Source organism: Neovison vison, chromosome 4, assembly GCF_020171115.1.
Source record: "Neovison vison isolate M4711 chromosome 4, ASM_NN_V1, whole genome shotgun sequence".
Classification (NCBI taxonomy): Eukaryota; Metazoa; Chordata; class Mammalia; order Carnivora; family Mustelidae; genus Neogale; species Neogale vison.
Window position 1 is genome coordinate 185,296,414 of NC_058094.1, and position 115,248 is coordinate 185,411,661.

General features: G+C 38.4%; 1 protein-coding gene across 1 annotated transcript; it reads left to right on the forward strand.

The window, feature by feature from the left end:
* The first annotated feature begins 4,809 nt into the window (after positions 1 to 4,809).
* On the forward strand, positions 4,810 to 103,350 carry ZNRF2 (zinc and ring finger 2). Its single transcript, XM_044246310.1, has 5 exons — positions 4,810 to 5,375; positions 60,865 to 60,960; positions 90,019 to 90,124; positions 98,799 to 98,878; positions 102,076 to 103,350. The coding sequence occupies exons 1-4, from the start codon at positions 4,898 to 4,900 to the stop codon at positions 98,854 to 98,856; spliced, it is 738 nt and encodes a 245-aa protein (XP_044102245.1). The 5' UTR covers positions 4,810 to 4,897; the 3' UTR covers positions 98,857 to 98,878; positions 102,076 to 103,350.
* The last annotated feature ends 11,898 nt before the right edge of the window (positions 103,351 to 115,248 follow it).

Genomic DNA, 115,248 nt, shown 5'->3' on the forward strand with positions numbered 1-115,248 from the left:
GAAGCGTCAAAGCACTGATTCAGACCATCGTTAGTCAAACTGCAGATTACAACCCATTAGTGGGTTGTAAAATCAATTCAGTAGGCAGTGACCAGCATTTCACAAAAGTGAAATGGAATACAAGGGGAAGTGGAGTACATCCCATGTTGCATGGGTTATGAGCTCATAAAACTTGTTTCAGTTCTAGATTTGGATGTACACCCATGTGTACTTATTTAAATGAAACAGCACTTTGAATTTTTGAAGAACTGGTAGGGTATAAGAAGAAGAGACAAATTTTATGTGAAGCCAGATCTGTTTGGTTGATGATAAAACACATTGACAGGTTAATGTGGATTCCTGTTTGGAGAGAGAGTGAGGAGGGAAGGAAGAGGGCCAAGGAAAGAACATTACAAGCCAAGGTTTTCTAACTCCAGAGTCCTCATGGGGAAAGAATCAAAAAGGCCTACCCAGAGAGAAAAGGGGGAGAGGGCATATGCCACATAGGAGATGTCAAGGAGGATAAGTATAAGGTCATGTGTGACCTTCAAGAAACAATCATGTAGGAATATTCATTCATTCATTCATTCATTCACAGATCATTTCTTGTCCATCAGAGGTGTCAGGCACTGTGTTAGGTGCCGGGGTATAGGATGGATGTGAAGCCTCTCTTGGACCGCACTGTTTAGTGACAAACAAGCAAGATCAACAGGATGATCAATGCTGAGAAGGAAGCATTAATATAACACTTAGTGGGAATGCTGAAGTTAGTCTGTGGTGGTGTGATCGGAGTGGGGTCACAGGGGACATCCATATGGAGAGGGCATTTAATCAAAAATGATGATCACATCTTAATATGGTATTCTTTTTTTAAACTAACCAGTGATTATCTAAATCAGTGTTTTTCAAACATTAGTGGGCATCAGAACCCTGTAGAGGGCTTATTCAAGCACTTTTTGATTCAGTAGGTCTGGGGTGGGGGTCTGATAATCTTTCTTTCCTTTTTTTTTTTAAAAGATTTTATTTGACAGAGACAGGGATCACAAGTAGGCAGAGAGGCAGGCAGAGAGAGAGGGGGAAGCAGGCTCCCCGCTGAGCAGAGAGCGCAATGTGGGGCTCCATCCCAAGACCCTGAGATCAGGACCCGAGCTAAAGGCAGAGGCTTAACCTACTGGGCCACCCAGGCGCCCCATAATCTGTCTTTCTGACAAGATCCCAGGCAATGCAGATACTGTTAATCTGGAGCCTGTTCTTTGAGGATCGCTGATCTACATGGCTAAATTAAGAGTTCTGTTAGGTGGTATTTCTAGAAACACAATTTAAAGTAGATAGAATTTAGCTGATCTGCATGCACACAAAAAATTTGTTTTTCTTTCCCACATTTTGATGGCATAATAATAGTAACTGTCACTAGAAATTTTTTTCATCTAACTTAACTTTTATTGTATAGTGTTTCATTAAGATTTAATATCTAGCTTAGATATCTGACAGGCAACTGTTCTTGTGTGTGGCAAAGATATGCTTGCTATGTGCTTGACAAAATATTTCCTTTTTTCCCCCTGGGTACACACATAAGACCACATTTCCTGAACCCTTTCCAGTTGAGTTAGAACATGTGACCGATGTCTGCCAGCATGGATACTGGGGAGAAGGGATGCAAACCTTTCCACATTTGGCTGAAACTTCTCTCAATGTCTGCCCTTTTGGTGGCCAGCCAGGTACACTGGATTTAGAGAAGGGCTCTGTGAGCAATCTGGGAGCCTGCTTAGCCACTGCATAAGAGCCTGGGTCCCTGAGCCACCACTTGAAGAGAAACCCAAGATTGCCACCCAGATGGGGAACCGTATGAAGGGAGATGAGAGAGCAGACCAGGTGAACTCACAAAGGGGTTTCCCAGCATCATGGCCCTCAAGTTTAGCAGTTGGATTCCACTGTGTAGCTTAGCTTGTCTTGACTAATGCTTCGCCTGGCACCAACTAACACAAAACACATATTTTATGAGCTTCATAATCAGCTTCAATTTCTATTCTCCTATGTCCAACAATCAGCCTATAAATGACTTTCTGGCCACTCATTTATTCAACAAATACTTACCTAGAGGCTACTGTGTGCCAAGCACTGCCAATGGTAAGCAAAAAACAAAAACTAAAACTAAAACTAAAACAAGACATACGCCTTCCATGCTCTCAGGGAATTTAGTCTGGTGAGGAAGGGCCATAAATCAAACAATTGTTCAGACGTAAGTAAAATTCCAGCTGTTGTCGATGATGTGAATGTTAGAAGCCTGGTGCTATCAGGGGATTTCTTTTTCCTAGTTAGGAATAAATGTTGAGTGCTTTAGGGTGTAATTACCATCCGAGTAAAAATGATTTAAAAATAAAACTAAGTTTGGATGTGATGAAGCAAAATATAATTAAATCTGAAGATGACTAAGAGCCATACAGTTTTTATCATTAATCTTTTCATTTAATAGCTTTAACTACTGAAAGGCATTTGCTCCATATTATAGTAACCTAAACTTTTAAAATTCATATCTAATAAGAAAAAAAAATTCGTATCTAATGAGGACTGTGAAATCCTTTAACTTACCAATTGTTAGCTCCTCAGAGACTTGCAAAAGTCCTTTATTCCTTTTTTAAAAATAATAGTGTGTTACTTTTCTATATTCCTGCTGAACCAGAGTTTTACACCGAAGGCCTCATTCAATAAAAGTTAAATCAGATCAAATCACTAAATACCTTCTTGAATGAGAACTTGTCATTCTGGTTACCACTTTAACCTTTCAAAATTTTCTCTGCTTACTAAGTGACCAATGGTTTCAGTAAGCCCATAAACAGGATGAAAGAATTTTTAGATTCGCATTGAGTAGATTTGTTTTTCCATTTATATATATATATATATATATATATGCACACACTAATCCACTGATAAACATATGCATACATATACATTCTGAGATGTTTTATATATACCCACAATACATCTATATCTATACATATATTCTTTACTTTTTTTAATTCTCATACTTGAATGATGAAAATCATTACATAAATGACATTACAAACGTGGAAAAAAGATGGTATTTATTTTTGGAGTTCGTACAAAAATACCAGCTGCTATTATTTTCACATAGTGGACACTTCAGGAACTTTCACAATGTATATCCAGACCATGCTCTGATACCGAGATACTCTATCACACTTAGAAACGAACCGAGAAGAATTTTGCTACCTTCCATTTTAGAGAAATTACAGGATTTTATTATTATTTTTATTATTTATTTAAGTAATCTCTACACCCAAAGTGGGGCTTGAACTCACCAACCCAGAGATTGAGTCTCAGGCTCAACTGAATGAGCCAGCCAGGTGCCCCTAGAGAAATTACAGGATTTGAAAGCTGTCGGTGCCCTAGGTCAGGAAACTAAAGTCCAGAAAGGTAAAGTTTGCTCATTGCACCGTAATTTAGTTCTGATCCATCCCAGACCGAGACCCCAGATCTCCTAAATCAGGTGCAGATTTCTCTGCCCCCACGCTTTTTGCCTTACAACTGAAGGTCAGTTTGCATTATCTTTAGTTCTTCCAACTGCGCTTCCTCCACCGTCAGTTTTATGGGTAAGTCTAATGAAGATCGAGTTGACTTCTGCCTTCTTTGTTACTTATGTTTCCGCCTTTCTTAAGTCTTTTACCATCAACATTGCTGAGCTTCTGATTTATTTAAAAAACACACTCCGAGTAACACCAACCAGCAGGTTAACAACCACCCAAATTGGAGCGTCAGAACCCAGGACACAGCCATTCTCGGCCCCAGCTGGGAAAACGAGAAGTTGCGAGACGCGGTCTAATCCAGGGTCCCGAGGCCACGTGCGAGAGGAGGGGCCGCCTTTTGGTTGGCGCCCCGAGGGGCTCCGTCCCTCCAATCGGCTTAGGCCCCGCCGTGGAGGAGGGGGCGCGCCCTGGAGGAGGGGGCGGGGCAGAGGACCTGTCCATCATCGGGTCCACGGGTGGCGGCACCTACCACACCGCTGTACCTTGGCGAGGCGGGGCCGGGGCGGGAAGGCCACGGCCGGGAGAGGCGGGGCCCAGCCGGCGGAAGCCAATCCGCGGGGCGGTGCGAGGGGGCGGGGGTGGGGCCACCGCCCGCGACCCAAACACCCAAGTCCGGGTGCACTTTGGAGTCGCGCTGCTCCTCGGCCTTCCGGTGCGAGGGCTGGGGAACCTCCTCCCCCACTGGGCACCCCACCTTTGTGGCCCAGAACCTCCCCCCTTCCGCCCCTCCTTCGCAGGGGGGAGTGCGGCGACGGTTGCCGGGAAGCGCGCGCCGCCCCTCCCTCTCCTCTTCCATCCTCCCCTCACGCGCCACCCGTTTTTCCTCTTTCTCCGTTAATAACAGCTGGGTGGCTGGGGGAGGAGGGTAGGTGGCCCCGGCGGAGTCTGGGCGGGCGCCTCCCACTCACCCGCGAGCTGCCGTGTGAGCCGGAGGATGGCGGCGGTAGCTGCGGCAGCCCGGGAGGAGGCGGTACCGAGGCCCGGGGCGCAGAGAGCGGCGACGGCAGCAGAGAGCGGCAGCGACCCGTCGCGGCGCACCAGAACCGAAACCAGCGGCAGCCGCACAGCCACCTGAGCCGCCCCTCGTGCCGGAGCTAGCGAGCTGCGTCCGCCGCAGCCCGACCTCCTTCCTCTCCGCCTCTCCTCGTTTCCCGCGACCTCCCGCAGACCGCCGGTCTCAACCGCCGCTCCCGAACACAAGAGCGCCCCGGGCGCCGACCGCCCTTCGGGGCGCGGGGCGGCGGCACTGGACGTACGAGCTTCTCCTTGCGCCGGCCGCGGCGCCTCGGCCCTGCCGGCTCGCTCCTGCGCTCGCTCCCGCCCTCCCGGCATTCGGGGCGCCGCGCGCGGGCCCGGCCCGGGGCAGGGCGGCCATGGGCGCCAAGCAGAGCGGCCCGGCCGCTGCTAACGGCCGCACCCGCGCCTACTCGGGCTCGGATCTACCTTCCAGCAGCAGTGGAGGCACCAATGGGACCGCGGGCGGCGGCGGCGGCGGCAGCAGCGGGGCGCGGGCTGCGGCCGCCGGGAGGTTTCCGGCTCAGGTGCCCGGCGCGCACCAGCCCAGCGCTTCGGGCGGCGCCGCGGCGGCCTCAGCGGCCCCGCGCAGTCGCTCCCTCGGCGGGGCCGTGGGGAGCGTGGCGTCGGCGGCCCGCGCGGCACAGTCCTCCTTCAGCATCCCCAACAGCAGCAGCGGCCCGTACGGCTCGCAGGACTCGGTACACAGCAGCCCCGAGGACGGCGGCGGCGGCGGCGGCGGCGGAGGCAGAGACCGGCCGGCGGGCGGGGGCCCCGGCGGGCCGCGTCTGGTGATCGGCTCCTTACCAGCTCATCTCTCGCCGCACATGTTTGGAGGTACGGCTCCCTCCCCTCCCCGGCTCCCGGGTTCCCTGCCTCTCGCGGGCGGCACGTGGGCCGCGGCCTGGCGGGGGTTTACCCTTCTCCTTTTCTCCTTCAGCCTGAGCGCCGCGGCTTTGCCGCGCGGTGCGTCCGGCTCACCCCTGTGGGAGGAAAATCGCCGCTTAACCCCGGCGGAGCCGCTCCCGCTGCTCCCCGGGCTTTGCTTTCCTTAGACACCGGGTGTAACCCCCCGCCCCGCCTTCCCCCGCCTCCCCGTGGCTGCCCAGTGGAAGAAGCCCTTGCTTTTCTCCTTGGGGTGGACGGAGCAAAGATTGTTTTTGAAACAAACCGATGCAACAGCCCTCGTGGTGGTAGCTTTCAGTATCAGGAAGTCAGGAGGAGACTGGTTGCCAAACGTAGTTCTAACTGCGGACCCAAGCGGGGAGCGTTTTTTAAAGGCCAGGAGGTCAGAGGGTCTCAAAGAACATACGAGTTACTTGAAAAAGGAGGGAGTTACCTCGTTTGGACTGTTAGAGTAAAGCTGTAATCCTTAAGTCTGTGTAAATAGCCCCACCTACTGCATAGCGTTTAATTGGTTGAATGTGTGATGGAAAATGTATTTTTGACCCCAGTGAACTGCTACTTTAGATAAGGGTTAATATGAGCCCCGCTTAATTTGGACAGGGCATTTTAAAAGTGTTTTAAAGAGACGCTAATTAGGGAAACTGCCAAAAGCATAGGTGCTTTTGGAAAAGCAGTGTTGACTACGAGTTCAGGAAAAGTCACTTGCGGTAAATGGAAATTTTTAATAGCAAAATGATGTGCTTTGATGTAGAAACAGGAAGGGTGCACTTGATCTGAGGAAACCGAATTTGGCCTCTTCAGTTATGTCCAGGACTGATTTACTTTACCTCAAACGGTTAATACCTTAAACGAATCAAGACACTCCTCCCTTCCCAGTTCAGGAGAAGAAATTGTGGAAGTTTTATCTGGTTAGATAGGCTGTCTATAGAAGAAAAACATCTCCGTATCATTGCTTTATTGTACTACATAAATTCACAAGTGAGCACAGCTGGAACAGTGAGGAAATGGTTCCCTCCATTTTTGTGGCCCTTTTTTTCATATGTTTATATATGTGAGAAATTGAGTTGGTGAATGGAACGTTCAGTAATGTTAAATATCTGTTCTGATGTTCTCTGTAGTATCAGTATTTATGTTAGCATATTGAAGATGGGAATGTCATTTTTTTTCATGTTTTTAATATTGCTTTGCACATTCAGTATAGAACAACTATAAACTACTTTATTCCGATTGTTATAATTTTGCTGTGTAAAGAAAAATACTGATATTTTTTGAAGTTGGGCCATTAAAAAAAAACTTCTATTTTTGAGAAAAAGAACTAGTGCTGTCCTTACTGTGATTTAATCATAATTAACATAGTTGAAGATTATTTTGATCTTAATTAACACAGCCGTAGTCACTAAACTGAGGAATAACAAAAGACAGTTTCTTGAGAATGGGAGCTTAGTGCATTTATAAAGGATAAGCTGGTTTTTAAAAATATCTTTTTAAAGTGAAAATTTGCAGTTAGCGGTTATGATCAAAAGATGTTTTATAAACGCTTGCTAAAAGAATGAGAAAAAGTTTGTCAAATTAGTATCTTACTACAATATACTGCTTGCTTAAAGGGCTGATAATTTCCTTTAACAGAGTTAGTTTATCTGTACGGGTTTATTTTCTGAAAATAAATACCTTCCATTCAGAGCAGGGGGCAAATATTTGACACTTAGGATTTTAATTCATAGTAAATTAGCAAATGACAAAGACCTGGTTTGTAAAAGTATTCTGTAAAGCAAATTTATCTTTTTCCTTATTTAAGTTCCTAGTTTTGAGTGCTTAGTTCTTTTTGTACTTTCCAGGGTTAGGATGATTGGGGCCTAATAGCACAGTGATACTGTGGAACTTGTGGCAGCTTTTCTTATTAACCAGGTCTCTGCAGAGAATAGAGCCCTAATGTCCTAAGTCATCTCTTGTATGGCAGCTAATTAGCTTTTTTCTCCCGTGCTCTTAGAATGATTCTAGTTTTGTATCATCTTTCTGAAATACGAGAAAATAGTCAAATCTGTGTTTGGTATTTCAGCTGAGGAACTCCAGTTGCGAGAGTGTGGAAGGGGATCAGAGAAATTACTTGTTCCCATTACATGATAGGAACTCAAATCAATACGTCAGTTCCTTAAGTCCTAGTTGATACAGGGATATGGAATACGCTATGTAAGAACATCTTTCTATTGGCATTTGCTTTACTTCTATTTTTTTACTTCTATTTCAATGGGTAGGTTTATCAGGGAAACTTAAAAGAAGCATATTTTTCCTCATCCTGAGATTTAGGAAGCCAGATGATAGTCTTATTTTATATTTATTTTCAGATAATGAATCATACTGTAAAAAATTACACTTGATTATACTTCACATTGACTTAATTTTAGTATGTCTTACTGTATTAATGTGTTTATTCAGTTACAAATTGTATAAATGTTTGGGCATATGTAAAGTAATTCCCTCTGAAAATTGAGAAAAATTGATTTCCAAATTAGTGGGAAGTTTTGCTGTAATTTCGTAAAACTTAATTGGTATTTGTGTTATTTTGTAATAAGAAAATATGGTACTAATAAGATGCAAAATTGTTTTTCTCTTTTGGGCTGTCATGTAACTTATAGAAAACCTAAACAGTATACTACTCTCTTTCTTTTTTAAAACAGTATTGAATTGTTAGTAGTTTCATCATAATGAATTACCAAATTGAGTGAGATTTTCTGTGTCGGTTTTATGATTTGAGTATGTATTTTAGCTGCATACAATCTTAGTTCTCTCTGATATTTTAGTTACAGAAATTTTAGTGTACAGAAATTCAGTGTACAGAAATTTCCTAGCATTTCCTAGAACTGAACAGTTTTTCTTATTTTGCTATTTCTTTCGGACTGCTAAGTCTAGAAATTCTAAAGTGGACAAAAGCCTTCTCTTGTCTATCACCTTTGTTTTAAAACAGGCCTTTAGTGACATATAGGCTAATATTTAAAAGCCTTGGTGGTATTTTAGGATTTTTTTGGCTTTATTTTAGGTCTGCATTTTTTCCACTCTCAAGTTGTTAATGTTCATAAAATCAGTTGTTATGGGTGGTAGGATAGTCTTTAATGATCCAGCAAGGGTAGGGAAGGTAAATTGGACTATAAAAACATTCAAGTGAATGGAGATTATTTCTAGAGGTAGTACCTGGGCTTCATAACCATACATGAGTCTAGAAGTGAAAGTGTAAAATGAATTAATCTAGACTGTTAACTGGTGGCACTCAGTTGTTTCTGCCTTCTCCTAATCGGCTTGAGTCTGTTAGGGTCTGTTGTCACCTTGAATGTTTCAGTAGTCTGACTCTAATTCATGTGCCTTCAGTTACTTAGGAAACATCTTATGTTGAAGGAGTGTGGGTTATCTCATAAAACGGCATATGTTCAATGAAATCTGTATTTCTAGACAGATTTCTCTTAATCTTCCAGAAAGATGCAGGTTTTTAAGGTAGTGAATTATCTCCATTAATTGTTAATGAATCATTCTCCATCATTCACTTCTTACCAGTATCTGATGCCAAAATATTTGAATCTGGGATACTGTGATTAATCTACTTCCTATTTCTGAATTTTCTTTTATTCATTTGAAAACCTTTATGTAGTGTGGCAGAAGAGAAATACCTCCTTCTTCCTAAGAAAAATTACACTTCTAATTACCAACCTGGTCACTGCCCAAAAGAACAACTCGGGTGGTTCATGTTTCTCAATTGTAATCCCACATATCTTTAAACACTGTAGGAGATACCTGGTGTTGTATGCTTTGTTATGCTGAAGTGTGGGCTCTGTCCTGGAAGTTTGCTTTGGGACTATTTCGAAAATTCTCTTTTTTTCTGCTTTTTCACCTCCAGCTTTCTTTTATTTTTTTCTCCTGAAAGTTCTCTGGTCTGCAGGGTAGAAGGTGGGCTGGAGGGAGGAGTGGTTTGTGTTGCACTGGGCATCATCTGATAAGAAAGGTGCCTGACCTGAGTACTTTCGATGCTGTGCTAGTTGCAAAGCCAGTCCTTGTACTACTAAGGATAGTGCCTCCAGCCTGTCCCCAGCCCCCTCCAGTTTGATTGCTTTGCCTGGTAACCAGTAACCACTTACTGGTTACTTACTGGTTCGTTCTTTTTTTTTGGTTACCAATAAAGTTAATTGGGTACAAGCTTTTAAAATACTGATTATTCTGTGTTTATAGGGAGAATTGCCTTAATGTTATACTTAACTACATATACCAGATATGTGCATGATTGAGTATGCTAGCAAATGGGTTTTAAAAAAGTATAGGGACAGTTTTATATAGCAAAGTACCTAAAAAATATTTTTTAAGATTTTATTTATTTATTTGACACAGAGAGAGAGCACAAGCAGGGGGAATGGGAGAGGGAGAAGCAGGCTTCCCACTGAGCAGGGAGCCCAGGGAGGGGCTCGATCCCGGGAGATCTTGACCTGAGCCGAAGCAGATGCTTAACAACTGAGCCACCCACGTGCCCCAGATGTCTTAATTGTGCATTTACTTGACTGGTATTAACTAATGAATTAGGTTTGTTCTACTCTTGTTTAAGTGTTTAGAAATTGGGGAAAACATGTCTTTTGTATAAACAGCGAAGGGTTCAGAAAACCTTACCTTAAGTTTTGATTATAAGTTTTCTATTCTCCTTATTAACAAATTCCTATACATTTTACTGTCCAAAACAACACATACCTATTATCTCAGTTTCTATAAGTGAGACTGGGTTCCGTCTAGCGTGGATCTGCAAGTCTGCAATAAAGGTATGCCAGTACTGGGTTGTTCCTTAGAGAGTCAGCTGGGGAAGGGTCTATTTTCAAGCTGCCTCAAGTTGGCAGAATTCATTTCCTCGTATTTGCTAAGCCCATGACATCTTGCCGCTTCAAAGGCAGCGAAGGAGACAACCCAGCGAGGTAAGCTGGTGCTACATTCACTCTTACATAGATATGGACATGTGATCACATAAAGACCACTGCTTTGCTGCTTTCCCTGGTTGGAAGCAACTCACAGGTCCTGCTAGACTCAAGGGGAGGGAATGACATGTAAATGTCAGAAGGTGGGGATCATGTGTGGCCATCTGAATGTCCATCCACTGTGTTGATTATAGACTTTCGTTGATGAGTCAAACATAACAACTGTTCTAATTATTTTTAAATTCATTTTTTATTTACTTCAGAAAAGTTGTAATAATGTATGGTAAATGTTGCTTCAGTGAACATGAATTTATTTTTTTAAGGGGCCGGCATTGTAGTTTTCAGGAGTATAAACAAGGTTTCTCCTGTACTTGCTCAGATCTCAGTTGAATTTGAGATTATTATACATTGTAACAAGTGCTGTAATAGGACTGTTGTTACAAAATGCTTTGTAAGGTATCCTTTTCTTAGGTAAGGAATACTTCACAGAGGCAGGTAACATTTGAAGTGTAAGCATTTAGCAGTCTTGTGTGTGTTTGCGGTGGGGGGCAGCGAACATTGCAGATGAAGGAAGAAGCCATAGAAGCCTTGGCTTTTGATAGGGCATATTGAAAAGTTAAGGGTTACGGATTATAGGGTGTAAGGAGTATGATGAGAACATGAAACTAGAAAAGTCTGTTTGGACCATTTGTTGAAAGATTTTATAGTGCTGTACCTTTGTTTTACTTAACCAGGTTTTAAAGTAGGCACCACTGTGGTCATAGTTGATATGGATGGCAACCTTCCTGAGCAGTGAGTGCATTGCTTGGCCTGGACACTGTTAGTGTACTGCTACTCATGATTAAACTGCTTCTTAGGGGGCGCCTGGGTGGCTCAGTGGGTTAAAGCCTCTGCCTTCGGCTCGGGTCATGATCCCAGGGTCCTGGGGTTGAGCCCCGCATCAGGATCTCTGCTCAGTGGAGATCCTGCTTCCTCCTCTGTCTCTGCCTGCCTCTCTGCCTACTTGTGATCTCTGTCTGTCAAATAAGTAAAATCTTAACAAACAAACAAACAATCCTGCTTCTTAGGAGGGGAGAGAGAGCAGGAAGATAAGAACTCTCTTAGACTATAATTAGTGGAAGAGGCCTAAATTGAAATTAAAGCTTTGGTGGAGGAGAGGAAAAGTTAGATTTCAGTGAGATTTCTTAGGTAAAACTGATGGGATTGAGAACCTGGGTGCATAGTGATGTCATTAACCAGTCTAAAAAATAAAAGAAAGAAAAAAATTTTAGGAAATGAGTTTTTGCAGGCCTCTTAAATTTTGAGTGACTTCAGGGTTTCCATGTAGAAGCATCCTTCAAGCAGTTGGAAATCTACATCAGTAATTTAGGGCATTACAAAACTTGAGAAATAGTTAGCAAATTCTAAGTGAAGACAAAAAATGGATAAGATTACTAAGGGATGAATATAAATTGAACTGGGGAACAAGCATGGAATCTGGGAAGCAAGAATTTTAAGAGACAGGCAGAGTAGGAGACAGCGATTAGAATCAAACCCAAGGAAAAGAAGTGATGGAAGTATTTTTTAATTATAAAAATAATACATGTTCATGAGAGAAAATTAAAATGCAGAAAATACTGAAAAACACAAGAAATTGCAAATGACTTGCACTTAACTGCCAGAAATAACCAGAATCAAATGTTGATGTTTACTTTTCATATATATGTCTTAGATACAAAATTTGGAACACTTATCCTATATATCTTCTTTTCATTTTAAACTTCTGTGATTGATGTTCTTATGTAAAATTTTAAAGCTAGAGATTTCCCTTTGAGAATTGCTTTAGCTGAATCCCACAAATTATGAAGTGATTTTGTTAACATGCAGTTAAAAATATTGTCTAAATTCTCTTGAGTTCTTCTTTGATCATGGGTTAGATTTTTTTTAAAGATTTTTATTTATTTATTTGTCAGAGTGCGCACAGGCAGACAGAGTGGTAGGCAGAGGGAGACGGAGAAGCAGGCTCCCGCTGAGCAAGGAGCCGATGTGGGACTCGATCCCAGGACGATGGGATCATGACCTGAGCCGGAGGCAGCGGCTTAACCAACTGAGCCACCCAGGCGTCCCCAAGGGTTAGATATTTTTTGATGACTTGCTCTTTTCACTTCGTTAGTTTCTTCTGTGACATTGAATTTTTTTATAACATTTTTGATGGCTGCTCAGTGTTCCGAAATTCACTCAATAAATATTTTTTATTTTTATTTATTTTTTTATTTTTATTTTTTTAAAGATTTTATTTATTTATTTGAGAGAGAGAGACAGTGAGAGAGAGCATGAGCGAGGAGAAGGTCAGAGAGCGAAGCAGACTCCCCGTGGAGCTGGGAGCCTGATGTGGGACTCGATCCCGGGACTCCAGGATCACGCCCTGAGCCGAAGGCAGTCGTCCAACCAACTGCGCCACCCAGGCGTCCCCACTCAATAAATATTTAATGAGGACCCACTTTGCCGTGCACCGTCCTAAGGATATAGAAATGAAGAAGTAAAACACCTATCCTTGCTTTCATGGACCTTCTGTTCTACTTGAGGGAGACAGTAAACGAGTAAAACCAGTGTGTCAAAGGGTGTTGAATGTGATGGGAAAAATGGAGTGGAAAGGTGGGTAGACATCGTGGGTGGAGACTTGTCCCTATGTTAGTTTTTCAGAGATAACCTCATTGACAAGGTTGACATTCAAGCAGAGGGAAGCGAACAAGACGTGAGGGATCTCTAAAGGAAAAGCATACCCAGGCAGAAGGAACAGTAACTAGAAAGACCCAGAGGAATGAATGCACCTGCCACATTGGGGAGCGAAGTTGTGAAACCCGACCAGTTGTGAAACCAGCGTTGTTAGAGTGCAGAGGGTGGTAGATGAGAGCAGAGAAGAGTGGGATGGGGCAGAATCAGAAAACTCATTGTAACCACGGACTTTTTTTTTTTTTTTTTTTAAAGATTTTATTTATTTATTTGACAGAGATCACAAGTAGGCGGAGAGGCAGGCAGAGAGAGGGGAAGGGAAGCAGGCTCCCTGCTGAGCAGTGAGCCTGATGCGGGGCTCGATCCCAGGACCCTGGAATCATGACTTGAGCCGAAGGCAGAGGCTTTAACCCACTGAACCACCCAGGCGCCCCTGGTTCTGACTTTTGTTTTAGAGAGAGATGGAGAGGTATTTGAGAGTGTTTGTTTGTTTTTTCCTTAAGATTTTATTTCTTTGGTGTGCCTGGATGGCTCAGTGGGTTAAAGCCTTTACCTTCAGCTCAGGTCATGATCCCGGGATCCTAGGATTGAGCCCCATATCGGGCTCTCTGCTCAGCAAGAAGCCTGTTTCCTCTCTCTGCCTGCCTCTCTGCCTACTTGTGATCTCTGTCTGTCAAATAAATAAATAAAAATATTAAAAAAACAAAAAACATTTTATTTCTTTCTCAGAGTGTGAGTGAGAGCACAAGCGGGAGGAGCCTCAGGCAGAGGCAGAAACAGGCTGCCCGCTGAGCAAGGAGCTAGTGTGGCCCTGGATCCCAGGACACTGGGATCAAGACCTGAGCCGAAGGCAGAGGCTTTACAGACTGAGCCAGCTAGGCATCCCAGCGCTTGAGAGCTTTTGAGCAGAAGATGATCATAACTGCACTGGGCTTTTAAAGGATACTCTGGCCACAGTTCAAGAGTGGGCACTAGAGGTCAAGAGCCAAGAAAGGAGTTAAAAATAAGGGCAAAAGGTAACAGTGACTTACCAGGGTGGTGGTACTGGAGGTGGTGAGGAGTGGCCAGACTCTGGATGTCCTGTTCTTAGAAGATGGAGCCAGCTGGATGAGCTGTTGGAGTGAGTGAGAGTGAACGGAGAGGCGGAGTTTATACGGCTTATTTGCAGTTGGGTGCTGTTACATACTAAATGCCGTCAAAATCCTGGCATGCATGTGTTTATGTTTCTCCTGTTCTTAAAAATTTATCAGAGGTGTGGGATTGTTAGAACCAAGAGCTGTGTTTGTTCAAGGCTTTGGATCTCTATTGCTGAATTGCCCTTTGGAAAGGGCAACTTCTAGCAGAGTATAATTTCAGAAGTATCTCATTTTTTTTCTCCTTGTGAAAACTCCAGTGAGGTTTTTAATACTTAAAGGGGCAGGTTGGTAGATTAATTTTGCGTTATACCCATCAGTCATTATTCTCTTCAGTGCTCTCTCTCTCTCTTTTTTTTTTTTTTTTTACCGTAAATTTAATGTATCAAAAAAATAAGTGTATTCCATCATTTGAATTTAATAAATTCTGGCCATCTCTATGCCTAATTTTTGTTGAAATTGTGATTAGTCTGTGATAATTTATAAATTTCTACTATTTGTATACATATGATCTGAGAAAAATAGAACAAAGAAATCATATAATATACATGGTGAGTTATTACATGTAATTCAGAGAGCCAGCTTTTGGTTTGAATGATAAATTTTACCACTTGTATTATGGATTTTTTTTATTAGTACTGCCCTTACCTCTTTTTTCTTTCTCATTTTGTGAAGTTAATTGTGCCCTTCTAGTTTTCTTAAGTAAGCACTACACCTAATGCGGGCCTTGAACTCACGGCCTTGAAGTCGAGTTGCATGCTGTATTGACTGAGCCAGCAAGAGGGGCCTGTCTCTTAGCTTCTTAGTTAATTTTATTTTTCATTTGTTCTTTTTTAATGATAAATGCATTAAGGCGATGATTATTCCTTGGTACATGTAGTCATTTCCCATAGCTTTTGATACTTAGTGTTTTCATTACTATTAAGTAAGTGAACTCTGTTGAGGAGTGTTTTTGTTAGCTACATTTAGATTTTTTTTTCTTCTGTAACCTAGGAGTTACACGAAAGTGGCTTTAACATCTTTGGTAAATTTATTGTTTGCTGTTCTTGCTACCCTCTTGTTATTTATTTATTTTTTTAAAAGATTTTATTCACTTATTTGGCAGACAGAGATCACAAGTTAGGCAGAGAAGCAGGCAGAGAGAGAGGAGGAAGCAGGCTCCCCGCTGAGCAGAGAGCCCGATGCGGGCCTCCATCCTAGGACCCGGGGATCATGACTGAGCTGAAGGCAGAGGCTTTAACCCACTGAGCCACCCAGGCGCCCCCCCCCTCTTGTTATTTTTACTGTAACCTAGAGGTATTGCATTGTCAAAGAGTCTTAAGATTTTCTTTTCAGTTGCAAATGATAGAAATACAATGCAGATGGTATTAAGTGGAAGAACAATATTATAGATCTTGGGATGGGTCTGTGTTCATCCACTCTGCACTGCATATTTGATAGGCCCTTTCTGCTAACTCTTAACCTATCATTTTGGATAGGTTTTTTTTTTTTTTTTTAATTATTTCTGTGATTATTTCTTCTACTTTTTTCTTTTCTCTTTATTTCAGTGTTGGCTGCTTAGAGTGATCCTTTGCTTTATCTTTTTTTTTCTTTTTTATAATCTTTGTTTCTTGTTCCTTTTATGGGGGGTTCCCCCCAACTTTTACCTTCTAACTCTTTACTTTTGTTTATTTCTGTAATCTTTTTAGTTTCTGAGAGCTTCTTTGTCTGATTTTTTTTCATTCGTTTTGTTCTATATTGAGGGTATAGTATCTTTTTCTAAGAATATTAGTGATAACCTGTTGTGTATGCATATGCTTCATTCTTCCTTCTAGTTACTCACTCCGTTCCCTCCCAGTTGCTTTTTCTCTTTGTTTGGCTTCAGTCTTTCCTTAGGTTCTCTCTTCAAATGTTGGTGATTGTTGGCTGATCACCCAACTTATTTTCATTGGAAGCTGTCTGTGTACGCAGAGTTATCTGTCTGGGCCCCTTTTCTTAGGAATTAAGAAATTCCTAGGAATTAAATTATTGTCTTTTTCTTTGGAATGGTCATATTTACTAGGGTGGCTTCTCTCTCTCTCTCTCTCTTTTTTTGGCCTGGAGGATGTAATTTTTTTTTTTTTTTAAGACTATTTATTTCTTTGACAGAGAAATCACAGGTAGGCAGAAGTAGGCAGAGAGACAGGCAGAGAGTGAGGGAGAAGCAGGCTCCCTGCTGAGCAGAGAACCTAATGTGGGGATCATGACCTGAGCCGAAGGTAGAGGCTTAACCCACTGAGCCACCCAGGCGCCCTGAGGATGTACTATTTTATAACTTAGTTGTAGGAGCAGAGTGAGAAGAAAGTCAGGAATGGTAACATTCAGTGCTGTACTTTAATTTCCATATACATTATCAGTAGGTACCTCTGTCTTTATTCCTGTTATCCCCAAGTCCAGACATTTTCTTTCTCCAAATAACAAACCTCCAGTGTAATTCCTTCCTGGGAGAGGAACAGCTGCCTAGTTGCTGGAAATCAGGGATGATAACTGGAAAGAGACTTGCAGTAAATCTTTCTCTTTTTACTCTCCTCGTGCCTGCCACTTCTTTTGTCTGTGAAATGAGCTTGCTTTTCTGCTTTCCTGATTCTGCAGTGAAAGTTCCCACTCATTTTCTTTCCATATTCTAACGATATCCCTTTTCCCCCCTCTGTCCTTTTAAAGGCTGAATTCCTTTTAAATAAACACATTTTTGACGATTTTAGTAAGATGTTTGAACTGAGGGGAGACTGATAAATGTAGTCAGGCAGTTGTCTTCAGCTGGAAGTCCTCTTGTTTTTCCTAATTGCCTAAGAAATACGAATCCATTTCTGTGAAATTTAAAATGAAAGTCACTTTCACTCCTTCTCTGGTGATCCCATTCACTCCCAGATGTCACTGTTACCATTTTTTTGGTATGTGTACTTCGTAACTTTTTGATAAATTGATTTACATACTTACAGAGAAAAACAGTTTCATTTGTATGAGATTTTGTGATAGAGACCTATTGTTGACAAGAACATGGTCCTACTATATTTTTCTAAAACCTGCTTTTTTTCTTGTTAATGGGTGTAGGAGTTTTTTTTAATGTGGGAGGACATGGATAAGTTTAAATCTTCAACTGCTGCATACTTACTATTCCATAATATGCATGTGCTGTAATATATTTAACCATTCTTTTTTTTTTTTTTTAAAGATTTTTATTTATTTATTTGATAGAAGAGAGAGATCACAAGTAGGCAGAGAGGCAGGCAGAGAGAGAGGGGGAAGCACTCTCCCCGCCGAGCAGAGAGCCCAATGCGGGGCTCGATCCCAGGACCCTGAGACCATGACCTGAGCCGAAGGCAGAGGCTTAAACCACTGAGCCACCCAGGCGCCCCTATATTTAACCATTCTTATGTTGGTAAGCACTTGGGATGTTTACACTTCTTCAGTATTGTAAAAAACAACTTTATCAATATGTGCATATGTACAGATTGTTCTCAGGGAGGTACTATTATGACACCAAACATCTGGAATTAGTGTCAGACTCCACAAGTTTAATGGCAGTGTCCTGAGAAGACTGCCCTCATTTCAGCTTCAGCTACATTTTGGGGTTCCCAGGCCTCTTGTACTCATCAAAGGACTACAAATTTGGAGGAATGGGGGTGGGAGGGGAGGTCCCATGACTTCTCAGGTTTGATAATTCACTAGAATAACTCATAGGACTCAAGATAATGGTATACTTGGGATTATAGTTTTATAATAAAGGATATAAATTAGACCAGTCAAATGAAGAGACATAGTGTGCAATCTGAGAGGATCCTGAACACCGTGCTTTCCTGCCTTCTCCTTATGGAATCAGGCTGTGTCACCCTCCTGATGCAACAGTGTGTTAACGAATTAGAAAGATTCCCAAAGCCTAGCTGTCCAGACTTTTTATTTGGGTTTTATTATGTCGATATGGTTGGTTAAAAACTGGCTATATGGTTGGACTCAGTCACTCACTCCCTCTACTCCCTAGAGGTTGTTGGCCTGGCTCATCACCCTTCAAGCCTTTACTCTGAGGATTGGTCTTTCTGGTGACTAGCCTCTATTCTGAATTGTCTTAGCAGCATAAAGTCACATGGGATCCCAGGGGCTCATGAATAGTGAAGACATTCTTATCACTCAGGAAATTCCAAGGGTTTTAGAAGCTCTGTGCCAGGAACCCAGGAACAAAGACCAGACAGATTCTTTATTATACAACAGATACCTAGAAGTAGAATTTTCTAGTTGAATGAATGGTATACACACTTTAATTTTTAATGGAAATTGAATAGATTACTGATTTTAATAGATATCCCCCCTCAGAGGCACTACTAATTATTTTGCACCATTATATGACAGTACTAAATTTTCCATAACTTAGCTGCTATTAGGTGTTACCTTTTCCTACATTTCACTTGTTGAAAAATTTTGATTTGCAGGGTGTCTGGGTGGCTCAGTTGGTTAAGCAGCTTCCTTCAGCTCAGGTCATGATTGTGGAGTCCTGGGATCAAGCCCTGCATTGGGCTCCCTGCTTTTGGTGGGGAGCCTGCTTCTCCCTCCCTCTCTGCCTGCTGTTCTGCTTGCTTGTGCTTGCTCTATTTCTATCTCTCTGTCAAATAAATAAAATCTTAAAAAAAAAGTTTTTTTTATATGCATTTCCTGATTGCTGGTGAAAATAAGCATCTTTTCAGGTGTTTATTATTAGCTGTGTGTATTTCTTTTTTGAATCGCCTACTCCTTGACTTTGTCCATTTTTTTTTGTTATGTTACCTATTTTATATTGATTTGTAGTTCATTATATATTCTGCAGATTAGTCTTTGGTTTATAGGTTTTAAATATTTTCCCCCAGGTTATTGACTTAAAAGATTAAATTTTTATGAATTAGATTTATTGTGTCAGTTCCAATGGTATAGAGTTATGAAGTTAAATTATTAAAATGCTATGTAAAAGTATTTTGTTTCCTATAAATGAAGAAGAAAGGGCCTTTGGGGCACCTGGGTAGCTCAGTCAAGTGTCTGCCTATGGCTCACATGATCCCAGGGTTATGGGATCGAGCCCCACATCTGGCTCTCCCTGCTTAGAGGGGAGCCTGCTTCTCCCTCTTCCTCTGCCTGCCACTGCCCTTGCTTGTAGTCTCTCTCTGTTTCAAATGAATAAGTAAAATCTTTAAAAAAAAAAAAAAAGGCCTTTATTAATGGCAAGATTTTTTTTTTTTAATTTTATTTATTTATTTGTCAGAGAGAGAGAGAGAGAGAGCACAGGCGGACAGAATGGCAGGCAGAGGCAGAGGGAGAAGCAGGCTCCCTGCCGAGCAAGGAGCCCGATGTGGGACTCCATCCCAGGATGCTGGGATCATGACCTGAGCCGAAGGCAGCTGCTTAACCAACTGAGCCACCCAGGCGTCCCTTAATGGCAAGATTTTTTAAGGTGATTTTTAGCTGTTTCAGATATATTGGATCTAGTTTCAGAGGGATTTAAATTATGTAAGCCCCCATTTGTGTCTGTCCCATTTTGGGGGGAACATTTGAACTCTTTCAGAATAATGAAGAATGGGGAAAAGAAGAGAGTATTTGTTGTGGAAGTATGGTGTGAGAAGTCCAAAGGTAATAACTAAAAAAAATTCTGTGAATGGTATTTATCCAGATCATTTTTCTTCTGTTTTATTAAAGATGATTTAAAATTGACCATAACTCCCAAGTGACATAATTTTATAAATATTAAATTCTCTGTTATAATGACTTATTATATGTTTAGTATCTTTATAAATTGCTATATGATGTGTTTTTGTTTTATTTTTTAAAGATTTTGTTTTTTTTTGACAGATTGCAAGTAGACAGGCAGGCAGAGAGAGAGAGAGAGGAGGAAGCAGGCTCCCTGCGTAGCAGAGAGCCAGATGCGGGATTTGATCCCAGGACCCTGAGATCATGACCTGAGCTGAAGGCAGCGGCTTAACCCACTGAGCCACCCAGGCGCCCCTATATGATGTGTTCTTCATGGAATATAGAAGTATGTAATAGAAGATTTAATCCTTTTTTTTTTTTTTTAAGATTTTATTTATTTATTTGACAGAGACAGATCACAAGTAGGCAGAGAGGCAGGCAGAGAGAGAGAGGAGGAAGCAGGCTCCCTGCTGAGCAGAGAGCCCGATGCGGGACTCGATCCCAGGACCCCGAGATCATGATCTGAGCCGAAGGCAGCGGCTTAACCCACTGAGCCACCCAGGCGCCCGAAGATTTAATTCTTATATTAAAAATTTACCATTGAAGGGCCTCCTGGATGGCTCAGTATGTAGAGTGTGACTCTTTTTTTTTTTTTTTAAAGATTTTTTTTTTTTTTAAATTTGACAGAGTGTGTGAGTGGGTGGGGGAGCAGAGGGATAAGCAGACTCCCCGCGGAGCAGGGAGACTGATGTGGGGCTCTATCCCCATGACCTGGGCCGAAAGCAGACGAATAACCGATTGAGCCACCCAGGCGCCCTAGAGTGTGACTCTTGATCTTAGGGTTGTGAGTTCAGACCCCACGTTGGGCATAGGGCTTATTTAAAATTTTTTATTCTTACAGAGCTTATTTAAAATTTAAATAGAGATTATTTAAAATCATTGAAGTGATTTCTTAAAAACTTAAATATTAATTTTTTTGGCCTAAAACTCTCAGAAATACATAGTTTCAATAAAGATCAATGAAGCCTTGTTTATAGAACTCTTAGTTATATACGTATATTTATTAATTCTATCTTAATATCCCAGCATGAATGTTAACTTGTGTGATAATATTACTAGTTCACATCTGTAGATATTTTATAGTTTATAAAAGCATAGTTAGATACTCTGTATTATCAGGTAACACTTTGCAATACACAGAGAACCTAATCTTCATTTTATAAATGAGAAAACTAAGCCTCTGAGATGTTAAAGAATTTGGCTTTTAGCTATATAAATCATTATGAATCTGAATCACATCAGTGTCCCCCCCCTCCCCCCCAATTTCACCGTGTGTTTTAGTCCTGTGGATGTTGTAACAGAGTGCAGGGCAAATGTAGTGTAGTTAGGAGGTCAGAGGTACAAAGATGGGTCTCAAGGGGCTGATACCAAGGTGTTTATAGGTGGCTTCTGGAGGTTCTGAGGGAATACCCGTTTCCTTGTCTATTTCTAGCATCCAGAGATCAACCGTACCCCTTCCTCTGTGTTCACAGGGAGGGGCAACATTGGCCCAAGTTTTCTCACTCTGACCTCTCTTTGGTTTTAACTCTTCTGCCTCACTTCCACATTTTAAGGACCGTTATGATTGAGTTGGGCCTACTCAGGTAATCTAGGATAATCTCTCTATTTTAAGATCAGTGACTAGCAACCTTAATTCGACTTTGCCATGTAACCTAACGTGCTTCTAGGGGATAGGCTGTAGACATGTTGAGGGCCATTCATTATTCTGCCCACCATACCATGAAAACTTCAGTATCCTCATTGTTTAAGGAAAATGAAATATTTTTGCTTTCATAATGAGTTAATCATTATGAGAGGAAAAAAATGATACGAAACTGGAAAAAAATAGAGGAAATGTTCTGTATTGGCTGTTGTAGCTGAAAGAAAGTTAGGAATTCTTTTTCTGGGGTCTCTGGCTGGCTCAGTCTGTATAGCATGGGACTCTTGATATCAGAGCCATGAGTTCAAGCCCCACATGGGGGGGTAGAGTTATTTAAAAAAAATTCTTTTTCTAAAATACAGTTAAATGAATGCTTCACAAATCTATGAAACAATATAAATGAATGAACTGGTAGAATTGGAAAAATAAAAGGAAAAAAATGCATCACACAGTCTCTTAAATTTAATTCAAAGCAGAGTTGTCATTTTTATTCATATTAAATACTAAAGTCTAGTTATGGAAGGATGTTCTTTACTTACAGTCTTAGTCATTGAATTCATAGGATAAACTTCAGGTAGTCTATAAAGCTTTTGAAATGATATACAAAATTTTGTGGTTAATGTAAAATGTTTTGGAGGAATAATTCATGGTTTTTATCAGATTCTCAAGAATTAAGTTAACAACCATTAGTCTACAAATTTTTTTTCATGTCTAGTTAAATTTTTTTTTTTTTTTTTTTGCTAAAGTTCTTTGATATTTTTGTGTAGTTCTTGTATTTGAGATTTAACTTGTAAAACAAAGTATTAAACTTCTGCCACATGTTAGGTGCTATTCAGTAGTGAATGTAACAGACACGGATCCTGTTTTCATCAAGCAGGGTAACCATCACATTCTTTTCTAATTTTTTTAATTTTAATTTTTTTTCCTGAGCCTTCTCTGATTTTTCTTATCATCGAGAACTGGCCGCTTTGTGGAAAGGAAGTAACTACTTTATTCCCTTTTAAAAAGTTTAGGATTAATTTGCATACTTTGGAATGCACAGATCCTAAGTGTACAGTTTAAGGACTTTTGACAATTACATTTGACAATACACTGTGTAATATAACTATCAAAATAGAGAACATTTTCTTCACCCCAGATGTTCTCTTATGCTCCTTTACAATCATTCCCACCCTACTTCCAAAAGGCTGTTTAGTATTACCTGTTTATATTATCATTAGTTTTGCCCTTTCTTGAACTTCATATAAATGGAGTCCTACAACATGTACCCTTTGGTGTTTGGGGTAATTGTAAAGTAAGTTAGAAATGAGAGACACCGGAAGGATTAATGAATTTTTTTCTTGCTGCTCCCATTTCTCTGCTCTGTCCCTCCATGCCACTCTGTCTGGGATTACTGTACAACACTATAATATGCACACTGAAATGAAGAATATACAGTGTTAATGATAGATACATGGTAGAAGGTGTGATTGTGTGAATATCTTAGATACAAGATAAACTTTTTAATTGAAAAGCTAATGCTAAATAAAAGTTATTCCTACTTTGTCTATTCTTTAATTTTAAATTACCTAGGAAAGTTTTTAGATGATACTTAATGTTTTAGGTAGTATTCATTATAGCAAAGTGGGATATAGTGGTTGATTTATTTGCAAATTGCCAATTAATCAGGAGAAGGACAAAATTCAAAGAACTTTATTTTTAGGATCAATATTTCCAAGTATGAGGGAAATTTTACATGTCCATGGAATAGATAGATAAGTGGTTCAACAAAAACTCAAGAGTTGGTACTTTATTATGTTTTTGTTGAGTCTAAATCTTTTTAAAAATTAAGTAGGCAAATGGCCAGTCATAACTTTCTTTTTGCCTGTAACATGTTTTTGTTTTCATGAAAGTCTAAGAAGTAAATGAGTCAGGGATCATACTAAGTTCTGTGTACAATTTACCTGTACTCCACAATAACAGCTGGGCCTGAAAGAAGTTCTAGCCTTTATGCAAGAGGAATTAGAAAAGGGAGATATGGCTCTTATGACAGTGAGACAGTGAGAGATAGTCTTATACCAGGTTTCTGAAACCAAGATTAACCAAAGCTGAGACAGGTGAGGAGAAGGGTCTGTTTCCTCTGTTCTAGCCCTTTGTATTGAGCTGCATGGATTGAGAAAGGTGACAAGAATGGCAAAACCTCAGCTGGGAGTTCTTTAGTAATTATAAGGAGTATATATATATATATATTTTTTTAAAATATAACATTGTGTAAATTTGATGTGTACAGTGTGATAATTTGATACACATGTATTACAAATTATCAAAATAAAGTTGACATTTTCATCACACAGACCTTTTTTTTTTTTTTTTGTGGAGAGAACTTTTTTCCTCCACTAAGATTTTGTTTGTTTATTTGACAGAGATTACAAGTAGGCAGAGAGGCAGACAGAGAAAGGAGGGGGAAGCAAGACTCCCTGCTGAGCAGGCAGCCTGATGTGGGGCTCAATCCCAAGACCCTGAGATCATGACCTGAGCCGAAGGCAGAGGCTTTAACCCACTGAGCCACACAGGCACCCTGAGAACTTTTTTTAAAAAGATTTTATTTGTCTCAGAGAGAGAGAGAGAGGGAGAGTGAGCACAAGCAGGGGGAGTGACAGGCAGAGGGAGCCCAGTGTGGGACTAGATCCCAGAACCCTGGTATCATGATCTGAGCTGAAGGCAGACATTTAACCTCCTGAGCCACCCAGATGTTTCAAGAGAACATTTTGGCTGTACTGTCTTCACAAATTTCAAGTCTGTGATACAGGACTATTAACAGTGGCCACCAAGCTGTACATTAAATTCCCTAAAACATACCTTGACTAGCATCTCATTCCTTTACCACAAAGTCCTGGGAGTCCTTTCTGTTTCTATGAGTTTGGCTCATTTATTTAAGTATAATTAACATCCGGTGTTGTATTAGTTTCAGGTGTATCCCATAATGATTCAACAATTCTGGACATTATTCAGTGCTGACCATGATGAATATAGTCACCATCTGTTACTCTACAACACCATTACAGTATTGTTGACTATATACCTTGTGTTGTACTTTTCATCCCCATGACTTTTTTATTTTAAAGTAAATTCTGCCCCCTTTGTGGGACTCAAATTCATGACCCTGACATCACCAGTCACACGTTCTACAGACAGAGCCAGCCAGGCGCCTCACCACGACTTTATAACTGGAAGTTGGTACCTTTTAATCCCCTTATCTATTTCACCCATCCCCCTATCCACCTTCCCTTTGGCAGCCACCAACTCTCTGCATTTGAAAGTCTGGTTCATTTGTGTTTTAGATTCCACATATAAAAGAAACCATATGGTGTTTGCCTTTTCCACCTGACTTAGCATTATACCCAAGTCTATCCATGTTGCAAACGGCAAACTCTCCTTTTATATGGCTGAGTAATAGTCCGTGTGTGTGTGTGTGTGTGTGTGTGTACACATATACGTATGTATGTGTATGTACCATCTTGAGGAAGAGTGGTTTTAAAAAGCTAGTAAAAATTGCTAAAAGCAGTCTGGGACACAGCTGCATTTGCTTTTGATATATTAAATATTTTGGAAGACTCATGGGTAGTAGAACAAATTCTACTTAGACGTCAATAAAAGTAGCTTTATGTTTCATGGACTTCAGTTTCCAAGATAAACTATAGAATAATAAGGATTTTAAATTTAAAAAACATGTCCATGTTTTTGATTTGAATATACTAGGACAGGCAAATTCCATTATTACAGATTCCAAAAAGGTAATTAAAATGACTGTATAAGAACAAATGATTAGGTCAGCTGCCTAGAGAGAGTGTCCTTTTGTAGGATAAATCTTAAAAAAAAAAAAAAAGCCGGTGTGTAGGATAATCCACTAAAGGGAGTCATAATGGTACTTGCAGAAAGGTACCTGCTGTTGCTTGTTCAGAGAAGAAAGTCTTTCCACTTTTTTCAGAGGTGGTGGTGAACTTGAGCTCTCAGCATCATTTCCTTGGTGTTCTGAAAGCCATTTTCCTCTGAGAGTCAGGAGCTATAGAGGAATTTGGGAAATTTGACAAGCATTCTCCACAAAAAGTTGAGATCTGTTGGGTACCAAATTAACTACCATCCCATTGACGTTATTCTTGCTTTTGCTTTATATGCACATACTTAATGTCTTAAAATATTTTAAAAAGTGTTCTATATATATAGCAGGGACTAGAGAAGAATAGTTCTTATACTATATATGAAAATGTGATAGTGGACTTTATAAGCAAAGACTGCACAACAAAGCCTAGACATTCTTTTGTGTTTTAACGGACATTAAAATTGAGTGTAGTGGAAACTTGTTTTCTTATCATCATATATAGTCTGATTTATTTCTTTGTTGTTTTACTTGGTCATTAAATATTTAATGCCTGTGCAGTGGGCTAGGTAGACTTTCTGGTACTGGGAATGCAAAGTTGAAAAACAGTTTTGTCCCAAGAAGCACAGAGTCTAGTGGGAGAGATAGCTTGGAACCAAATGATTATAAAAGTGACAGGGATTTGTTTCAGTGATTTTGTTACCAAATGAGTGTATAAATGTGTAATGAAGAAAAAAGACCAGGAGGTATTCATCCATTTACTAAAAGTTGGCTATCTCTGGCAAGTAGGAATACTTCTTTCTGTTTTCTTGTGTATTGCTGTGTATGTACAGTAATAACACGTAATTTCTGTAAACAGAAAGGAACTGGTAGTGAGATCATCATCATGGCTACAATTGTAATTCCTGCGCTGCCATTACTCATAATTCCAGAGCTCAGATTCACTCTCAAGTTCGTCTGACTCTGAGTATATGCCATTAGCCCTCTGGCCCCGGGAAGCAAAACCAACTTTGGACATCATGGGCAGTTTAATCCTATTGAACACTGCTCTCCTAAGATTCTCCTGGAAGGGAGAGTTTGTAGACAGGCAAGTTTGTAACGTATTAAGGTTCTGGAGTAAAGAAAAATCTAGAGTAACTCATTTTAATTCCTCATTTCCCAAATTAATTTAATATTAACCTCTTCTTTGTTTTTTGCCCACCCCCCGTAATCCTTTTTTTTTTTTTTTTTTTTTAAGATTTTTTATTTACTTATTTGACAGATCACAAGTAGGCAGAGAGGTGTGGGAGGGTGGGGTGGGAAGCAGGCTCCCTGCAGAGCTAAAGCCTGATGCCTGGCCCAATCCCAGGACTGTGAGATCCTGACCTGAGCAGAAGGCAGAGGCTTAACCCACTGAGCCACCCAGGTGCCCCCACCAGTAATCCTTTATTGATGATCTGTGGCTCTTACAATTTAGTAGGCATGAGAATCACTCCCACCCCCAGAGTTTTTGATTCAGGTAAGTTTGGGATGAGGCATGAAAATTAGCACTTTTTTTTTTTTTTTTAAAGATTTCATTTATTTATTTGACAGACAGAGATCACAAGTAGGCAGAGAGGCAGGCAGAGAATGGAGGAAGCAGGCTCCCCACTAAGCAGAGAGCCCGATGTGGGGCTCGATCCCAGGACTCTGGGATCATGACCTGGGCCGAAGGCAGAGGCTTTAACCCACTGAGCCACCCAGGCACCCCGAAAATTGGCACTTTTTTAAACAAGTTTCCAGGTGTTGCTGACGCTCTTGGCCGAGGAACCATACCTTGTGCTCTCTTTTGTTATGGGCTTTGCGACTCCATTTTGCCTCGAGATACAAACTCAGAACTGATTATAATATTGATGTTTTTTTGCTGAAGAAGGTATCTTAAGAGCTGGAAATAATTGTGTTCAGCACAGAAAGACTCTCCAAGGGTGGGGGGGTTTCGTTAATAAAATAACCAAGGGGCATTATTTCCCTCTGTCATCAGTTCTGTGGCCCTGTGAACTTCTGCTTAGTCATCTATAGATGGAGAGGATTTTTTTTAAATAGATGAAGATGATTAAACCTGCTTCAGAAGGTTGTAATAAAGATTAAATGATACAATATTTGCAAAAGTGCCTAATACAGGGCCTAGTGCACTCCAGGTGCTTGCCATCAAAGTTCAGTTTCTGGACCGAGGTATTAAACTTCACTTAGAAGCTTCTTAGAAACGACTTCAGGCCCCACCCCAGATTTATGGAAACAGATTCTGCATTTTAAAAAGTCTGGGTGATTTGTGTGAACATTGCTATTAAGAAGCCCCAGTAGTAGCGTATACCTTGGGAAAAGCTTTCCTTGTGTAGTATGTGATTTATTCTCTACTTTGTAAACTGACCAGTCCGAACTTACTAGTCTCTAAGATGTTTGCATGTGTTTTATATACTTTTTCTGTATGTAAAATGTATTTCGTAACAAAAACAATTTTTAAGAATTAACCCTCTGATCCAGCAATCCTCACTTGGTAATTTATCCTAGCTATAATGCTATCAGTATACAAAGAATAGACAAACAAGGATTTTTACTTCCATTTGTAGTAGCAAGAACTGACCATCAATAAAAAATAGCTGAATTTGTCCAATATTCCTACCATGGCCTATCAAGCCTTTTTTTTTTTTTTTTTTAAGATTTTATTTATGTATTTGACAGACAGAGATCGCAAGTAGGCAGGGAGGCAGGCAGATAGAGAGGAGGATACAGGCAAGCCCGACGCAGGGCTTGATCCCAGGACCCTGGGATCATGACCTGAGCCGAAGGCAGAGGCTTTAACCCACTGAGCTACCTGGGCACTGGGACAATGAGTATACTCTTAATCCCTTCACCTGTTGTACTCATTCCTGCCATCCCACACCTCCCTCTGGGAACCATCAGTTTGTTGTCTACACTTAGTCTATATTTTTGCTTGTCTGTTTTTTTCCCTTGTTTGTTTGTTTTTAAGATTTAATCCTTTTGAGAGACAGCAAGCCCGCGCAGGGTGGGGTAGAAGGGAGGGAGAAAGAATCTGAAGCAGACTCTGCACTGAGCAGGAAGCCTGAGGCAGGGCTCCATCCCACGACTGCCCTGAGACCGGGACCTGAGCGAAAAACCAAGCGTTGGCTTCTTGACTGACTGAACTACCCAGCTGTCTCCCCTTTGTTTCTTAAAATTCCACATATGGGTGAAATCTTGGTATTTGCCTTTCTCTAATTGGTTTATTTCACTTAGCATGATACCCTCTAGATCCATCCATGTTGTTGCAAAGGGCAGGATCTCATCCTTTCAGATGACTAGTATTTCATTGTGTATATACATACAATGACTTCTTTATTCATTATCAGTGGATACCTGAGCTGCTTCCATAATTTGACTATTTTAAATAATGCTGCAGTAAACATAGGAGTATAAATACCTTTTCAGATTAGTGTTTTTGTATTCTTTGGGCAAATACCCAGTAGTAGAATTATTGGATCATATGGTAATGTTATTTTTAACTTTTTGAGACATCTCATACTGTTTTCCACAGTGGCCGCACCAGTTAGCTTTCTCAGCAACAGTGCACAGGGGTTCCTTTTTCTCCACATCTTTGCCTACACTTATTTGTGTGTTTGATTTTAGCCATTTTGACAGGTGTGAGGTGCTCATTGTAGGTGTTTTTTTAAGCTTTTATTTTAATTCCAGCTAGTTAACACACAGTGTTAATATAGTTTTAGGTGTACAGTATATGAAAGTGTTAAATTACTGTATTACACAACACCCTGTGCTCCTATCACAGGTGCTGTCCTTAATCCCCATCACTTAAAGTCACCCCCACCCCGTAACTACCAGCTTGTTCTTTATAGTAAAAAAACCTGTTTCTTGGTTTGCCTCTCCTGTTTTGTTTCTTAAATTCCACATGATTGAAATCTTAATGGCACTCTTGACTTTATCTAATTTTTCTTAGGATAATAACTCTCTAGCTCTATCCATGTCGTTGTAAATGGCAAAATTTCTTTTTGGTGGCTAAGTAATACTCCATTTTGAGTGTGTGTGTGTGTGTGTGTGTGTACTACACACACACGTATTACACAGGTATGCCAGACTCTTGGGCTATTCCATAGTTTGGCTGTTACAGATAATGCTGCTATAAACAGCATATATTGCTCTTCTAAATATATCCAGTAGACTATAAATATAAAATGGTGTTTTGAGATTTGCTAGTATCTTTTTTTTTTTTTTTTTCCTTTTTTAAAGAGAGAGAGAGCACGCATGCAACAGTGGGGTGAGAGGTAGAGGGGGAAGCTGAGCAGGGAGCCTGATGCAGGACTTGATCCTAGAACTCTGGGATCATGATCTGATCCAAAGGCAGACACTTAACTCACTGAGTCACCCAGGTGCCCAGATTTGCTGGTATCTTTTAAAACATCCATGAACAGGCTAGTCTATAAATGTTAGAAATTTTGTATTGTTCTTCTGCATCTTGGAATCCTGTTTCTGTTCAACTTCCCCCATAGAATTTTATCCCAGAGGAGCACACTTTATGTTTACAAGTCTTCATTGATTACTTTGTCATACTCTTCTTCATGTATGCATATGTATATATATGTATGTCATGTATTAGGACTTCAGTCCTCCAGGTATTGATTTTTGTGTATAAGTTTAAGGAGCCAATTTTTGATTACCCATATGGACACCCATTTGTCCCAGCAGTATGAATCCTGCCTTTTCTGCGTTGCCACCCTTGTCCTAAAATGTTGGCTTTTTTCCAGGAGCTTGATGGCATGAGAATCATTCCACATCGGTCGTCCTGAAGTGTGTTTCCAGGCCAACAGTGTCAGCTTTGGCGCTGGCATCGCCATTGCCTGGGAACTAGTTACACACATTATTGGGCCCACTGACTATGACCTTAGAAGGGGGTGGAGCAGGAGCATTCTATGTTTAAATAGGCCCACTAGGTGATTCTGACACAGGGTGGATGGAGTGTGGGAATGCCAGTTTTAAGGGTTTTAGACCACCTTGGAATTACAAATTCAAGACAACACAGCAAGAGCTCTACTTGTGTTTCCAAATTTTCAGTGGTGATTTTTCCACCCCTTCCCCTCCCAAAGTCAGGGTTCAGTGGATTTTCCTTGAAGTTGCCTGAGGGTGGTGGTGAGGAGAGCTGCTTCTAATGGCGAAGCCATAGCCATTGAGGGCATCCTAGTTCAAGGCAAAAACCTGGTACTGTTGTTCGCTTTACTGTTTTGGGTTTCCCGCTTTCATTTTCTGGCCTGAGAATTTGTAGCTTTCCTTGCCAGCTCATTAATGTTTTTATGATTTAAAAAAAAAAATGCTAGATTTGGAGTTGTTTCTATTAGGAGGGTTGATCTAAGTACTATTCTATATTCCTGGAACAGCATTCTGTATTACTGAATTCAATAGATCTGACAGGCTGCTTTCTAGGGAAATGCACACTGAAGTAGTAATACGATAGCACTTTATGCTGGTCAGATTGGCAGAAAGGAAGGTAATAACATACCATTGCAGGTGACGTGGGCTGTAAATGATACTGGTAGAAATGTATAAATTGTGCTGGTCTTTTAGGAAAGTTAAAAATAGCTTTTTGCCAGCAAAAATTGTCGCATCAAAGGATCAGATTTGGGGAAGTATGTTGGCAGCAAATGCAGGCCATTGCTTTTATTTTTCTGTGGTGAAGACTGGTGAAAAATAGGAATGAATGTTACCAGCCTCTCACGTTTAGGGAAGGGGGGGGCATGCTTAACTGAACTGTAGGAAAAGTGGACTTGGGGGACATTCCCTTAGGCCTGGAAGAAATGATTGAGAGATTGATTAAAATATTACAAAATTCTTTCTGGTTAATCCACCAAAGAAAAAAGGGTAATAGGAAAATGAGAAATAAATGACCAGACAAATTAAAAAGGGAACTGTAGGTCAGTGATATGGTGAAACCGACCCAGGATTTTGGCAACCATTGTTAAAATTATATAACTTACAGTTAAACTATATTTAAAATCTAGTTAGTAAATTCTCAAAACTCATCACTTTTTTTTTTTTTATTACGTTTTACTATTTGTATTCTTGAGGTTATTGACATCTGTTGTATCTGGATGGTGGTAAACAGTACGTAACAGTATGTTGTTACTCTTCCCCATTCTGTGTTCAAGGATGATGCTTTGGAAACTTGAAATCAGTCATAGTTCAATACCTTGGAAATCAGTAAATACTACAAGTCAGGATTTTTACTCTTCTGGAGAGCAGTTGTTAAATATCTACCAGAATACCATTGGGTATAAATAACATTTTGCTGTTCGAGATTCCGATTGCCTTTCATCTTTGTACATGTACTTATTTTCTGAAGTTTTGGACTTTCCATTCTCTTGTATGAAGTGTTAATGTGTTCTTAGGGAAGGGGAAACTATTTATACTAGTTCTACTAAAGTGTTCTAAAAAATCTTAAGCTTAAAGGAAGATACGCCTTTTGTTTAACTTTTACTAAATAATGTAGACTGTATTTATGTAAATTTTTCTGAGTTTTAAAAACAATGTTATTTGAAAGTATCCTTGAAAAATCTTTCTTTATAACAACCATACAGAATTTACCTGTCTTGAAAGCCATTAGTTTCATTTCTTGAGTTTCTTGTAACAAGAAGGAATATAGTTTTTCTGTTCCTTTTAATAACATGGACATGCTTGCATGTGTTGTGTGTGTGTGTGTGTGTGAGATTTAATTCTTAGGCAGTGTTATAGATGATCAGTTAACACTAAGAAACATTACTTCTCTAGTATTTCTACTTATGACTGGATTTTGATTTTTTTGGGTAAGATTGCAGTGTTGTTTTAAATTATTTTCTGCTTGTATATTTGGAGTATTTATGGTCTGGTACTTCATAGAAAATAAGTGAATTGGGAAATTTCCTATGAGACTTGTTACTCATTTTATATTTATCTGTCATGCATATTTTCAGCACTTACAGAAATAACAAAATGAGACTGAAGCATTGTGAATATATTATTCCAAGTTGCTTTTTATTACCATCTATAAATAGTGGTTTAAATTCTTGGATCTATATAGTTGGACCTTGGTGACTTTGGCCAAACATTTGAAGTCTCTAAGCCTCTCTTTCCTCAGTATTAAAGTGGTGATAATAGTGCACCTACCTCATATAGTGATTTTGAAGGTTAGATGAGATGATGTAGCATTTAGCAGATTGATAAATGGTACATTTTCATGGTAAAGTGCTCTGCAAATATGTGCTAACATCTATCAAAATGATAAGTTCTATCAACAAGTTGCCCTAAAAGGTGGATATGAAAGCTGGTAATAAGTAAAAGATTACATGAAATACTTAACATAATAAAAGCTATTGAAACAAAGTCATGAAGAGTAAAATTCAGTCTTTTATGGCATATTAAATGCATATGAGTAAAGTGATGAAGTCACCTTTCATTTGCTCAGGATAATGGTTTGATAGCCATACCAGCAAATAATAACAGCATGTATTTTGTTCACTGAAATGCTGAATAACTACTTTAGTTCTATAAATACATTTTGGATAAATATAGATGATATTCCTAAAATACTGGATAGCCCAATTGCTATAGAATAGAATTTAAGTCAGAGTAGGATTTTGGGTTCCTTTAGTAACTTAAGTTGCATATTGACTTGTTGGCCATGATAAAAGTTACAGACTTGACTTTTTATTTGCTTTCCCAAGTCTGCTTTTCAGAATAGCTAGCTGTTAAGTACCCCTGTGTGCAAGTAGTAAGTAAAACAGGAATAGTAAGAGGCAGAAGGGGGGCATTGAGAACCCACCTCTCAGTACTACTCGAAAGCTGCCTAACCTCCTATTTTGTATTTATTTGCTATTTTATTCTAGCTACCTAGAGTTGATATTGTGTTGCCACTTTTTATTCTTAGTATTGATTGGGTTTTCCCTCTTTTTTCTACTCTGCTACCTCTATTCCTTCTGGAACCAGTAGTTTAATGGTAAGTATTTAAATAAGATTTACAAAGTTTTTGACCTAGTGAGGAATTTTTTACCCTCACCTGTCTTGGTGAAAACTTTGTAGACTCCAGATGGTCTCTGTGGTTTCCCAGGTATTCATTGTTGCCTTGTTTGTGTGTAGACTGACAAAACTTTAGTTTTGAGGTACTCCTGTCGTTGCATGCTGTGTCAAATGGCATCTGTTGTTTGTGTGTTTCATAGTGGTGTTTTTCTCGGAGCTTGCATTCTTTTTTCCCTTCTTACTGCTGGGGATTTTTTTGTTGTTGTTTTGTTTTGTTTTGTATTTTGTGGGTGGGTTTGGGGTGAGAAAGAAAAAAATCTTTCTCACATCTGCACTTCTGTTTTTCCTGCAGTATTTGGAATCTTTCCAAATTTTGCCAGTTAGATATATGTAAGATGTCTGTTCTGTATCCATTAAAAGCACAATTACTATTATCTTTGGGTAGAATTATAGATTGAGTCCAAGTCTGTTAAATGATACTGTTGTCATCTATTGACTCTGAACTGCTAAATTTTCTATCAGACTCTTTGTTGCTTTGCTTTACTTCTAGCTTCAAATTTCAAGATGTGAGACTTTCAAGTATTTTAAAAAGGTAGAAATATGATTTTTAGGATTTATCATAGTAATATCTATTCATCATGCTGTTGCCTCAAAACTTTGTATTTTAATTTAATGAAATATGCATTTACCACTAAGCCTAATGTTTAATTTTTTAACTGAGCTTATGAAATACAATTTAATTGATTAAAAGGGTGAGACTATTTTTAGAGCACTAAGATTCAAATAGTAAACTTAGAAAGTCACTTTCATAACATTCTATCATCAAAGAAGATCTCTTGAATTTTTTTTCTTTATACATAAGAAAAATGAGTAAAACAGAAGAGTCCAGTTTTACAGTGCAGCTGTCACCTATGCCTACAAGTAGATGAACATTGACAGTATCTCAGAAACCATCCTCTGTGTGTTCCTGATTATAAAACCTTCTCTTTCTTTTAGAATAACCATAATTTTTATAATCATTTCCTTGCTTTGTTTTATCATTTATATATGTAATTCTAAAGGGTATCTTTAAATTCATCACCTTGATATAAGTTGGATCATACTCTTGTTTTGGGTCTTCTTTTCCCACAGTATTGTAAGATTTATTTGTAGTGTGTGTAGGATAGGGGAGGAAAAAGAATTTCCCCTATACCCTTCTGAGTTTTTACCTGAGAGTTCTATAATAAAAGATTAATAAGACAAAAACGGGCATGTGAGTGACTCAGTCAGTTGAACATCTGACTCTGGAACTCGCCAGGGTTTTGATCTCAGGATTGTGAGTTTGGACCAATTTTGGCCTCCAAAACAGGTGGAGTTTACTGGGGGTGGAGTCTTCTTACCAAAACAAAAACCAAACAAGGACAAAGAAGTTTATTAACATGTATGCTTCGTTGATCCGTGGGAGATAGCTAGGGCAAAAGGAGTAGCTCTCTCATGGCTTAGATGACTTCGAATTCAGCCCTAAATATCTTTTTTTTTTTTTTAAAGATTTTATTTATTTATTTGACAGAAAGAAATCACAAGTAGACGGAGAGGCAGGCAGAGAGAGAGGGAAGCAGGCTCCCTGCTGAGCAGAGAGCCCGATGGGGGACTCGATTCCAGGACCCTGAGATCATGACCTGAGCCGAAGGCAGCGGCTTAACCCACTGAGCCACCCAGGCGCCCCAGCCCTAAATATCTTAATAGGGAAATGGGAGAGGAGATGTAGTCCTCCTGGGGGAGAGTAAATGATTTTTTAGGAAAGCTGAATGGGCCGTTTGAATAGATGAGAGAGGTATGATCCTATGGGACACAGTTGGTTTGGATGTGGTGGCAACTTGTAGTCTCCTCTCCCGTGATGAGTCCACTGTCTCTGGTTGATGAAACTCCTAGGGAGGGGATTTAGAGCAATGGGAGATAATGTCTGTCTTTAGCTAGGTAAGGGAGTTCCGAATAAGCCTCTCCTTCCTTGTATTTGTTGTTTTTCCAGTGCTTTCTGCTCAAAATAATCAGTATACCAGAGAGGACTCTTGGAGCGGGGCAGTCTGCTGCCATTCAGTAGCTGTGGTCTTCCGCATCCATCAGCCCACTCTGCTAACTCACCGCAGTGTATTTAGCCATTCCATCATTGGGTATTTGTTTCCGTTTTACTCTCATGAACACTGCTGCTGTGAATATTTGTTCAGCACATGTTCTGGTGGACATGTGCACAGATCTTTCAGACAGTATTAACTCAGTAGTGTGGTCCTCTGACCTGCCGCGCTGGTGTTGCCGACCAGGAGCTCACTTGAAATGCAGATTCGTGGGCTCCAGCCTCGTACTGAAGCACAGTTTCAGGTCTTTGGGAAACAGGCTCTCTGGGTGACTCTTAACGCACCTTAAAGTTTGAGTATCACTGCTCTGGGATAGAGACTTCGATGTGGAATTGCTGAATCATCGGTTATGCATACCTTCAGCTTTATTTCAACTATTTTCCAATATAGTTGTATCAATTTTTACTTAGGCTGATGATGTTTGAGAGTCTGTTGCTCTAAATCTTCCGTGACAATTTTGTCCAAGTTTTTTTTTTTAAAGTAGAATTTTAGTGTTTTCTGAGTTACTTTAAACCACGGTTGAATTTGCCTTTTCAGATTTATTGCAAAAATTGACTTCTTAGATTTACAGGAGACTTTTTAAAAAATTAGTGAAGTTTTCAAATATCCTGAGCTTAACAGATAGTACAGTGAACTCACAAACTTCATATAGCCATCATCCACATTTACCAGTAAATTATATTTTGCCATCCATATTTGCTTCATCTATCCCTTTTCTCTGAAATATTTTAAGCCAGATCCCAGGTACCATATCATTTTGTCTTGTATATTTAGTTGTTAATATTTGAAATATATGCCATTTCTTTACATGATGATAATGTCTTTCTTAATGAGGGCATTTTTTAAAAAAGAGCAACATCATTAAAAACATGAAAAACTCTGAAATAGTGACAAAGCACAGTTTATAAGCTATTATCATTTGGGATATCGTGAGAGATTTTGAATGAATTTACAGTCTGAGCCTCAGTCTGTACTCTCCTCTAATGCATTCACTTAAGTAATCATACTGAACGCTTTCTATTTCACGAGCAGAGTCAAAAATTCAGGTTTCTGAAAATGATGGATTATCCCAGCTCTTAGGGATAAGAAAATGTTTTGAGTACTCAGAAATTTATTACTTCTTTAATAAAATTCAGTATGTGTTATGATATCCATCCTAGTTGATGATTTGAATAGACTGTTAAAAGAGACTTAATTCTGACTATTCTTAGAAGCAGCATTCCTAGACATAGTCTTTTACATCTGCCACTGGCTTGCTGTGAGTTGTGCTGAGTATAGTGCCTTGAATCAGCACATCCTAGTCTCAACTTCCAGCAGAATTAAGAATACATTCATGGGGGACGCTTGGGTGGCGCAGTTGGTTGGACGACTGCCTCCGGCTCAGGGCGTGATCCTGTAGTCCCGGGATCGAGTCCCACATCAGGCTCCCAGCTCCATGGGGAGTCTGCTTCGCTCTCTGACCTTCTCCTCGCTCATTCTCGCTCTCACTGTCTCTCTCTCTCAAATAAATAAAATAAAATCTTTAAGAATACATTCATGGGAGGCGCCTGGGTGGCTCAGTGGGTTAAGCCGCTGCCTTCGGCTCAGGTCATGATCTCAGGGTCCTGGGATCGAGTCCCGCATCGGGCTTTCTGCTCAGCGGGGAGCCTGCTTCCCTCTATCTCTCTCTCTGCCTGCCTCTCTGTCTACTTGTGATCTCTCTCTGTCAAATAAATAAAATCTTTAAAAAAAAAAAAAAGAATACATTCATGGAGGGGCGCCTGGGTGGCTCTGCTTTCGGTTCAGGTCATGATCCCAGGGTCCTGGGATCGAGCCCCGCACTGGGCTGTCTGCTCAGCAGGGAGCCTGCTTCCCTTCCTCCCTCTCTGCTTGCCTCTCTGCCTACTTGTGATCTCTGTCAAATAAGTAAATAAAATCTTTAAAAAAAAAAAAAAAGAATACGTTCATGGTTTTATAATAAATCAAACAGTAGTTTTTGAGTGGGACCACTATATTGCATTGTTAATAAAAGTGAAAGTAGACGTGAGGTGACTTTCAGGGTAGTTAGAAAGGCAAAAATTAAATACTGATAACACTGCATATTACTTTGCAACACAAAAGATACACAGTACTCTTTGGTTGATTTTTGCATTTGTGATTCAATTAAATACTAAATCATATTGATGGGAAACTAGAACTACATGGTATGTAATAGACATCATATTTTTAAAAGTCAGTGGTTAGAAAAGAAGTGAAGTTGGAGTTGGGAGCGAAGACATAATGCAAGGCTTTGTATGATGAATAAAAAGGTGTGGGTGTATCTCTGGGTGTGTGTCTGGGGTGTGTCTGGTGTGTGTTTTAAACAGGAGAGTAACAAGATAAGAATTTGTGTCTTGAAGATGGCCTGTAAAAACAGTTTGGGGAATGGAAGGGCTAGAGCAGATGTGTATAGAAGTTACCTCAGCAGTCCAAGAAAAAAGAAGTTAGATATAAGATGGTGATGGATGGTGATGGATGAAGAAGTAGGGGGTCTGACAGGTGCTTGGGAGGTGAAATCCACCAGGTTGGTGGTGGGTTGAGAATAAACAGGTGCTGCAGCTCCAGGGAAGCAGCGATGATACTGGGCTGGAACATCATTGTTCCTCAACTCTTGTAGGTAGAACTTTTTAATTAAGTTCACTGGCAGCAGCAGAGTTTTTACGATGACCAATATTTTCCCAAGGAGTTTTTGTACTTCCCTTTTGAAACAAGTATTTAGACATTTTGAACAATTTTTAGTGACTTCAGAGATAAGCACACTTTCAGTAGAGGGCTAGACAGCAAGTAAGTATTTTAGGCTTTGCAGGCCATTTGATTTCTGTCTCCATTCTTGTAGTGTGAAGCCAGTCATAGAAAATACATAAAACGTATAAATGCATGCACATAGCTGTGTTCCAATAAAATTTACTGGAAATTCAGTTAGTGGAACTGAAATTTGAATTACATAGAATTTCATGTGTCACAAAGTATTATTTTTCTACTTATCTTTCCCCAGCCATTTAAAAAATCATTCTTGACTCAAGGGCTATACAAAAGCAAGTGGTCAAGCTGCATGTAGCCCATGGGCCCAGTAGTTTGCCAGAATTACTCCCAAGTGCAGTTTCTTTGTAAGAAAGAAACTTTTAAAGATAAATCGCCAATAGGCTGTGCTGATGTTAATTCCTCTCATTCATAAGGAGTTACAAAGTCTTAAGTCTGTAATGCTGTCAGTTGATCCTTCCATTTGTGAGTTTGGGGGGTCCCAAGAGACAAGAGAACACATAAAAACAAGGAACTGCCAGCAAACTCAGTATAGCTAGGGAAATACTTAATGCAGAGTGAATTCCCTGAAGAACTGTAACTTTAAGAAGGTAATTAACACGGTAGCAATGAGAAGTAGTTTCCAGAGGTCAGCTCCTATGGGAAAGAAAGTCACTAACGTTTGTTAGACTGTATACAAAGATGTTAAGAAAGTGGAGTTGGGTTATAGTGTAGAGATGATGATGTGTTTTTGGGAATTGGCATTTCTTTGCTCTTCTTGGAATGTCATACACTAGTGATTTCACATCTGTTAAACCTGAAACCCTTATAGAGCCAGCTCCTTAATTCTAAATTTTGATAGGATAAGTCATAAGGATTAAATTATGTATGTCTGGCATTAAGAGATACTAGCACCATTGAGCCTGCTTATTTAAGTGTAAACAGTGGGCAGAATTTTCTTTATATAAAAGCAATACTGATTATCGTCATGTGCCCAACTGCTTCAGTTAACTTTGATTTTAGTCGTGATACTAAACTGTTAATGGGTGTTTCAACTTCACGATTACCTCCTCATTTGTCATGGTGGCCACAAAAAAATGAGATTATTGACAATAAATATTTTTAGCCAAATACATTTAACATTTTAAAGCTCCAGTTGTCCAAAGAACATTTCTAAAAATTCAAAAAAGTTTCGTTAGGTGCATGCATTTCACATTTGACTGAATACCTAAAAATAGTTGGTAAAGAATGTAGTATTTGTGATAAACAGATTTATGTTAAATGTACACACTTGAGAATTGCTATATTAATGTTTATTGTTGATAAGGAATCTCTACAACATGAAAAACATTACTTATAGTGGAAAACAGTAGAATAGTTAATACTTTAAAAAGTTATATTTGGCTGTGTAGTTTTTTTTGTTTTAATTATTTTTGTCTGATTTCAAATTACAGTACATTAGTATGTGGAGAAAGGTAGGCTTATATAAGTGTAAGGTTTACATAAGGATGACATGAATAGGCTATAAACCTGATTTTTTTTCTTTTTAATATTTTATTTATTTATTTTACAGAGAGAGAGAGAGAGAGATCACAAGTGGAGAGGCAGGCAGAGAGAGAGGGAAGCAGGCTCCCCGCTGAGCAGAGAGCCGGATGTGGGACTCAGTCCCAGGACCCTGAGATCATGACCTGAGCCGAAGGCAGTGGCTTAACCCACTGAGCCACCCAGGCACCCTATAAACCTAATTCTTTTTTTTTTTTTTTTAAACAGTGGAAGGGAGTAGTTTTATTTTTATTTTCTAATTTTTTATGTTTTTTTTTTTTTTTTTAGATTTTATTTATTTATTTGACAGAGAGAGATCACAAGTAGGCAAAGATTTATTTATTTGACAGAGAGAGATCAGAAGTCGGCAGAGCAGGCAGAGAGAGAAGGGGAAGCAGGCTCCCCCCTGAGCAAAGAGCCTGATGTGGGGCTCGATCCCAGGATCCTGAGATCATGACCTGAGCCGAAGGCAGAGGCTTAACCCACTGAGCCACCCAGGTGCCCCTATAAACCTGATTCTTAAAACTTAAAAAATATAGATGTTTTGCGCTCTTGCCCTCATGTATTATCTGTGACCCAATGCTTTTTCTTTCAGTATTGCTTTGCATTTCCATTTAAAGTATTTTTCTTTTTTGGAGAGCACAGAGCACACTGAGCAGGACGTTGCAACTGTAGAAAAGAGGATATAACTTTTTGTTCTTTGCTCTGTCTTCCTGTTTTCCCACCTGTATTATAACAGCTCTGTTTTAGCCAGTACATCAAGGCTCTTGTACTTTCTCTTGCTCTTTAAGCCTTAGCAGGTGGGTCTTAACTTTTCTTTTGTTTCTGTGTTCTGAGTAACTATTCTTGGGGTGCCCTTTAAGTCTCTAATTCTATGCAAATGAATGGTATCAGTAAGATTTTAAGATTTAGTTGATCTGGATGAGTGATAAAAGATTGCCTCATTTAGAAACAAAGTGCACTCGAAAAATTTTGACATTTTTGGGGAGGCTGGGTGGCTCAGGGGGTTAAGCCTCTGCATTCGGCTTGGGTCGTGATCTCAGGGTCCTGGGATCAAGCCCCACATCGGGCTCTCTGCTTGGCGGAGGAACCCCCCCCCGCCCCCACCTGACTATCTGTCAAATAAATAAATAAAATCTTAAAAAAAATTGGATGTTTTTAGAAAAGATTTATTTACATAAGAGAATTGTGCTCATGCAAGTTGGGGGAGGGGCAGAGGGAGATGGAGAGAGAGAATCCTCAAGCAGATTCCCCACTGGGTGTAGAGCTCAGCACTGGGCTCTATCCCAGAACCCAGATCATGGCCTGATTGGAAACCAAGAGTCACATGCCCCTAAAAAATTTTAACATTTTATCAAGAAGTAAATCCTTTAAGAATAGAATGTACATACCATTTTCCGCTCTTTAGAAAATTTTTGTTGTTGTTGTTAATGAGGGAGAATTTATACTGTAATTATTTACCAGGAGAGTATGTGCCTCTCATTAAATTGGCTTCTTTCTCATTTTCCTGAGACTATGAGTGAAACATTAAACCATTTAAATATGTTTTACCTGAAATGGCAGCAGAAAGGCACCAGCTATTGTCCACCAAGTAACTAGTCTAGATTTATATTAAAAAATAACAAATCTCGGGCACCTGGGTGGCTCAGTGGGTTAAAGCCTCTGCTTTTGGCTCAGGTCATGATCCCAGGATTCTGGGATCAAGCCCTGCATGGGACTCTGCTCAGTAGGGAGCCTGCTGCCCCCTCTCTCTCTGCCTGCCTCTGCCTACTTGTGATCTCTGTCAAATAAGTAAATAAAATCTTTAAAAAGAAAAAAAATAACCAATCTTGTGGGGGGGGGCCGTTGGTTGAATGTTGGACTCTCGATTTTAGGTCAGGTTGTGATCTCATGGTCTTGGGATTGAGCCACCTGTGGGCTCTGCTCTGTGCTCAGTGGAGAGTCGGCTTGGGATTCTCTTACCTTCTGCCCTGTCCTCCTGCTCTTCCGCTCACTCACTCTCTAAAAATAAATAAATCTTTAAAAAATAACAAATCTTGGAATTTGTTTTCTCAGTTTTGTGGTCCCCACCCCATTTTCTACTTTTTAGAGAATTAAATTTTTTTTTTTAAAGATTTTATTTATTTATTTGACAGAGAGAGGTCACAAGTAGGCAGAGAGGCAGGCAGAGAGAGAGAGAGGAGGAAGCAGGCTCCCTGCTGAGCAGAGAGCCCAATGTGGGACTCGATCCCAGGACCCTGAGATCATGACCTGAGCTGAAGGCAGCGGCTTAACCCACTGAGCCACCCAGGCGCCCTAGAGAATTAAATTTTATATAATTCATTGTCTTTAATTCTGATACCTGACCGCATAAGCCTGGGGGTGGGGTGGGTGGGTGTGTATGCACGTGCACACCTGCCTGAGTTACAGGTACATATTTTGTGGGGGACGGAGAGGAGGAGAAACATAGTGAGCCTTACTTCAGAAATACCATTAGCTACCTGTTCAGAGCTGCCGTTGTTAGTTTGAGCAGTAAGAGAATTGTAGAAAGAGAAAAATCTCTATACGTTATCCCCAAATTTGGGCAAGAGGAAGGGTGTATTAGGAGGAGGATATAGTTACTCATGCAGTCAGTAAGTATCAAGTATGTGCTCTACTTTGGCATGGTGCTGTGAAGTAAGTGGGTATCTTGATGTGAAACATAAAGATACGTTTAATTTTTTTGAAGATCTATTTTAAAATCATTCCCTAGGTTTTTAAGTTTAATGCAGTAATTTGAATATTTCATACTTTTATTTGAAAGTTCTAAGGTCATATGGCATTGGTTTCATTAAGACTAGTCTCTAGTTCTTGAACACATTTTAAGCCTAATGAAGCCTGGTTACTGCACAATAACAGCAATAATTTTGTTCTCATTTACATTTTAAAGCGACTTAAGAACTTCAGTAAAATTGAGCTGAAGCTTAGAGAAATAGTTTCTGGAATAGCTAAAACATGGTGACAGCAAGAATAAATATGATAGGAACAATATGTAGATCTTATAGAACCAGAACCATAAAGGAAGCTGATGATAACAGGTATAAGCCATGTGGGCTGTATACCCACATTGACACTGTTTCTAGAGCTCATTATCCAACTTTGGTCATGTTCTGCAAGTCAGGGGACTTGGAAACATGTATTTTGAGAAGTCACCTATTTTAGGACATTAAGGTTATTGAGAATTTTAGCTGTGGCATATGTAGATTAATCATAATATTTTGCTCTAAGCCAGCAAGTGTGAATAGTTACTAACTGTAATGGTTAGAGTTCATTGTAATAATTATTCTGAAATCTGAGTTTACTACGTTTTTTCCTCTTCATTTGACTTACGTGTTTATCTAGAGCCATTGCAAAACCTATATAGTTTTATGTTACATGTGACCGCATAGGCTAGTGGGCATTATACAGCTGAACTTGTCTTGGATAAAAAGCTGTGGCTTAGGGGTGCCTGGGTGGCTCAGTGGGTTAAAGCCTCTGCCTTCAGCTTAGGTCATGATCCCAGGGTCCTGTGATTGAGCCCCAATCCAGCTCTCTGCTCAGCAGGGAGCCTGCTTCCCCCCTCCCTCTGTCTGCCTCTCTGCCTACTTGTGATCTCTGTCAGAAAAATAAATAAATAAATAAATCTTAATTTTAAAAAAAGAAAAAAGGCTGTGGCTCAGGTGCATTTCTCCATCTAGTGTGTGGATTCCTAGAACAGATACCATTACTCCATCCTCTGCCTCACATTCCCCACTCCAACAGAGAAAATTCCAGAGCAGAGGCTGTTGTCCTATATAAAAGTAAACAAATAGACTCTGACTAACGTTGAAGTTCAGGCTCTCTTCCGGAAGTGCTTTACGTACTGCGGTGGTCTGACTGTTTATATTCCTTCCAAATACCTCTTTTGAAAACCTGATGTCCAAAGGTAATGGTATCAGAAAATGGGCCCTTGGGGATGCAAGTCGTGAGGGGAGGACCCTGAGGGATGGGACTGGTGCCCTTATACAAGAGGCTCTGCAGAGCTCCCCAGCCTTCTTGCCCTGTAAGCTCACAGTGAGAATTCTGTGATGAGGAGGACCTCACCCAGCGGTTGTGGCACCCTCATCTCCAGAACTGTCAGAAATGGATTTTTCTTGTTTATAAGCTACCTAGTCTCTGGTATTTATTTGTTCATAAAATTGACTGAGACACACATGGAATCAAGTCTCTTAAATTGCCCTTAAGAGTGTAGAGATTGAATTACCCTTGGCGCTGCGGCCTCCTCCCCCTTACCTGATAGTGATGAAAACTGCTTACCTCCCTTAGTCTGTGTTTTGGTCATTCTATACTCGGCTTCACTACCTTCCAACCCTGTGGGGATGTTTTGCCATTTGAGGTTCATTGATGACAGGAGATACTCAGTATGTTGAATTTTACAAGACTCATTTGTACTAGTTAAATCACTGACCTCTATCTAGGTCCTTACATTATTATTGGCATACTCTCTCATATTATAAATTACAAAGATACCCCGTTTATATCACCACATAGGATTTATTTAGTTTTCCTTGGCAGCTGTCCTGCCCTATATGACCATAGTTGAAGTTTACTTGGCCACCATTCTGTTCCCCTTTCCTAGCTGTTCAGTATGAACAATCACATTATGTCCTGTTTATTAGCATTCTTCTGTAAGATGAGTTAACTTCTTAATTCATTGAAACAGATTGAAACAAAGTATTTGTTTTCACAGGGACATACCCATGTTGCTGAACATCTTTATTTCTCATAAAGCTGTGAATTACTGTATCAGAATTATTTTCTGTATATAATACAAGGTTTACACAAATTATAGTGATGGAGAAGTGTTCTCTGTCAGTTGTGGCCCACCATTAAGAGCTTTCATAGTTATTGATCAGTTATGAGGAATGTATGTGTTTAAAATAATCTTAACAATAAAAAAGCCAAAAATACAGAATGAGAAATAAAGCTAATGGGCTATTTTTGGGAGTGGAGTTGGGGAGACAGAAAAGTTGATGGAAAGCTGGTTGATAGGCTCTATAAAATAATACAAAGAAAATGGGAAAGGGTAAAATAATAAGTAGGAAACAAAAGCCAAAAAGTGGGCATCTTTGCAGTGTTTTTTTTTTTAAGATTATGAATATGTCAAAGACATGAATATTTATGCATGATGTGCTTGTATTTTAAGTGGCTGCAAAAATTTTTCCAGTTGGGTGGAGGAAAGTTACTGCATCTCCAGTACTTCTCTCTCACAGTTTCTGAATAGTTTCCCAAATGTGTGAAATACATTTATTTGTTAAGATATCCAGGATTGGTCCCAGTATGGATTTTGATTTGCTTGTGGTTCCTAGTGTATATTCTTAACCCTAGGCATTTATTTTATAGAATTAGCCACTGTTCACAAGGAATATAACTGCTCTTTGAAAAAAAACAAGGTCAAAATAGATCCCCTGTAATGGTTTTGTGGTTATAACATTTTTACTTATAAGGGATTATAAATTGTTGGTTTAATCGGTTAGCTTATGAGAGAGGTCTGGTAGAGGAGTGGCCTGTAGAGTGTAATGAAAAGAGACCTAGTTCTGGCTGTACTGTTGCTTTGTTTTATGGCGTTTGGCAAACAATTTCACTTCACTGGGTTTCCTTATCTGTAAAAGATGAGAGTAAATGTTTGTTCCCTTAGGGTCCTAAATGGTGTGTGAATAACTCCAGTGAACTTAAGAGAGGTAGCTCTTTTTAAATAACGTTGAGGGTGCTGTTCGGTGCACTTACCGTAAAGCATAGCTAAACATCCAATTCTGTAAGTATATTATCAAAAGAGGAAAAACAAGTTACACACTCCTACCCCGTTTTAAACCACAAAGAGACCTTTAGGGCAATATTTTAAAAACTCTTATAGTACATTATATGAATCATTTTAGTGTGCTGATATTTAACATAAAAAATTAACACTTCTGGGGACGCCTGGGTGGCTCAGTGGGTTAAGTGTCTGCCTTCAGCTCAGGTCATGATCTCAGGGTTCTGGGATTGAGCCCCACATTGGGCTCCCTGCTCAGCGGGGAGCCTGCTTTCCCCATCTCTCTCTGCCTGCCTCTCTGCCTACTTCTGATCTGTAGCTCTCTGTCAAATAAATAAATAAAATCTTAAAAAAAAAAAAATCACACTGGGCGCCTGGGTGGCTCAGTGGGTAAAGCCGCTACCTTCGGCTCAGGTCATGATCTCAGGGTCCTGGGATCGAGTCCCGCATCAGGCTCTCTGCTCAGGGAGCCTGCTTCCCTCTCTCTCTCTCTTTCTCTCTCTCTGTCTGCCTCTCCGTCTACTTGTGATTTCTCTCTGTCAAATAAATAAATAAAATCTTAAAAAAAAAAAATCACACTTCTGGGGCAGCTGGGTGGCTTAGTGGGTTAATGGTCTGCCTTCCTCTCAGTTCTTAATTACCGGGTGCTGGGATCAAGCCCTGTGCCTGGCTCCCTGCTCAGTGAGGAGTCTGCTTTTCCCTCTCCCTCTCAATTAAATAAAACTTTAAAAAAGTATATATATTGTAAAAAGAATGAAGTGATAAGAATTGCCACAAATAGTTAATAGTAGAAAATAATGACTTTCCCTAACATAAAGTATGATCTTGATACAAACTGAAATTTTCAGGAATGTTTATTATGCAAGTTGATGTATACTGATGTTTATTTTGTAGGTTCATCAAGGATTGTTTTTGATGATTTATAGAATCCAGTATTTCAATAATTTAATCTGGTAAATACGCTTGTTGAGCAAGGTTAAAACTTACTCTGTATTGTGTTGTGGGAACATTTCCTATCCTGCTCTTTTTATTTTGTTAGAGGTGTTTTTGTCCTTTTTAAGCAGCTGTGATTATTGAACAATGCAGATTTAATTTAAGCGTTTCCTTTTGGCTTCTTGAGCACATTTTTTTCATGTAGCAGAAATTTTACTTACTAGACAGACATGATAGTTAGAAAATAGGCAACCTTTAGCTCATCTTGCTGGTGGTTAAGTTACTTGGCTTCCTTTTCTGAGGACATTTTTCCTAATGGATGATCCTATATTTGCCAAACTCTGAGCAGGTCCTGCTGGCAAATATCTTTCAGTTTATACTCCAGACATTTTGTTGTATGTCATATATTATATATACTATAAAACTTACGGAAGTTGATTTATTTAACTTTTTATTGGCATGGTTTTACCTCTTTTTATTGGCATGTTGAGAATAATTTTACCTTTAAACTGAATTTTTTAAAAAAAATGCTCTTCATTTCCTGTAAGCGATGGTTAGGACTCTCTTAGTTGCAGTTAGCATTCCCTAATCTGCTTTTAATCACACAACTCTTCCCTCTGTAGAACCGAGGCCAAATACACAGTTCATTCATGCATGCATTTAGGTATTGATTGAGTCAGCTGTAGATCTAGCTGGACGCTCAGGTAGGGTCGTTGAATAGAACATTTAGAAGAATATACAGTTTCTACCCCACAGATGTTAATCCAGTTGGGGAGATAAAATCTACATTGAAGAGTTCTTGTAGATGATATATATCAAATGACTGTTACCAGTTAACAGAATGTAGTAGAACATAGAAGGATGTTTTGTTTTGAGTTCTCTTAAAAGGTTTCATTGAAATGGTGAGACTTGATCTGGGCTTAAACAGGAGCAGGTTGTTAATAAAGTAAGAGAAAAGCAAGGCATACGGGCTTTTAAAAGCAAGGGCATAAAGGTGTGGGTGGGTATATTCTGTTGGATGAAAGATTACATTGATGATGCCAAATTTGTATTAGGGTAATAGCAATTATGTGAAAAGACCAGTGTAGGAGGAAACTGTGTGTGCCCCAGTGCCCAGTAATGTAAAAGATGATAAAGAGACAGGAGTCTCTTCAGTAATGTAAAAGATTGTAATGTAATGTAACGTAACATGTAAGAATGTAATGCAAAAGATGATAGAGGTGTCTCTTTGACCACAGTAAAAACCTTGATAGCTTAGGAATTGGAAGAGCAGAGTTCCGTTGCTTTTGATTTTTTTGCACTTAGGTTGCTGTTTTCTCTATGTGAGCAGTTTCAACCAAGAGAGTCTGTGGATTCCTTTGCTTTAATATTCTTTAATTCCATTATTGAAGATAAGTAGTGGTAGCCACTGGTTCGTATTACCTGGGGAGTTTGGTGTAGCCGATGGAGAGGACCTGCTGTAAATATCTCCTAAACACATTCCTCCATTACTGTTTCGTTCCATTGTCCTAATCAGTACATGTACCTAAGTTTTAAGGTTCTTGGTCATTTAAATTATCTAATTGAGATATTAGTCAATTAAATTGTATTAGTCAATTAAATTATCTAATTGAGATCAGAAGGAATAGAGCTTTGTTTAAGGGAAAGTGTAGAGGAATAGTTATAATTTTGGAAAACAGAGTACCAGCTTTGAGTTGAGAACTTTGGTAATCAGTAGGGATGATAGTAGGTTGATAGCATCTGGGGGAGGGCTTTAAGTGCCATCCCCGGGGGTCACATAGTTATATGTGGTAGAACTGGGTTTGCACCCAGGTCTTTTGGACTTCAAAGTCTGTATTTTCACTGGACTATTCAAGCTAATTAGGAAGATAGACACAAATAAGTTAATTTTAGTGCCAGGTACTACATTGTAGTATTAGAAGTATCATCAAAGCATAGAAGAAATACAGAGGGAGGGAATGATTAAATCAGCTTTGAGATGGAGCATTGAGAGATTCCGGGAGAAGGGTGATACCTGAACAGGGCTTTGATAGCAATCTAGGAGCTGTGTAGGGTAAAAGGGAATAATAACATTCGTGTTTCAGTACCTCTGCACTTTGCTTTAAAGGACCAGGGTTATGTGGCTTATTTCTACTGTCTATTCTCTTCCATCAGTCTCTCTTGTCCTTTGTTTTTTTTTTTTTTTTAAGATTTTATTTATTAGAGCACACATACATGTGAACATGACCCTGGGATCATGATCTGAGTCAAAGGCAGGTGCTTGACCAACTGAGCCATCCAGGTGCCCCTCCCTTGTTCTTCTTATGTGCAAACGTGATCATGACATTCTCATCCCAGATGTGGGTGGTAATATCATTTTCACATTGCTGACATTTCTATTAATTATATACCATACCATAGCAATAATTCCTACATTTTTTCTTCAATTAAATGAAATAATATTTTGTGTAGTGTAGTACTGTATGTGTGTGTGTGTGTGTATAAGCATAAAACACCACAGCTTGTCCATTCCTGAATTCTTTATTAATCTCTTGGTTGGGTCTTCAGTCTGAATATTTGAGGATATACATTTGAGTCCCAGTCTTTTTACCCTTCTAAGTGTTCTGAAGACACCTTACCACTCGCCCCCACCCCCCAGCATGCACAGAGATGTGTCTAAAGTAATACCTGTGTATTCTGTGGATAATTCTGAGACCAGTAAGATTTCTGCCACCCTTGCCCCCACTCTTTTTTTTTTCTTTTAGTGTCTTTGATAATTTTGATTTGTTGTTTCGATTCTGTTCTCTTGTTTGGGAAAAGCAATAAGCCTTTGTTTTCCGTAATTTATCTTTTTTTCTGATTGCCACCGTTTCTCTTTTGTTATATAACTCTCTGCTTTCTGTGTCAGTGATGTTGTCACTAGCTATTTCTATTTCTCTCCAGGTCTTCTGTGGTTTTTATTTTTATTTTTTTAATTTTTATTTATTTATTTTTTGTCAGAGAGGGTGAGCACAGGCAGACAGAGTGGCAAGCAGAGGCAGAGGGAGAAGCAGGCTTCCTGCTGAGCAACGAGCCCAATGTGGGACTCGATCCCAGGACGTTGGGATCATGACCTGAGCCGAAGGCAGCCGCTTAACCAACTGAGCCACCCAGGCATCCCGTTTTTTATTTCTTTTACAGGTTTATTGTCATATTTATTTGCTAAACTATTAAGCTGTTTCTGGAGTTCTCTGATTCGTCTCAGTCATCTCCCTTTTTAGTGTTTTGTCTATATGGTGGATTCATACAGTGCATAGGTCCCATACTGAAATCTTTTATTATTATTCATCAAAGAATGGAGTGACTTCTAGTTGAAACTGTTGTCAAGGTAGGAACAGTGGAGAAATAGCAGAGAAAGTCATCTAAGGGAGGCAGCAACTTCAGTCAGGGTATGTTCTCACAGAATACTTTTTCACTAGGCTGATATGTCCTGAGCTCTGAAGACATTTCTTCCTTTAAAATAGTTTTTTTTTTTTTAATTTTTATTTATTTGATAGAGAGATCACAAGTAGGCCGAGAGGCAGGCAGAGAGAGAGGGGGAAGCAGGCTCCTGCTGAGCAGAGAGCCCGATGTGGGGCTCGATCCCAGGACCCTGAGATCATGACCTGAGCTGAAGGCAGAGGCTTAATTAACACTGAGCCACCCAGGCGCCCCGCCTTTAAAATAGTTTTTTAAAATTTAAGTAAGTAAAATTTTGGGGCGCCTGGGTGGCTCAGTGGGTTAAAGCCTCTGCCTTAAGCTCAGGTCCCTATCTCAGGGTCCTGGGATCTGAGCTGCAGGCTCTCTGCTCAGGAGGGAGCCTGCTTCCCTGTCTCCCTCTGCCTGCCTCTCTGCCTACTTGTGATCTCTCTGTCAAATAAATAAATTAAATCTTCAAAAAAAAATTTAGTAAAATTTAAATAAATTAAATCAAGGTAATAATATGTATAGATTTTGAAAAAAGTACTTCCAGTGTTGTTTTTTTTTTTTAAAGGATTTTATTTATTGTGGGGCTCGATTCCAGGACCCTGGATTATGATCTGAGTCAATCCCAGGACCCTGGATTATGATCTGAGTCGAAGGCAGAGGCTTTAATCCACTGAGCCACCCAGGCACCCCAGTATCTAGAGTTTTATAATAAATATCATTCTTCTCTTGCCTCAACTCTCCCCAACTCCTAGTTTTTATTTTCTTGAGACAGTTGTTTTCAACACTCGTAGCTGTTGCTTGTTACATTTACTTCCATATTTATAAGTAATGTGCTTATATTCTTTTTAATTTTTTAAATGTTAACTATTAGCTGTTTATTATGAAAGATGAGGTTTTATAACTATCACCTGTCTTCATTTTTATCCTCCTACCTTTTGAACATCTTTTTTATATGATGATCTTAATACTCATTGTTTATGACTGTGGATTACATTTTCTGTTGTGTATTTGTCTTGTAGTTAAAAATTGGCCTCTACTATTTGCTTATTTGATTTTCTAAGTTCCTGTCAGTTCTTCCCAACCTTGAAAAAGAATTATAAAACTGTCTGAACACAACATTGTTTTCCACTGACAACACATCAAGAAACCTTATCTGTTTACTCCCTACCATTTTCCATCCTCTTCCTCTTCTCCTTGTGTCCTCTACTCCCCTCTTCCAGTCTGGGCCAAATATCTTCTAGACCTGTTACACATTTTCCAAGGATTTTTCTCCACGTCTCTCCTATGAGAGAGCTTATTTCCTTTATTTTGGTGTCTTTCTCTTTGTTTTTTTCTTCTTTTCTTTTTGCTCCTTTGTTTCAGTGGACCTTGTGTTCCAGAAACTTCTGGAGGGTGCAGAGGAAGGAAAGTTTTTGATACTTTGCCTATACTTAGATAAAATGTGTGTGACTATGTAATAGTTTGGGTATATAGTCTGTGTGAAATAATTTTCAGAATCTTAAAGTTACTGCTTCATTTGTCTCCTTTCAGGTGTTGCTGTTGAGAAGACTAATGCCATTCTAATTCTGGAAAGCAGTTAACTAGACTCTGCAAAAATATTAGTATCATGATAGGCAAAAAAATTTAAAAGTCTGGGAAACTGTTCTAGGTACTTTTCATCTTTTTTCTTTCTGGAAATTTTTAGACTTTATTCTTATCCCTAATGCTCTGTTAGTCACAGTACCATACCTTGGTATGGCTATTTCTTTTCCTTTGTGTATGGGTACATTCTTTCAGTTCACATAGTCATGAATTTCAGTTTGGGAAATTAGGTGTTTGGTAGTTTCTCCCCTTTTTTTTCAAGTCTGTTTCTAGTTGGTTGGATGTTAGACCACCTGGATCGATCTTCTGACTTTATTATTCTCCTGTTTGATTTTTAATTCTACTTTTTGAGAGGTTAAAAAAAGACGTGCAGAGTGATGGTTGAAGACTTAGGCTCTGAAGTCTGAAGCCCAGTTTGATTTCTGGCTTTGCCAGTTTCTAGCTGTGTGAAGTTACTTAATACTATTTCTGTTTTTCATGTGTAAATTGGGTTTATATTAGTACCTCACTCAAGGATGTGGGAATAAACGAGTTCATTCACCCAAAGTGCTTAGAAAATTTCCTGGTAGATACTAAATGTTCATTGTTACTATCATTTGGCATCATTAGTACCTCAAGTTAATATTCCAGCTGTTTGAATTGTTAGTTAAGAATTCTTAATTTCATTAAAAGTTTGAGGAGCTTTTGTTTGCTGCTCTGTTCTTACAGTCTCTTGTTTTGTGGGTGCAGTTATCATCTTGACTTAGTGGGACAAATGAGGAAATTTGGGAAAAATCTCCAAAATATAAAATAGACCCCAAAACTAAATACCTGATAAAACATATCAAGTCAAATATGCAGAAACAAAAATAAATTGAAATCTTAGAAGATTTTTGGGGTTCAGCAGTGCTAAGGTTTTTTTTTTGTTTCCTGTGTTGGTAGTTTTATCATATTTACTCTTTTCTATGAATGTTTTGGTGTATGTCTTGTATGTTAGAGGCTTTTTCTAAATTTCCTCTTAATGAGGTTCTAGTTATATTTGGTGGAAGTAATGTAAGTATTGTGTACTTGGTGAAGGACATCAGGAAGTACAGACGTCTGCTTGTCCTTTTGTCGGTGATACTAAGTTTGAACTTTTAAGGTGAGGTCAGATAGTTTCTCCATTTTAAGAGTATCTATTTATCTGTGTTAATTAAGTGATCTTGGGTTGATATTTTCAGAATGTAATTATATATCCTTTGGCATCCTTTTAAGATTTAAGATACTGTGATCTGTTATGTCATTAACCATTTTGATTCTCAGATCTAAATCTGACCGGGAGAAGCCCTTTCATGCTGGCTTCTTTGCCTTTTTATGTGTTAATATCAGTTTTTGAGCACTTCCTTAGCCTGGCATGACAAGATATTCTAGGTTCACCTTGTACTTTCCCTGTCCCAGACCTAGAACTCAGATTTTTCTCCAAGGAGCTCTTGTTTGTCTTCATGGAGGAATAATAGTAAGAAACCCAAAATCTGGGGGTTGAGTCTGCTTTTTGCCATGGAGGTATCATTGCTTCTGGGTCCCTGTGTGTGTGTGTGTATACATACATATGTACGCATGTGTGTACCTGCATATGCATAGGCATGTGTGTATTTGTATCTGGTATATAGTTACATTCATTTGTGTCCATTTATATTTAATTTTAGTAGGGATTTCCCCCTAATTCTTGTTTTATTTTTGGATATGTATTAAGTAACATTGTGCAAAAGTAAAAAATTATATTAAAAGGTACATTTGAATACCTTTTTCCCTTTTTTTTTTTTTTTAAGATTTTATTTATTTATTTGACAGACAGAGATCACAAGCAGATGGAAAGGCAGGCAGAGAGGGAGATAGAGGGAAGCAGGCTCCCTGCTGAGCAGAGAGCCCGATGCGGGACTCGATCCCAGGACCCCGAGATCATGACCTGAGCTGAAGGCAGCGGCTTAACCCACTGAGCCACCCAGGCGCCCCCTTTTTCCTTTTTTTAACCACGTTTTAACTACCTGCAAACAATATGTATATAAACCTTAATTTGAAGTTTATCTTTTCTTGTTTTTCTATTTATAGATACATACATGCACATGTATTAGTTACTCTTCTTTGATGCACAGTAGTTTGCCTAACATTGCATTTTTTTCACATTGCTTTTTTCACTTAAGCTAGCTTTGATATCTCTCCATCAGTTCATAGAAACCTTCCTCATTTCCTTTTTATAACTGCAGAGTGTTCTGTTGTGTAGATGCCTAATGGTTTCTGCACTATGTGTCTTCACTATGTTTACAGAACTGTGCTATTCCAAAGAGTGCTATAACTTACTGTGTATACATGTGTTTTAATTAAAACATAAATTTATTATTTCTTGAGGTTCTATGAGTAGGATTGAATTAGTTATGGGAGCTCTCTCTTGGCGAGTCTCTCAAGCAGTTGCAGATGGAAGTTGGGGCTAGAGTCATCTGAAAGTTGAAAGTAACGCAACATCCAAGGTAGCTCCCCCATTATACCTGGCAACTGATGCTCGTTGTCAGCTCAGGGCTCACCTCAAGCTCTAGCTGACATTCCAGCTGAAATGCCTATTTGTGACCTATTTGGCAGGAACTTCCTAGAACATGTCAGTTGGGTTCTGAAAGGGAGTATCCCAAAAGTGAGCATTCCAAAAGGTCAAGTGGGAGCTGCAAAGCTTTTAAGATTTATCTCAGAAATCCCAGAACATTACTTCTGTAGTCTTGATCAACCAGAGCATTTATGCTGGCTCAGATATAAGGAGAGAAGAATTAGTCTTCTCTTAATGTGAGAAACAGGGTGCATGAAATTGAAAGCAACTGTATTTGGAGATTGTATACATAGTCTGCCTTCTAGCAATCACAGTTCATATCCCTTCCATATGTGAGATGTATGCACTTCTTTCCAGCACTTACACAGTCTCATCCCAGTGCAGCATCAGTTTGATTCCAGAATCTTGTTATTGGAGTCAGGACCAGATATGAATAGATAAAGATTCTTGGGTGCAGTTCCTTTAGTACAGTTCCCTGAAAACAGTTGCCCTGATCTGAAGACCTTTATTGATATCTTTATTTCTCATTATGGTTTTGAGTTAACTATCTGGTGTTTTGCCCCCCCCCCCCCCCCCGCCAGTTTCCTCTAGGATGGCTCTAGTGATGAACTTCTCAGCTTCTGTTTATCTGGGAATTTTACCATTTCTCCCTTACCTTTGAAGGAGTTTTGCTGGGTATAGGATTCTTAATTGACAGGGGTGTTGCTGTTGTTTTTCTTTGAGCCCTTTAAATACATCAGCTCAACTCACTGCCTTCTAGATTCCAAAGTTTCTCATGAGAAATCTGCTTAAAATGTTAGGATCCCTTAATGTGATGATCACCTTTGTTTTGCTGTTTTCAAAATTCCCTCTTTGTCTTTTGGAAGTTTGAATATAATGTATCCTGGCATGGGTGCCGTTGAGTTCATCTTACGTCAAGGTTGTTGAGCTTTTTAGATCTTTATATTCATGTCTTTAATCAAATTTGGCAAGTTTTCAGCCATTATTTCTTCATATATTCTCTCTGCCTTTGTCTCTCTTACTGGGACTCCCACAATGCATATCTTGATCTACTTGCTGGTGTCCCATGGGTCCCTTAGGCTCTGGTTACTTTTCTTACATCTTTTTTTCTTTCTGTTCCTCAGACAAGATAATTTCCATTGTCCTGTCTTAAAAGTACATGGATTATTTCTTCCTGTTCAAATGAGTCTTTGAATTGCTCTAGTGAGTTTTTCATTTCAGTTACTACATTTTTCACGTCCAGAATTTCTTCATGGTTTCTATTTAGGTTTTCTATTTATTGATACTTCCATTTTGTTCATATTTCGATCATATTTTCTTGAGCTTCTCTACATCTTCCTTTGTTTTTTGAGCATCTTTAAGCTAGACCTTTAAAAATCTTTGGCTAGTATATCTGCCATCAGAGCTTTTTTACGGACAGTTTTTAATTTCTTTTTTTCCTTTAAAAGACATACTTTTGGGGTACCTGGGTGGCTCAGTCATTAAGCATCTACCTTTGGCTCAGGTCATGATCTCAGGGTTCTGGGTTCAAGCCCCACTTTGGGCTCCCTGTTCAGCGGGAAGCCTGTTTCTCCCTCTTCCATTCCCCCTGCTTGTGTTCCCTCTGTTGCTATGTCTCTGTCAAATAAATAAAATCTTAAAAAAAAAAAAGATTTTATAAGACCATGCCTTAGGGTTTTTTTATGGTTAAGGTTTTTGTTTTGTTTTGTTCTTTGCTGAAAACTGGTTATTCTAATCTAATATGTTAATTCTGGAAATCAGATTTTCCCGCTTCCCTGTGTCTTGCTGCTTTTTATTATTGTATTTTGGGAGGTATTGTAGGCTGTCTCTGACGAGGATCATCAGCCTGAGGTAAAAATTTAAGGTCTTCTCCAAGTCTTGCCCTGGGCATACACAGTCTTTTTTATTTCCCCTGTATGTATAGTTGTTTTTTAATCTCCTAGTCTTTAATGTTGGGCTCCCAGAGGGAGGAAAAGTGAGAAATAAAGGGAGGGGAAAGGGCATAGGCCCTTTAAAGCCCCTTGAAGTTTCTTTAGCTTGAGTGGGGGAAGGGCTTATCATGGGGAAGGTCTAACAGCAATGACTACTACCCTCCTCTGTGTCTGTACCTCTTGGATGGTACAGACAGCAGTCAGAGTGCAAGGTCCCAGTATTCGGAGGACAGTCACCTGTGGCCACCCTGGTTCCTGCAAGCTCTGTGTAAGCTGCTCCGAGAACAAGTGCCTTGCCATGTGACCGGGGCATGGGGTGTGGTAGGAAAGGTGACTGTTAACTTTGCTCAGAGCTGAAATTAACCACAGTTGTACTGTCCTGGTCTTCGTCCTGGAAGTTGCAAGCCTTCAGTAAACTCTAGAGTTCCAGAAGAGTTCCCTGAGACAGACTCCACCAGCACAATTATTCAGGTGGGGAGGCCAGTTCTGCCAGTGCTTCCTGCTCTGCTATCTCCTCAGAATCTTCTGTCTGTGCATGTGTTTTTTGTGTTTTGGGGACATACCTTCAGGGTGAGAAGCTAGAAATGGGATTGCTAGATCAGAGGATAAATACATATATAATCAAGTTAGATATTGCCAGATTGCCCTCCTTAGAGCTTGTAAAATTTTGCGTTCCTACTGATGAGGGAGCAAGAGGCTGGCTGAGGACAAAGCAAAAGCTGGCACCCTGCACCCCCTCTCTACCCGCTCCCCTCGGTAATGTGTGTGACATTCCTCAGGCACCCCTGACTGCCATAAGTGAGAAACAAATAGTTAACTTGCAGAAATCACAATCCTACAAGACAGGAGTAAGTCTCCCTTGGTTTACAAATGTCCTAGAGAGCTACAAACAAAGAAGTTACCTTATCAATAGCACAATTTACAGAGGCAAATAACTCAGTTCCTCAAGCCCTAAATAAAGTTAAGTTTCTTCTAAACCCAAATCTCACTAACAAAGACGCTTAATAGCAGAAATGTGAATGTCTTGCCAAGCAGCAAGGCCTCCGGTATCCGGGCACCTTGTAGGCCCTCTTTAGCATATGAAAGCTCCATTGAAACCTCCCTTCCCCTCACCTTCCCCCAACCTCAAGGTAAGTAACCTGCCATCTCTCACAACCCGGGGCAGCCCCTCTTCCTGCCTACTGGTCCTGTCCCCGTGCTTTAATAAACCACCATTTTGCACCGAAGATGTCTCAATTCTTTCTTGGTCATTGGCTCCGGACCTCAGCCCACCGAACCTCACCTAGGTTCTAGAACTTCATCACTACTAGCAGTGTATGAAAGTACAGCTTCACCAACAGTATGTTGTCAAGGTTTTGAGTTTCTGCCAATCTGGGGTAAGTAGTGATTTCTTTCTTTCTTTTTTTTTTTTTAAAGATTTTATTTATTTGACAGACAGAGATCACAAGTAGGCAGAGAGGCAGGCAGAGAGAGAGGGGAGGAAGCAGGCTCCCCGCCAGGCAGAGAGCCTGATGTGGGGCTCGATCCCAGGACCCCGGGATCATGACCTGAGCCGAAGGCAGAGGCTTTAACCCACTGAGCCACCCAGGCGCCCCTAAGTAGTGATTTCTTAATGTAGAGATAAAGTAAAACCCAAGGAGAGAAAGCAGTAGTAGTACAGTAACTAACCTGGATTTCTAGTTAATGTGAATTAAACACGTGTTTCTCTTCCTAAGACCCACTAAAATGGGAATAAAGAAAAAGAACTTGGGGTGCCTGGGTGGCTAGTGGGTTAAGCCTCTGCCTTCAGCTCAGGTTATGATCTCAGGGCCCTGGGATCCAGCCCTGCCTTGGGCTCTGCTCAGCGGGGAGCCTGCTTCCCCTCCTTTATCTCTGCCTGCCTCTCTGCCTACTTGTGCTCTCTCTCTCTGAAATAAATAAAATCTTAAAAAAAAAAAAAAAAGAGAGAACTTAGGAGGAAGGTGCTTCTTCTATTCTGATAATGTGCAGTGTTTGTTTAAAGTTCAGTTGAGTATCCTTTTGGTGAAATACTGGTTTAGAACTTCTGCCCGTTTTTCTAACTGGTGTTTGATTTTCCACAGTTTTAAAGAATTCTTTGTGTATCAAGGTTATTGTCCTTCTGGGATGTTGTAAATATTTTTGTCTTTTTGGATTTGTTTCTGGTGTGTTCTGTTTTAATCATGCACATTTTTTTCTTCTGTTGCATTATGTTTATGAGGGAGGCGCTAAAAAGCTGATGGGAAGCTTTATGTTTAAGGCTGGGGGTTATCCACAGACAAGGTTCTTTATATTCTATTCTGTGGGTCATTTTTGATTTAAAAGAAGAGTCTGCCAATTTCTTGGTAAAGGAAGTTGGCAGACGGGGCCTTTCTGTACATGGATCTTTTATCCCTGTGTTTTATTCTCTTCCTTCCCATTTCTGTGCCTGGGGTCCTCAAATCTCTATTTTAGGTCTTGTATTCTACTATAGTTAGCTATCATTCTACTGCTGTAGTTAGGGAACTGTAGTTTTTTGTAGTTGCCATGTGTCATGTATTGAGAATCCAGGGATTTTTTTTTTCCCCCCAGTCTTGGAATCAATCTAGATGTTAACCTCATGCCTCACCATTGTCTTGGGAAGTCATTCAGAGGTGTAGATTTTTTTTTTTTTTTAGATTTTATTTATTCATTTGACAGGCAGAGATCACAAGTAGGCAGAGAAGCAGGCAGAGAGAGGAGGAAGCAGGCTCCCTGCTGAGCAGCCCAATGCGGGGTCACGATCCCCCAGGATCGTGACCTGGGCTGAAGGCAGAGGCTTTACCACTGAGCCACCCAGGCGCCCCAGAGGTGTAGATTTTTGAATCCTTTGAGAATTAGGTAGTGAGATTTGACTGACTTCCACGGGCACTTGGGATGTCTGTTTTCTCAGTCCTCATAGTTTCTCTTTTCTCATCTGTGGTCTCAGGTTCTTTATCTTAATTTCTTTTATTCTCATTTCAGTGGATTTTAGATGGGAGAAGAAAGAAACATACTAATTTATTGTACTTCACTAGAAATCCAGGTGGTTGTTTGCCCATCGCGTTCTCTCTCCTTCGGCTCTCTTCTTGAGCAGTTGGATCCTCACAGTACTTCACAGTATTGTGCTTTGGTAACTTAAGAGTTCATATGCTTATACTCCGATGATTCTGATCAATAGTTAGAAAATTGGTTTCCTCTTTCCCTCTTTGATGTCCTTTTTAACTTAAAGGGAAGATTTTCTTTTTTCAATTGAAAGCAGAAGATTGTTGGTTGGTCTTTGAAATATGAATGCTACTTGAATCATTTGACTTAAATTTCCTTATATTGGTATAGTTTGGGGATTATAGCTATTTTGTAGTTTCATCTTAAATGAATGTCCTTTCCTCTTTCTTCTGTTTATTTTGGTGGTTTTCAAGAAGGGGAAGTAACCATACCTTTATTCTTTATTTTAAAATGCATTTACTACAATGTCAAAAGCAGTGTTCAAATCATATATTTCATTTAGGACTTTGAATACCTGGATTAAGTACCCATGCCAAGAACTTTTCCTGGTTTGTATAAAAAGTTTTGCATGAAGTGTATGATTCTAGTCTGGCACATTTGGCCACAGTGAGTTTCAAGTCACAGTGAACAGAGGAGAGTGCCTCCAAGAACACACATGTGCTAGAAGTATGGAGCTGTCAGATTCTGCGGCAGCGGCTGCGACTGGTTTCTTTCACTACCCTTCTTACGAGCTCTTGTCTCTCAAGGTACTACTTCTCCTATCTGCACATGCTGGTAGTTTCAGTTCTCATTTAAGTCAGGCTTACATGAGCCGCTGGTCTCTCTCAAACCTACATGTGCTCTTTCTGCCTCAGCTCTTTACAGCTGACAAGTGTACTCTCTTGCTGTTCCTTGTCATATTTCCCAGAACAAGAGATTGGCCCAGACCATCTTTTTGTGTGCCATTTGCGGTTTGTTGTTCTAGCCAAACGATAAATTGGCTATCTTGAATCAAGTGTCCAGCGTTGTTCATCTGCTTCGAGATGTCAGAGAGGGAGCAGTAGGTCAGCAGGGCGGTGGTAAGGAACCAGAGATGGGACTTACCCTGGTAGGTGAGGGAGTAGGAAAGACCTGAATCCATAGGGTATTCTCTCCTTTAATATCCAGTTTGTTTTTAATAGACTACTTCAGGCAAATACTTAGTGAGGAACGAATGTTGTAAGAAACTAATATTTAAGTGTCAGAGTTGACTGGGAAATCTTTCCTATTTGATCTATTTTCAGTTTGCACTGTGAATGTAGTAGCATAGTGTGAGAAAGATGACTGTACTAGAGGACAGAAGTCTTGGATTCTAGACCTGGTTTTTGCCAATATTGACTTTCTTCATCAGAATAATCTTTAAAAGTTCAATGGAGTAGAATAGTTTTAAGGTACTGTGTAGATGTAAAAACGTTGTGACTCAGATTGTGCCCTACTAAGCTGGGAAAGGTAATTTTCACAAAATTAAAAGTTCAGGTTAATGTAAAAAATTAGGAACAAGAATGATTGGACCCATATGTTAGGAAAAGATATGGGAGTTTTGTAGTGAGCCAAATTCTTCTCATCTGTACTTGTTTCATTTGAAATGGGATGGTCTTTATAAATTGATTGAAGTCAGTTAATAGTTACAAACTTTTCCCAACCTAACTTTCCTAACCTTACTGTAAGTATAATATTGAAATTTGAAATGTTTTTTGCCTTTGATGCTTTTTAAGAAATAGAATTGGATATTTGGAATAATTGAGTTAAATGTGTTTCTTTTACTTTTTAGGATTTAAGTGCCCCGTATGTTCAAAATTTGTACCTTCAGATGAAATGGATTTGCATCTTGTGATGTGTTTAACAAAGCCAAGAATAACCTATAATGGTAAGTCTGGTGCTTTAAATTACCTTAGATTTTATGAATTTTATGTTTCAGGTAAAATTTAAAAGGCAAGGAACCCTGGAGGTAACTGGTTTTTTAGTTAGGTCTGATGCTTTGGCTTTACCATTCTTTCCTGACCACGATCTCCAGACATTTAAAATACTAGGCAAGATTTCTCAGTGTAGCCTTGGTACATTTTGAAATAGACTTTAAAAAAAAAAAAAAAAAATCACACAGTTCATGCCTGGCTTTTTTCAAAAATTCTTAAATAGACAAATTTCAAAAGCCTATAAGAACTTTCATGGATTTTTCAAATGTAGTATTTGATTTGAAATAGAATGAGTAGGAAGAGCACCAGTAAACAGTGAACCCAATTGAAAGGTTGACTTCTTTCAACAAATGTCTTTTTTTCTTTAATGATTTTATTTGTTTCTTTATTTGAGAGTATATGATTTGGGGGAGGGGCAAAGACCCTAGAGAGAGACAGGCAGACAGTTTGCTGAGGGCAAGGTCCCACACCAGGAGATCAGGACTCCAGCAAAATCAAGAGCGGTCACTTAAACCGCCGAGCCACCCAGGCTCCCTTCAGTAAATGTCCTACGAGAACCTGTGGAGTATGAGGTGTAGTGTTAGGAGGTTGGGATACAGCAGTGCATAAAACAGATGGATCCTACAGCTGAGCATTAGCCAGAAGTTAACCAGTTTAGCCCACTTAAGAATTTGAGATTTAAAAAAAAAAAAAATTTTTTTTTGAGATTTCTCCCCAGATTATAAAAATTCTGGGGTGGGAGGTAGACTTTAATATTGACATAAACATGTTACCCTGTTTAGCTCTTTTGCAAACTGATTTAGGAATCTCTTTTTAATAGAGAAGTGCTTCAGCCATACCATTATAGTATTGACAATAGAACCCTTTCCCCCCACCCTTTATTTTCCAATGAATAAGTAAAAGAAGATTATAGCAGTTCCTTTGAATACTAAATGCACCTGTTGATTATATCCAAACCTTCTTGCATTGTGAAATTGAATTGGTTACTTTGCATAATATAATTGAAATTCAGTTTCTTAAAAAATAAACATTCTCAGGCTCAAAATTTGAGATAAAAGTGATGGGGGTTGGGGCGCCTGGGTGGCTCAGTGGGTTAAGCCGCTGCCTTCGGCTCAGGTCATGATCTCAGGGTCCTGGGATCGAGTCCCGCATCGGGCTCTCTGCTCAGCAGGGAGCCTGCTTCCCTCTCTCTCTCTGCCTGCCTCTCCCTCTACTTGTGATTTCTCTCTGTCAAATAAATACATAAAATCTTAAAAAAAAAAAAAAGTGATGGGGCTTGTTTCTCATTTGTACTCCATTGTCTTATTGCCCTCCATAATCATATTTATTGCAAGCGTTTTAAAAATAAAAATCCTTAAATGTTAAGAGTCTAGCCGTGCATTTTGAAAGCACAAATGTTAATTCCTTGAACAGTGTTTGCACATAACCTTAGTATTCTGTACATTTCCTTATTGTGAAAGATATATATATACATATATATAAATCATATATATATGCTACATATATGTATATGCTACAGTCTTTGTGAATGTTGATATTTGGCAGTTTTTAATTTCCTTAACTGGACTCAAGCCAAGAATTTTTTGTTTGTTTGTTTGTTTTTTAAGATTTTACTTATTCATTTGACAGAGGTCACAAGTAGGCAGAGAGGGAGAAGCAGGCTCCCTGCAGAGCAGAGAGCTCCATCCCAGGACCCTGAGATGATGACCTGAGCCAAAGGCAGAGGCTTTATTTAACCCACCAAGCCACCCAGGCCCCTCAAGTGAGGAGTTTATTTTTTACTAGCTCCTGTATTTGGTGTCTTGAAGATACCTCCAAGAATCAGTACATAACCTTTTGCTTGGGTATAGTGTTGTTGAAAAGGAACCCACAGGTCCAAAATGGTGTCACTTAGGTCAAGGCACCAAGCCAGTAAACTAAGACTTTAATACCTAACCTAACTGCAATCCGCCCCCACCCACCCCCAGTTGTAGTCTTTAGTCAACATGAGAATTTCCTGGTCAGCACTAAGAAATGTGATAGATGCCTCCAGTTCGCCTGAGAAGGGTGACCTTGACTAAAAACAGTGGATATTTTGCAAATAATTTTTCTTTTTTTCCACCTCCTCTCTACCTTTAAAAACCTTTCCTTTCTTGTAGCCCTTTCAAGCTCCCCTCTACGTGCTAGAGAGAATGCTGCCTAATTCATGAATTGATTAATAAAGCCAGTTAGATCTTCAAAATTTACTCAGTTGAATTTTTGTTATTGAAAACTGTAAGCCAAGAATTTAGGTTTTAAATACTTAATAGTCTTCAAATTCAGACATTAGTAAACTTAATGGGAAAAGCAAATAAAGGTGCAGATATTTTTAAGAATGACTACTTACTTTATGGTAGGTAGATCTGAAACTTTTTAATTTGTTAAATATATATTAACTATCTATAAACGTTTGAAAAAAAGCAGCCAAAAACAGTTTCTTCATAAAAATGGGACAGTGGCCAGCAGTGGTAAAAGAAAAAGTCGTTTGGATTGGCTGTTTGAGGTTAGAGAGTGGTGGCTGATGGGCAGTATGCCTTCCCATTACGGTCTGCAGGAATTCTTACACCAGGCGGTTTTGAGGGCAGAACCCTGTGGGGAAGGAAAAAAACGATCCGGTCTACCCTTCTGAATTCTTGGCAGAGACCTCTAATAAAAGAGATTAATAAGAGAAAACCAAAAGTTTAGCAGTGCTTAAGACTTGTATACATGGGAGATACCCTCGGAGAAGGGAGTAAATCTCTGAGATGATTTAGAATGTGGGTTTAATGCTGTCTTTAGCTAAAGACCAAGAAAGTGAAGGTGGGGTTGGGAGCCTCTAGTTATGGGACGTTACAAGGAAAATCAAGGTAAATAAGGTGTTTGTTATGCATATTTAAGTCCGGGTGTCTTCTCCACTGATAAGATAGATTCTCTTGTAATAGTCTTCTTATGACAGTTTTACAAATGGAGATTTCCTTTATAAATGCAAATTTCCCTTACAAAAGGATAATGTTTACTCTTTTCAGAGCTTCTGCTTCTGTTTTTCAATCTCTTGAAAATAATCCTAACCGAAGAGGTTTATTTTGAGATAGCAGATTCTGTTACCCTTTAGTTTTCCAAATCTCCTCTATCACAGGTGATAAAATTGGGCTCTAAACTGGTAAGGTAGTCATTTAGGATCACTACAAAGTTGAGAGTAAGTTGAGTCAGAAAAATCTGGTGTCAGTCCCATGGTTTTCTAACTTCCAGTTTGAATTCCTAAAAATTGATTCTAAAGAAAGATGTGCATCAGAGAGGTAGGGTGTGTAAATTGTGTTGATACTCAAATGAGAATTTTTTTTAGCATGGTGTTTATTATACCTTTTACAGCCTTTCTTAAACTAGCTAGAACTGAAATTTTGAAAAGTATTCGTAAAATGTATACTAATTTAACTATAAATATTCAGAGCAAGAAGATTGATTAGTTGAGCTTGTTTTTCAGGCTGAATATATTTATAGTCAAACTCTACAATAGCATGAATTTCAGAAATTGAAACATAAAATTGGTGATTCATAGTTGCAGATTATACTCAAGAGACGTTACTCTTTAAGTGTTTGGTTTCCAGACTAGCTCACAATGATTTTGGTTTTTTGTTTGTTTTCTTTAACCTGTAATAATATATACAAGTACTCAAGTCTTGGTAACTGAAGAAGAAAATTGGCTGGGTAGAAGCTCTCAGGGTTAAGGCAGCTGGCTCGACAGAGGTTCAGGTAGGAGGCCCAAGGCAGTCTGGCAGGGAATGATTCAGAATGATGTCAGTGCTTACCTAGTGCAGGTGGTAAACCTGCAGTGCTTACCTTGGCAGGATGGAAAAAATTCAGAGTGCCACAGTGAGTGTTCATCTGTATCGACTGCCCTTAAGTCAGGGACTGCCTGTTGCATGATCACTGAGTATGCTCTGGCAGTTAAGAAAGAACTAGTGAGACTTTTTTACAATGCAGCTTAGTAAGTTTATTTATTGTAGGCAGGAAGAGCTACACTTTTCTGCATGCAGCGGGTGGGTATATGCTTAGTGTTGAAGGTGGAGGGGACATGAAGGGAATATTAGATCATAAATGTTTTCTTCGAATTTCTACTCGTAAAACTACTTTCACAAGATTTCTCTGGTGCTTATCATTCAGCTTGATATTAACTATGGGTGACAAACAGGCAGTCATGAGACCCTGTAAGAATGTAGCAACCAGTCCGTATTTGATCCTTATCGGAACTATGCAGGCTATAGATCCGCCTTCTGGGCTAAAGGTGAACATTTTTGTCCTTCTGTGGGTCATCACTGACTATTTCATATACTTTCCCCCTTTTCTGTGTGCTTGATTGTTTAGTTTATGGACCTAATAATTCACTGGTAGTCTGTGAACTTAATATAAATTTTATGGGCATAGAGTCTCTTCATTTCTTAGTTCCTCATTTTCTGAAGTGTTTCAGAACCAAAACCAAAAGATGAATACTGTTAGCAAGTTCTTAGTTTTGATTTTTTTGGTCTTTAAAGTTCACTAGATCATAACATGTTTTGTGTCCTATAAAGTTCAGTTTTATTTTAGTTTACAGGAGTGTAAATGAAGGTAGTAAGGTTCGTATTTAAGAAATCTCTGCTTTTGGGGCGCCAGGGTGGCTCAGTTGGTTAGGTGGCTGCCTTCGGCTCGGGTCATGATCCCAGGGTCCTGGGCTCCCTGCTCAGCAGAGAGCCTGCTTCTCTCTCCCTCTCTCCCTGCCTCTCTGCTTACTTGTGCTCTCTCTAGCTCTCTGTAAAATAAACAAATAAAATATAAAAAAAAAAATCTCTGCTTTAGTGGAAATTGGTACTTATGCGTGTGCATGTGTACCTGCAGGACATGTAACTGAAGGCTGGCTTTTCTCGAGAGTTTATTACAAACTTATCAGTGAATCAGAGCAGAGCTTTTCACAATCATCAGGAATAAACCTGACTGCCGACAGGGTAAGATGTGACTATTACCATAAACAAATTTGAAGAAAGATTGAGTCCCTTGGAAGGGAACTCTTTTTGTAATGAAAGTGAGGAAGAAGGTTCCTGCCTTCTGTGCAGTCTGCCAGAGAATGTAAAGCACAGACTCAAGTGTTGAAGATCCTTATGCACCAGGCACACAGACCTGGATTCCGGTGCGGATCAGTAGCCGTCCAGTGGCATTTTAAGTTGTAAACTTGCTCTCTGCCTTACGTACTGCATTTTCTTGGTTTTAAGACCCCCTCCGCATGTTTAATCTTTATGAATTCAGAATATTTCTGAAAATGACATACCTGCTTGATTTGTGGTTAAAAAAATTTGTTGGCCATAAAGCAGGGTTTTAAGTAAGGGGGTGGTTATCATTGTCTGAATTTGTATAAACTTTGGCTTTTGTGGAGTTTCGATTATATGTGATTTTGACATATCTGTTCATATTTTGCATTGATAGTTACTGGGGTTGAGTTTTAATTTAAATGTGGATTCTTAATAGCTTTAAATTACTTTGTAAAGATCACGTTATGGGACAGCATTGAGGTAAAGTTAATTTTTTTGTCCCATAAATTGTCATGAAATACAGTGAAACTGAAGGCAATAGAAAGTATAAGACCCTTTATTCTGGAACATAGAAATTTTAGAATAGATGACACCCTAGAAGAGGTTGACAAAACAAAAGCACAACCGTTCTAAAACCAACATGGGATTCCTTTAGAAAAATGCAGTCACTGTCTATTAAAGATGAACCTGTATGAAAAATTAAAAATACACAAGGAGTGGGTACAGGTGTGATTATAATTACTACCCCTAAGAACTTCAGATTTATTTTCAAGTCATTGTAGTGATAAAAGAATGAATAGGGAATAAGTTAAAAAAAAAAAAGACACATAGTGAAATTAAACCGTTTAGACTTAAGTCATTGAAATTAAATAGCAACAAATAGATTGAACAGCCAATTAGAGCTCTGAGGAGAATTAGTGAGGTATAAGATGGGTCTGAGAAAATTAGAGCAGAGTATAACAGCGGTGGAGAGAGGAGCCTGGGATGAGAGCATCTACCATATGTAAAATCTCAGAAAAAGAGATGGGGTTGACTTCTGGTTTCTAGCTCCACATGTAAGAAATTTGGAAGTAGCCCTCTGTCCTACAAACTAAGTAAAAAGCTGGCTCAGACTGAAAAATCAGTAACTTTTCTTGAATTCGTAAGTGGAGATGGGAGGACACAGGAAAACTGCCAGCCTCCCTCAGTGGTTGCAGTAACAAGTCTTGGGTTTAGCAGATGCTCAGGAATGGGAACCACTGCGGGACACCAGCGCTAGGGTCGGTAAACCTGAACTGTAATTGATGAATTGCTGGGGGCTCAGTGCAGACAAGTCTGAGGGTTTTAAACTCCAGGGAGACCTAGTCACGGTGGGGCTCCAACAGTTTTGTAAGATTGTCCTCCAGGAGCTTGACCAGGTTCCCCTTGTAAGTATGGGGGAAGAATCCCCTCCTGTTCTATGGTAAGAGGAAGGAGAAGGGGGGACCATTTTGAATTACACCAGAGGACTCTTCTTAACAGGGCCTGCCTCAGAGAAACTAGTTAACCAGAACCTGACTGACCTGAGAAAAGGGAAGAACTCAACTCCAGCCCACTCTAGCCATCTCGTTCCACCTAGTGAGGGAGGAAAAAAACCCTGAGAAATATTTATGAAGTTTACAGGCCAGATGATAGGCTCACTAAAAGACTGTAGGACAAAAGGCACGACACATGTATGATGGGAGATGGATCTGGCAAGAGACAGTGTTTAAAAGGAAATGGCAGAGAATCGTCTAGAATTGCTGAAAGACAAGAGTTCCTCCGATTTTACAGGAGCATTATGATGCCTAGCAGTATAAATAAAAATAAAATCATACCTAGAGACACCATAAACCAAGTACCTAATAAAAAGAACCTGAAAAATACTACCTTATTCCACTTGTGTTAACATTTCTAAAATGCTTTTTGATATGTGTAGTAATTTAAAATTCAGTGTGTGTTTATACAAAGGCAATGGATCGGGCATGGTCCTGTGAGAAACTTAAACATTGTTACAGTCTTATCCATTGTATGCCATTAAGAAGTTTCATGCCTATAAGAATTAAATTAAATTTTACTGCCCTATTTTTAATACATAGATGCTCAAAAGCAGTACCAATTTGCATTAAAAAACATTGTTAAAGAACTGCAAAGCACTAACTGACTTGAACAAAGTACTAACTTTGAATTCAGCTTGCTAAGATCAAATCCTTATTTTACCACTTAATAGCTGTGTCATCTTTGTCTTGGTTTTCTCTCCCAGAAACTTAGGACTAGAAGGAGTGCCTCTAATAGACTGTAAGAATCAAGTGAGAAATCATGCATAGTTCTTTGTAGGTAGCAAGTGCTAAGTAAACAAGACCTGTTCTTACTAAGAGATTACCTTTGACTTGAAGAGGTAAACCTATAGTAGGTGCCATATTTTTAACATGCTAACAAATCTGCAGTTCCTTTGATATTTTATTTTAAAAGCCCATAGTTACTTAATTCCAAATTACATGTTTTACATAGCAGAATTGTGTAAGATATGGAAAAGCAGGGGGGGCAGTAGGAGGGTAATCTGATTCTGCTCTCAATTTAAAGCTGCAGTTTGATGAAAAAAAAAAAATTCCTGCTTTTTATGGGCACCTTGGTGGCCTACACATCTAAAATCTGAAGTCTGAATTTGACAGGCAGATTGCTTAATCCTGTGGAAGCCTAGATCCTTTTTCTTTTTTTTTTTTAAGATTTTATTTATTTATTTGACAGGGAGAAATCAAAAGTAGGCAGAGCAGCAGGCAGAGAGAGGAGGAAGCAGGTTCCCTGCTGAGCAGAGAGCCCAATGCATGGCTGGGTCCCAGGACCCTGAGATCGGGACCTGAGCTGAAGGCAGAGGCTTAACTCACTGAGCCACCCAGGCACCCCAAGCCTAGACCCTTTTATCTCCCTATAGAAATTGAAGTACTGTAGAAAGTACAGTGACTACATGTGGATAACTGTTTCACTGGAGATACATTCCTTAGAGCATCCTTTTCAAATGAGATACATAGAATAGAAATTGAACTAAAATACACAGTTCAGTGAGAAGGAAGTTCTGGTAGATTTCTAAAGCCTGAGGTAGGTTTTAGATTCCATTTCTAATTTCATCAATAAAATTTCAGGATGAGGACATTTTTTTATTTACCAATTCTTGATTTGTCTCATTTCATAGATCTTTCATATCATTTGTCAGCTCTACCTCTTGTGTTCTTATTGTTGCTTCACTTTCATAATGTTGATGAAAAAAAAAATTATTCTAACATTCAAGTTGAGCTTTGCTGATTTTAAGAAATCCGAAGAAACACATCAGAGATCCTAAGAAGACCAAATGAACCAACTATACTTGTCCTCAAAGAGAGAAAGGTTTTGTACTGGTTGCTGTTCTTGTTTTGGTTAAGATGTGTGGTATTGACCATCTTATTTTCAAGGAATTCCAATACAAATACGAATAAAGTGCATTTCCAAAGTTCTCTTATTTTTTTATGTTTTCCCTCTATAAAACCAAGCTAGGGCTCAGCTCATGTCTGTCAACAGTTTCACAAAATATTTTCTCTGTATAGAAAAGTGCATAGTAAAAGATGATCTATTTAAATTATTTTGAACTTGAATCTTTCATATGCAGAAATGTTTATAAAGAAAACAATTTCTCTAAAGACCATTTAGAGAATGGTGTGGTACTTGCTGTGGAAGTGTTAGATGGAGCACAGGGAGGAGAAAGAGAGCCACGTCAGAGACTGTACGGAGATAGGAGGAGTTGGGCTTAATGAGTGCTAGAAAGGGGAGGGAGCAGTGTTGGTTCCAGAGCTCCCCAGAGTTTCCCAGCTGTGTTAGGAAGCTGCTCTGCTATGCAGAGGGCAGGAAGAGACCAGGCAGAGGCCAGAGACCAAATAAAGAGACAGACTAGTTCAAATTGGTAGATGACAGTTTTTTGTTTTTTAAAAATATTTAAGTAATCTCCACCAAAATGGGGTTTGAACTCACAACGCCAAGATTAAGAGTAGCACATGCCTCTGATTGAGCCAGTCAGGCATCCCAGTAGGGGACAGTTTTAGTAAGCAGGGGTTTGTCCTGGGCAGCAGCAGTGCGAGTGGATCTCTGCCTGCCAAATCTTAGAGAGGCCCTAACTAGGTTTAGTCGCATATACTGTCCAAACGCTCTCAGTACCACATAACTGTCTCAAGGCTGTATCCTTGAGGCAGTTTCTGGGAGTGGGGAAGGGAAGCGGAATGCACATTTTAAGGACAGAGGAGGGGATGAGGAACTTCCAGATTGCCTGGGTCTAGCTAGTGAGACAACTTGCAGTTACGGTAAGGTTCTCCAACAAGGCCTTTCAGGTGTGAGGGTTAGCAGTAGAGTGACTCAGTTTGGGGTCAGGAGATAGTTGAGAACCTGTATCTTCTAAACAAAAAGCCAGGGATGTTGAATCTTTGTAGGCTATGAAAATTACAAAATGTGATCTGCTTCCGCCAGTGTCCACCCCCCCCACGCCCCCCCCCAAGTTCCTGCACGAGGAAGGAGTAAGGATTTTTGCATAGTCACTGGATGTTTTGTTGAATTCAAGAAGGATTTTGGGGTGGGGGGGTACTGTTAAAGAAATGCTTGTAAATATTTTCTCAGTGACCATTAATTACTTTTTTTTTTTTTTTTTAAAAGATCTTAATTATTTACTTGAGACAGACTGTGAGAGCAGGAACACAAGCAGGGGGAATGGGAGAAGGAGAAGCAGGCTTTCTGCCCAGCAGGGAGCCCGATGTGGGGCTCCATCCCAGGACAGTCGGATCATGACCTGAGCCGAAGGCAGACCCTTAACAACTGAGCCCCATATATATATATATATATTTTTTTTTTTAAGTGCTTTTTCTGCCCCTGTTTAAGTCACAGTAGCCCTGATAATTCAAAATACTGCCCTGGATTTTCCTCAGAAATGGCCTTGAATAGTATCTCCCCAGCCACAGAGTGGTTTGGTTTCAGGGAACGCAGTATTAGCACAGTGGCGCTGTATTTTGGGGAGGATTGTAATTAACTCTTAACATTTTAAGTGAAGTAAGGTAATATAACAGTAAAAGCTGTAAAGAATATATTCTAGATAGCCCTCCTTTGCCATCCAGATAATCATAAGATTTATGATTTGCTTGTTTTCTTCCATTTTCTGCTAGACTGATTTGGGGTCTCCAGGCTTCTTGACCTTTCAGCACCTCCTAGATTACTGTTAATTTGGGTGTTCTCTTACCTTAATCTCTTTGAACTCTATTCCTTGGTGTTTACCTCAGTCTTAGGCCTTTCCTTATAATGCTTTTTGATGCCAGTAAACTTTTTTTTTTTAAAAAGATTTTATTTCTTTGACAGCGCAAGTAGGCAGAGAGGCAGGCAGAGGGAGGGGGGGAAAGCAGGCTCCCTGCTGAGCAGAGGGCCCCATTCAGGGCTCCATCCCAGGACCCTGCCATCATGACCTGAGCCTAAGGCAGAGACTTAACCCACTGAGCCACCCAGGCACCCCACGAGCAACTTTTTTATAACTAAAAAATCTTTGACACCCAACACCTAGATCTTGATTTCTAATATTTAAAAATAAATCTCCAGTAAAAAGAACCAGATTGGCAAAGCGGCTGTTTCTAGGGCTGGAGCAGAGAAAATAAAGAGGAACCTGGAGATTTTGTGTTGTCTGAAAGCTAGGAAGTGTTCGGAATTCAAAGTAAGGTGGTGTCAGAGGGACATGGAACCAGTCTGAGAGAGCTCCCAATGAACAATTTGAGCAACAAAATTGGTCTAGTATAATACTGAGTTAGAACCAAAAGTTTAAGTTAAATATATCTGAGTCCATCAGTCAGTCAGTAAAAGAATACAGAATAGGAAAAGTTTAACCTGGAGACTTAATCCTAAGATGCAAACCATACATTTCTTTAGTTTAAAAAAAGATTAAATTTCCACATTCACAAATGTGATATAAAAGAATTTTCTTCCAAAATCCTGTGTGCCATATATGCTCTCTGATTATAAGTACTCCCAGAATACACCTGAACATACTGAATGTGGCACATAACTGTAGTTTGAAGGACATGATCTTGCTTTTTTTTTTTTTTAAGATCTTAGTTTATTAGAAACATCGTAGTGTGCATGAGAAGGATTTAGAGGAATGAGTGCTAGTATTGTACGCCCAGCAACACAAGACTTTATCATTTTTAGAGGGAAGATGTGAGTTAATCTTTGTATTATTTCGGGTTTTATATTGTGGAATTCTCACAGTGAGGGCTTCTATCATGAAGTCTTACTTTCTAACTTAGACATTTTATGGTTATTATATACAGAGTACAGAAAAGTTGAATATATAGTTCACTCAACTGGACTACCTGTGTTACCCTTTATTAAATTGGTAAGAAAGATGTGTGCTGTCTTTTTTCAAATTAAGGTAAACTTGAACATTATATAAGTTTCAGGTTACACACTGTCCTTGCTCAGTGCTGTTCTAAGTTTTCAGTTTACCTATCAAGGAAACATGGTTTGTCTCTACATTTGTTTTGGTTCATTGAGAACCTATATATTTAGTGTTAAACTTAAGTTTATATCTAGTATTTTATAGTTTTGTTACTGTTACGAGTAGCATTTGTTTTTACCATTTGAATTTCAAACTGGTTTTGCTGATAAAAAGAGAAGCTATTGGTTATAGGTGAATCCTTGGATTTTCTAGACTTGTAGCTCTCATCTGCCAATGAAGGTGTTTCCAAGTTTTATATACGTTTTGTTTTTGTCTTACTGCAGTAGTTTGAAGCTTAAAAATGATGTAGATAATAATGGTGCAGTGGGCATGCCTGTCTTGTTCATTGTCTTTAGTGTTTCACTGCTTAATGGATGCTTGCTTGGAGTTCAGTAAATTATATTTATTGAATACATGTCAATTTTTTTTTTTTTTTGCATTAGGCAAAGAATAGCTTAAATTTTATTAAATGTCCCCCTCCTTTTAAAGATACTATGTATTTATTTGAGAGAGAGCATGAGAGGGGCTATGGTCTGAGGGAGAACAGACTCCTTGTTGAGCAGGGAGCTGACCTGGTACTTGATCCTGCCACTCCAGGATCATGACGTGAGCTGAAGGCAGTTGCTTAACCAACTGAGCCACCCAAGCATCCCAACTTTCTTCCCTTTTTTATTTGTTGATAAATTATGTTGATTTTGTAATGTCTTAGTCGAGTTTGCTTGATTTCTAATGTGACTGGATTGAACTCTGTTTGACTGTGTGTTACTGCTCTATTAAAACATTGATAACCAAACTTAACGTTAGACAAAAATTATGCTGGCAAAAATGAATGGGAATGCTCCTCTCCATCGTTGCTATGGGATAATTTAACCTAGAAAGTACTGTTCTTCTCAGATCAGATAGAGTTCACCTATAAAACCATCTACCTTTTAAAGGTAGATCTATGGCAGTCTTTCTGACTTTTGTGATCATTAGTGTGTTCAGATTTTCCTACTCTGAGTTGGTTTTGAGAATTTGCATTCTGCTAGAAAATAAACCTTATCCTCCAGATTTTGTAATTAATTGTCATAGCATTGCATATAACATTTGCTTACAGTTGTTTTAATCTTTTAATGTCTTTGGCTATACTGCCTTTTTCATTAAAATGTTTCGTTCAAATGTTACACATTTTGTTTTGTACTTTTTTGCCTTACGCTAGCTAGCTAAAAGGGGCATATATTTCATTGATATTTTCAAAGAAGCTGTTTCAGAGTTGTAAATAAAGCTACTAACTTATTATTACTAAGTACAATTTAAAGCTCCTTTTTTCAGGGTTTTGTTTTTTTTTTAAGATTTATTTTTATTTATTTGAGAGAGTGAGAGTGCAGAGATGGAGGGCTTGATCCCACCAGGACCCTGAGATCATAATCTGAGCTGAAGGCAGACTTTTTTTTTTTTTTTAAAGATTTTATTTATTTGACAGACAGAGATCACAAGTAGGTAGAGAGGCAGGCAGAGAGAGAGAGAGGAGGAAGCAGGCTCCCTGCCGAGCAGAGAGCCCAACGTGGGACTCGATCCCAGGACCCCGAGCCGAAGGCAGCGGCTTAACCCACTGAGCCACCCAGTGTCTGAAGGCAGACTCTTAACTGAGCCATCTAGGTGCCCCTTTTTCAGTCTTCCCATTTTAATAGTAAAACTATTTTAGAAATAGAAGTACTTTCCTTGTAAGAGCTTTAGTTACTCTATCTGGGATTTTAATATCAAACGGTCTTGTTATTTACTAGATAACTTTTCAGTTTTTAATCTGTGTGATTCAGGGGTTAGCTAGAAAAAAGGCTTCTGCATTTCAAAGATACATTTTTTGGGGGGGAGATATGTGTAATGAAAAGTCATTTCTGATGGCGATACTAGATTTACTTATTTTTTTGAATACGCAATCTGTGTATATATATCTCTAGTAAATTGAGTCTGATTACATTATTGAAATAGTCTGTATCCTTGCTTATGTCTGGTCTACATAGTCTGACAGATTTAGGAAGGAGTTTTTTACAGTATCCCCTCTATGGCTGTAATTTTATCAATTTTTTCTTTTTAAAGTCTCTTAAATTTGTTTTGGTGATACTTGCTTTGCAGCACATTTTCCCCTGGCTCTATGTATTTCATAGCTATGTTATTTACACAGATATTTATGATTTTTCTTTTGTATTGAATGTTTTTATATTATGTGCTTCTCTCTTTTGCTTTACCTAGTAATAGTCTGTTTCATCTAATATTACTTTGACTAATGCTTATTTAAAACTGAAGGGCCTGAGGTTTTAGCCTTCCTGAAACCTGACAAGTTAGCCTGCCAGTTTGATGGATTCTGGCAGAAACCAGAATCAAACAAAGGACTTCTGATGTCACTACTTATAGCAATAGCCAGACTAATCAGCATTTTCTTGTGCTCCTTCCTCCATCACCTCCCCAGGGTGTTGTGAGAAGGACTGGGTGGTATCTGCACACTCAGTAAGTTGCACTGCAGAAGAGGAGACCTGAGCTTAGGTAGGGAACCTGGATCTTTCATCCTGGGAAGTAAGCTGTCTGCCCTTGCCTCCAGAGGACACTGTCTCCATCTTCCGAGGCTGTTTGCTCTACAAAAATCATTGAAAAGAGAGCCTGAGACATGAGAGACCCATGGAGAATTGTCTCCCAATAATTTCTTTTTGTTTGCATTCACCTGCTGACTTTTAGCTCACTTTTTTTGTGTTAACTGTTTTTAATTTTGTGTTTGAATAACATGTTTGCCGTGGTCCCAAAGCAAAGAGGCACAAAGAATATCAAGTGAAGACTCCCTCTCACCCCAGTCCCTCGGTCACCCTTTCCAGGGGCAGCCAGTCCTACCATTCTTGTTACCCTTCCAGAAATACTTAATGCTTATGTAAATATATATACATAATCTGCCCCCACACTTTTTATATGGTGATACCATGCTTTAGATGGTTCTGAACTTCAAGTTTTTTATTCATAATATGTCCTGGAAATTACTCCAAATGAATTTCGTGGTTCTTTACAATTACCTTATATTTTATAGGTGGGTGAGCCACAGTTGATGAACCAGTCCCTTATTGATGGATGTTAAATTGTTCCTGGTGTTTTGTATGTGTATGAGTATGTCTGTGGGATACAGTCCTGGAACCCTTTTTTGGTCCATGATGTATGTGAATTTGTTATTTCTGATAATACTTGGAGTTTTACCTTCAGTGTAGTGCTGGAGTGTATTTTCTAGTATCTCAGTTTAGGATTTTTGTAGAACTGAGATTGGACTGGTGTGGGGGTAATCTTTTTTGAGTCTTAGAATCAATGTTATGCTTGCTTCAGAAGAAATCATTTAGATTTCCTTTTTCTATGCTCTGCAGCTGTATAAATAGCATTCAAATCATCTGAACTTCAAAGGTTTGGTAAATCTCTGTGGAAGTGTCTGGGCCTCATGCTTTTTGAGGATCACTCTAGGACAGCTGTCTCTGATTTCTATAGAAATTGATCTGTTTGGATTTCTGCCTTCAGTCTGTTTTGCTTCTTTAAAGTAGAAAATTATATATTTCATTGCTGTGTATTGTTAGCAAATAAGTATCTTAAGAATTTATTTTCTGCCAAAATGTGATATTTTCCCAATTTTTTCTTAACTTAATGTATCAGTGTTTGCTGATACATTAAGTTAAGAAAAAATTTCTTTCACCCTTTTTATTATTGGTCGTAGATACCTTTGGGTCTACCATTTTTTCCTATTCTAAAATTCATTTCTCCGGCTTTTAAAAATATTTTTTTCTGATTTCCTTAGATGTGCTTTTCCTTGTCTACTGGGAGGTATTAATTAGTTTTCTTTCATTCTTCCTTCTTTTTTCCTTTCCTTCCTTCTTCTTCCCTTTCCTTTTTTTTTTTTTAAGATTTTATTTATTTATTTGACAGAGAGATCACGAGTAGGCAGAGAGGCAGGCAGTGGGGAGGAAGCAGGCTCCTTGCCAAGCAGAGAGCCTGAGGTGTGACTTGATCCCAGGACCCTGAGATCATGACCTGAGTCGAAGGCAGAGGCTTAACCAGACAACTGAGCCACCCGGGCACCCTCCTCTTTCCTTTTTCATCATAAATATGCAAGGTTGTGAGTTTTTCTCTTACAGATTCTGATATCTAGTATTTTTATCACTGTTACTTTCTTCTTGTATAGATATTGTATATTTTGGGTATCGCTTCTTTAACTCAGAAGTTAGGTGAGAGTCTTTAAATTCCCAGGAGTTAGGTGCCTTTTTCTTCCAGTTTCTCTGTTTGTTTTCTAGTTTTACTATATTATGATCAGAGGATGCTCGCTGTACTATTTTTGTATTTTAATTTACTAAGTTTTTCTTTGTGGTTTAATATGTGGTCATTTTTGGCGAACATTTTCCATATTCATGTTCAGTTTAAGGTCTTCCATATCCATCTTGTCACTTGATTTGTCATGGACTGAGGTGAATTTACGTTTACTGCTGATGTTTCTGTTTTTATTTGTATTGCCTGTACTTCTTTACTTTATAGAATGTTGCTATAATTTTTTTACTACATAATTACTATAACGTAGGTGCAAATTGCATCTTTCAATGTTTAAAGGGTCCTGTGTCTCCTTTAATGCTTTTTGCACTATGACCTCGTATGATATTGAGTATAATTCTTTTTTGTTTGTTTGTATTTGCCTGATTAGTGTTTTCCTTTTATTTTCATCTTTCATCTTTTGTTTCAGATATGGTTCTTGTGTACAATACAGGGTTAATTTTATTTGGGATCCAATCTAATCCTCCTTTTTCTTTTTTTAAACTGTGTTGGATTAGCCCATTTACATTTAGTAATGAAGCTAGTTTTAATTCTGGTGTTTTGTATTCTGCTTTTTGTTTTTATAGCTTTTTAAAAATATTGACCGAGTAGCCAGTTTTTCTTTGCTCCATATTTCTGCTTTAGTTAGGAAGAACTGTATTTCTTTTTTTAGAGATTAATTTCATAAGTGTAACTATAACTATATAATAACATTGATACTCATATTTTTACACACTATTAATTTCTTTGAGCAATGACGAAATATGAAATGATGAATGAAATGATAAAATCCCCCCCTTTTTAAGATTTTGAGAGAATGAGCAGGGGGAGGGGCATAGAGAGAGGGAGAAACAGACTCTTCACTGAGTGGGGAGCCCCATGTCAGGCTGGATCCCAGGACCCTGAAATCATGACCTGAGTCAGAGTCACACTTTTTTTGTTTGTTTGAATTCAACAACTGAGCCACCCAGGCACCCCAATTTCTTTCCTTCTTCTATATCCAGATTTTGGTTATTACATTATCTGTTTACATCTAGTAATATTAAATATATTTATACTTCTGTTACTTGCTTTGTCAGCTTTAAATGATACTTTTTGACACCCAGTTATTAAAGATAATAATTAGCTCTTTTGCCTTTATTTAGGTATTCAATTTATACATCATCTAATTGTAATTCTCACATTTATTTTAATTGTACGGTGAAGTGGATTCAGTTCTCACTATGGGTCCTTTTGCCTTGGCATCTCTTGATGAGTTGAAGTTCATTCTCATGTAAATCCTTTAAGAAGGGCTCATGGGAGATAAGTTTTCTAGACTTCTTGTTTAGGTGTGAAATCTTTGGGGTTACACTTCTTTCCTGGAGGGTATTATAACATTCTTCCAGTCCTGTAGTGTTAAAATGCTACTTCGGAGAAGTCTGAGACCAGTAGGATATTTTTAAAATAGATTTGGGTTTTCATGGCTAGTTTCTCTTCTGGGACTCATTATCTGCTTCAGATATGCAGCTCCAGTTCTGTTTTCTTTCTTTTCTTTCCTTTTTGTTTTTTAAAGATTTTGAGAAGCAGGCAGAGAGAGAGAGGGAGAGGGAGGAGGAAGCAGGCTCCCCGCCTAGCATAGAGGCCGATGAGGGGCTTGATCTTAGGACCCTGGGATCATGACCTGAGCTGAAGGCAGAGGCTTAACCCACTGAGCCACCAGGTGCCCCTTTTATTTCATCTTTGGCTGTATATATGCAGTTGGATCTCTTTCGTTTTCCAAAAGATACCGTTTTTTTCCTTTGTTTTTAACTCTTTCTTTCCAATTTATTTTTCTTGTTTCTGACTTCTTTTACCCCTGTGATTTCAGGAATGTGTGCTCTTTCTTAAGCTTCTAGATTCACCTTCATTTTGTAAGTTGTTTTTTTCCTTCTCTTTTTCATCTTCACTCCTGAGCTGTTATATGTTTGTGTGTGCTCTAGGATAGTTGCTTCCCTGTAAGTTGTTTGTTTGTTTGTTTGTTTGAATTCATGGCAAATAAGTTGATTTGCTGAGACTGAGTAGTATATCTATGATGATCTGTTACACTATTCAGTATACATATTTTATATTACAGCTGACAAATTTCGTGTTGTTCTGTCACTTATTTTGTAGTTTTTATTTTACTTTGTTCTTTTCCGGCTTCTCTGGATTGATAAGTTGCTTTCTCTTCCCTCTGAATTAATCCACAACTTTTACTATTCATCTTGTTATTCCTGTGTCGATTACCTTACTTCAGTGTGTATCTTTACACATATTTTTCTGTCATATTCCACCAAAATTAAGGGTTTTCTTTGTGCTCTTTCTCCCACCTCCTTCCCTTAATATCTGTAACTCTGGGATGTTATGAAACAGTTTATATTCTACATCATTAAGTTTGCATTGGTGAAATACTGTTTTCATTTTAAAAACCGATGGTTATGCTTATTTGTGATCTCTCTCAAATAAACTCTTTAAAAAAAAGGGGTGGGGGAGGCGCCTTGGTGGCTTAGTGGGTTAAAGCCTCTACCTTCGGCTTAGATCATGGTCCCAGGGTCCTGGGATCAAGCCCGGCTTCAGGCTCTCTGCATAGCGGGGATCCTGCTTCTCTCTCTCTCTCTCTCTGCCTACGAGATCTCTCTCTGTCAAACAAATTAATAAACTCTAAAAAAACAAAAACAAAATAAAAAACCCGTGGTTATGATAATGATAACTGTTTTAGTCAAAGTATTATTTATTCACGTTTCGCTTACACATGTTTAGTTGCTCACTACAATTTTTTATACTCTTCATTTTTCTGTTTATTGAGATTTTTGTTCTTCTCATTTTCTTTTGTTAGAAGCATTTCCATGAATAATTTCCTTAGACAGCCTTTCATGTATTATATACTTAATGAGCTGTTGCATGCCTGGATGTTTCTGGCTTACCTTCGTATAGAATACAGGATACTGTTACTTCAGGTTTTGGGGTTTGTTTTTTTTTTAAGTCTATAAAATTGTTCTGTTATCTAACTACTAGTATTGTACATGAGAAATCTGGCGAGGTTTCATCATTTTTCATTTTAAGTTGCTTGTTCTTTACATTTTGGAAGCGTACAGGTCGATTTTATGTTTTGAAGGTTGGAATTCTGTTTTTTCCCAGGATATGTCTGTTTTAGTGTTTTTCCACCCCACTCCTATCTCTGATTAATCCTGCTTAAAGCTTCATGAGCCCTTTCAGTTTAAAACTTGAGTCTACAGTCAGCTCAAGGATTATTTTCTTCTAGTATTTCTTTGATTAGTACTTCTTTCTGTGTTTTTCTTGTTCTTTAATTTCTATAATTTCAGTATTAGAGCTGGATTTGTCCTCTGTGTCTTACGTTTTCATTCATGAATTTTTGGAGTTTTGTTTTGAGTTACTTATGACATTTTTTCTAGATTACTAATTTAGTTTTCTGCAGTGACCTTTCTTCTTCCCCTTCTCTGAAATACTAAATTAAAAAATTTCAGGTTTTGGTTCTAGGAACTTCTGCTTTATAAAGTTGTCGTCTTGTCCCTCCATGCCTTGTTAGCTTCCTTCCTTCATTCTCTCTGACACTGCTGTACTCACTGGTTTTGTTTCTTCAGCTTGGTTTACCTTCATTCACACTGCTGTGTATACTTAGATAGCTCATAACCTTTCTCTCTTACATAATGTCAGCAGTTGTAGAATCTGTTGCCACACATGTAGATGATAGTGTTACTTCTTTGCTAGAAAGAAGAGCCTGGTGATCATTAATTTGGCACACACGAAACCCTGTTTGTTTGAAGGTGTTAGGAAAGAAGTTTCCCTCTTCTTCCCGCTTCTTCCTTCCTTCCTTCTTGGGTGCAGAGTGAGTTCTGTCTTTAGCCCAGTTTGGTGGCTTTTTTTGGTTTCTCAGTGTCAAAGCAGCCTGGTTCTCTTGACCCCATGAGAGTCATTCAGATACTCCTGATTGATTGCCTGAACACCTTAAGAATTGGTAGACTTTGAGCAGGCCTATTGAAAAGAAATAAACCTTACAAATGAGTGTATTTTCCCTGTCATTAGAAGATTTGTTAAAAAGCCTTTTTATTTTTGCTCTTTCTTGCTTTCATTACATGAATCTAGATTTAGATTGTCCAGGATCCAGCAATTAGTCACCATTATTCTAGTAATTTAGTAGTCAGGTGAAAGGGGATCAAGAAAGAAGTCTCTGTTGCCATCGTTTCCTAGCTGTTACTGTCAGAGCTCCTAGACTGGACATTTTCAATAGCTTTCCTGTGCATACATAACTTTCAATACTTTACCTGTACATAGTAATCAACCTATAAGTATTTGTTGGCAAACTCAGTATATGTCCAGTGCTTTCTGGTTGATTGCCTGATAACCTTGTCGGTAAAATCAGTACACATAACAGAAAACAGGTCTGAGCTTATCTGAATAGTCATCAGTCTGCAAAGTGCCCAGGTCACTGAAACAACCACCCCCAGGTTTGGGACATTTTCTCTGTTCGTTGGCTGTTTCTTTGTCACTTGGTGTTTTCTGTGATCTGCTGAAATCTGTTGCTTTATCAGTTGTTCAAAAAGTATTTATCAAGTACTTACAGTGTGTAAAACAGTATGCTACGTGGTAGAGGAAGCAGAGCGCACAGGGTTCCCTGCCCTCCTGGATTTACCGTCTTCATTAGAGGCTGCAGAGTATCCACTGCATCTGACCACATTCTCTTAATTGGCTTACACAGTATCAACATGGGTTTTTATCAGTCACTGTTTTGCAGAATGAGACATTTCACTTAAAAACCTCAATTTGCAGCTGCTTAAAACAGAACATCTGGCCACACTGGGGCCGTTACTCTCTCTTTTTTTTTTTTAAGATTTTATTTATTTATTTGACAAACAGAGATCACAAGTAGGCAGAGAGAGGGAGGAAGCAGGCTCCCCGCTGAGCAGAGAGCCGGATGTGGGGCTCCATCCCAGGACCCTGAGACCATGACCTGAGCCGAAGGCAGAGGCTTTAACCCTGAGCCACCCAGGCGCCCCTGGGGCCCTTATTCTTACATGGCATTCAGCTGGAGTAGCAAGTGCCCCCCACCCATGGGACCTTGTGCATCAGTTTGTTGCAATTACCTCTTCACCTTAATACTGAGACCAGATTCAGTTGGCATTCATCGTCACAACTGTGCTCTTCCTTTTTCTTACACAAAGATTAAAAAGTTGAGTTGCTCTTTGAATGTTTTCTGGCTATCCTCCCTTTAGGCATTTGAGTTTGTAACCTTTGTATGGTACTTATTAGCCTACTAATTCTCTTTCAGCCTCAGAACTGGCAGGACAGTCATGCTTCAGCTTTAGTCAACATGAGCAGTAGACATACACATTGTAATACTCCTTCTGAGATTCATTTTAACAAAATGATGGAGCCCTAGTTCCATAAATCTGATAATTCTGACATAATATGTATTTTTCCATGCTATAATACCATTTGAGTTGACATTTTTCAGTTTACTTCAAGAATGCTCTAGTAAAATTTTATTTATATTGTTAATAGCTCAAACCTTTTAAGTGTTTTAACATTTTTGTTTTCACATTTATTAGCTCTTTTGTTTTTAATCGTCAGTATTAAAGACCATATGAGATAAAGGTATTACGACCTGCAGTTTAGTTGAAGAAAAATGAGGCTTAAAGAGGTTTGCACTTTGTCTGAAGTCCAAGCATGTTATTTTTTCTATGAGACTGTCTTCTCCCATTTGTACTGTCTCATTAGATCTTCCCAACAATCTTAAGAGACAGGTGGAGCGGGTTCCATCATTTCTTCAGATTGGAGAAAACAAACTCAGAGGAAGAATCCTTTTCTTGCTGGTGGTGGCATAGCTAATCTTCAGAACTTGCCTGGTGCTTGCCAGCTACAGTGCTAGACATTTCACAGGTCTTACTTAATTCTTACCACTCCCCTATGACATAGGTATTGTTATTCTCATATTGCTAAGTGAGTCGAAGAGTTGGAATTTGAACCTAGAACTGTGTATAAATAACAGGGGTTTTTTGTTGTTGTTATAGCCTATTACCCAGGTTGCTTAACTTTCTCTGTATTGCTGTTAATAGCCTACATTATAATTTAACACATTAATCTAATTTTAAACGTACACAATAAGAAATGAAGCTTGAAAATCAGCCTTTTTGTATGTTTAGGACTGGTGTTTTTCTCTCTGCAGTGATTCAAAACAAAGATGGACCAAATTTAAGTTTAGTTCAAAGTCTATATTTTCTATTTTTGTATGTGTTCAGCAGTTGCAGAATATTCCTTTACTTTTTAATGTGGATAACTTGTCTGAGAAAATAACTGGTTTAGAGTTTACAAGTTGAATTTTGGTTTATTGTTCATTTGTGACGGAGGGGGCATAAGAAAGTTATCTTGATTTGAAGATTAGGGAATAATTTGGTAACCTAATAATTTCTTGGGTGACTTGTATGACTTCTGGCAGTTTGTTGTATACCTAATTTTATATAATACTCAACCCTAGCTAGCCCTTTTTTTTTTTTTTAAGATTTTATTTATTTATTTGACAGAGAGAGATCATGGTAGACAGAGAGGCAGGCAGAGAGAGAGAGAGGGAAGCAGATTCCCTGCTGAGCAGAGAGCCCAATGGGGGACTCATCCCAGGACCCTGAGATCATGACCCACTGAGCCACCCAGGCGCCCCCTAGCTACCCTTTTAAAGTTAAGAACAAAAGGCCTAAGAAAGCTAAATCTATTTATTGAGTCTGTGTTCCTTTTGTATATTTTACCTTTTAAAGTCTTTAGTTTGGGTTCCATTTCATTCCACTTACATTTTTATTTTCTTGGAGAAGGTGCCAAATGTCTGTATTTCCAAAAATATTTCCAGGAATACACATTTTTCCTTAAAAGTCATCAGAAGAGTCACAAGTTCTATCCACTTTTAAAGAAATAGTCTTAATATTAAATTGTTTCTAACAATACAGATGAAAAGTAGCTGTGTGTTTAGTCAGTTCTCAGTTGTATTTAAAGACAACATTGATGTAGTAATGATCAGTGGCGTCAAGGCAGAGGAAGCCAGCAATTCCTAGTTGAACCAGAGTGTCTAAAAAGGATAAAAGCAGATGTTGACCATGAACTTTGAGTTTTAGGCATTTTAATAAAGGTCATTACCATGTTTTTATTTATGTATTTGTCTTATAGTGAAAATGGCAGTTTCCCACTGTTAAGTATCATTTCTAGTTCCCCTTACGATATTTAAGTACAGTAGCAGCTCAGATATTTAAGTACAGTAGCAGCTCACGGGATCTATAATCTAATGTTAACTTTGTCTTTTACGTCCATTGGAGATAAATTTATTTCTGAAAGTATTTATTAATAAGCCCTGTGAGCCCCTATTTTTCATTCTTTGAGTAATTGCTTCTTACTAATGTTATGAATTTTTTTAATTCTTGATTTTTCTAGGGATTATTTCACATTTCAGCTGCTTTTGTTTTCTACTGCTATCATTGAGGGTTCAAGAACAAAAAATAAGTCTTCAGGTAACATGCCTGATCATAGTAGTGCTTGGCATTGTATTTGCTGAAAAGATCATATATCTGTTTGGATGCTTGATCTGAAAATAAAGTTGTGATGATTATGAAATTTTCGCATGGAGTTTTCTGGGCTGCCTCTAACAAATTTGGTCTTACTTGTTCTCTTTCTTTTCGAAAGGATTTTTTTTTTTTTTTTTTTTTTTTGGCTGTCTGCTTTTTTTCATGTCTTGATCTGCAATAACTATATGGATATGTGCTTGTACTTGCTAAATATTTTAATTTTGCATATTTGGCTGCTTGAATTTTAAGTAATTTTTTGGGCAATGCAAAGTAAGAGCTTGAGGCTATAAGTGAAATAGCAATCTACAGAAGTTTTTAATTAGTTTATAAATGTATGTTGCTTATCTATCACATTATTTTCAGGTTTTGTATTTTACTAAAATGAAAGAAAGTTTAAAATTCAGTTTTTCAGTTATGCTGACCACATTTCAAGTGCTATTTTCAGGCCCTATGTGGCTAGTAGCTTTCAGTTAGGTAGCACAGATAAAAAGACTGTTTCTGTCACCATAGAAAAGTTCATACAAGGAAGTAAGCAGTCAAGTGTAAGCTCATTTCTGATACCAGTTTTGACAGCTTAATCAAGCTCCAGAAGATAAAGCCTATGATCAGCCTTCAATATACTTCTTCTAAATATGTAGCCATCTCTCTCTTGAGTATTTCATACTTAAGGTAGCCTGAAACAGGTCATTTGCTTCACTATTTATGCTATTTTAAAGTGAAATTGTTCTTGTAGCAAAATTCATGTAGTAAACGACTTAGCCTAAAATTGAATCCTAACCCTAGAACTTAGGTTAGTAATTTCTGCTAAGTTACTTAACTTCTTCGAGCCTCAGTTTCCTTATCTGTAAAATAGAGGTAACATTAGTTATGTCATAGGATTAATAGAGAGCGTTAACTATATGTAAAGATACGTAACAGAGGGGACATTTATAGTACTTTTAAATATGGAATGAAGCCAGAACATTGAAAAATCGGGCAGTGTTGTTTCATGGACTTTTTCCCACCCTTGAAACTATAATAGGTCTCTAGAAATGGATAGGTCAAGATTATCCTGTAGAAGTTTCTGGTGGCCATGGAATTATTAATGACGTCATGTGAAGTTCAAACAACTACAGTACCTGAATGAGGAGAAAAAGATAGAAAAATGACCAGCTTTGTTTTTGAAGTCTGAAACGTACTTTCTGAAAAAAATGGTAATAACAATGAATATTTTGTATAATGTTTCAATAATTTCAATAAAGTTTTCCACATAATTCTTTCTTTATTATTGAAAAGATTTTGTTTGTTTATTTGACAGAGATCACAAGTTGGCAGAGAGGCAGGTGGGGGGACGGGGTGGGGGTAGCAGGCTCCCTGCTGAACAGAGAGCCCGATGCGGGCCTCAATCCCAGGATCCTGGAATCATGACCTGAGCTGAAGGCAGAGGCTTTAACCCACTGAGCCACCCAGATGCCCCTTTCACATAATTCTTTAAAATATCCTCTCTATAATATTTTTAGTACCTTTTTTAATACCAATATTAAAGAAGACTAAAAGAAAACTCAAAAGTTGAGCAACATTTTGGAGGTTACATAGCTAACTAGGAGGATAGAAATTCCTATTTTCAACTTAAATCTTATGTTCTTTCAACTTTACCATACTGTACAATTGATAGCAGTTGTGTTTCTGAGACACGTATAGATTTCAGAATCTCTAGGGATGGGGCCCATGTATGTATAATTTACTTTCTTCTGGATTGAGATAGAATGCCTACCCAAGTGATTCTGGTGCCCACCTCTAGTTAGAAAACATTGCTCTCTTCCTGGTTTAATTCTTCTTTTCCCGTATCAGTATATTTAAATTAATGCCCACACCATATGAATAAGACAAAAAAAAAATGAGACTGATAAACAGTACAATGATTTAACTTTTAGTGTTCCAAATGTTTAGGTAGGACAACAGCAACATTTGAAAAAGCAGTAAAAGTGTAGTTTCCTATTAACTATCTTTAGTGCCTCTGGTTTACAAATGCTTGTGGAGAGCTGGAATCCAGATTAGCTAACTATGGAAGTTAAGTCTCTTAGTGTTCCTTTCTCTACTTCTCTAATAACAATTTTGACTATTAATAGTCTGCCTTTGATGTATTGCAGTACTGAAATGTTGACTAAATATTGCTTATAGTAGTACCTTTGTGAATGACACTGACTAGCTAAAGATTTTTAACATTTTTTTTCCCAGCTGTCTTGAAGATGCTTCAGTGTCCTGGATTTAGTGGTTTTTCCCAACCATATTTAACTCTGAATGTTTCCCATTACCCAGCTCAAAACTCCTTTGAATGGAAGGACACTGTCATAATGGGATGGGAGAGGGGACTATTCTAGCAAACCCCCATGTAGGCAAAAATGAACCATGTTGCATAGTGAATTTTAAATCTGAAAATCACTCATTTGCTATTTGAGACAGCAACCCAGGTTTTGCAGTGAATGAACTGTTTTTTGACTCAGGGTTGCCTATCAAAATGCAGTTTGATTACTAGCTGTAATATGTTCAGGCCACCTTTTAATTTTCTAAGCAGAGATCGTTTCACTTGAAGCTATTTACAGTGAATATAGGTGGCTTCTGTATTGAAATTTGCTTGGGATGTTGTGTGTAGGTAGACCTCTCTTAACACAGAATATGTAGTTTTGATGATTTTTCATTACTAGGGCTTAGGGAGCTTACGATTAAATGGCTGACTTTAATATAGCATTTTAGATTAAACTAAAATGATTCTTTTTAACTTAGTACCTGCAAAGCATAGCAGTATATTCTTAAAATAAATATCATTATTGTTAATTATATGCAGATTATATGTCTTTGTTGTACCATAAATAAATTTACTTAAAAACAGGATAAAACCAAGACCTTCGAGATACTAAAATTTTCCCAACTCAAAGATTTTTTTTTTTTTAAGATTTTATTTATTTATTTGACAGAGAGAGATCACAAGTAGGCAGAGAGGCAGGCAGATTTTTAAAGACCTATTCTAATAAAGAATTGAGATTTGGTCATAGGTCACCAGAAAAGTATTGTTAAGACACTTTTCTGTGAACAGTACATTCAGGAGCTTATACTTAATGATACTCAGTTCTTTTCATTTAGTGCTGACAATCTGTTACATAGTAGCATGTGGCAGAAATATGATAGTGCTTTTTCTTTATTTTTTAAAAGCTGATCTGTCTCCTTTTCTTAAATAAGATAATATAGAGATTATATGGTTCATTTTGATTTAAATCTAGATCCAATAGTAATATATTCCAAAAGATAGAAAATGTGACATCATATTTCACCAGTTCTGAGACAGTCTTCCTTTTCATACTTGAACAGCTCTGGAAAATGAGATGCATCTTAAAGTTGATTTTTTGGTCATTTTAATTTTTTTTTTTTTTTAAGACTTGGTAAAAAGTGTCTTCTCTTTTTTTTTTTAAAGTTTGTTGTATAACTCACACTCATTGTTAACGATGTGGTGTATCATGGTATATCTTTGCAGTGAAAGAAATTGATGCTTTGAGAATATACTATATTATTTGGAGTTACAGGCCTTTACTAAGATCTTTTAGTGTCTCCTTCACATCCTCTCACTGCTGTCATCCTTAGTGTCATATGGCAAAACTGAAACAATTAAGCAATGAGTTTGATGTACGTTATTCAAGGGAAAATAATCCATATATTGAGGGAGTGCAATGCTTCTCCACTACTTTCGAAGGTATTTTCTCAAGAGTGGCTTTTATGTGTTAGAAGAGGCAGCCGGAAAGGGGGTGGAATGCCTGGAAGGCCCTGTTTTCTAGGGTAACTTCAGCTCCTAAAGCCAAGTTGGAGGATTGTGACTGGTGTTAAGTTGCCTTGATAGTGAGGTGTTTTCCGTAAAGGCAGAAAGATTTAGGTTTAGATTTGTGACATGGGTGGAGCCAGTGGAGTGGCCTCCTTTTGTGGGTTCTAGTATACCAATTAACAGCCACTGATTGGGGTTTTTTGTTTGTTTTTTTAATAAACATGAATCTGTGGAAAGCGATCCAGAACAATAAAAGAAAATGGAGATGAAGAGAAGGAAGGAAAGACTTGGGGTCAGGGTTTTGGGTGGGTGGAGTAGAGGTAGGGGGTGGGACCTCCATGGTGAAGAAGAGAAAAATGGGGATAAGATACTAGAGGGGGGTGTTAATAAGAGCATTTTCCATTTACCTGGCTTTACTTATCCTGGTCAAGTTTCTGATTGTCATTCATAGGCTTATGAACTACCTAGTAGTTGGCTAAAATCATCCCATCCATATTCCCTGGATTCTGAATACAAAAATTTTTCTTGCCAAGGCCTTTTTCTGTAGAGGTTGCCCTATTACCCCTCTAGCCTTACGGGTAAATGATCTGTCTGCTGGTGTAGACCCGTTAGAAATAGAGTCTGTGTTTTCCTCCTAATGTGCTCTCAAAATGAATAACTGAAGGGCGAACTGCCTCTTAGAGAATGCATTTTCTACAGGGAACAGTTACAGGTATATGCACAATTAAGTTTGTTGGTTTTTATAGGAGGTGTGGGAGAACCACCCAGATAATTTTAGGAACTTAACCTTGCACTTCCAGCATTTAGATAGAGGTTGGTGTAGTCTTTTCTCCAGCCTATTTGATTTTTATTTCTACGGACAGTAATTTAGTTAGTTGTGGTATAAATTCATATTGTTTTCCTGCTTTAGTTTTCCCTTCTCACACTTACTGAGTATACATTCTCATACATTTGGCAGTTTTTCCATACTCTCTAGCAGTGGCATGTTGTAGTTCTTCATCATTTTATCTGGCTAACATACTTTGTTTTTGGCAAGATCCTTTAAAAAATTAAGCTTCAACATTAAAAAAAATTTAAATTTTTAGTATAAAACATCAATTGAACAAACCCCCTCCCCGCCCCGGCCAAAAGGAGTTTTCACTTTGTAAAGGGTTTTACTGTAGCACTATTTTAAACACTCTGCAGGGCCCTCTGAAAGCCAGTCTAATTGCTCCCTGGCATGGCCAGGCATTGTTCTAGAAAAGGAGTAAGAAGAATTGTTGCATATCTGAAATCCTCAAGTTTCCAAAAGTCCCTTTTTTTTTATTTTCTTGAGTTAAGCAGACCTTTTTAAGAAGTCCATACTCAGGGTGATTTCTTTAGCTTACCAATTTTGTTATTTTATAATTTTAAAAATTATAACAGTATTTTCATATCTTTTCAGCCACATTATACTCTTAAGTTTTTGTTTTTTTTTTAAGCTATCTTGGGCATCAAATTAATATTGATTAGTAAGAGAAGGAAAATGAATTCCAAATTGCAAATAACTGACTTGCTGATGAAGTTTTATAGCAAAGTCCTTTGCAAGTTGGAGGATTCTGCACTGTTCTTGCTTACTGTAATGCCTCAGTGAAATGTAAATGGAAATGAGATTCTGTCTATAAGTAAAGGTAAGTATTATTCACTGACTCGTGAATAGTATTTCAAATACATGTTTTATGTATTTCTGACAAAATATGCCAAATATGACAAAAAAGGTAAAGAGTCACCACTCTTTAGTAAGTGGTGTTCCCATAATTCATCTTTCAGTTTTATTGTTTTGAATTCACTTTCTCTTTCCTCAGAGGATGTACTGAGTAAAGATGCTGGGGAATGTGCAATATGTCTTGAAGAATTGCAGCAGGGAGATACTATAGCACGACTGCCTTGTCTATGCATATATCATAAAGGGTAAGTTTCTTTTTACGTTTACCAAGTTGATAGTAGAGTAAGAGATGCTTCTCAAAATTTCAGACATTGTTCTTAGGGCTGAAAAGTTTTCTTCTTAATTGAAACACCCTCTTTTCTTAAAAAATAACAGACCTTTTTACCTGCTAGAACTAAGATTTAAGCCCAGATCTGTTTGTATCCAAAAATCTACCATTTGTTAAACATCTGCTGTTACCCAGGTATTGTCCATAACAATCTAGCTAGGTAATCTCCTGTAAACCTTGTAACAATCCCATTTTATGATTGAGGGAATAAGCCGAGGGACCACAGAAAATCTATCCAAGGTCACATGGCTAGTAAGTGGAAGCGGTAAGATTTTAGCCACCTCTGTTTGGCTCCAACATCCATCTAGAGTCTCATAAAGTATTCTTGGAAGATTTTTAGTTAAAAAAAAAAAAAAAAAATCTTTTAGGGTAAACAGAAAAAAATAGAAAACCATAACATTTCAAACCAATAAAAAGAACGAGGTAAAATTTTATTTAAAGGTGTGGTTGGGGAAAAGCACAGAGAACCCAATAAATAATACAAAATGAGGCAAAAATAAATCCATTTTCACTAATTTTAATAAATCTAAATAAAACTCATCAGTTGAAAGCAGATTGAAAGATTGGGATATGCCATTGCTGAGCAACACATGTAAACATAAGCATAGAGAAAAATGTGAAAGTGAAGGAAGAAATAGAAAATTATGTCGGGGTGAATACGGACTACAAGCAATCTGACAAAGCTAAATTAATATCAGACAAAATAAATTTTAACAAAAATATTACTAGTATGGTATCATAAAGGTATTTAAAGCTCAGTTTTGGGTGAACCGAAGAACATAGTCTCAAGGTAAGTATTTATAGAACTGCCAGAAAAAGTGGACAAAAATGTCATGATAATGGGAAATTTCAGCATAATTCTCATTGGCTCAAGCAGGTAAACACAAAACGAGTCAAGACCTAGAATAATCAAACAGTACAGTTAACAGGTTTGTCTAATGGATGTATGTGTATCTGCACCTAGCATTTAGTACATTTTCTTTTCAAGCACAGGTGAAATATACAGAAATTAATGGTGTACTGGGCCATAAGGAAGTTTTAGCAAACTATAAAAAATTGGTACCATACAGAAAACTCTGACCAGTTCTATATTGGTAATAAAAGATGAATAATCTTCACACATACTATTAAGTAATTTGTAGATTAAAGAAGAAATACAGTAGAGGGGCGCCTGGGTGACTAAGTTGGCTAAGTGTCTGACTCATGTTTTCAGCTCGGGGTCCTGAGATCAGGCCCTCTGTCGGGCCTCGCACTGGGAGTGGAGCTGCCTTAGGATTCTCTCCCCACTCCCACCCACCCCTCAAAAGAAAAGAAATCATGATGGAGCTTAAAAATACTCAAAACTGAATAAGAATGAAAAACCCTTTTGGCATTTTCTAGGGTGATCTTGGAAGGCTTGTGTTAGAGTAAGAAGAAGGACGAAATCATTAAACAAGTTCTTCCTTAAGAAATTAGAAAAATGAATAAACACAAAATAGAGCAAGATAATAAAGGTGAGAGAAGAAAATAATGAAATTAAAAAATTACACACTAGAGTAGAGACCAACAAAGCCAAAAGTTGGTTCTTTAAAGATGAATAAAATAGGCCTCTGGCAGGTTTGTCGCTAGAAGGAGAAAATGAACAGTATAGGAATGACAGATAACTTGAGAAACAGTAGAATTGAAAAATAATTGGAAAATTTTGTGGAAAATTTTACAGTCTTTGATTTAAAAATATAAATAGAACAGGCCATTTCCTTAAGAATATTACTATATTTCCAATTCATTATATTTTGTATAATATATGCTTATTATATATTATTAATTATATGTTATGATACATAGTAATTACCAAAATGATTCAAAGAGAAATAGAAAATCTGAGTTGACTAATAACTATTACAAGACAAACCTTGAGAGGTACCTGTGTGGCTCAGTTGTTAAGTAGTATCTGCCTTCAGCTCAGGTCATGATCCCCAGGTCCTGGCATCGAGGCCTGCATCAGGATCCTTTCTTGGTGGGAAGCCTGCTTCTCCCTCTCCTACTCCCCTTGCTTGTGTTCCTCTCTCCCTATGTCTCTCTTTGTAAAATAAATAAATTTAAAAATTTTTTTAAAAGACAAACCTTGAAAAACAACAAATACTAAAAATTAAGACAAGACCTAAAAACAGGCCTACAAAGATGGTTTGACAGCAGGTTCTACCAGACATCCAAAGAACACCATGTTAACAATTGTAAACACCTCAAATAGTAGGAAAAGATTGTAGGTTCTCCCACTTACTTTATGAAAATAGTATAAACTTGATACTAACATCATAAGGTGGGACACCTGGGTGGCTTAGTCGGTTAAGCATCTGCCTTTGGCGCAGGTCATGATCCCTGAGTCCTGGCATCGAGTATTGCATCAGGCTCCTTGCTCAGCAGCGAGTCTGTTTCTCCTCCTGCTTGTGCTCTCTCTCTCTGACAAGTCTTTTTTTTGTTTGTTTTTTTAAGAGAGAAGCTTTTCTTTTTTTCCCTAGATTTTATTTATTTATTTGATAGATCACAAGTAGGCAGAGAAGCAGGCAGAGAGAGAAGGGGAAGCAGGTTCCCCACTGAAGAGAGAGCCAGAAGCGGGGCTCAGTGCCAGGACCCTGAGATCATGACCAGAGCCGAAGGCAGAGGCTCAATCCACTGAGCCACCCAGGTGCCCCATGACAAATAAATCTTTAAAAAATAAGTAAAATCAGACAAGACAAGTATAGGAAAGTAAATTAGAAGGCACTCTTATTTATGAACATAAATGCAAAAGATCCAAAAACATATTAGCAAACCAAATTCATCAATATATATCTAAAGTAATAATGCCTCATGACTAAATTAGATTTATGCGAGGAATGTAAAGACACTGTAAGATTAGAAAATCTAGGGGCACCCGGGTGGCTCAGTCAGTTAAGCTGCTGCCTTCAGCTCAGGTCATGATCCTGGGGTCCTGGGATGGAGTCCTGCATTAGGCTCCTTGCTCAGCGGGGAGGCTGCTTCTCTCTCTGCCTCTGCCTGCCACTGTGCCTGCTTGTGCGCGCTCTCTCTCTCTCTATCTCTCACTCTCTCTCTCTGACAAATAAATAAACTAAATCTTCTTAAAAAGATGAGAAAATTTATATATATAGTATACCACATTAACAAAGGAGAAAGACCATATTTTCTCAACAAAAGTGAGAAAACATTCAGTAAAACTCTATACTTAGGAATTAATGATTTCAAAACAAAAGCAAAGAACAGATGTTAGATAAATTATTAAAATTAAAGAATAAATGTTAGATAAATTATTAAAATGAATAAGAGGGGTGCCTGGGTGGCTCAGTTGGTTAAGTGTCTGACTTCAGCTAGGTCATGATCATAGGGCCCAGTGTTGGGCTCCCTGCTCAGAGGGCTCTCCCTCTGCTACTCCACAGACTCCTGTTCACTCGCTTGCTCCCTGTTTCTGTCTCAAATAAATAAGATCTTGAGAAAAAAATTAATGAGAACTAAGGCGCCTGGGTGGCTCAGTCAGTTAAGCATCCAGCTCTCAGTTGCAGCTCAGGTCATGATCTCAGGGTTATCAGACCAGGCCTCCCTGAGATGGAGCCTGCTTAAGATTCTCTCTTTCCGTCCCTCACCTTCTGTACACATATGTGTGTGTGCTCTCTCTTTTGCTCTCTTTCTTTAAAAAAAAGGGGGGGGGACTAAGAATTGAGCAGGGTTGCTAGATTGGAGCTCAACATGAAAATTGGTCGCATTTATATCCCAGTAAGAAAAAGGAAAATAAAACCTTTCTTTTAATAGAATAACAACATTAACAGCCACAAAACCTACAATAGCTGTAAGCTGTGTTGAGAATATATCCTACAAAAGATACTCAAGATTTTAAAATTTCGCTGAAAGATACACAAGATTTAAAATTTGAGGTATACCATCTTGTGGATTGGAAGATTCCATGTCATAAAGATGTCTACTTAACCCCAAATTGTGTAGTTAATATTATCCCATTCAGATCTCAGCTAGAGTTTTCATATAATTGCATAAGTGGATTCCAGAATACACATGACCAAAGAGTCCATATGGCAAGAACAGTCTTAGTCATGAAGAAGAAAGTGCTGGGGGAACTTGCCCTGTACAGACACATTTTAAGACTATTAGTTAAGACAAGTGTGGAAAGGGCATAGGAATAGAGTCCATAACCATTTGTGTGTATATGAGAGTCACCATAGCACAGGGTTGATAAAAGCATGGATTCTTGGGAGTTAAGCCTTCCTCATTCAGATTCCAGCCTCTCCACTAATTCATTGTGTGATCTTGGTCAACTTGTACTTAGTTTTTCCCTCCCCCAGTCTATAAAATGAGGTGGTAGTACCAACTTCATCAAGTTGTTAGGAGGTTTCAAATGAGTTAAATTTTAGAAAGTGCTTGTACATAATAGATACTATGTAAATAAAGTAAATGAATAAAAAATTGATTTGGCAAAGGTGCTACTAATAGCAAGAGAAAGAATGAATTCAGTGAATGGTACTGCGATCGGATGGCTACTGATGCAGAAAAACAGCCAATCCTTATTTTATAGTTGAAATAATAATCAGTTCCCAACTGACTAAACATGTGCCTATGGAAATAAAAATCAAAGTGTTAGAAAGAATGTAGAGAAATGTAGACCTCTTGGTGAGAAATAGTTTTAGGGCTAAGATACCCCCCCCATAAAAGCTTGAAAGAAAAGTTCATAAATTTGTATTAAAATTTAATACATTTTTGCATTGTGGTATTAGAAAAAAGTAAAAGTAAACTAGACCTCAGATTGAGTTTTTTTCCAGTACGTACAGCAATACTTTGTTGGTACGGTATCTGAAACAAGCTTCTCCTCCAACAGCCTTCTGTAATGCAGTTAGCTCGTTGCGGTTGGTGAGGGGGAGGGGGAGGACAGTGACGGTGTAATGATACGATCTTCATACTGGTTCATAAAGAATACTCAGCGAATTAGTGTTTGCTCCGTCAAATAAAACCAGGTGAAGGTCCATATGGAAGCAGGCTGTGGGAGAACATGGTGTTGGTATACCCTGTTTCATTGCACTTCATTTTACTGTGTTTCACAGGTACAGTTTTTTTTTTCTTTTTTTAAACAAATTTTAAGGTTTCTCACAACCCTGCCTAGAGCAGGTCTGTTGACACTATTTACCCAACAGCATTTGCATACTTTCTGTCTTTGTGTCATATTTTGGTAATTCCCAATGATATTTCAAACTTTCTCAATAGTTGTTACAGTGATCAGTGATCATGGCTCATGAAAAGCTCAGATGGTAGTTAGCCTAATTTAGCAATAAAATATTTCAAATTAGATTAATAAAATAAGTTTATTATAAATATAGATTAATTATGAGTATTGTTACAGTGATCAGTGATCATGGCTCATGAAAAGCTCAGATGGTAGTTAGCCTATTTTAGCAATAAAGTATTTCGAATTAGATTAATAAAATAAGTTTATTATAAATATAGATTAATTATGAGTATTTTTCTTTTTTTCTTTTAATTTAAATTCAGTTAGCCAGTATAATAGTACATCATTAGTTTCAGATGCAGAGTTTAGTAATTCATCAGTTGCGTATAACACCCAGTGCTCATCACATCCCATGCCTTCCTTAATGCCCATCACCCAGTTACCCCATCCCCCTCTTTTCCAGCAATCCTCAGTTTGTTTCCTAGAGTTGAAAGAGTCTCTCATGGTTTGTCTCCCTGTCTGATGACTTTCCATTCAGTTTTCTCTCCCTTCCCCAGTGGTCCGCTATCTTGTCTCTTACATTTAATTTTATACAAATACACACACACGATACGTATATGCACTGGAAAACAAAAAATGATTTGACTCCTTTTATTGTGATATTTACTTTATTGCAGTGTTCTGGAACCCAGACCCAGGATATGAGGTGTACCTAATACTATCATAGTATCCGTCCCCCAAACATTCTTACTTACACCCAGTTTAGTTAGGCTATGGGCTTCACTTTGGAAGTGCTTGCTTACTTCATTCTTAGTTCTCAAATTGTGCATTGGGCTTTTGTCCCCATATTAATACTAATCCTTCCTTAGTCCTCTTTTTTAAGTGATCTCTGTACCCAGTGTGGGGCTTGAACTCACAACTCTCAGATCCATAGTCCCCTGCTCCAACTGATCCAGCCAGGCACCCCCTTCCTTAGTCCTCTTTATGTCAAGCTGACTTCACCCTTGGTTTAAGAAAATCCTATATTTACAGTGGTACTTTATTTATCTGGAACAAACACAGCTTTGTTCTGGTTATAAGGTTGTATTGTTTGAGTGGTCTGTCTTTAACATGGTTTTTCCCGTAAGCCCTGTTAGTTTCAGTGTATGATTTTATAGAAAGCAATGCTCATCAGAAACGTGTATACTACATTATAGCTGAAGTATTTGGATAATAACTTCCTATAAACCTAGAAGAAAAAGACGAAACAGAAAATTTGTCAAAAGTTTTTAAGAGTCAATTCAGGGGGAAAAAAAAACCCAGATGGCCAGTAAGCACACAGATGTAAGTTGGTATACTTGGTGAATAACTGTCACAGTTGTGCACTGTATATATTCTACACTCGGTCATTGCACTCCCAAGTGTAAGCCCTGGGGGAATTCTTGATCTTTGCTCTACTATAGTGCTGCTACTAGGTGTGCAGGTCCAGGGTGAAATAAACAGCTCATGGATTAGCACTGTGTTTGTGGGCCACTCTTTGAGTAGCCCAGCTCTAAGAGACATGTGTAAGAATGTTCATAGCATCATTGAAAGTGTCAGGAATGGACACATAAATTGCAATACGCTTGTATTTATGGGAGATTATAATGATAATTTCTCAGTGTGAGTCAGAATTACATGGCTTGTAAAATAAGTACCCATTTTAATCACATAAGTACAGTGAGTTGTTAATATATCTGGAGTATTTTGTTCAGTACTTCTTTTTTGAGTTGGGTGGCAGGGGTAGAGGGAGGGGAGAAAGAGAGAATCCCAAGCAGACTCCAGGCCTAGTGCAGAGATGGACATGGGGCTCGATCTCACAACCCTGAGATCATGACCTGAGCTGAAATCAAGAGTTGGACAGTCAACCAACTGAGCCACCCAAGCGCCCCTGTTCAGTACTTCATTTAAGGGATGTTTCGGTAGACCAGGGGACCACTAGAGCCAAGTGAGTAGGATAGAATGCAGGCTAAAAAGCCAGTGTAGGCATGATTATTTAGACAACAAAAGTCTAAGTGGCAACAAATTATTTTAGATATTTGAAAGAATATTGGGTGAATGAGATACTTTACCCGTTTTCCTTTTAATTTCATTTATTGTTTTTACCCACCAAACTATCGAATCAGAGTATGAGAATGATACATAATAATTTTGTCTGTAAGCATATTGGCCAAGCCTTCAAGGTTTGTGGCATTTGTAAATTTGACATGTGTCAACTATGAGAATGTTGAGCAGTTTGCATTCTGCTTGGGTAACTTCCTAGTTGTTGGACAAGTTACTTAACCTTATCAAGGCCTTACCATTTATCACAGTGAACTAGAACTTTCTGCGGCGATGAAAATGTTTCGTATCTTTGCTGTCTTGTAGAATAGCCAGTAGCTATGCATGTGGCTCTTGAGCTCTTAAAATGTGGTAGTGTGACTGAGGAACTGCATTTTTCTTTTATTTAATCATAATTTAAATTGCCACATGTGGCTTGTGGCTACTGCATTGAACAGTGCAGGATCTACAGTGAGGATAATTCTATGCACCCTAATATTTAGCTTCTAATAAGGTCATGAAATACTTTATAAATTGGATGATTGTGTATTTATATGTGTGTGTATTGAAGAGTGGGATAGAATTAAATAAAGGGCTATAGTTATATGTGAGTATTGAAATACAGTTTCTTAAAAGATGCAGTACTGTGAAGAATTAGAATTTATTTATTTATTTATTATTGAAGATTTTATTTGACAGACAGAGATCACAAGTAGGCAGAGAGGCAGGCAGAGAGAGGAGGAAGCAGGCTCCCCGCTGAGCAGAGAGCTGGGATCATGACCTGAGCCAAAAGCAGAGGCTTTAACCCACTGAGCCACCCAGGCGCCCCAAGAATTAGAATTTAAAAGCTGTTTTTGATTACATTGATAGGTACATGAACAGACTGATATTTACATGAATGAATATTTTGAAGAGAAAAATGTCCAGATTTGTCACTTAATTTTGAATACTGGTAAAGTGGTAGTTCTTTAGATTTTCTTTTGGTAATGGTTCTATTTAAACATTAAGTACTTTAATTTTACAAAGATTATTTCCTTAACTGCTCTGAATAATGAAAATGTGGGATGCCTGGCTGGCTCAGTCCGAAGAGGATGCCACTCCATCTTAGGGTCATGAGTTTAAGCCCCAAGTTGGATATAGAGAGTACAAAAAAAAAAAAAGATCAAAATGTAATAAACAGATCCTTATCTTTTACTTACATATGCCAAATATTTAAAATATTGAATTTTTTTTCCTATAAATATATTAAGGTCAAGAAAGAGTTTTTATTATGGCTGTTATATCAATAATTAATAAATGTTTCAATTTTTCTGGTTTTGTTTTTTTCTAGCTGCATAGATGAATGGTTTGAAGTAAATAGATCTTGCCCTGAGCACCCTTCAGATTAAGCATCATCTTCCTGTTTTATAGGTAATTTTCCCTTTTTCTGTTTTAATTGCTTTTTAACTTGTTACCTAAGTTCTACATTCTCAGCCACCATTTTTAGTCATTCATTTATTGAAGCATGCGTGTGTGTGTGTGTGTGTGCATGTGCGTGTGTGTGAGTGTCCATCCCAGACACTGTTAAGTAACCATGTAAAAAACTCACATGAAAAGATAAATAGGAAGCAACTTTTTGATTCCTGAAGAAAGTCATGTATTGACTAACTTATCCATTCTTGGTACTTTAAAACACATATAATTTTAATTTAATGCTTAAATCCATGAAACATATGGTTGGTATAAACTTCATACATTTACTACACATATGTACATATTAGTATATATTACCCCATTTTTCCACTAAGAAATCTGAGGGCCAAAGTAGTAAATTTCATGACTTCAAGAAGCAGTATGCACAGTAGCCCTGGGCATGCATTTAGGAACAGAATTAAATTCTATATTCTTATTCCAAACTTGACGGGTATGTTCTTAGGTAATGCAATATAATATTATAATTCTAATCATAATAATTAGTTAACATTCATGTTGTATTATTACATACCAGGCATTGTTCTAATAAGCATTTTACATCTATTAATAACTTAACCTAATTGTTGTAGCAACCTTTTGAGCTCAAGACTCTTGCTATCCCTTTTCCCATTATACAGATTGAGGAAACAGAGTTAGAGGTTACAAAACTTGACTTGTCAAGCTAGTTCTTTGGTAGAATTGGGATTCGAACTCAGGCATATTGGTTGCAAAGATTGTGTTCTTAGCTATTTTGCTATAATTAGGTAGGGGCATTTTCTTGGGAGAAGTTTCATCATGTTCTCATTCATTCAGTTTAATCTTGTACCTTACTATCCTCAGCATGTTACATAGTGCCTGTCATACAGTAGGAGGAAAAAAGAAAAATGAATTTTAAACCAAGTACAGAATTTGTTTTGCTCTGCTGATTTAGCTTACTCATTATCCTGCATTATCTGAAAATGTTCAGTGAATTGAATGATAAACTCCTTGACAATTGCTCTTTTCCATATTCCGTGGAGTGAGTGAAATGACATCATTTATTTAGCTTTGTGGAAAAAAAAATAGTTAATTGATATCTTTGTATATATGAAAAGCTTTTTATGAGAAGACTTGCAGAAATGACATATAGTGGGACGCCTGGGTGGCTCAGTTGGTTGGACGACTGCCTTCGGCTCAGGTCATGATCTCGGAGTTCCAGGATCGAGTCCCGCATCGGGCTCCCAGCTCCACGGGGAGTCTGCTTCTCTCTCTGCCCTTCTCCTCACTCATGCTCTCTCTCCCTGTCTCTCTCTCAAATAAATAAATAAAATCTTTAAAAAAAAAAAAAAAAAAGAAATGACATATAGTATTGGGTTTTTACATCCAGGCAGAACATTTTAGCCAGTCTTGGAATTGTTTCAGGAGTTGGAGCCTCTGTGTTCAAAGACCTAAAGCAGTAACTGCCAACAGTTTTTCCTGAATGGCTAAGACTAAAGACAGGAAACTGGAACAGATCATTGTCCTTAATGAGGATAATTCAGTAGCAGCAGATTAGAGTATTGACAGAGGAGATTTGAGGTCACCTAATAGCCCTTACAGCGACTGAAGTAAGAACTGCAGCAAGAAGGGAGACCTCTGTCACAACTGTGGTAGGGTTCTGCATGGGAAATGGGAAATGGGCACAAGAAGACTATCGGCTTTGAACTTTTTACCATGAGGTGATTCAGATCAGACCTTGACATGCTGGAAGTATGAATTGGATTAAGATTTCTGTGTAAAAGAAGAGTGGCCATGGAGTGATATTTTGAGTATATGAGCAGGTATGTTTTTATTTCACTGTGAACAGGTTTTTTGAGGAGGAGGATGCTTGGAATATCTTCAGTGTAACCTTATGTCTGGGCCAATAAACTAAAAGTATGGCTAAAATTATAGAAGGATTTAAAGAGAAGGACTAAAAACCCATGCTAATAACATGAAATTTTTATCTTAATATTTTACATACCAAGGTAATATGTCTCAAGTTTTCCACCTATAGGTAAAATGTGTCTTTTAGAAGCAGTAAACTTTTTTATGTGAGGTGGGATTTTATGGTTATAAAAATGTTTTTATTTCATGATCCAGTCAGCTAAATTTTTCCTTTAGTGTTACAATGAGCTTATGGGGTATAAGGGACATGTGTCACATCTCATAGTCTGTGCATGTTGTTTTTAAACAGCATTTCAGTTTCCTTATGCGTCAGTGTTATCTTTTTATTGATTTTTTTTAATATATATATATAGAACCTTAGTTCAGTGGCAGCGGCCCTTACAAATCTACAAGTCAGTGGAATCTCCTGCATCTTAAAGTCCTTTTTACAAATTTACAGATGTAGAATATCTTCACTCAAGTGTTTGCTTCAGTTCTGACTGCTCTTACTTGTCAGATGATAAATTCCTCCCATCACTTTTGCTGTCTCAGATTAAACCTGTGGGTTTGAAGAGGATTTACTGTTGCTGAAACATGTTTTGTTTTTTTTTCCCAGAGATAATTACTTTTTTGCCAGGGAGAATGCACAAGCAAATGGAGTGACAGGCAGAGGGAGAAGCAGGCTCCCTGCTGAGCAAGGACCCTGATGAATCCAGGACCGAGGGATCATGACCTTAACCGGAGGCAGATGCTTAACCCACTGAGCCACCCAGGCATCCCTGTTGTTAAAACATTAAAAAAAACAAAAACAAACAAACAAACCCATGACATATAGCAGCAGCACATCTAGCATTTGTGATGTTCTTCAGCATAAGAATTTAATGGACAGCCCAAAATAGATATACATAACAATCTAAGGTTTTGATTAGTTAGGAAATTGTTCACTATTTTAAGTGAAGTTGTTAGTTGGAGAAAGATTAATAGGTGTGTAGGTGTTGCATGTTGTCTGTTTTCTGTACTCTGGTGTGGTCTCTGTTGTGGAGGGAGAAAACCTGTTATGTGGTGGCTATTTTTTGTAACTGTTCTAAGCTTGAATTGGTCCTTCTCTCCTTTCTTTTGCAGAACACTAATTTTAGGAGTTTTTAAGAATAGTAAGTGTATGATAATGGATAGCAACCAAAGCAGTGTTCCTGGGGAAATGGGTGTTGTATTTTGATTGGTGTCAGTACTGTGAACCACTGCTTAAACCTAATGCATCTGCTTCCACACAGGTTTTCTTGTCTTTCCAAGATGCTTGAAAAACTGAGAGGATATGAGGATCTGTCTCTGGAAAAAGAAAAAACTGCAGGCATACTCAGCCAGAAATCTGAGTTCTGTGAGACTTGGTAATGCAGAGATGGACAATCATACAGGGGGATAACCCTGCTAAAGAGAGGACAGTTGCCACAGAACTCAGTGTACCAAACATGCATATAAAGGACACACAGGGATTTTGAAAATGCTGCACATCCCTTAATAGTCATCTACATAGGTAACACTGATAAACATTTTGTATTCAGACGCCAAAGTTAACTGATTTAGAAGTTGATTTTACTAAGTTCTGTAGAGCTGCACAACTAGTTGTGGTTTGACTTGGTTTTTCGTTGGGGGTCACTTTATTTTTCCCCAACACGATGTTTCTGCATTCATCTGTTCTTAAACTGAAGACCGCATAATGTACTTCTTAGAAATTAAAGTCTTAAATGTGAAAACAAGAAATGTAATCAAGCAGTAAAACATTGTCTGAATGTAGACCATGATCTCAAGTTCTTCTATTTTTTTTCCCCCAAGATTGGAAAATAGACTTCTGCATAGGAGAGCTAAAATATGTTAATATTTGAAATTAAAGGTGTAACAGTACCAGAATGCAGTCCAAAGAGTAAATCAGGTTACATAGTTACATTTTAATGAACTAAATCTAAGATTGTCTATTGAATTGCAATTTGTTAAATGTATTATTTCCTCGTAAGTAAAACCGCTCAATAGTTAATCAGTAATGAATCATCTTGCAGCTATGCAACTTTTTAAAAAAATACAAATTACCAATTTTAAGTGCTGCCAGCTATAATAACTTTGTTTTAACGGGTATTTTTATTTGTTCTCTTCATGTAATTATTTTATTGTGCTTTGCATCTCCAGACAGTTTTCCCACATTTGGATAGAATGTTTAGCAGGTTGTAAACTTCGTAACTTATGAAAAGGGTAAAATAAAATTTTCTTGAGTGGAACTTGGAATAATTTGAGGGACATTTTATATAGTTTTAAAAATCAGAATTTAATCGGGATGCCAGATTTATAGCAATTTGCATCTTTAATTTTCCAGATAATCTGGAGGGTAGTGTTTGATAAATGATTTTTTAAAGCAAATATGAAGATTTTGTTAATTTATAATTTATTAATGTGTTATTACTGTAATTGAAAATGTTATAGAGACTTTTAAATTCAGTCTTGTGTAGAAAGAAATGTATTAAGCAAAATTATGTGAATAAATATTCCCATAAAATACATCTGAATGGTTAAAAAGTACTGGAAGAGAGCTATCAGGGCTACAATAGTGAATGTCCTTTTTTTTTTTTTTAAATATAAAAAGATACCAATAAGATTTCATATTTTCAACATACAGGGAAAATGTTATCAGTGAACATTTAAGCAGTGCACTTTACTTGGTATAACTGAAAGCTGCACAGTACTGTTTCCTTATTTTAAACTTTAAGTATTTGCCTTTCTATTCAATGCTGCTATTCTTATTCTCAAATTTTTTCCCTATTTCTGGTTCTGTTTTCATATTTTTTGAAAGGGCACGTACAGGAGCAAATTGCTGCTACCCAGAAAAATTAGTGTTTTAGAAGCAATTAAAAAAGTTTTTCTTTGCTTTCTCTGTGATTCTAGACCAGATAACATTTTCCCTAAAGTTATGCTGTGAAATGCCTTTTGTTATGCTGCAGTTGACAGAAGCATCCAAAATCTTGGTTGTGACAGTGGACAGCATGGTTTCATAGGTGCTTTTTAAACCAGTTAGGGGAAATAATCTTCCCTCAAGGAAAATATTCTTTCCTTAAATTTTTTCCTATTATCATGAAATCTTAATACGAATCCATGTTGTTTCACATTTTTAATTTTGTAAGCTTTCACACATACACACATACCCAGTCATCCCAGGAAAAGCCTCTTAGAATATTCTGTGAATAATTCATTTTTTTCTACTACTGGTATATTGTATGATGGTAAGAATTGTTTTGTTGTCTTCCATTCTTGAAGGCAGAGATTGACTCTGGCTGTGGTAATTACCTATTAATATTCTCTTGGAATTTGATTTTCTGATACAGTTTACTCTTTGGCTTTTTAATTTTATTAAGTTTTAAGTTTACATCCTTTTCCTTTTTTTATCCCGTCCTGCACCCTCAGTCTCTTGCTCAGCCTTGTACTGTCCCAGGATTCTGCGCCGCGGCTGCTAAAGGGCAGGCTCCTGTGTTGTAGAAGAAAGTTAAGTGTTTATTTGTGTTGAGTGCTACTCGATTATTAATACTTGTCTAGGGAAGTTTTTACTTAAGGTCTGTTTATAGCAGTCACTTTTTTGTTAAAATAGACAAAGCTTGGCATTTTTACTTTAAGTTTGGTCTCTTGTCAATGATTCCCTAAAAAGAAGAATTTAGAAATTGAAAAGAAAATGTTTTTAATAGCCCAGATACTCTGGTGTTTATTCAAAGTCAAAGTTGCTACTCTGGAAAATATTACAATATTCTACATAATGTCACTTAACGACATTTGTAAATCTGTATGTGGACACTGAATAGTCTAAGTAGGATATAAAAATCACACCAGATATATTTACGTATGTAGCTTGAAACTACTGACAACTGAATATCATGGAGACAAAATAAAGATCGAAAACCTAGACATAAAGTTGATGGTAGCTTTCTAGAATCTTTGTAAATATGTGTTTTCCAGTAAGATTGAACTTACATACTTAGAAAGCGGTATGTTCTGAAATTTCACTTTAGTGCCACTCTTCATAATGGGTTTATTGTCAGTTTTGACTCATTTGTTCTGGCTTTTTGGGTTTTATTGTTTTTGCCAGAATGTATAAGAGACAGTAAGATTATTCTATCTTACTTTTGACTCTTTGCCAGAGAAATTAGACTAAACTGCATCTTAATCTGTGTTTTTAAGATCTGGTTATAAATCCGATATAGATTGTATTTTAAGAGCAGTGTTTGTGATTGAAATTTAAATAATGGTTTCTAGAACTACATTTTGGGGGGGGGTGATAGCTGAACATTTGAAAGGCCACGTTGTTAACTGTCGCATGCTATATGGGTTCTGGTTTCTCAGTGCAAGTTTTATATTTATTTTAAATGTTTCACTTTTACTTCAGTTCTCACCCACTAAACACTATTAGAATGTAGCCCAAAATGCCTGAGGGTGTGGCACTGTCAGCATATTTGCAATATGTATTTTGAAAAGATTTCAGGTTAAAAATGTATTTGTGAAAATGGTAGATTTCCTTTTCAAAGCTCATTTTAATTTCTATTTTGGGTATAGTAAAGTTTAAGAGCAGTTGTTTAAATGAACTTACTGTATAGAAAGACTAAGAGATACTTCTTTAAATGAAAAAGACAGTAAATTAAATGTAAATATTACCTAATTTTATTTACAAACTTGGAGAGTTGAGGAAGGGAAATTTCTTAACAGTAAGCTACTACGTTCGAACAAAGCATGAGACTCTTTCTAAATATTCAAGAATAATTGAATTTCCTATCTAGTTGATATCTATATTATGCATCAATAGTAGTATCCAACCCATCTTATTTTTTCCATAGAGGAAGTTTCCATATACATCAGATTATTGGGAACTTTGTAAAACTGCATAGAGATAAATGTTGCTTATTAATTGTGAGTACAGTTTGTTAGTTGCAGGAAATCTTCTAGTTCATTGGGGCCATTTTCTTGCAGTTGGATCTATCCTGAGGTGAACTCAATACATAAAGACAATGTGTTAAATGTGAAGTGTCCCTTGTTCTTGTACAGATATTTAAAAAAAAAAAAAAAATTTCAGCATGCCAGTATTTTGTCTTCGGCCTATCACTCCATACCCCTTTTTTTGAAGTGTGTAACTTTGGTTTTTTTCTTTGCTATATTGTGAATAACAATAGTTAAATTATCTGTTTTATTGTCTATTTTTCTTCTCTATATATCTTTTCATTCTGAAACAAAATTACTTCTTTGTCTTCTTTAGAGGAAGTTGCTACTTGGTATACTCCTAGTGGTGATTCTTAAGTGGGGAACAGCTGAATGGGTGAAATTTTGGTAATGACTAACCCAGGCAGTGCTTTGAGTGCCATAGTCTATGAATGCTCTGTGTAAGCTAGGAACCTGAATGTTGTTTTTAAATTACAGAATTCCTGAATTTGAGTGGGAAATACCTAGAACTAAAAGCATTAAAGGAAACCAGAAAATGTTAATATTAAGTTTAAGCTGAAACACTAAGTTTTAACTGAAACATTGCTATACTTAGGGGAGTTCGTATATTTTCAGATATTTAAGCCATCATTCATTTTAGACCAGTGTCTAATAATAAGATAAATTACTGGTTTCTTGTTCATAGAGAAGCAAAGAGCAATATGGCGTATACCCACATCCCCGAAATAAAGGAAAAAATATTGTATATCTGTTAACCAACATTGACATTAGCTCTACCCTGGACTGAGGCATCTATCCGGACCCCAAGTCTTAGAATAAGTGACTGATTTCTCCTATTGAAAAATTTCATGCCTGCCTTTTTTATTTGATGTGCTGATTGATAGCTACCAATGGTTTATGTTTATAAACTAGTTCTGCTTGTTCTCTCTTACCAGTGAACCTGGCACTAGCATTTTGCAAAGGTTACATTTTAGTCAACAGCATTTTGGACACCTGTGTGCGTATGATACAGTTGACCCTCTAGGGAGGTAAAAAGAGATTTTGCAATTTGATGATGGTATTGGTCTTTATTATTAGAAGTCCATTATACTTTACTTCTTTGCAATGACTTGAGTATCAGTTTTTTTTAGAAAATCACAGTAATAATAGTTATTTACTTCATTGCTTTGTTCATGGTTTCAACAGTGACTCTTCTGTAATACATCTTACGTTCCTCTATTAGAAAGTATTTTCCTGTTAAATAAGATTATCAAAAGCATCCATCACAAGAAATTTAGAAAGTGTACTAGGAATAATTTACATTGGTAAGTTATAAACTAAGATGGAACGATTCCTTACTGACATTTTAATAAAATTTCCAAATGGTGTTGCCAAATTATCCTGTTATTTAGAAATAGAAAATAAGAGAATGTTTTCAGGGAAATGCATCCTATCCACTGTAATATCTAGAAGTTGACAGCATGTTACAGTAAAATTGAGAATTATCTGATTGCTGAATGGTTACCATGAATTAACTGGTGTCGCAGTTTATCTATTTTTGTATACCTATTAAAAGTCTAAAATAGCTTGAGAAATGATATGGTGGTAGTGAACGAAGAGTTCTTTATTACCATAACCATAAGTAAAAATGTACTTTGGAATTTCTAATGTGAAACGTACTTGTAAATTTTTTAATTGAAATATGGTTGTATTAGAGCTATTAAGTTTTGGGAAGGAATGGTCTGTTAATGTGTAATCATAACTTTTAAACTTTAGATTGTATTTGGTAATACTATGTTTTAAACAGAGGAGTACTTAATCTTTCGAAGCACCGTTTTCATGATGCAGGAGGTATTGAACTTTGTAGCAGAGCGGTTAGGAACATGGATTCTGGAACCAGACTGCCTGGATTGCTATCTCTTTTCACTTGGGTGAGATGCTTAACTTCTCTGTGCCTTCTTCCTTTGCCTATAAAATGAGGTGAAACTACTGCCTACCTCAAGATTATTGTGAGGCTTAGTGGGGAAAGTACATTTATGCATCAGACACACAGTAAATAATAATGTTAGGGACAATAAAAGTGTTTGTGCTCATCCATGAATAAATAATTTTTGTTATTCTCTGCAGTCATGAGGTAGAAGAGTAATGTCTTGGACTTTAGCTGATGAGCTTAAGAAACCTATGTATATAATAGAAGACATTGTGGGTTCTGTTCTTCCTTCCTTCTTAGATCTAGAGATCGTCTGTCCCAGCTTATGTATTAAGCATACTTGGTTCTGTGGACTGTTAGGGACCAAGAATATGGCAGTCTAAGATAGCTAACCTCTAAGACCTTAATCTTCAGTGTGGGAAGCAAATAAGTAAGCAAGCATGTAATAAAGAGTAATAATTGCTGTTACAGACATGTACACAAGGGACAGTGGGGGTAGTGAGGAAGGTCACTGAATCAGGCAAGGGAATGATGAAACAAAGTCTTTAAGAACAAATAGATCACATATAACACCAGGGAATGTGGAGAAAAGGACACGTGCAGTGGAAGGTTTGGGAAGGGTATTCCTAAGGCAGAGAAGCATAGCACATACAAGCAGGACATTCTTGGAGAATTGCCCTGCCCAGAGAAGAGAAGCAAGCAGGTGGCAAAGCACGACTGGAGGATCTGAGGCGGGAAAAGGACAGTCAGATTTACTCATCAGATTTACTCAAAAGATTAGAGAGGAATGAAACTAGAGGCAGAGAGACTTTGTTAGATAACGTAGTAGCAGTTCAGGCTAAATAATGGAGAGGCAAAACTAAGGAATGACAATAGGGAAAGGAAAGATGAAGAACTTAAAAATTTAGAGAGGGAAAGGAACTCAGCTTGGTAATCATTTACACATGGGGGATGAAACACCATACCAGGACAACTCCATCTGTACTTTTCTCCATGTTATGAAAGATTGAGTTTTAAGACTGATGATTTCTGCTTGAGGAAAGCTGATTATGTCAGAAGTAGTCCTGGAAAACCAGACATAAAGAACACCAACTCTAACATGGAGGAATTGGATCTGAAGTGGGAGGCAGAGCCTTGAGAGAGAAGCCGGAAAGGAATAGTTCTCAAGTTATGACAAGGCAAAAGAATTTATGTATGTGGGTTGGTGTGGATGGCTGTTTGGGTTCAGGAGTTGTCTAGACACAAATGTTGCCAACACAGTCAGAAGAGTCAGTAAGTGCAGATAAGTAGGGTACCCTGGGCCAGTATAATGACATCCAGGTTGGTTGAATTGGACCTTTCCCAAAACTTCACCCTCACATTCCCCCTTGACTTCAGATGCCATTTGGAATAGGGCCATGTTTTCTCAGGTTTGTGTGGTGAAATGCTGAGATGCATTCGGAAGTATCCCCGAGATTTTCCTTTCTGGTCCTTTTGTCTAGGACCATTTCCATTATGCCAGTCTTAACCACTCAGAAGGAAGCTATGTCAGAAGAGTATTTGTAGAAGTTGGTATACAGGAAAGATGGGTGCTACTTTGCAGTAGGTGGGTTAGGTTAAGCTAGAGGAGGACAGGAGAGGTTTATTAGTTCCTGGAAGGCTGTGGTTGCCACTGGGTGCTTCATGATTATCTTTGTTTAGTGATGGATAGAAAAAGAGGACTGATAAGCTTACATTTAGTTCCTGGAGAAGAAGCAGAAACCCTGGGATGTCCTTGTATTATATTAGGTCAAGGAGTCTGTTTCTCTTACAGATTCCCTAATCTAATACAGCATATCTCTGAGGACACCAGACTTTTCACAGGTTTCTCGGAAGTGGTTCAAAGATAGACCAGTAGTTAACTTGGAACTTCCTAGACCAGGAATTCCTACAAAGCAAGGCTGTTAGAATAATAGAAACTTAATACCTTAGAATTGTCCTGAAATGGAAAAACAAAAGAAAAAAACCCTTATATTAAAAAATACAATTGCATGATTTAAGATTTGACTTCTCACATAAAGTGAAAATCCTTTTTCTGCAGTACCTTAATGATGCTGTAATTATAATACCATTGTTAAATTCTGCCAGATAGTGCCTTATTCCTCTGGTTCTTCTCCATGAACTTAAGAATTCAGTGTTTATTATTTTATGAGAGTTAAAAAGTACCTGACCAAAAAAATAACTTCCTAACAAAGTCAGTTCGAGACTTAAATTCTTTCTGATTGGCTTGATAATTTAGTAGCTGGGTGACTGAAAGCAAACCTGTATACTACTAGCAATGCATATTTATATTTCAGAAAAATATCAGATAACTGTATGTCATGAACCTTTTAAAGTAGCTCATTTATAAATGAAAGTATTACTAAATCTGTAAGTGTTAAGGATATTCATTACCTTTTTTTTTTTTAAATATTTTATTTATTTATTTGACAGAAAGAAATCACAAGTAGACGGAGAGGCAGGCAGAGAGAGAGGGAAGCAGGCTCCCTGCTGAGCAGAGAGCCCGATGCGGGACTCGATTCCAGGACCCTGAGATCATGACCTGAGCCGAAGGCAGCGGCTTAACCCACTGAGCCACCCAGGCGCCCTATTCATTACCTTTTTAGAGGATCTCCAACAAGGGAATCAGCATACAGTTCTTTGTTTGGAGTTCAGACATTGCAAAGGCAAGGTCTTCGTGGGGTATTTAAATATCTAGACTATTGTCATTTTAGCACGTAATTGGTATAAAAATCATCAGTGAGATGTTTTTATATCTTCAGATTTTGAAGTCTGATGTATATTATAGCACATCTGTATTTTGAAATAGACATGCTTTAAGTACTCAAGAGCCATATGTGACCAGTGCCCAGTAGGTCTAGATGAGTCTGGAAGGTTGGTTTTCCACTTAATCTATCATCCTGAATGTTTTTGAAGGTCTTGTAATTCCAACTTGTTAAAGACTTTGGTCTCTGAAAGTTAATTAGGTTTATACATGAGCAGAGCTGGTCCTCTTTTGTTACTAAACTGAGTCAGAGTTCCTTCATTTTTTCCTGGAAGTACCTTGAAAAGGCGGATTATTTAAGGAATCCTCTTTATTTGTTCTCACAGATGCTACTGGCTTTTTTTATGACTACAGTGTTGGTAAAGATGCACAAGCTCTGAATGACTGAGTCAGTGTTAGAGATAGGAGTTGGTGTGTTTGTGGCAACCAACAGGAATTGTGAGCAGTGCTGATGAATAGCTCTAGTCCAAGGTGTCCCCTGCATGGAGCCCTGTGGGGACAGTTGCTGGAGTTTCAGGCCTTACAGGAGTAAACTTTGTACCACATCCATGCTTAAACTGCTAAACTTGTCCACCAGACCCTCATGCACAAAACTGAGACTTCCAAATCCAGCTTTGAGAGCCACCAGTGGTGAAGTCTGAGCTGTCTTCAGTAAGCTGCTCCCTGCTTTGTGTGGGGGTTCTGTGTTCAAGGGCGCTGTTGAAGGGAGTCAGCGGTGGAATTGCCAGGGAGCTTGGTCACAAGGACGCTACACCGGGGGAAGACAGGTATAGTGCACTCTTCAGCTTCGGATCCCTGCAAATCAGTAATCCCTAAAACTTGGCTGAAGATAAGATCTGCTTGGGAGGCAGGAAAGGAAGACAATTTTTTTAAAAGATATTAAGGCCTTGACCCCACCCCGCACCAGAGAATCTGAGTTCATTCTTGCAGTGTGGTCCTGTTGCATTGCCAGTCTACAAGTTGATCTGGTGTTTTCTTACATGCACCCCAGATGGGGCGCCGGCCCTTGATTGAGGAGGGGAGTGCCAAGCATGTCCTAGAGCTTTACAATTAAAGTCGAGCTACATGCCCTCCAGTTCTCTTTCCTTACAGCTTACGCTCTTTTTGAACGAGCAGACTGTTCTGTCATTACCCATTCTTCCCAACTCTGTGGTTCATAGAATAAACTGCCTGTTCCAGCCAAGCTGAGATCCTTGGTTGGTTGGTTGGTTTTTTCCACTTTGCTCACCAAAATTTGTAAATTGCTAAAAGTCCTTTCCAGAACTCAGCTCCGACAAATCAAAAGCTTTTTAGCTTTCAGGGTCATGTTGCTTCCTTTGGCTTTATTTAAAACAAACAAACAAACAAACAGAAACCAAAAAAAAAAAAAAAAACCCACAACCCTTTGACATCAAAGTTGAGCAATGGTGTGTCTTGGTTTTGCTCCTTGTGTCTCCCTATTGGAGCAGCAGCTTCAGTGAGTCACTGAGTCAGTTGCCACAAGCAACCAGGAACGAAAGGCATGAAAAATGCAGCAGTTAATAATTCAGAGGTAGCATTCTGTTACACTCAGAAAAATCACTAGAAAGACGCTGTACAGGAGTAGTTGTGTGATTTTCATTCCATTTCCTTTGATTTCCAGTTAATCTTGGTCATCTTGAAGTCGTCTTAGCCTGAAGACTGTGTGGGAATTAACTTGAACTGGAATGCAGAGTGAACTGAAGTGTGGGTTCATACATTTAGCATATATTTATTGAACGTTGGATAGAAGTATGGTACTGTGTGAGAGACACTGCCTGTACACTGATGGGGAAAAGAGTTTCTGCCCTTACAGAGCTTACGGTTCCATATTTTTAGCAAAAGCTGGTGATGAGGCATGGTGTAGCAAATAAAATAACATGGTGTGTGAAACCTAGTTCTTGAATAAGCATTTGTGTCAGATCTTTCAAGGCGTAAGATTATTAAAGTCACTGGAAACTACTTTCTGTGACTGTGCCTCTGTTAACAGTTTCCTGCTGGCGCCAGACCCTCGTATGTGTCAGTGCCGCGAAACAGGTGAAAACAGCTGAGAGCTCTAGAAACACTAGGATCGAGGAGAAACAGCCAGGCAGACTTGTTAGCTCATTTCCATATTTCAGAGGCCTGTTTCCTCAGTAAGAATGGTGATACAGTTCTAATCAGATTTTTTTTTCTTCACAGCTTTTTAAAAGCCACTCCAGTCAGTTACAATTTATATACAACAACATTCATCGTAAATGTACAGTCTGATGAGTTTGGGTACATACATACACCTGTGCAACTATCAACACCACAACTGAGATAGAGAACATTTCCATCATCCCTCAAAAAGTACCACAAACTTCCGTATGCCCAGTTCCCACCCCTAGGCAGCCATTGATCTGCTTGTGTCACTATAGATTAGCTGCGTTGAGCTTGTCCTTTATTTGTGGAAGGCTTGTTTGCTCAGCCTGTCCTGTGAGAGGCATCAGTGTTACTGCTTGAATCAGTTCTTTTTTATTGCTGAGTAGTATTCCATTGTACAAATATACTGCAGTTTGTTAGCCACTCCCCTGTTGGTGGACTGGGCTCTTTCTGGTTTTGGCTGTTACGAACAAAGTGGCTGTGAACATTGATAAATAAATATTTATGTGAACATGTGATTTCAGTTCTCTTGAATAAATATTGAGGAGTGGAATACTTGAGTCCTATGGTAAATATTTGTTTTACTCTCTAAAATACTGCCAAACTGTTTTCCAAAGTGGCTGTACCATTTTCCATTCCCCCCAGTGCTGTGTTTTCCCACATTATTGCCAATATTTGCTGTCATCAGTGTTTTGAACCTTGGCCTAATTCTAGTGGGTCTGTAGTGGTATTTCGTGATTTAGTTTGAATTTACCTAACCATTAATAATATCCTTTGTCATTTTTGTTTGTCTTTTGGTGGTAGGTCTGTTGAAATCTTTATCCCAATTACGTTTAACAGTTTTGTGGAGGTATAATTTAACACACCATAAAATCATTTAAAGTGTTCCAAGTTCGCCCATGTTAAACATGCGTTCGTAATTATTTTTGCTGAATAGTTTTCTGTTATTTGGATATACCACATTTGTTCATTCACCAGTTGATGGAAATTTGGATTGTTGCCACTTTGTTGGCTATTATGAATAATGCTGCTATGAGCGTTCGCTTTCAACTCTTTGTGTGGACATTGGTTTTTTTTTTTTTTTTGTCTTGGTAAGTACCTGCAAGTAGAATTGCCAGGTTATATGCATGTATCTGTATGTGCTGTCCCACCGCAAGAAGCGTCAGAGGCTCGCTCACTGTTACCTCCTCGCCAGATCACCAGATCAACAGTGTTCTGTTTCCGCTGTTGTGACGATTGTCTCTTGCTTACTGCAACTAGTATCTCAGATCAGCCTCAGGCCAGCTGCAGTGTTGGCCTTCCCCTTGGTTGGCCACCAAGATTTGATGTTTCCAGCAATATCCCTGAACCTGAGTTTTGCCCACCTTTTGCTCTCAATCAGTTTAGCCCCTTCCAGCAAGGAGGCTGCAGATATCACAGCCTGCCCCACTCCGGTAGAACTACAGTGCCACAGAACTTAGGAGGTTGTGGGCGGTTATGTGTGGCGTGGAAGGATAGGGAAACTGCTCTGGGCTAAAATGCCAGATCCCAACAGTTTTTTCTCAGAGGTTCAGAAGGTTTTGTTGAGTTTCTCAGTTTTCTGCATGCCTTTGGTCATTTTCTAGAGTTCTAAAATGATTGAATAGTCAAGTTTTTGAGGAGGAAACATAACATACTCCTTACCCAGTTATTCCCAAAGTCTAGTGGGGCTCCTCATTTTTTTTTTTTCAAAGATTTTATTTATTTGAGAGAATGAGAAAGCATGAGAAGGGGGAGCGCTAGAGGGAGAAGCAAACTCCCCACTGGGCAGGGAGACCCATATGGGACTCGCTCCCAGGACTCCAGGATCATGACCCGAGCTGCAGTTGCTTAACCAACTGAGCCACCCAGGTGCCCAGGCTCCTCATTTTTAAATTGTGTTATGAATAATCCTATTACTGAGTTGTAGAAGTTGTTTATATGTTCTCCGTACAAATACTTTGTCAGATAAATGATGTGCAAATACTTGCAGTATATGGCTTGCCTTTTCATTTTCTTAGCAGTGTCTTTGAAGGAACAGAAGTTCTTCAATTTTGATGAAATCTGGTTTATTAGTGTTTTTTTTTTCTTTTCCTGTTCATGCTCTTTTACTCCTGTCTAAGAAAGTCTTGCCAGATACAAAGTCATAAAGATTTTCTCTATCACTCTAACATTTACACCTGTGATAGAACACGAGCCGAGTTTTTGTATACTATATGAAGGTAAGTATTTGGGTTTATGTTGATCCATGACTCTCCTTGTCCCAGATCATTTGTTGAAATGATTATCTTTTCCCTATGGAATTAATTTGGTATTTTTGTTGAAAATCAAATAGTTTTATATGTGTAGGTTTGTTTCTGGGCTAATTTTTGTTTCATTGACCTATATTTCTGTAACGATGCCAGTATTACACTGTCTTGATTACTGCAGATTTGTGGTAAGTTTTGAAATTCTTCGTTTTGAAAGAAATTTTTCTGGGCCTGAATTTTTTCAATAGTCCTTTTGTTTGTTTTTGTTTTATTTTCTTTAAATACTTTAAAGGTATGCCCCATTGTCTTTTGTCTTACATACTGTCAGGCAAGAAGTTTGCCATCATACTTTTTAAAAAAATTTTTAATTCACATGCCATAAAATCTTTTTGAAGTGTACAATTCATTGTTTCTAGAATGTTCACAA

Excerpts from the sequence above, each read along its gene's own strand:
- ZNRF2 (XM_044246310.1), top strand. The coding sequence starts at position 4,898 with ATGGGCGCCAAGCAGAGCGGCCCGGCCGCTGCTAACGGCCGCACCCGC. Across the intron at positions 5,376-60,864 it reads CTCGCCGCACATGTTTGGAG|GATTTAAGTGCCCCGTATGT; the intron begins GTACGGCTCCCT and ends TTTACTTTTTAG. Across the intron at positions 90,125-98,798 it reads CTATGCATATATCATAAAGG|CTGCATAGATGAATGGTTTG; the intron begins GTAAGTTTCTTT and ends GTTTTTTTCTAG.